The sequence below is a fragment of the Tinamus guttatus genome, unplaced genomic scaffold (assembly GCF_059628265.1).
Source record: "Tinamus guttatus ecotype Peru unplaced genomic scaffold, ASM5962826v1 Tinamus_guttatus_pri_ptg000139l, whole genome shotgun sequence".
NCBI lineage: Eukaryota > Metazoa > Chordata > Aves > Tinamiformes > Tinamidae > Tinamus > Tinamus guttatus.
In genome coordinates this window covers 510,940-653,738 of record NW_028288673.1, presented here as the reverse complement: position 1 = coordinate 653,738, position 142,799 = coordinate 510,940, and the positions used below count along the sequence as shown (strand labels likewise).

The 142,799-nt window shown below is 44.9% G+C and overlaps 3 protein-coding genes and 2 pseudogenes across 3 annotated transcripts; 4 read left to right on the top strand and 1 right to left on the bottom strand.

Annotated features, from left to right (window-relative positions):
- The first annotated feature begins 14,920 nt into the window (after nucleotides 1–14,920).
- On the top strand, nucleotides 14,921–25,719 carry LOC104570936 (E3 ubiquitin-protein ligase TRIM39-like). Its single transcript, XM_088521932.1, has 10 exons — nucleotides 14,921–14,993; nucleotides 18,053–18,073; nucleotides 18,607–18,627; nucleotides 20,192–20,212; nucleotides 20,739–20,759; nucleotides 21,058–21,078; nucleotides 22,730–22,750; nucleotides 22,978–22,998; nucleotides 24,904–24,930; nucleotides 25,139–25,719. Exons 1-10 carry the CDS (start codon nucleotides 14,921–14,923, stop codon nucleotides 25,705–25,707), a joined length of 816 nt encoding a protein of 271 aa, XP_088378058.1. The 3' UTR covers nucleotides 25,708–25,719.
- A 14,750-nt stretch (nucleotides 25,720–40,469) lies between these two features.
- Nucleotides 40,470–42,768, top strand: LOC148595226 (E3 ubiquitin-protein ligase TRIM39 pseudogene; annotated as a pseudogene).
- A 5,073-nt stretch (nucleotides 42,769–47,841) lies between these two features.
- LOC148595225 (uncharacterized) lies at nucleotides 47,842–56,421 on the top strand (annotated as a pseudogene).
- A 9,554-nt stretch (nucleotides 56,422–65,975) lies between these two features.
- LOC104564525 (uncharacterized) lies at nucleotides 65,976–111,707 on the top strand. The gene is made up of 17 exons (XM_088521931.1): nucleotides 65,976–66,048; nucleotides 66,808–67,143; nucleotides 68,002–68,343; nucleotides 70,022–70,354; nucleotides 71,340–71,366; nucleotides 82,756–83,037; nucleotides 84,027–84,308; nucleotides 88,765–89,094; nucleotides 89,700–90,041; nucleotides 90,428–90,769; nucleotides 91,713–92,054; nucleotides 105,612–105,677; nucleotides 106,448–106,609; nucleotides 107,618–107,896; nucleotides 108,571–108,924; nucleotides 110,038–110,064; nucleotides 111,154–111,707. Exons 1-17 carry the CDS (start codon nucleotides 65,976–65,978, stop codon nucleotides 111,705–111,707), a joined length of 4,473 nt encoding a protein of 1,490 aa, XP_088378057.1.
- Nucleotides 111,708–116,802: 5,095 nt separating this feature from the next.
- Nucleotides 116,803–124,353, bottom strand: LOC104580002 (E3 ubiquitin-protein ligase TRIM39-like). Its single transcript, XM_088521917.1, has 9 exons — nucleotides 124,256–124,353; nucleotides 123,487–123,603; nucleotides 122,942–122,968; nucleotides 121,654–121,677; nucleotides 120,738–120,758; nucleotides 119,896–119,916; nucleotides 118,861–118,881; nucleotides 117,808–117,834; nucleotides 116,803–117,385 (listed from the first exon to the last, which is right to left on the bottom strand). The coding sequence occupies exons 1-9, from the start codon at nucleotides 124,317–124,319 to the stop codon at nucleotides 116,835–116,837; spliced, it is 873 nt and encodes a 290-aa protein (XP_088378043.1). The 5' UTR covers nucleotides 124,320–124,353; the 3' UTR covers nucleotides 116,803–116,834.
- Nucleotides 124,354–142,799: the final 18,446 nt, after the last annotated feature.

The window sequence follows — 142,799 nt, the reverse complement described above, 5'->3', positions numbered from 1 at the left end:
CAATGGGTGGGTGGGGAGCTAAGCATGCATGTGAGCAGTGTACTTCGCCTTTGTACAATGCCTTTTGTCTTCCTTTTGTAGTTGAAGCTGAGAAGGGGAAGGGTAAGTGTTCTGGGCTGCTGGGATATGGTATGTGGGAGAGGTCTCGTGGTGAGAGGGAAGGAAAGAAGGCTGAAATGCATGAGGCCAGGAAGCAGGCCTGCAAAGTGGTTTTGCTGAGAGCTCCTGGGGTACAGGGTCGAAATCTGGACCGCCTGTTGGCCTCAGCCAGTTTTGCAAGGATGGGAGCCTGCTGCCGGAATGGGAGCGGGGAGTCACCAAATGCGTGTGCGGGGAGGCTTGGGTGGGTGTGAGTGCAGTGTCCTGTCTTTGCTAAGCCCCTTTTCTCTTTCTTTTATAGCTCAAGTGGAGGAGGAGAACAGTAAGTGGTCTCAAATCCTGGGACATGCAGCTTGTGGAGTAACCCTGAGGCGAGAGGGACACATGGTGTCCCAAAAGCGAGGAGATTTAGGGACAAGCAGGGAGCACATGGTTGTGAGCATTAGTGGAGCTGCTGGCACAGTGGAGGCTGCCCAGAGGAGGTGTCTTGATGAGCAAGAACGTGGGAGGGAAGCTGAGCGGGAGAGAAGGCAGAGCAGAAATAGAGTGTGAGGGGTGAAGGAGGAAGATGATGAGAGAAGGAAGTGATAAGGAAGGCAAGTAGGCGAGAAGGAAGCCATAGACAGAGAATGGAAACGAAGGGATCTCTGGGCATGTAGAAGGTTGGAGAGGCATGTGGAAGGAATGGCAAAAGGGAGGCCAGAGGGAGGGAAGGTTGTGTGAAATGCAGGAAGTGAGGAAGGCAGACTTCCCAAGTGGTTTTGTGTGGAAGCACTGGAAGGCAGAAGCAGAGCTCAGAAGGGTCAAAACAGGAGTAAGAGAAAAGAGAGAGCTGTGGTGGGAGGCCAATTTTGCTCTCTTGTGAGCAAAATTCTGCTTCAATTATCTCTTGACCTTGGGTCACAGCAGTGACTTCTGTTTAGCTGTGTGAGTTCAGGTGCTTGGGGTTTTCTGGAGCAGGGCTAGACATGATCGCAGTCCTGGACTAGTTCCCAAAGGCTGTGGCATTCTCCTGATAATCAGAGGCCAATGAGAGTCCTAAATGGACTCCATCCTACAAATGGAGTGGGAGAATTATGCCTCAGTTCCCCTACCAGAGCCTTGTGCAATGCGTTCAGCAGCAGTTTGTAACAGCCCTTGTGCTTTCTTTTCCAGAGAACCTGCAGACCAAGCTGGGTGAGTGCTTGCTGGCGTGGGAGAGGGGCTCCTTGTTGCTAGAGGGGAGAGTGTTAGTGGGGAGTGCTGTGTGTCTGTTGAGCCAGGTCTCCTTGTGGTGGTCTAGGACAAAAGCCTGCTGCAAAAAGATGAGGAGAGAAGTCACCAAAGGCCTCCATGGGGAGTCGTGGGTGGGAATGAGTGCCATGCCCTGTGTTTACTAAGTCCTTTCCCTCTTCCTTTTGTAGCTGATGCGAACAGCGCAAAGGGTAAGTGGTCTGAGGTGCTGGGTGGGAGCTGGCACGCTGGAGAGGTCTCCTGTTGAGAGGGAGCTGCTGACTTGCAAAGTCCTTGGGCTTTTGTTGGTAGGAAAGCAGCAGCCCCTGGTTGTGAGCATTAGTGGAGCTGCTGCCCCTGTGGAGACTGCCCTGCGGAGGTCTTCCTCTTGAGCCGGAGACTGCCCATGAGGCTTGCCTGAGGAAGCCGTGGTGGGGAGGGAAGACAGAGCTGAAACAGAGTGTGAGGGAAGGAAGGGAGAAGTTGATGAGAGGGGGAAGTGCTAGGCAGGGCAAAAAGGAGGGAAGGAAGCCATGGAGGCAAAAAGGAAGTGCAGGGCCTGGTGGTGGAAGCATGGAAAGAAAGTAACGGAGGCGGTATTTGCAGAAGGCAGAGCAGAAGAAGAGAAGGAAGCCTGGATGGGAGATCTGCCAAAAGGGTATGGATGGAGTGAGGGAAGGCAGGAGGAGCATGTGGAAGGGGTCGAGTGAGCAACGCGAGAAGGGAGAAAGGTGAGATGGGCTGAGTATAAATTCCCCAGTGGGCATTATGGAATGTGCGTTATCTCCCTGCCTTGAGTGGGTCTCCACACTGTGGACCCCAGCCGTAAAGGTGTTTCCCATGGCCAGGTGGGACAGTCACACAATCCTGGTCTAGCTGCCAAAAGCAACAGGTCTCCTACTGAGAATGGGTGCTCTGCTGGAGTAGTGCAGCAGGGCTTTGTGCAATGCATTCGACAGCAGATTGTAACAGCCCTTGTGCTTTGTTTTGCAGAGCAACTGCAAGGACAGCTAGGTGAGTGCTTGCTGATATGGGAGAGAGGCTCTTTGTCCCTCCAGGGAAGAGCATGAGTGGGAGGCGCTGTGTACTGGTGGCACCTTCTTGTGGTGGGCTAGGATGGAAGCCCACTGCAAAAATGTAATGGGAAAATTCACCCAATGGGTGGGTGGGGAGCTAAGCATGCATGTGAGCAGTGTACTTCGCCTTTGTACAATGCCTTTTGTCTTCCTTTTGTAGTTGAAGCTGAGAAGGGGAAGGGTAAGTGTTCTGGGCTGCTGGGATATGGTATGTGGGAGAGGTCTCGTGGTGAGAGGGAAGGAAAGAAGGCTGAAATGCATGAGGCCAGGAAGGCGGGCCTGCAAAGTGGTTTTGCTGAGAGCTCCTGGGGTAGAGGCTCGAATCTGGACCGCCTGTTGTCCTCAGCCAGTTTTGCAAGGATGGGAGCCTGCTGCAGGAATGGGAGCGGGGAGTCACCAAATGCGTGTGCGGGGAGGCTTGGGTGGGTGTGAGTGCAGTGTCCTGTCTTTGCTAAGCCCCTTTTCTCTTTCTTTTATAGCTCAAGTGGAGGAGGAGAACAGTAAGTGGTCTCAAATCCTGGGACATGCAGCTTGTGGAGTAACCCTGAGGCGAGAGGGACACATGGTGTCCCAAAAGCGAGGAGATGTAGGGACAAGCAGGGAGCACATGGTTGTGAGCATTAGTGGAGCTGCTGGCGCAGTGGAGGCTGCCCAGAGGAGGTGTCTTGATGAGCAAGAACGTGGGAGGGAGGCTGAGCGGTAGAGAAGGCAGAGCAGAAATAGAGTGTGAGCGGTGAAGGAGGAAGATGATGAGAGAAGGAAGTGATAAGGAAGGCAAGTAGGCGAGAAGGAAGCCATAGACAGAGAATGGAAACGAAGGGATCTCTGGGCATGTAGAAGGTTGGAGAGGCATGTGGAAGGAATGGCAAAAGGGAGGCCAGAGGGAGGGAAGGTTGTGTGAAATGCAGGAAGTGAGGAAGGCAGACTTCCCAAGTGGTTTTGTGTGGAAGCACTGGAAGGCAGAAGCAGAGCTCAGAAGGGTCAAAACAGGAGTAAGAGAAAAGAGAGAGCTGTGGTGGGAGGCCAATTTTGCTCTCTTGTGAGCAAAATTCTGCTTCAATTATCTCTTGACCTTGGGTCACAGCAGTGACTTCTGTTTAGCTGTGTGAGTTCAGGTGCTTGGGGTTTTCTGGAGCAGGGCTAGACATGATCGCAGTCCTGGACTAGTTCCCAAAGGCTGTGGCATTCTCCTGATAATCAGAGGCCAATGAGAGTCCTAAATGGACTCCATCCTACAAATGGAGTGGGAGAATTATGCCTCAGTTCCCCTACCAGAGCCTTGTGCAATGCGTTCAGCAGCAGTTTGTAACAGCCCTTGTGCTTTCTTTTCCAGAGAACCTGCAGACCAAGCTGGGTGAGTGCTTGCTGGCGTGGGAGAGGGGCTCCTTGTTGCTAGAGGGGAGAGTGTTAGTGGGGAGTGCTGTGTGTCTGTTGAGCCAGGTCTCCTTGTGGTGGTCTAGGACAAAAGCCTGCTGCAAAAAGATGAGGAGAGAAGTCACCAAAGGCCTCCATGGGGAGTCGTGGGTGGGAATGAGTGCCATGCCCTGTGTTTACTAAGTCCTTTCCCTCTTCCTTTTGTAGCTGATGCGAACAGCGCAAAGGGTAAGTGGTCTGAGGTGCTGGGTGGGAGCTGGCACGCTGGAGAGGTCTCCTGTTGAGAGGGAGCTGCTGACTTGCAAAGTCCTTGGGCTTTTGTTGGTAGGAAAGCAGCAGCCCCTGGTTGTGAGCATTAGTGGAGCTGCTGCCCCTGTGGAGACTGCCCTGCGGAGGTCTTCCTCTTGAGCTGGAGACTGCCCATGAGGCTTGCCTGAGGAAGCCGTGGTGGGGAGGGAAGACAGAGCTGAAACAGAGTGTGAGGGAAGGAAGGGAGAAGTTGATGAGAGGGGGAAGTGCTAGGCAGGGCAAAAAGGAGGGAAGGAAGCCATGGAGGCAAAAAGGAAGTGCAGGGCCTGGTGGTGGAAGCATGGAAAGAAAGTAACGGAGGTGGTATTTGCAGAAGGCAGAGCAGAAGAAGGAAGCCTGGATGGGAGATCTGCCAAAAGGGTATGGATGGAGTGAGGGAAGGCAGGAGGAGCATGTGGAAGGGGTCGAGTGAGCAACGCGAGAAGGGAGAAAGGTGAGATGGGCTGAGTATAAATTCCCCAGTGGGCATTATGGAATGTGCGTTATCTCCCTGCCTTGAGTGGGTCTCCACACTGTGGACCCCAGCCGTAAAGGTGTTTCCCATGGCCAGGTGGGACAGTCACACAATCCTGGTCTAGCTGCCAAAAGCAACAGGTCTCCTACTGAGAATGGGTGCTCTGCTGGAGTAGTGCAGCAGGGCTTTGTGCAATGCATTCGACAGCAGATTGTAACAGCCCTTGTGCTTTGTTTTGCAGAGCAACTGCAAGGACAGCTAGGTGAGTGCTTGCTGATATGGGAGAGAGGCTCTTTGTCCCTCCAGGGAAGAGCATGAGTGGGAGGCGCTGTGTACTGGTGGCACCTTCTTGTGGTGGGCTAGGATGGAAGCCCACTGCAAAAATGTAATGGGAAAATTCACCCAATGGGTGGGTGGGGAGCTAAGCATGCATGTGAGCAGTGTACTTCGTCTTTGTACAATGCCTTTTGTCTTCCTTTTGTAGTTGAAGCTGAGAAGGGGAAGGGTAAGTGTTCTGGGCTGCTGGGATATGGTATGTGGGAGAGGTCTCGTGGTGAGAGGGAAGGAAAGAAGGCTGAAATGCATGAGGCCAGGAAGGCGGGCCTGCAAAGTGGTTTTGCTGAGAGCTCCTGGGGTACAGGGTCGAAATCTGGACCGCCTGTTGTCCTCAGCCAGTTTTGCAAGGATGGGAGCCTGTTGCCGAAATGGGAGCGGGAAGTCACCAAATGCGTGTGCGGGGAGGCTTGGGTGGGTGTGAGTGCAGTGTCCTGTCTTTGCTAAGCCCCTTTTCTCTTTCTTTTATAGCTCAAGTGGAGGAGGAGAACAGTAAGTGGTCTCAAATCCTGAGACATGCAGCTTGTGGAGTAACCCTGAGGCGAGAGGGACACATGGTGTCCCAAAAGCGAGGAGATGTAGGGACAAGCAAGGAGCACATGGTTGTGAGCATTAGTGGAGCTGCTGGCGCAGTGGAGGCTGCCCAGAGGAGGTGTCTTGATGAGCAAGAACGTGGGAGGGAGGCTGAGCGGTAGAGAAGGCAGAGCAGAAATAGAGTGTGAGCGGTGAAGGAGGAAGATGATGAGAGAAGGAAGTGATAAGGAAGGCAAGTAGGCGAGAAGGAAGCCATAGACAGAGAATGGAAACGAAGGGATCTCTGGGCATGTAGAAGGTTGGAGAGGCATGTGGAAGGAATGGCAAAAGGGAGGCCAGAGGGAGGGAAGGTTGTGTGAAATGCAGGAAGTGAGGAAGGCAGACTTCCCAAGTGGTTTTGTGTGGAAGCACTGGAAGGCAGAAGCAGAGCTCAGAAGGGTCAAAACAGGAGTAAGAGAAAAGAGAGAGCTGTGGTGGGAGGCCAATTTTGCTCTCTTGTGAGCAAAATTCTGCTTCAATTATCTCTTGACCTTGGGTCACAGCAGTGACTTCTGTTTAGCTGTGTGAGTTCAGGTGCTTGGGGTTTTCTGGAGCAGGGCTAGACATGATCGCAGTCCTGGACTAGTTCCCAAAGGCTGTGGCATTCTCCTGATAATCAGAGGCCAATGAGAGTCCTAAATGGACTCCATCCTACAGATGGAGTCGGAGAATTATGCCTCACTTCCCCTACCAGAGCCTTGTGCAATGCGTTCAGCAGCAGTTTGTAACAGCCCTTGTGCTTTCTTTTCCAGAGGACCTGCAAGCCAAGCTAGGTGAGTGCTTGCTGGCGTGGGAGAGGGGCTCCTTGTTGCTAGAGGGGAGAGTGTGAGTGGTGAGTGTTGTGTGTCTGTTGAGCCAGGTCTCCTTGTGGTGGTCTAGGACAAAAGCCTGCTGCAAAAAGATGAGGAGAGAAGTCACCAAAGGCCTCCATGGGGAGTCGTGGGTGGGAATGAGTGCCATGCCCTGTGTTTACTAAGTCCTTTCCTTCTTCCTTTTGTAGCTGAAGCGAACAGCGCAAAGGGTAAGTGGTCTGAGGTACTGGGTGGGAGCTGGCACGCTGGAGAGGTCTCCTGTTGAGAGGGAGCTGCTGACTGGCAAAGTCCTTGGGCTTTTGTTGGTAGGAAAGTAGCAACCTGTGGTTGTGAGCATTAGGGGAGCTGCTGCCCCTGTGGAGACTGCCCTGCGGAGGTCTTCCTCTTGAGCTGGAGATTGCCCATGAGGCTTGCCTGAGGAAGCAGGCATATGGAGGGAGGCCGTGATGGGAGGGGAGACAGAGCTGAAATGGAGTGTGAGGGAAGGAAGGGAGAAGTTGATGAGAGGGGGAAGTGCTAGGCAGGGCAAGAAGGAGGGAAGGAAGCCATGGAGGCAAAAAGGAAGTGCAGGGCCTGGTGGAAGTATGGAAAGAAAGGAGAGGAGGCAGAAGTTGTAGAAGGCAGTGCAGAGGAAGGGAAGGAAGGCCGGATAGGAGTGTTAGGTCCGGTTTTCGAATCGCCAGAGAAAGAGGCAAACACCATCGATATTTTGTGCTTTTAATAATAGGAGAAAGATAATAAGTATTACCAGCTAGCTGGGGTCCGGGCTTTCCCACGCAGGGGTCACACCACGGACCCCGACTACTTCGGTCGTCCCTCTTTTATACCGTTTTCACCCCCAAAATGTTCCCCCCTCCCGTTTCTCTGTTCTACTTTCATGTTAATGTTATCTGTATTTTATTGCTAACCAGGACATCTGGACAGGCAGCCCCTCCATGCGGAACCTCCTGACTTGCCATTTTTCAGGAGTCGTCCTTGTAGATAGGCAACCCCTCCATGCAGAGCTATCTGCCATGCCATTTATCAAGAGTCCTTGCATTTTGAGACTAAGTATTGACTAGCTTATTAGTACACTCTACATTAACTATTTAATCCCCATTAGTACACTCTACATTAACTATTTAATCCCTACAGGAGATCTTCCAAAAGGGTGTGGATGGAGTGAGGGAAGGCAGTAGGAGTATGTGGAAGGGGTGAAGTGAGCAATGCGAGAAGGGAGAAAGGTGAGGTGGGCCAAGTATAAATTCCCTGGTGGGCATTATGGAACGTGTGTTATCTCCCTGCTTTGAGTGTGTATCCACACTGTGGACCCCAGCCGTAAAGGTGTTTCAGTCATACAGTCATACAATCCTGGCCTAGTTGCCAAAAACAACAGCTCTGCTCCCAAGAACGGGTGCTCTACTAGAGTACTGCAGCAGGGCTTTGTGGGATGCATTTAACAGTAGATTGTAACGGCCCTCGTGCTTTCTGTTGCAGCACAACTGCAAGCACAGCTAGGTGACTGCTTGCTGGCATCCTAAGGCAATAGGAATTTCATGGTGTCCCAAGACGCAGGATTTTAGGGATCAAGCAGGGACCCCATTATTGTGAGCATTAGTGGAGCTATTGTGGAGTTGTGGAATTTTCTACTGATGGTATATGAGGAATTTTGTTTGCAATTGATTAATGGACACAAGGGAAGGATGAAGTAATGGAACAAGGAAGAAACAAATGAAATTAATTTTTGGAAAATTTTCCTATGGTAAGTCAGGGATATTTCAATGTTCACTTCCTTGACATGACATCTCAGGTTGTTGTAAGCTTTGTTTGGATCAAGCAGGTGTCCACATCAGTTTCTTTTGCCTTATTGCCTGACCCAGCTCAATATAGTTTTCCATGAGTAGGGAATGACCTCAACTGTTGAGGATGGCCTCCTAGTTGATGGAGGCTAATATCAAACTTTCCAGAGTGGTCCCTCAATACGTCATGCGATTGGTCTACCGGCAGTATCCACACTTTTATTTTGCAGGAGAACTTCATGAATGGGTAGATGAGTACTCTCTGGTGTGTTTCTGAAGTTGCATGTAGCCAGAATCAAGGACGCAAATGTGGAGAAATAGGAGTGTTAAAAGAGCGTGATAGTTAATTAGATGAAAGGATCTCGTTGGGCATGTCAATGAGCGCCCAATATTGAGTACTCTAGAGTCATCATAAGGGAGTGAGAAGATGATTTGATACAGTATGAATATTAGCCAACTCTGATTTTGACAGAAAAGCTATGCTTTTTCAATCTGTAAAAACATGTATTTTTTTTTCCCTTTTTCACTGTCTACTCTCTGTGCTGTCAGGCAGCATGTCTTCTCTCCTCCTTCTCCATCTGAGAGGTCAGGTATGTTTGAAGGGTTTCTCAATCTCCTCTGCAATCTCCTGAGTGAGCCAAAGGATTTCCCTCTCTGGAGGAGGACAGGGGTTTTTGATATGTTTTCCGACCTGTCGAAAGCAGATGTTTAGCAGAAGAGCATACCCTTTTGCTTGACACCATGGATTATTCATTAGCTCTTTGCAGACAAGGCGTCCTTCTCACATCTACTCACTGCCTCTTTTATTCGTTTTCCTACAGAGATTTTCAAAATACAGCGTCACAAAGGTAAGATTAAAAAAAAAAACAAAGCAAAGGACATGAGAGATTTGGGAGGACAAGGGCTGCAGGTATTCTGATACAGGAAGTAAAATAAGGAACATGGAAGAGGCAGAGATATGTTAAATGGATAGTAGTACAGGGACACAGGGTAAAAAGATTTAGAAAAATAGAGCACAAGGTGTTTAATACTGAACGATTGGCTTCATCTTTGCAGTGGATGTCACTCTAGATGCTGACACGGCTCATCCAAGGCTCAAGGTCTCCGAAGATGGGAAGAGTGTGTCAGATACGGGCACTATCAAGCATGTGCCCAGAAATGACAAGAGATTCGACTCCCACGCTTTCCTTTTGGCAAAGGATGCATACACATGTGGGAAATACTATTGGGAAGTGGATGTTGGGAAGAGAAGTAATTGGGAGGTGGGCATTGTGCGGGAGCCTGTGACACGGAAAGGCACGCTGACTCTGTCCCCACAGAAGGGCTTCTGGGTCATAGCATTAGCAGATGGGCGAGACTATTGGGCCCGCACAGAGCCTTGGACCCGCTTGGCTGTGAGTGGGAAACCCACAAGGATTGGGATCTTCCTGGACACCACAGCCAAACAGCTGTCATTTTATAATGTCAGCAAGAAAACAGCTGTGTACACTTTCTCCCTTGGTGGAGACAGCCGTCAGGAAGAGAAGTTCTTTCCCTTCTTTGCCACGGGCTCCCTTTCTGCACAGCCTGACACTGAGCCCCTGAAAATAGCCCAGGGGTTTGAGGAAGGTCATGATGGGAATTAAATGGAAAAGTGATGTAGAGCTCAAGGAGAAGGCTGCATTCCTGTCAGACAGACCCCAGCTATGAATCCTCCAAACAAAGTTCTCAAGAAAAATTGACTTGCTAGTGTATGGCAGCTTTTGTTTTGAATTCCTATGAGCAGGTGATGTATTTACATCACTGTTACTCAGAATATAGTGAAAGTAATGGTAAACATTCATGTGGTCTATTTCTCCAAAAAAAGAGCCCTCTTATGAGATGGGAAAGTTTTGTGAGGATCTTCCAATGACACTTCTCAGCCACATATCAGACTTGCTTTCATGCAGCATCATATGTCACACTAGACCCCTTTTACTCAAGGGGTCTAGTCCCAAAATCAGCTTGTCTCACTTCTCATCAATGAGACCTTGATTTCTAGAAGGGTGTGAACACCATCTTGAGAGTTTCTGTGTGAACATGCTTCCCTTTGAGGTAAGAAAGGACTGGTCTCAAATGTCAAAATCAAGATATATGAGCTTTTCATGTTGATGACTGCTCTGCCCAGCTCTCCTGTTTTCCTGCTATTTCATCTGTGAGATGAAAACCAAGCAAGACTGCAGGGCATTGGCAAGCATCCTCAAGAGCACAATCATTTTGCAAAGCCCACCCAAAACCTCCATCACACACTTTCCTAAATTCTCTCTGGCAGAATGACATTGTCTTTCCCTCTTTCTCTGGAGGGACTTCTGACTCCTGCCAGAATGGTAGATTCCCATGGGAAATTCTCACAATGGGTAGGAGAGGCACAAGAAAAACAGTTCATCTCCTGGAAGGAGAAAGGGTGCAGAGCGAGATCCATTTCACTAATGTCTTATTTTAAAGAGAAGTGCAGTGGCAGACTACCATGCTCTCTAGCAAGCTCTGCTTGTCAGGAGAACCTTGCTGATTTTACTAATGCTGATTGTCCAAAATGCAGCTGTCATAATTGTACCAAGTGCATTCAATGTGTTTGGGATAATAAAGAGTAATAGATATGGGATTTCTGTGTTTTTTTTTTCCTTTGCTAGAGACCACTTCTCTATGGCGTTTAACCCTTTGGCAACTAAAGGACTCAGAATGAATGGTAGCTCTCATGGAGATGAGGAAGCCAAACAGGGCCAGCTCCTCTGACCTCTGTGCCCCAGTGTGCAGGAGGCAGTATCTCCTACTGACTCCTATTTCCTTCCCAGAAAGAACACATTATTTCTGAATACCAGAAAAGCATGAGGAGACAATATTTCTGTCATTAGAAATAGATAACCCAATATGGCTGTCCAAGAAACAATTCTGATCAGCACATCATGGCTTCATTTTGAATAAAATAAAATAAAAATCATCCCCTTCACTGCCTGTTTTCCCTCTCCTGCTTGTCCTTCATCTTTGCCCCTCCCCAGCCTCAGTCATAATAAAAAAACTGATGGGTTCAAAAGTTAACATTTATTAGCAGCAGGAGCAAAGATCGTTCTTACTCCTCCTTCCATCTCTCTCCACCCCTCCGTTAACTCCTTTGACTCCCTGAGAGGAGAGAACAGCAGCTTCAGGGACTCTTTTGCCTTCCTTCTCTTGCGTGCATGCATGATGATAGAGGAGTCTGCAACTGATCCCCCTTGCCCATTCCCTATAGCAGCCATGTGAAACATAGCAATCTCAGCCAGATGTGGGTGGAGAGACAGAATCTACGAAGGTAGGAGAGCTGCTCGTTACCAATTTTCTGTCATTTGTGTTAATTCCTATAGCTCTGTGAGGTCATGAAAGGTTACTGCCGTTTGATTTTCTGTACCTGCATAAAGTCACCTGTGAACCATACAATCACTGTGGCTATGCCCTAATGATTGCACTGTGGAGGATAAGCAAGGAATTGAATGAAGTTTGCTTACTTTGAGCCATCCAGAATAGCCATCTAGCCACTAGAATATTAGATAAATTGTGGACCCTTTTGAATACACACAAATTTCTAAATTTCAGCTTGGGAAAATAATCTGTAGGGCAAAGAAGAGAAATAAGTTGAGCAGCTCCAGCATCTGTCAGCCAGTCCTTTTCTTTATCCACTCTTCCTTCCAGATGGCTCTGAGATAGAGTTTAACTACAACTTATCCCTTTGAAAAGTTTGAAACTGACTGCTTTCCAGTACCAGCAGAAGGCAGAAGTGCCAGCTCTTTACACACAGGTGCGAAATTGAACTCTGAGACAGAAGGCTGAAACCCTCCTTAGGCTTTCGGCCATCATCCTCTCTTTTAGCTTTTCTTTTTGCCATGATGTGGCTGCACTCAGTTATTAACATGGAAAAGGTGGGCGTTGTGATCAGCAGTGCAAGCCTCTCTTGCTTCTTTGATAGGGAGAGCGGCCACACTAAAGTGTCCCTTTATGCCATCTTTCATCAGTACGTGGCCTGACCATTCACTGCACCCGTCCAACCCCCAGCATGAGGCAGCTAGCACTGGTAACCTTTCAAAATCACGGAATCTTGCATTCACTAGTTGAGGGTGCTGATGTGATTGAGATGAAAGTTATCTTGGTTAGGTGAGCTGTTATCTGGATGATGCTGCCTTAACTGGCTACTTGCCAAGTCCTCTGGGCACCTATGCTGGGGTAATGGAAAGCAATGGAGTCAGGAGACTGACCTGTCCAGTCCCGTCTGTTGCTCTGTACCAGCCCTCCACATTGCTCTCAGAGTTGCATTTGTGAAGGTTTGAAAGGACAGGGCCAAAACAAAGACATCACCCCATGGAATTGCGGCTGTGTTAACTGTGAGAAAGAATTGGAAAGTCAAGGAAAAGGAAGGGGTTTGATAGCTTCAGTGAAACCTGCCAGGAAGGAAGAATGTCTGCTCAGGTTCCTGTATTGCTCTAACCAGCACTCCAGTTTCCCCTCATGGTTGCGCTTATCAAGATTTGGAAGAGCAAAGGCAACAGCAAGCCATTGCTTGCCATTGTAGAGCAGGGCAGAGCCTTCCTTTAACATGACAAGGGATCTAGTGAAAAACAAGGTTTAATGGAAAGAGAGGAGAGATGAGATACGCTATTGGAAGATTTGGTTTTGTCAGTTTCACTGTTGTTCCCATTGCAGCACACCAGACTAGATGATATTCTGGGCTCGGAAAAGAAGAATCAAAAGAACACTCTGTGCCCTCTGCCTTTTGCTATTTCTAATATACCTTTATTCATCAGGTAAGAAATCTTTCTCCTCAAGTTCCCTTCCTATTCTTCATAGTCATGCTTAAGGGCCTAATCTCAATAGGCAGTCACTGTTGTTATCTGCAGTGTCCTCCACTCAAGACTATATTCCTACCCACCTGCAGAGCCTGGTGTCATGTAGAGGGCATTCTCCTGAAAAAGAACCCTCAAAGCAACCAAATATATGGAATAAGCAACCCTGTTCACACACATACTCTTTCAAGCTCCTCACATTTTCTACACAAAAGAAAAGGATATTTTGATACTCCCTCTATCTACCCTAGAATCATAGAATGATAGAATCACTATGGTTGGAAAAGACCTTCAAGATTATCAAGTCCGACCGTAAGCTCTTTGACACCATGTCTGCTGAACCATGTCTCTAAATGCCTCATCTACACATTTCTTGAACACTGACAGAGACGGTGACTCCACCACTTCCATGGGCAGCCTGTTCCAATGCTTGACTACTCTTTCTGTGTAGAAATTCTTCCTAATGTCTAACCTGAGCCTCCCCTGGCACAACCTGAGGCCATTTCCTCTTGTTCATTCTGTAGTTATTTGGGAGAAGACATTGATCCTCCTTTGTACAGACCAACAAACCAACCGAGGTCTGCCAAATTCCTTCCTCATACATTTCCCCTTGGTGATGTGGTGGGGTATGGAGGACGGGAATGGGGAAGGCTGCGAAGGTCATTCGTACTTATGGATCCCTTGTATTGGGGTATTACTGTCAGCAGGAAAGATTAGGTTTCATTCAGAAGCGGTCACTGCGACAGGAGGATTAGTGGCTCTGAATCCAGAAGCTGAGCGTTGAGTCGGTGTGACATATGAGATACAAGGAAGGCCTAGGCTTTCAGGTAATTAGTCTAGGCACAGCTAAACTGGCTGAAAATCTAGCTCTCTCAATAGTAGTAGATCTAATGATCTACTGCTCAGTGCAGTAGATCTGCACTGAAACTCCTTGACGCCACAGGATTTCTCCTCTGGCTTGTGAGGAAAGAGCATCATAAGAGGATTCAGAGGTGACAGGGAGAGAAAGGCTGGGGGAACAGTGGGAAGATCGCTCATACACATGGACTTATATTGGGATATGACTGTCAGCAGGAAAGACGAGACTTCAGTCAGAAGAGGTCACTTTTAGAGGAGAAATACGTGCACTGAATCCAGAAGCTGCAGGAGCTAAAGAAAAGGGGCTAACAAACTGTACTTCCATTAAAAGCATGAAAGGAGAGATGAGCAACTCATATCAACAAGGTGAGAGACAACACCTCATTTTAAGAACAGCTGTAATGATTCTCCTACCTCTGATGAGGTCACTGCTATCACCTGCTCCTTAACTCGCCCATATCCTGGCATTGCACCAGCCTCACAGTGTAGGATGGTTTCATCTGTTGGGCTACCGAGGCTTCCTCTGTGATGAACTCAGCAGTCAGCTACCACATTGGGCCATTCTGTAGCCACCTCAGCAGCCCTGCCTCCTTGTCTTCCTGCTCCCCTGCCTGCTCTTTCTCATTACCATAACTTTGGTGAGGAGAGTCCCTGACAGGAATGGTCATGGCATGGAGAAAGGAGCCATCCTGGCAACAAAAGGAGAGCCTTGAAAATAACCTCTCCCCTCTGCCAGCATTCTCATTTAATGTCCCAACCATCTCCCACCCTACGCTGTAGTCTTTCCTCATGTTGCTAAAGCACCTAGTGAGCTCAAGAAAGCATCCAGGCCCTCCAAATTTGTGCAGGAAAAAGTATTCCTGGTGTCTTCTTGAAGAGGCTGAATACATATCCTACGCTTCCTCACTAACTCCTTCTTCTCCTTTAAAAAGTTTCACATGAAATATGTTTTCAGCTCCTATGCTTCCCAGTTTAGAGCTTTTTTTTTGTTTTTAAAACTTGTAATATTCTTCTTGCTTTGATCTTTGCAGTTCTCTGAAACAGAAACATTGTGTATCCCTCTAGCCCCCTCAGAACCAGTATCCTTTGAGTATCCTCATGAATTAATTAGGAAATCCAATAGAAAGGTATTATGTCAAGACAACAACTTATTCTACTGTCACAAAATACTCAAAAAAATCTTTTTGAAAATGCAGATTGGTCTACACTGTCCATCATGGTTACTGGTCTGGCAATTCCAATCCTCATTCTTCTGGCCTGTTTGTGCACCGATAAACCGAAGCAGAGAGGTAAGATTTTGAAGGATCCCTCTTGTATGTAGCAAATGGTGATTTATCTCCTCCCTAAATAATGCTTAGACATTTCACCTTATGAGCCTTGATTTCACACTGAGTCCTGTCCTTGAGGGTAGATTAGACAAATTTTGAGTTGATGAAGCTCCAGATTCTTGTCTGAGTAGAAACTGCTTGACTCCACATTTGAGCTTCAGAAATAGAAGTGTTCTGTGTTTAAAACATACCTCTTGTGAGTCAGAAATAGTAACCACAAAGATCCTTTTGTAATCGGTTTTCTCCTTTATTTATTTATTTTGTCTTCTCCTTCAAGGTGGCTCCAGGAATGTTGAAGAAGGTAATATATTGTAAGAAAAGGACAAAGGTAAGGTATTTGTTAAAAGAAAGAAAGGAAAAGCTTACATGTAAATTATGTTTTTTTCATTGCAGGGCAAAGTACAGCTGGAGGTAGGGAGCATTTCATCATACACATTTCCGATCTTTAGATGGGAAAGAGTCCACTCTTCTTGTTGCTTCTAACCATGCCATTAGATGTTTTTACAAGGGCAGGGCTGCTATGAAGCAATTTGGCTCTCTGCCAGTTCTTCCAGGATGAGGCTACTCTTGCACTTGAATTGTGTGTAGTTGAGCTACATGAGTTGACAGTTTATATGTATATATTTGTGTGTGTGTATCCAGAGAGGTCTTCCATAATTCAGCCATTGGCCATCTGAGCAGGAGATGCCTGAGGTAGCAGGGTGGAAGGAGGGGCAGTGCATACAAGCGTTATCTTTAGGCATCTGACAAAAATGACAACACTGACATAACTGATGGTTATCGGTATTTGGGAGCTCTGGGGGTGCTGAAAATGGTTTGCCCTGCCACCAACATTTGCAAGGCTCTTCCTTACCAATTCATAGTGTCAACAACCAAACATTAAAACCAATCAATCAATCAATCATTTGTTTTGCAGAACCGTTCTTGCCTCAGAATGGTAAGTGTGACATATCTTTGCAAAGAAGCTGCTGAAAATTATGTTTAAAGATGTAGGATAATGTCCATAAGGGACTGACAACTTGTACACAGAAGAAAGGGTTGCTTTCTCTCCACGGAAGGAGTAAAGAATATTTGTTTTATCAATGTGGAATTTTAAAGGACATTGATAGTTACTGTAACTGAGCAGGTAAATAGGTCAGATGAAATTTCTGCTGCCCCTGTGGAGACTGCCCTGCGGAGGTCTTCCTCCTGAGTTGGAGGCTGCCCATGAGGCTTACCTGAGGAAGCAGGCATATGGAGGGAGGCCGTGATGGGAGGGAAGGCAGAGCTGAAATGGAGTGTGAGGGAAGGAAGGGAGAAATTGATGTGAGGAGGAAGTGCTAGGCAGGGCAAAAAGGAGGGAAGGAAGCCATGGAGGCAAAAACGAAGTTCAGGGCCTGGTGGAAGTATGGAAAGAAAGTACTGGAGACAGGAGCTGTAGAAGGCAGAGCAGAGGAAGAGAAGGAAACCTGAATGGGAGATCTGGCAAAAGGGTATGGATGGAGTGAGGGAAGGCAGGAGGAGCATGTGGTAGGGGTCAAGTGAGCAATGTGAGAAGGGAGAAATGTGAGGCGGGCCGAGTATAAATTCCCTGGTGGGCATTATGGAATGTGTGTTATCTCCCTGCCTTGAGTGGGTATCCACATTGGGACCAGAGCTGTAAAGGTGTGTAAAGTGCAGGAAATGAGGAAGGCAGACCTGACAAGTGGTTTTGGGTGAAACCACTGTAAGGCAGAAACAGAGCTCCGAAGGGTCAAAACAGGAGTAAGAGAAAAGAGAGCGCTGTGGTGGGAGGCCAGTTTTGCTCTCTTGTGAGCAATATTCAGCTTCACTTGTCTCTTGACCTTGGATCACAGCAGTGAGTTCTGTTTCGCTGTGTGCCTCCAGCTGCCCTGCCAAGTAGTTTTGGGTGGCCTGGTGGAAGGCAGGAGCAGAGCTAGAAAGGGTCAGAATAGGAGTAGGAGAAAAGAGAAAGATGTCATGGGTGGTAGATTTTGCTCTCTTGAGAGCAAAATTGAGCTTGCTTAGCTCTCAACTTTGGGTCATAGAATCATAGAATGCTTAAGGTTGGAAGGGGGATCATCTAGTGGTCATCTAGTCCAACCAATCTAGTCCAACCAATCTAGAGGTCATCTAGTCCAACCACCCCTGCACACGCAGGGTCACCTGGAGCATGTGGAACAGGACTGCGTCCAAGCGGGTTTGGAAGATCTCCAGAGAAGGAGACTCCACAACCTCTCTGGGCAGCCTGTTCCAGTGCTCTGTCACCCTCACTGTTAAGAAATTTTTCCTTAAGTTCCTGTGGAAATTTTGGTGTTTCTATTTGTTGCCATTACCTCTAGTTCTGTCAGTGGCCACCCGTGAAAAGAGGCCAGCAGCATCCTCCTCACTGCCTCCCTTGAGCTACTTGTAGACACTGCTCAGGTCCCCTCTCAGCCTTCTCTTCTCCAGGCTCAAGAGGCCCAGCTCCCTCAGTCTCTCCTCATAGGGCAGATGTTCCAGGCCCCTGATCATCCTTGTAGCCCTGCGCTGGACTCTCTCCAGCAGCTCCACATCCCTCTTGTCCTGTGGAGCCCAGAACTGGACACAATACTCCAGATGTGGCCTCACCAGGGCTGAGTAGAGGGGCAGGATCCCCTTCCACAGCCTGCTGGAGACTCTCTTCCTACCACACCCCAGGATCCCATTGGCCTTCTTGGCCACGAGCGCACACTGCTGCCTCATGGTCAACTTGTTGTCCACCATGACACCCAGGTCCCTCTCTGCAGAGCTGCTCTCCAGAAGGGTCACAGCAATTACTTTGTTTTAGCTGTGTGACTGCAGGTGCTTGGGGTTTCCTGGGGCAGGAATAGACATGAGCGCCATCGTGGACTAGTTCCCAAAGGTTGTGGCATTCTCCTTAGAATCAGGAGTCAATTAGAGTCCTAGATGGACTCCATCCTCCAGATGGAGTGGGAGAATGTTGGCTCAAGTCCCCTACCAGGGCCTTGTGCAATGCACTCAGCAGCAGTTTGTAACAGCCCTTGTGCTTTCTTTTGCAGAGGACCTGCAAGCCAAGCTAGGTGAGTGTTTGCTGGTGTGGGAGAGGGGCTCCTTGTAGCTAGAGGGAAGAGCATGTGTGGGGGGCGCTGCGTACTGATGGCATCAGGCCTTCTTGTGGTGGACTGGGATGGAAGCCCACTGCAAAAATGTAATGGGAAAATTCACCCAAAGGGTGGGTGGGGAGTTAAGGATGGATGTGAGCAGTATCTCCGCCTTTGTTAAATGCTTTGGTAGATGAAACTAAGAAGGAGAAGGGTAAGTGTTCCGGGCTGTGGTGATATGGTATGTGGGCGAGGTCTCGTGGTGAGAGGGAAGGAAAGAAGGCTGAAATGCATGAGGCCAGGAAGGCAGGCCTGCAAAGAGGTTTTGCTGAGAGCTCCTGGGGTAGAGGCTCGAATCTGGACTGTCTGTTGGCCTCAGCCAGTTTTGCAAGGATGGGAGCCTGCTGAGGAAATGGGAGTGGGAAGTCACCAAATGCGTGTGCGGGGAGGTGTGGGTGGGTGTGAGTGCAGTGTCCTTTCTTTGCTAAGCCCCTTTTCCCTTCCTTTTGTAGCTCAAGTGGAGGAGGAAAACAGTAAGTGGTCTCATTTGCTGGGACATCCACCTGTGGAGTAATCCCGAGGCGAGAGGGAATTCATGGTGTCCCAAAAGCGAGGAGATGTAGGGACAAGCAGGGAGCACATGGTTGTGAGCATTAGTGGAGCTGCTGGCGCAGTGGAGGCTGCCCAGAGGAGGTGTCTTGATGAGCAAGAGCCCGTGGGAGGGAGGCTGAGCGGGAGAGAAGGCAGAGCAGAAATAGAGTGTGAGGGGTGAAGGAGGAAGATGATGAGAGGAGGAAGTGGTAAGGAAGGCAAGTAGGCGAGAAGGAAGCCATGGGCAGAGAATGGAAATGAAGAGAGCCCTGGGCATGTGGAAGGTTGAAGAGGCATGTGGAAGGAATGGCAAAAGGGAGGCCAGAGGGAGGGAAGGTTGTGTGAAATGTAGGAAATGAGGAAGGCAGGCCTGGGAAGTGGTTTTGGGTGAAACCACTGGAAGGCAGAAGTAGAGCTCAGAAGGATCAGAACGGGAGTAAGAGAAAAGTGAGAGCTGTGGTGGGAGGCCAATTTTGCTCTCTTGTGAGCAAAACTGAGCTTGCTTAGTTCTCAACCTTGGGTCATAGAATCACAGAATGCTTAAGGTTGGAAGGGACCTCTAGAGGTCATGTAGCCCAAGCTCCCTGCACACGCAGGGTCAGCTAGAGCACGTGGCAGAGGACTGCGTCCAAGCTGGTTTGGAAGATCTCCAGAAAAGGAGATTCCACAACCTCTCTGGGCAGCCTGTTCCAGTGCTCTGTCACCCTCACTCTTAAGAAATTTTTCCTTAAGTTCCTGTGGAAATTTTGGTGTTTCCATGCGTGGCCATTACCTCTTGTTCTGTCGGTGGCCACCAGTGGAAAGAGGCCAGCACCTTCCTCCTCGCTGCCTCCCTTGAGGTACTTCTAGACACTGCTCAGGTCCCCTCTCAGCCTTCTCTTCTCCAGGCTCAAGAGGCCCAGCTCCCTCAGCCTCTCCTCATAGGGCAGATGTTCCAGGCCCCTGATCATCCTTGTGGCCCTGCGCTGGCCTCTCTCCAGCAGCTCCACATCCCTCTTGTCCTGTGGAGCCCAGAACTGGACACAATACTCCAGATGTGGCCTCACCAGGGCTGAGTAGATGGCCAGGATCCCCTCCCACGACCTGCTAGAGACACTCTTGTTAATGCACCCCAGGATCCCATTGGCCTTCTTGGCCACAAGGGCACACTGCTGCCTCATGGTCAACTTGTCATCCACCATGACACCCAGGTCCCTCTCTGCAGAGCTGCTCTCCAGAAGGGTCGCAGCAATTACAGTAATTGCTGGGTCACAGCAATTACTTTGTTTTAGCTGTGTGACTCCAGGTGCTTGGGGTTTCCTGGGGCAGGGCTCAACACGAGCACAGTCCCGGACTAGTTCCCAAAGGTTGCAGCCTTCTCCCAAGAATCAGGTGTCCATTAGGGTCCTAAGGGACTCCATCCTAAAGATGGAGTTGGGGGGAGACATTTGCCTCTGCGCCTCCACCAGGGCCTTGTGCAATGCGCTCAGCAGCAGTTTGTAACAGCCCTTGTGCTTTCTTTTCCAGAGGACCTGCAGACCAAGCTAGGTGAGTGCTTGCTGGCATGGGAGAGGGCCTCCTTGTTGCCAGCGGGGAGAGTGTGAGTGGGGAGTGTTGTGTATCTGTTGGGCCAGGTGTTGTGTATCTGTGGACCCCAGCCGTAAAGGTGTTTCCCATGGCCAGATGGGACAGTCACACAATCCTGGTCTAGCTGCCAAAAACAACAGGTCTCCTACCAAGAATGGGTGCTCTGCTAGAGTAGTGCAGCAGGGCTTTGTGCAATGCATTCGACAGCAGATTGTAACAGCCCTTGTCCTTTTTTTGCAGACCAACGGCAAGGACTGCTAGCTGAGTGCTTGCTGATATGGGAGAGAGGCTCTTTGTCCCTACAGGGAAGAGCATGAGTTGGGGGCGCTGTGTACTTGTTGCACCAGGCCTTCTTGTGGTGGGCTAGGATGGAAGCCAACTGCAAAAATGTGATGGGAAAATTCACCCAATGGGTGGGTGGGGAGTTAAGCATGGATGAGAGCAGTATCTCTGACTTTGTTAAATGCCTTTTGTCTTCCTTTTGTAGATAAAACTAAGAAGGAGAAGGGTAAGTGTTCTGGGCTGCGGGGATATGGTATGTGGGAGAGGTCTCGTAGTGAGAGGGAAGGGAAGAAGGCTGAAATGCATGAGGCCAGGAAGGCAGGCCTGCAAAGAGGTTTTGCTGAGAGCTCCTGGGGTACAGGGTCGAATCTGGACCACCTGTTGTCCTCAGCCAGTCTTGCAAGGATGGGAGCCTGCTGCGGAAATGGGAGTGGGAAGTCACCAAATTCATGTGCGGGGAGGTGTGGGTGGGTGTGAGTGCAGTGTCCTCTCTTTGCTAAGGCCCTTTTCTCTTTCTTTTGTAGCTCAAGTGGAGGAGGAGAACAGTAAGTGGTCTCATATGCTGGGACATCCACCTGTGGAGTAATCCCGAGGCCAGAGGAAGTTCATGGTGTCCCAAAAGCGAATAGATGTAGGGACAAGCAGGGAGCACATGGTTGTGAGCATTAGTGGAGCTGCTGGCGCAGTGGAGGCTGCCCAGAGGAGGTGTCTTGATGAGCAAGAGCACGTTGGAGGGAGGCTGAGCGGGAGAGAAGGCAGAGCAGAAATAGAGTGTGAGGGGTGAAGGAGGAAGATGATGAGAGGAGGAAGTGATAAGGAAGGCAAGTAGACGAGAAGGAAGCCATGGGCAGAGAATGGAAATGAAGGGAGCCCTGGGCACGTAGAAGGTTGAAGAGGCATGTGGAAGGAATGGCAAAAGGGAGGCCAGAGGGCGGGAAGGTCATGTGAAATGTAGGAAATGAGGAAGGCAGGCCTGGCAAGTGGTTTTGGGTGAAACCACTGGAAGGCAGAAGTAGAGCTCAGAAGGATCAGAACGGGAGTAAGAGAAAAGTGAGAACTGTGGTGGGAGGCCAATTTTGCTCTCTTGTGAGCAAAACTGAGCTTGCTTAGTTCTCAACCTGGGGTCATAGAATCATAGAATCACAGAATGCTTAAGGTTGGAAGGGACCTCTAGAGGTCATGTAGCCCAAGCTCCCTGCACACGCAGGGTCAGCTAGAGCACGTGGCAGAGGACTGCGTCCAAGCGGGTTTGGAAGATCTCCAGAAAAGGAGATTCCACAACCTCTCTGGGCAGCCTGTTCCAGTGCTCTGTCACCCTCACTCTTAAGAAATTTTTCCTTAAGTTCCTGTGGAAATTTTGGTGTTTCCATGCGTGGCCATTACCTCTAGTTCTGTTGGTGGCCACCAGTGGAAAGAGGCCAGCACCTTCCTCCTCGCTGCCTCCCTTGTGGTACTGCTAGACACTGCTCAGGTCCCCTCTCAGCCTTCTCTTCTCCAGGCTCAACGGACCCAGCTCCCTCAGCCTCTCCTCATAGGGCAGATGTTCCAGGCCCCTGATCATCCTTGTGGCCCTGCGCTGGCCTCTCTCCAGCAGCTCCACATCCCTCTTGTATTATGGGGCCCAGAACTGGACACAATACTCCAGATGTGGCCTCCCCAGGGCTGAGCAGAGGGGCAGGATCCCCTCCCTCGACCTGCTGGAGATGCTCTTCTTAACGCACCCAGGATGGCCAAAGGGAGGCCAGAGGGAGGGAAGGTTGTGTGAAATGCAGGAAGTGAGGAAGGCAGACTTCCTAAGTGGTTTTGTGTGGAACCACTGGAAGGCAGAAGCAGAGCTCAGAAGGTTAAAACAGGAGTAAGAGAAAAAAGAGAGCTGTGGTGGGAGGCCAATTTTGCTCTCTTGTGAGCAAAATTCTGCTTCAATTATCTCTTGACCTTGGGTCACAGCAGTGACTTCTGTTCAGCTGTGTGAGTTCAGGTGCTTGGGGTTTTCTGGAGCAGGGCTAGACATGATCGCAGTCCTGGACTAGTTCCCAAAGGCTGTGGCATTCTCCTGATAATCAGAGGCCAATGAGAGTCCTAAATGGACTCCATCCTACAGATGGAGTGGGAGAATTATGCCTCAGTTCCCCTACCAGAGCCTTGTGCAATGCACTCAGCAGCAGTTTGTAACAGCCCTTGTGCTTTCTTTTGCAGAGGACCTGCAAGCCAAGCTAGGTGAGTGCTTGCTGGCGTGGGAGAGGGGCTCCTTGTTGCTAGAGGGGAGAGTGTGAGTGGTGAGTGCTGTGTGTCTGTTGAGCCAGGTCTCCTTGTGGTGGTCTAGGACAAAAGCCTGCTGCAAAAAGATGAGGAGAGAAGTCACCAAAGGCCTCCATGGGGAGTCGTGGGTGGGAATGAGTGCCATGCCCTGTGTTTACTAAGTCCTTTCCTTCTTCCTTTTGTAGCTGAAGCGAACAGCGCAAAGGGTAAGTGGTCTGAGGTACTGGGTGGGAGCGGGTATGCTGGAGAGGTCTCCTGATGAGAGGGAGCTGCTGACTGGCAAAGACCTTGGGCTTTTGTTGGTAGGAAAGTAGCAGCCCGTGGTTGTGAGCATTAGTGGAGCTGCTGCCCCTGTGGAGACTGCCCTGTGGAAGTCTTCTTCTTGAGCTGGAGACTGCCCATGTGGCTTGCCTGAGGAAGCAGGCGTATGGAGGGAGGCCGTGATGGGAGGGGAGACAGAGCTGAAACGGAGTGTGAGGGAAGGAAGGGAGAAGTTGATGAGAGGGGGAAGTGCTAGGCAGGGCAAGAAGGAGGGAAGGAAGCCATGGAGGCAAAAAGGAAGTGCAGGGCCTGGTGGAAGTATGGAAAGAAAGGAGAGGAGGCAGAAGTTGTAGAAGGCAGTGCAGAGGAAGGGAAGGAAGGCCGGATAGGAGATCTTCCAAAAGGGTGTGGATGGAGTGAGGGAAGGCAGTAGGAGTATGTGGAAGGGGTGAAGTGAGCAATGCGAGAAGGAAGAAAGGTGGGGTGGGCCAAGTATAAATTCCCTGGTGGGCATTATGGAACGTGTGTTATCTCCCTGCTTTGAGTGTGTATCCACACTGTGGACCCCAGCCGTAAAGGTGTTTCAGTCATACAGTCATACAATCCTGGCCTAGTTGCCAAAAGCAACAGCTCTGCTCCCAAGAACGGGTGCTCTACTACAGTAGTGCAGCAGGGCTTTGTGGGATGCATTTAACAGTAGATTGTAACGGCCCTCGTGCTTTCTGTTGCAGCACAACTGCAAGCACAGCTAGGTGACTGCTTGCTGGCATCCTAAGGCAATAGGAATTTCATGGTGTCCCAAGACGCAGGATTTTAGGGATCAAGCAGGGATCCCATTATTGTGAGCATTAGTGGAGCTATTGTGGAGTTGTGGAATTTTCTACTGATGGTATATGAGGAATTTTATTTGCAATTGATTAATGGACACAAGGGAAGGATGAAGTAATGGAACAAGGAAGAAACAAATGAAATTAATTTTTGGAAAATTTTCCTATGGTAAGTCAGGGATATTTCAATGTTCACTTCCTTGACATGACATCTCAGGTTGTTGTAAGCTTTGTTTGGATCAAGCAGGTGTCCACATCAGTTTCTTTTGCCTTATTGCCTGACCCAGCTCAATATAGTTTTCCATGAGTAGGGAATGACCTCAACACAGTTGAGGCCTCCTAGTTGATGGAGGCTAATATCAAACTTTCCAGAGTGGTCCCTCAATATGTCATGCGATTGGTCTACCAGCAGTATCCACACTTTTATTTTGCAGGAGAACTTCATGAATGGGTAGATGAGTACTCTCTGGTGTGTTTCTGAAGTTGCATGTAGCCAGAATCAAGGACGCAAATGTGGAGAAATAGGAGTGTTAAAAGAGCGTGATAGTTAATTAGATGAAAGGATCTCGTTGGGCATGTCGATGAGCGCCCAATACTGAGTACTCCAGAGTCATCATAAGGGAGTGAGAAGATGATTTATACAGTATGAATATTAGCCAACTCTGATTTTGACAGAAAAGCTATGCTTTTTCAATCTGTAAAAACATGTATTTTTTTTCCCTTTTTCACTGTCTACTCTCTGTGCTGTCAGGCAGCATGTCTTCTCTCCTCCTTCTCCATCTGAGAGGTCAGGTATGTTTGAAGGGTTTCTCAATCTCCTCTGCAATCTCCTGAGTGAGCCAAAGGATTTCCCTCTCTGGAGGAGGACAGGGGTTTTTGATATGTTTTCCGACCTGTCGAAAGCAGATGTTTAGCAGAAGAGCATACTCTTTTGCTTGACACCATGGATTATTCATTAGCTCTTTGCAGACAAGGCATCCTTCTCACATCTACTCACTGCCTCTTTTATTTGTTTTCCTACAGAGATTTTCAAAATACAGCGTCACAAAGGTAAGATTAAAAAAAAAAACAAAGCAAAGGACATGAGAGATTTGGGAGGACAAGGGCTGCAGGTATTCTGATACAGGAAGTAAAATAAGGAACATGGAAGAGGCAGAGATATGTTAAATGGATAGTAGTACAGGGACACAGGGTAAAAAGATTTAGAAAAATTGAGTACAAGGTGTTTAATACTGAAGGATTGGCTTCATCTTTGCAGTGGATGTCACTCTAGATGCTGACACGGCTCATCCAAGGCTCAAGGTCTCCGAAGATGGGAAGAATGTGTCAGATACGGGCACCATCAAGCATGTGCCCAGAAATGACAAGAGATTCGACTCCCACGCTTTCCTTTTGGCAAAGGATGGATACACATGTGGGAAATACTATTGGGAAGTGGATGTTGGGAAGAGAAGTAATTGGGAGGTGGGCATTGCGCGGGAGCCTGTGACACGGAAAGGCACGCTGACCCTGTCCCCAGAGAAGGGCTTCTGGGTCATAGCATTAGCAGATGGGCGAGACTATTGGGCCCGCACAGAGCCTTGGACCCGCTTGGCTGTGAGTGGGAAACCCACAAGGATTGGGATCTTCCTGGACACCACAGCCAAACAGCTGTCATTTTATAATGTCAGCAAGAAAACAGCTGTGTACACTTTCTCCCTTGGTGGAGACAGCCACCAGGAAGAGAAGTTCTTTCCCTTCTTCTCAACAGGCTTCATTTCTTCAAAGCCTGACACTGAGCCCCTGAAAATAGCCCAGGGGTTTGAGGAGGACCATGATGGGAAGTAAATGGATAAGTGATACAGAGATCCAGGTGGAGACTGCGTTTCTGTCAGAATGCCCCTAGGTTTGGTCACTTGACTACAGCAAATTCATACCACACACTTCCATCTCTGTTTGCTAGACCTTCAGTTAGCCAGTCAAGAAGGGGAATCCTTAGAGTTCAGGCTGCCAGTTCGCGGGTGGAGTTAGGCTTTGCTTTTACCAATAGAACACACAAGGGAAGGAAGTGTCTCTGCACTCCAGGAATGAGAGGAACATTGACTTGGGAGTATAGGGCAGCTTTTGTTTTGAATTCTTATGAGTAGGTTAAGTGTTTATATCCCTGTTACTCAAAATATAATGAAAATAGCAATAAACATCCATGTGGTCTATTTGTCCAAAAAGGGAGCCCTCTTATGGGATGGGAAAGCTTTGCAAGGATCTTCCAATCACATTTCTCAGCCACACATGAGACTTGCTTTCATGGAACATCGCATGTCACACTAGACCCCTTGTATGCAAGGTCTGCGAAGCAGGAACATCCAAAAATTAGCTTGTCTCACTTCTCATCAATGCTGTAGAAACTGCCTTTATTTGTAGAAGGGTGTGAAAGCCATCTTGAGAGTTTCTGAGTGAACATGATTCCCTTTGGTGTAAGAAAGGACTGGTCTCAAATGTCAAAGTCAAAATATGTGAGCTTTTCTTAGTGATGTCTGCTGTGCCCAGCTCTCATGTTTTCCTGCTGTTTCCCATGTGAGTTGAAAAGCAAGCAAGCCTGCAGGGCATTGGCAAGCATCCTCAAGAGCACAATCGCTTTGCAAAGCCCACTCAAAAACTCCCTCATACAGTTTCCTAAATCCTCTCTGACAGAGTGACATTGTCTTTCCCTCCTTCTCTGGAGGGACTCCTGACTCCTGCCAGAATGGTAGATTCTCATGTGCTGGCAGTCTCACAATCAGTAGAAAAGGCACAAGAGAAACAGTCCGTCTCCTGGAAGAAAAAAGAGGTGTCAGGCCCAGTAGGAAACTATGCTCTGCTTTCTGATTTTGCTAATACTGATTGTCAAAAATGCAGCCATCATAATTATATGAAGTGCATTCAATATGTTTGGGATAATAAAGAGTAATGCATATGGAAATTCTGTGGTTGCTTTCCTTTGAATATTTCTCCATGGCATTTAATTCTTCAGCAACCAAAACTCGTGGTCACAAGTGGTGACTACGAGATGATGGAATTCACAATCCTGAAAGGAGGAAGCTGGACAAGAAGTAGGATTGCAACCCTGGACTTTAAGAGAACTATCTTTGACCTTTTCAGGGAGCTCCTTGGAGGAATTCCTTGGGCAAGGGTCCTAGAAGGAAAGGAGGTCCAGAAGAGTTGACTTCTATTTAAGCACCGCTTTCTCCAAGCTCAGGATCGGTGCATTCCGAAAAGAAAGAAGGCAAGCAAGGCAGGCAGAAGACCTGAGTGGATGGGCAAGGAGCTGTTGGGTAAACTCAGTGAGATAAAGAGAACCTACATCATGTGGAAGAAGGGCCGGGCCACATGGGAAGAGTACAGGAACGTTGTCAGAGAATGCAGGGATGCAAAGAGGAAGGGCGAGGCCCGTTGGAATTAGAGTTAGTGAGAGCTGTCAGGGGCAACAGGAAGCCCTTCTACAAATACATCAGCAGCAAGAGGAAGACTGGGGAAAATGTTAGTCCGCTGCTGAATGGGGAGGGTGCCTTGGTGACAGAGGATGCAGAGAAGGCAGAGTTACTAAAGGCCTTCTTTGCCTCAGTCTTTACTGCTAAGGCCAGTCCCCATGTACTGAGCCTGGAGACAAGAGAAAGAAACAAGAGAGAGGAGGAGTTTCCCATGGTTGAGGAGGATTGGGTTAGGGATTATTTTGGCAAGTTGAACACCCATAAATCTATGGGCCCAGATGGGATGCACCCAAGAGTGCTGAGGGAACTGGCGGGCATCATTGCTCAGCTGCTCTCCATCATCCTTGAGAGATCATGGAGGATGGGGGAGGTGCCGGAGGACTGGAAGAAACCAACGTCACTCCAGTCTTCAAAAAAGGTAAGAGGGAGGAGCCAGGAATCTACAGACTGGTCAGCTTCACCTCGGTCCCTGGAAAGGTGGTGGAGTAGCTCATCCTAGAGACCATCTCTAGGTATGCCAAGGAAAAGAAAGTGATCAGGAGTAGTCAGCATGGATTCACCAAGGGCGTCATGTCTGACGAACCTGATAGCCTTCTACAATGAGGTGGCAGGCTGGACAGACAATGGGAGAGCTGTGGATGTTGTCTACCTTGACTTCAGCAAGGCTTTCGACACAGTCTCCCATAACATCCTCATAGGAAAGCTTAGGAAATGTGGACTGAATGAGTGGACTGTAAAGTGGATCGAGGACTGTCTGGATGGCAGAGCTCAGAGGGTGGTGATAAATGGGGCCAAGTCTAGTTGAAGGTCTGTGGCCAGTGGTGTCCCACAGGGGTCAGTACTGGGCCTGGTGCTCTTCAACTTGGTCATCAATGTCTTGGACGAGGGCACAGACTGCGCACTTGGCAAGTCCCCACCAAACTGGGGGGAGTGGCCTACACTCCCAAGGGCTGCGCTGCCATTCAGAGAGACCTAGACAGGATGGAGAGTTGGGCAGAGAGGAACCTTATGAGGTTCAACAAGGAGAAGTGCAGGGTCCTGCACCTGGGGAGGAATAACCCCAGGCACCAGTACAGAATAGGGGTTGGCCTGCTGGAAAGCAGCTCCACAGAGAGGGATTTGGGAGTCCTGGTTGATAACAGGTTAACCATGAGTCAGTAATGTGCCCTCATGGCACATTGCTCTGGTGAGGAGGCAGCACCTGGACTTTTGGGTGCAGTTCCTGGCTCCTCAGTACGAGAAGGACATGCTGCTTCTAGAGAGGGTCCAGTGCAGAGCCACGAAGATAATTAAGGGACTGGAGCATTTGTCGTATGAGGAAAGACTAAGCGATCTGGGCCCGTTTAGTCTGGAGAAAAGAAGGTCGAGAGGAGATTTGATTAACATGTTGAAGTACCTGAGGGGTGATTGTAAGGAGGATGGGGCCAGGCCCTTCTCAGTGGTGGCCAGTGACAGGACTAAGGGTAATCAGTGTAAGTTGAAACGCAGGAAGTTCCACCTCCATATGAAGAAGAATTTCTTTCCTCTGAGGGTGACAGAGGCCTGAAACAGGCTGCCCAGAGAGGTTGTGGAGTCTCCTTCTGTGCGGATCTTCAAAACCCGCCTGAATGCCACTCTGTGCCAAGTGCTCTAGGTGTTACTGCTGGAGCAGGAGGGTTGGACTAGGTGATCTCTAGAGGTCCCCTCCAACTGTAAGCATTCTGGGATTCTGTAAATAAAAGAGTAAGAATCAGCAGTAGCTTTCATGGAGATGAGGAAGCCAAGCAGGGCCAGCTCCTCCGATCTGTATGAGCCAGAATGCAGGATGTAGTGGAGCTGGGTTCCCATCAACATCACAGAATCAGAAAACACAGAATGATTGAGGTTGGAAGGGACTTTTGGAGATCATTTAGTCCTATTTGCCTGCTCAGGCAGGGTCACCTAGAGCTCATTATACAGCATTGCATCTAGGCATGTTTGAGTATCTCCCCAGAAGAAGACTCCACAGCTTCTCAGCCTGTTCCCATGCTCTGTCACCTTCGCAGTAAATACATTTGTCCTCCTATTCTGATGGAATTTCCTCTGTTTCAGTTTGTGGCCATTGCCTCTCGTCCTGTTGCTAAGCACCACTTTGAAACAAATGTGGCATTTTAATGTTGTTTTAAGATTATAATTTTGTATCTTGTAAAAGAAAGGTCATCTTTTCCTTAAGAATGAATTTTGGGTCACAGGACAAGAGGTTACAGTATACTATGGGCTCACAAAAACTTCTTGGACTCTTTTGACTGGATGTAGGAAATCAAGGACACCGGTATTCTTGGACATCTCGTCCAAGCCACTGTCACCCTACAATGTCTACAGCTGTATCTAAACTTGATGCTCACTGGAAGGGAGAGATTTCTTATCTTCTTTACAGCATGGGCTCCATTGCTGCAATTTTAAACTGGGAACCACCAAATACACTGTGTTAATTCAAAGGAATGAACGCAGGTGAAGTCTAGCTAAAATCAACATATTTTTGACTCCGCCTAGAACTCCCAGCAAATAAGAAGCAGAGTAGTTGCTAAAGATGCTTACATATTCATGACCAGGAAAAGAAACAAACCAAGTACAGATTCAGGAGCAGAAATGGGGATTAAAATGTATCTACATGGAATGGTATTGTGAGAAACCACATGTTACTCTCATCTGCTTGAGGCAGTTGAAAACACAGTATGGTTCTTGCGGAGGTGATGTGCTGAGATATCCAATGCCCTGAAAGAATGCATGCAGGATAGTCATGGTAAGTCCATTTTGAGTTACTCCAAAATAACATGCCTTTTACAACATGTACCTGAAATATAGCTAGCAACTACCCTGTTCTGCTGATTGATTCACATTTTACAGCGTTATTTATTAATGAAGATATAGCCAGGGAAACTGCAGCAAGAAATATTCCAAGTTAGCAGTTCAATTTTTGATTTGACTACTTGGATGTCCTGTTTCATTCCTGGCATCCTAGAGGACACGGTTGGACCAGCATTCAACTCCCATTCCATAGATGGGAGTTTCTATTCTAGTCACATTAGCCAGTTCCATTCTAGTCATGTTAGCCAGTTCCCCTGTCCCATTATGGGTATGTGGTATCATTAAAGGAGGCCTAACACATTCGCAAACACTGACATGGCACTTAAAAATAGGACCTAGGCCCAAAAAGAGACTGGAGCTCCTCTGGAGAGGCAACTGGAGGCTAGATATGATATCCTAGAACATCTCAGTTATTGATAGACACCTCCTCTCAGGCAAGTCCCTCTTTCTCTACATCTTCACTGCATATACAGATAGCTTGGATGTCTTGCTTGTGTATGGTCACCTGCATGTTGAAACCTACATTTATGTTTTCATCTGAAGAGATATCCAAGAAATACATTCTAATGGAAGAAGAATCATTGTATGGAAGAACATCAAGTTTCCATTCTCTGCAGAATTTAAGAACAGTTAAATACATTTCTCAAAATAATGATGTAAGAAGAGCTGACGCCAGGCCCCCGTCAAAAAAAAAAAAAAAAAAAAAAAAAAAAAAAAAAAAAGTGTGAGGCATGTTGGTCTCCCTTTGCATCCTTTATTCTATCAATTCCCAATAGTACCTGAGGAGTACCAAAGCAGAAGACACTGTATTCAGTGGCCAAGAAAGTAGTTTTTTTAGGATTGTTTGGAGTTTTCAAATGTCAAACATTAGTAATTGGAGCTCTACTTACCTGACCTCTACAACAGTCTGTATTTGCACTTGAAATGTTGTATCTAATGTCTTTGGTTTGTATCCTTGATGTAATCCAAATGTCAGCGTTGTTTATCAAGACTTGTATGGTCTAGTGCTGCAACAGGTACAAAGGCTATGCATTAACAGTTTGGCCTAGGTGGTGGCTGCTTTTTGTGTCTAATTACTTTGGACTTTGTTATGCGTGATTTATTCAGTGCTGACACAATATCTAAGTCATGATTCACTAGAAAAGGCATTCGCAGTTGCGGAAGAACAAATAAAGTTGGGAATATATCTGGGTTTTTAGTCTTCTCCGGACTTGCACTTGGCTGGGATTTCAAAAGCACAAAGGCTGAGATTCCTGTATATAAGCACAGGTAAGTGTGACTAGGAACAGTACTGTTCTTGGAAATTTTTGTATTAATCTTTTAGCAGAAATGATGTGATGGATAGACTAGACTGAATTCTCTTCTGTAGTCTTTTTTTCATTCTGTAACTCTCAAATTTTTCTATAGAGGAAGCCCAGATGGTTAACTGGGCTGATGGTCAAACTTTGTCAAAAGGAAACTATCCAAGATGCTAATTGTTTTTATTGAATCCTTTTGACTGCTTTATTTGGAGAAGCATCAAAATATTACTCTTGATTGACTGAAAAAAAGTTATATAAGAATGCTAAAAAATAATGTGCCATATGGAAAATCTACAGCATAGCTACCTACTGAAATGCACATCATGACAACTCAAAAAAAGTCTTGCTATTTGTATACTTCTCAGCCATGTTCTTCTGCATAATACGCTTCTTGCAAAGAGAGTGTGAATTAAAGTAATAGCAAAGTTAATGGAGCAGTCTCATCTTATGCTGTCCTATAAGGACAAACATTCAATTTCAGGACAGTCACATGGAGCAAATAAAAGAAAACTGTTAGCTATATTAAGCATGAAAGACTCTTCCAAAAGTGCAATTCATCTGATCAAATGTCAACATCTGCAGTGTAGGTGTTCACATTGGAATTAAGCACGTTACAGTCAATATATGGAAGTGATCAATTCTAAAGTGCAATGGATCTCATCCTGAAGGGTACAGCAAAACAAGAAATCATAGGAGATTGACTTCCTTGCAGTTTCACTTCTGAACGTTATGTAGCCATTCTAAAATGGGCTTATTACCTCACTTTGATGATTTGTCACTTTCTTCAGACTCTGAAACTTAAGCATGGACTATAACCCCACGAAGAAGACATACTATAAATGGTGTGGTTTATTGCTTTAGAGAATTATCACCTCATTTTATTACCACCAAAGGAAAAGTTCAAAAGAGAGAGAGAACAGATTCCCTTAGCATTTCAAGTGATGGGACAATTTCCTTTCATGATCTATAAGAACAGCATATACTTACGCTTTTCATTCCTCTCTTATAATGTCCTTGATCCATGTATCCTACAGGATGTAACTTATATATATTTCTGATAACTAGATTTTCCAGCACCCATTCTTTCACAGACACACATGAACACGCACACAGACATACATTCAGTATCATTTATAGATTTAATATCCTTTTTATACACTACTGGCCAAAAGTATTTTATGGAATAGGCTTGCAAGATGTGCAGCATCTTCATACACTTGTCTAAAATCTCCTATTTTCCTTGCTTAATACTTCAGAATATTTCTGTCACTTTGACATTTATTGTGTTGGTTTTCGTTCCCACAATAAATAGTTTCATTTGATACCACGAATGAGTTCTTGAAATGAGCCCATGCTCATAACTAAATACCATTGCACGATTTTGTGTGTAGAGCAAAGTATCTAATGATAAGTTTACTGTCTAATAAGTTCATCAAACTCACCACTTTTCCGCAGCATGCAAATCTGCAAGGCAATGCCTCAAGGTTTGTTGATGTTCAGACCATTCATTCATCCAGCACTTTAGGTAATTTGAAGAATTAGAAACTATTGTTATTGCTGTTAATATTTTCTGTCCTTTTTCCTAAGGAAATTATATTTTGAAAATGTTGCGTTAAGCATTATAGGTATTGAACTTTATTATAAACACTTCAAGACAGTAATAAATCTAGAAAATTAATATTTACACACCTATGAAGTATATATCTGTGCCTTAGAAAACCCTCTCACTTCTCCTTATAGGCATGAGAAAGAAAGAAACAGTCGCAATGTGCTTCTGAAATCTATTTTAGACTTCTCTCTTTGGGTTAGAGGAATTAATCCCCAGGAGCATCTCTTCCTCCTTTTCCCGAAAAGGGTTATCTAGACAACAAGTTTAGATGTAAATATTTACTTTATTGATATCCAAAGTAAGTCAAGACGTTTTTAAACTTTGTTCTTGCAAATTCTATGCAACCCCTAATAAATACCCCCTCCCCTAAGTGCCAAAGATGGCCAGTCAGCACATGTGTGGTGGACAGTCAGTCAGATGGCACATAGATCAGAACTTGCAAGACAAATTCCACATTTTGAAGATTTCTCTATTAATTTGATTAAGCAAAAAAGGCTTAAATTTACATACCATCTGACCTCAAAAGTTTTTTCTATGAGGGAGATAAGTGTTGGAAGGAAAAGGAGGAAGGACATTAAATTCCATTCTTCTCATGGGAAAATGTAGGAAACGAGCAGGAAAACGATGTTTTGTGTCTGACGTACATGACAAGCAGGTAGTGTGCTACCAGAGGGAGGAGAGACAGAACAGACCCAGTATAAACATGAGGCAACGTTTGCCCCTGACAAAAGGAATGTGTCCAGAGGGTTAGCTCCCAAACAATTTCAATATCTGTTTTTTTTTTTTTTTTTTTCCCCACTCTGCAATGGGACCAAGACATCAGAAACTACACAGAGAATTTTGACATTGTTTTTACATCAACTTCAATTATTAGTGACTGACATAGCACAAATACTGAAGATGTCGCTGATTTACAGTGTGTTGAACACTGTGCAACAGAATTTCTCATCAGGTAAGGGCTAGGATGGTCTTCTCTCATTCCTTCAAAGTGTAGAAGAATATTTCAGCACTGATCTTTATTTAAAATTCCTAATGACGTAGAGCATTATTAGGATATGGGGAAAAGAAGGGGGAAAAAAAAACATATAATTTTTCACGTCTATGTCCACTGGGTCCACTCTACAGTCACAATGACTCTGTGGCTTTCCCTACCTACTGGGTGAGCAGTTTAGACAAATCTCTAACATGGTCTTTTACTCTGCATTGATTTCTAGTCTTTTCTTCAGTGACCAACATCGCACAAAAACTCCATCCGTATGTGATTTATGAAGCCTCATGTAGCATGCTAAAAAACGTCATTTATTCACCAGGTAAGGGCACTGACGTACACTGCCAAGCAATGTTCTGTTCCTTTGCATTGCCAAAGGCCTGATCAGCAACCACGTTTGCTTCGAGTGATGAAGGAGGGTGGAGATGGTTGTGAGAAGAGGAAAAGAAGGGAAAGGAGATTGAGTAAGGTTGGTGGGAATAGTATTGGAGCTTATATTACTTAAATTTATGTGATGTCTTGCCTAGAAGGACTGGTTGAAACCAAGCATCAAGGAGGATCAGCTACAGGAGGAAAGGAACTGTGAGGGGAAGGTGCTGTGGGCTTTGAAAGGGAAAGATGAGTGCTGACATTTCTTGGGCAATGCTATTAGGGAAAGTGTGGAAAAGCTAATCTGTCTGGCATACGCATGAGCCTGTGAGCAGAGTGCATCAACGGGAGCTGAAGTCTCTCATTAAAAGAAATGAGCACATTCATGGCAAGAAGCGGATGGGGGAATATAGCTGCACTCCTGTTGGCTTGGTTTCTTGAATGGAAGTCATACTGGAGATCTAGGCTGTGTGTAGAAAGAAAAAAAGAAGAGGATAGTTTTGAAAGAAGGTGTTGTATGAGTTCATAGGACAGAAGTGAGGGGCTCTCATGAGCACCCAGGGAGTCAGCCAGGGAGTCCCTACGTGTTTCCCTCACTGCAACATGGCCGGGCCAGGAATAGGTTCTCAGTAGTCTTTCACACTCTGTTCGTCTCTACTTCCATTTCCAGTGGGTGACATAGTAGAAAAACTGAGGGAGTCTGCAATTCTTGCTGCCTGCAGTAGTGCACTACCAAGCCGGTACATGCCATCAAGTAAGGACAAGTATGCTGTCAGAGTGTTTTCCACAGGTGTACTGAAGTCTCCATGAGCAGCAACACAGAGTTGCAAGGTCTCAGTGGGTATAGGGATTGTCAGGTGAAGGAGAACAGAAGAGTTATGAAAGTGCAGATCTTAGAGAAAACAGAGTTTCTTATCAGGGCTTGTTAGCAGTGGTTCCTTACCCAGACACGCTGCCTGTTCTTAGTACAACAAGTCGGAGTGGAGGATTACCGTGACAGCCAGTATGGCTCCAAGAGACTTTCCCTGTCTGCTGGGTGACCAGTTCAGAAAAATCTCTAGCATGGTCTTTTACTTTGAATTTGTTTCTACTCTTGATTTCAGTGACCAACATGACACAAAAATGTCGTGAAGTGTTGAACGAAGTGCTAAAATTCATCTTTTATCCATCAGGTAAGGGCACTTTCACTGCTAAGACATGTTTCTTTGAGTTCCTGATGACCTGATCAGCAACCCCTGCCAAGTCCTGAGGGGCCATGGTCTTTGCTGGGAATAGCCTTGTTAGTGAGGTGATCATGTGAGCAGATATGATTCATGGGAGAAAAGAATGGGGCTGATAGAAACCAGGGCATTCATGAAAAGATCTAGAAGTATCCCAGTGGCTTAGTTCTTGGGTAGAAGTAGTGTTGGAGACCTTTTGTTGGTGCTGGTGGTGGTGGGCTTTTTTGTTTTGTTTTGTTTTGTTTTCTCAGAAAGAGAAGGGGGATATTTTTAGTACAGAGGTGCAGGGAGAGGTGAGTTCTGAGGTCATAATGGGTGAGGTGACTTCCCAGGTCCCTCTCCATTGCGAGTCAAGGACTGAGAGGGTTTTGATGCTGGAGCTTTATCTACTTAATTAATATTATTGATTATCTATTCAGACATGGACTACTACATCAGTTTCCAATATCAGGTAGTCTTAAATTGACTACCAAACTATTTCCTTTTTTTTTTTTTTTTTTTTTTGCAAGGACTTAATCAGCTTGATCCATAGGCATTGCTGGGAAAATGAGTAGAGAGAGGAGAAGATATGGAGGAAGGTTTGTGGAGGGTAGCTCTAAATGATCACTGAAGTGACAGTGCTGTGAAGGATCATCACAGCCATTTAAAAGGCACTGTTAGAAAGATGCTGGTGAGTGAAAACAGGTGGCTGCAAGCTGCAGTGTAAATTTTCATTTCCCCTGTGTAGTGAAATTTTACAGAGAAATATGTGTCAAGAAAATCAGTTTAATCAAGAATCTATAATCTAGCAGTCCCAGTAAGGGAACAGCTCAAGAACTGAATTGGAGCACAGCTCCTTTATCAGCAGGTAGTAGGAATAAAAATTGCTCCAGAAAGCTCAATGTAGACAACTGAACATCTATTGCATACCCACACTTAAAAAGAATGGTCTTCCTCTGCAGGTTAAAACGCAGTTGTGGTGTCTACAATGAACCTATCTCCATTGTAAGAGGGTGTCTAAGCTCCCAAGAGAATCAATATAGATGTAGATTGGAAGTCAGTTGGCACACACTCTCATAAGATTTCTCTCCTATTAATTTGAATATCCTATGTGTTGAACATCTTCTAAATTGCAAATCTTTTACTCATTGATCATGACCATTGACTCATGACCAAAACAGAATGAAAACACCATAATGATATAATACAATTTTAGTCTCATTTTTTTTTCTTTTAGAATTCCAACTGGAAAATGGTTATATTTCTTATTTACTCAGTATTTTGAATATTACATGCAGCAACTTCTCTCTGGATCAGCTAGTGCAACTGTGTCTGAATCCACATTCTCTCAGGCAATTCGATGTTTAAACAGTGAAAATAATAGAAAAAAATAACTTTTATTTGTTCCCAATGAAATGAGAAAATTAATAGAAAATGCCATTCCTATAAATGTCTAATCAGAACAAGAACGAAAAATACAACAAAGAAAAAGTTATCTCAGCTTAAGGAGATGGAGGATTATTGTAACTGATAATGGGGTCACTCAGTACAACACAAGTTATACAAAATATGCAAAATATTTATTTGTATAGAGCTTGCTCTTACTAGAGCTTATTTTGGAATTCTACTGTCCCAAATTGACTCCAGACTGTATGCTACAATCAAGAAATAAGATCCTCTGATGGAAATTCTACCTCTCTGTGCAGAAGCAGCATAGTCAGGATTAGTTATCATACCCAAAAGGCACACGAGTGTCATTAGGATTATCTGCCTCCTTGGAGGCATCTCTCTTCATAGGTCCAGTGCCAGTCTTGACTACACACATGGGTTATCTATATGGTTCCACCCAAATGAGACCTAAAAGGGGACTAGGAAAGTCTTTTTTTTTTTTTTTTTTTTTTTTTTTTTTTTTTTTTTGGCAGTATTTCTCAAGTTTCCAGGGAGATTCCTTTTCCTCCTTTGAATGTCTGTCCATATGGAGAATGACTGGAATGCTCTGATCACCAACGGTTAAGCTCACATGGAGGTAAAAATTGCAAGAAGGTATTTGGGCACCTTCCTGAGAGCCTCCCTAGATGTCATCAGATGTATGTGTTATTGGTGTACATCACCTTCTGTGGTAGTTATATGTATATATTAGAGAAAGAGAAGTTTTTTTCAGGGAGGAAAATATATGCATACTTTCTGTCCTGCTTGTCTATATCCGATAAGATGAATAGTCACAACTGCACACCTGATCAACCTTTCCTCTCAGCTTTCCCGAGGGGCTTCTGCAGTGAGACTGGAATGCTGAACCTCATGCCTAGAGAATCAGGAAACTGATCGTTTTCTTCTCTCTTGCAGATTATGACCTACTGAAGATTCAATTAGGTAAGAGCAATAGATTTCTGACTACTAAAATCAGAACCCATTCCCTCATGCTTGTCTTTTGCAGCCCAACTGTGAGAACAGCTGGGTGAGTGCTTGCGGGCATGGGAGAGAGGCTCCATGTTGCTAGAAGGAAGAGTATGAGTGGGGAGCTCTGTGTGTTAAGGGGGCCAGTCCTTCTCATGGAGGCTAGGAGAGTAACCTCCTGCAAAAACATGAGGGGAGACGTCACCAAGCACCTGGGTGGGGAGTCCTGTGTGGATATGAGTGGCATGGCCTGTCTTTCTTAAGCTCCCTTCTCCTTCCTTTTACAGCACAAGCAAAGAAGGAGAATGGTAAGTGGCGTGCAATGCTGGGAAAAAGTCCTTGCGGAGAATTCTCAAGGAGAGAGGGAATTTATGGTATGCCAAGATGCAGGAGATATTGCCACCTGCAGAGAGCTCATGATTGTGAGCATTAGTGAGCTGGTGGTGTGGTGAAGGCTGCCCAGGGAAGGTCTTCCTCTTAATCTGGCATCTCTCCAGCAAGGTTTCCTGAGGAACAAGAGCATGTGGGAGGGAGGCTGAGAGGGGCAGAGGGAAGACCAAGAATGGAGTGTGAGGGAAGGAGGGCAGAATGAGCATGGGAGAGAGGCTCTCCAAACACTTACACCTCTCTCTACTTTGCATTTCTCTTTGCCTTTTACAGACCGCCTGCTGAAAGAAAATGGTAAGTGGCCTTTCCTTTCTGCTCTTGCTTCAGCACCCGTAATTTTCTGAGACCTCCTGGGCTTCTTTCTTGGTTCAGGAAAGCCTCCTGGCCTCAGCCAGTTTTGTAGGGCCACATCATGTTGTGATCCTCAAGGCCCTGTAGAAAGGGATGGCCATTATACACCAGGATCTGAGGGGACACAAGGCTGAGAAGTGGCACCTGTAGTGCTCTTGGTGCAGAATCATGACCACAGAGAGAGCTGCAACAAGGGGAAGGGAGAAGTCACCAAAGGGCTGGGTGGGGAGCCACGGTGGGATGTAAGCACAGTGCCTTGTCTTTGTTATGAATCTTTCCCCTTCCTTTTGTAGCTCAGCTAAAAGAGGAAAATAGTAAGTGGTCTCCTTTGAGTGGGACAGGGCACTTCTGGAGTGCTCAGAAGGTGTGAGGGAATTGCTAGCATGCAAACCCCTAGAATTTCATGGGGCAGGCAAGGAACTCTTTGGTTGAGAGAATTAGTGGAACTTCAGTCCTTTTGGATGCTTCCCAAGAGAGTTATTCCTCTGGGAAGGAAGGGAGGCATTATGTTGGATTGGAAGAGAAGGGAATGCTGGACCTGTGAAAGGGTAGAAAGTTATGAGGGAAGGTTTGGGAAAGAAAGGTCAGAGGGAGCAAAGGAAGAATGAAAAGAAGGAAGGCAGGACTGAACAAGGCAAGGAAAGGGAGTAGAAGGGAAGAAATGAGAAGTGGCCAAGAGAGAAAGAGCATAGAATCATAGAATACTTAAGGTTGGAAGGGACCTCTAGAGGTCATGTAGTCCAACCCCCCTGCACACGGAGGGTCACCTAGAGCATGTGGCACAGTGCTGTATCCAAGCATGTTTTGAAGATCTCCAGAGAAGGAGACTCCACAACCTCTCTGGGCAGCCTGTTCCAGTGCTCTGGCACCCTCACTCTTAAGAAATCTTTCCTTAAGTTCCTGTGGAAATTTTGGTGTTTCCATGTGTGGCCACTACCCCTTGTTCTGTTGGTGGCCGCCACTGAAAAGAGACCAGCCCCATCCTCCTCACTGCCTCCCTTGAGCTACTTCTAGACACTGCTCAGGTCCCTCTCAGCCTTCTCTTCTCCAGCTGAACAGGCCCAGCTCCCTCAGCCTCTCCTCATAGGGCAGATGTTCCAGGCCCCTCATCATACTTGTAGCCCTGCGCTGGACTCTCTCCAGCAGCTCCACATCCGTCTTGTGCTGTGAGGCCCAGAACTGGACACAATACTCCAGATGCGGCCTCATTGGGGCTGAGTAGAGGGACAGGATCACCTCCCTCGACCTGCTGGAGACGCTCTTCTTAATGTACTCCAGGATGCCATTGGCCACAAGCGCACGCTGCTGCCTCATGGTCAACTTGTCGTCCACCACAATGCCCAGGTCCTTCTCTGCAGAGCTGCTCTCCAGAAGGCCAGTCCCCATCCTGTACTAGTGTCTGGGGTTATTCCTCCCCAAGTGCAGGACCTTGAATTTCATGAGATTTCTCACTGCCCAGATGTCCAGTCTCTTTCCATGGCCATGGAAAGGCGTGGAAAGAGCATGAATTCGCTGTTCAGCTTGGCTTAGTTCTCTGCCTTGGCTGGGTCTCCACAGCAATAGCTGTTCACTCCAGGGGCCAAGAGGGTTTGCATGCCAGGGCTAGACATAGGCACAAGCCTGGAAGAGTCATCAAAGGCTTCATTTTTTTTTTTTTCCTCAATGGTCTCCTAAGTACTTCCCTAATGTTTTGTGCATTCCAACCACGAGACATTTTTAATGGCATTTCTCCTCACTTTTATAGTGCAACTGCAAGGGCAGTTAGGTGAGTGCTTTCTGGTGTGGGAGATAGTCTTCTTGTTTCTATACAGGAAGATATGAATGTTGAGGGCTGTATATCCATGGGGCCAATCCTTGACATGGTAGACAGGAAGAAAAGCTTCTGCTTGCCTCCAGACCTATCCCTTGACCTCCAGCCCTCTCCCACCACAACTATTTAGTTTCTTTTGCCTGACTGCAATCTGGAAAGAGTTTTCCATGAAAAGAGAAGAGTCTCAGCATAGTCCAGGAACAGTTGATGAAGGCTCTCATCTTTCTAGATTAATATAAAACTTCACAGAGTACTTCACGTAATTCAGGGAAGAAATGAGAAGTGGCCAAGAGAGAAAGAGCATGGAATCATGATTTCTCACATGTGAAAGTAAATAAAAGTGTGAATTCACACTTTTATTTTGCCAGACAAATTGATGGATGGATCGATGAGTGCTCTATGTGTGAGAGGTTCCATGTAGGCAGAATCAACGGTGAGAATGTGGAGAATTCGAGTGCTAAAAGAGCTTGATAGTTGATAGATAGATGAAAGGAACTCCCTGGGCGTGTGAAAAGACATGCTTTTTCAGTCTGTAAGAGACATGACCTCATCTCAGAGGTCATGTATTTTTGATAGGTTTCTCAAAGAGGAATCTCCTGAGTGATCCAAAGGATTTCCCTCTGTGAAGGAGGACAGGGATTTTGATGTGTTTTCCAAACACATCATGTTTTTCTGTTGAAAGCAGATGTTTAGCAGAAGGGCATACTCTTCTGATCGGCAGTGTGGATTATTTATTAGGTCTTTGCAGACAAGGCCTCCTTTTCACATCCACTCACTGCCTCTCTTATTCATTTTCCTACAGCATTTTTGAAAATACAACGTCACAAAGGTAAGAGATTAAAAAAAAAGGCTGATTGCCAACTCTAATTGGCCGATTCCCTGTCTCTTAATCTTTCCATTGTTCACGTTGCTCTTCAAGACCATTCACATGCCTGTGCTAAAGCAAATGGCATTTCAAATGGTATTCGTGCTTCTCAGAAGGAAAGGGCAGGTTTTATGGAGAATGAGAGCCTCATTTCAGGGAGGTCAGTTGAAACATTTATCCTGAATCCACATTCTTTGTGGAGCAATGCTCCACTGAATATGGTCTGGGATCAACAAGTGGGACTCTACTGCCTCCAAAGGTCGAATCTGAAAGTATTCCACCACTACCATATGGTATGCTTAGGCCATGCAGTCTTGGCCAATAAGATTTTTCCCAAAACTCAGGCAAATAGCTGATGATTTTGTCCAAAGAGGTTTTGTGTGCATGGAGGCATGGTTGTTTTCCTCTGCTCAACTATGTTGAGCTGCAATGTTGAAGGAAAACAGTGAAGGAAAACAGTGGTAATGCCCTTACATTCCTTCTTGGAACTACCTGCATTTCCAGCAAAACTTCTCTAACCTGCCATGCATTTGATGCCTGCTGGCCACTCTCTTAGCACCCCATAGTCAAGAGCAAAGGACATGAGAGATTTGGGAGGACAATCGCTGCAGATATTCTGATACTGGAAGTCAACTAGGGAACATGGAAGATGTGGGAGAGGTCTGATAAATGGAATACAAGGGACACCGGGTAGAAAGTTTTAGAAGAACAGAGCACAAGGTGTTTAATACTGAAGGAATGGCTTCATCTTTGCAGTGGATGTCACCCTGGATGCTGACACGGCTCATCCAAGGCTCAAGATCTCTGAAGATGGGAAGAGTGTGTTAGATATGGGCACTAACAGGCATGTGCCCAGAACAGAGAAGAGATTTGACTCCCACGCTTTCCTTTTGGCAAAGGAGGGATACACATGTGGGAAATACTATTGGGAAGTGGATGTTGGGAAGAGAAGCAACTGGGAGGTGGGCATTGCACAGGAGCCTGTGACGCGAAAAGGCACGCTGGCTCTGTCCCCAAAGAACGGTTTCTGGGTTATAGGGTTAGCAGATGGGCGAGACTATTGGGCCCGCACAGAGCCTTGGACCCGCTTGGCTGTGAGTGGGAAACCCACAAGGATTGGGATCTTCCTAGATACCACAGCCAGACAGCTGTCTTTTTATAATGTCAGCAAGAAAACAGCTGTGTACACTTTCTCCCTTGGTGGAGACAGTTGCCAGGAAGAGAAGTTCTTTCCCTTCTTTGCCACAGGCTCCTTTTCTGCCAAACTCAACAATGAACCCTTGAAAATAGCCCAGGGTTTTGTTGATGATGATGATGATGAAAACGAAGAGATAAAGAGATGAATGAAATACAGACCCAATGATGAGACTGCACTGTTGTCAGACAGTCCCCTGGTTTGTGCCTCCCAATCAGAGCTGAACTTCTAATTTGTACCAGTAGGTCCTGTCTCTGCTTACTATTCCTTCAATGAGCCAGGGATGCAGAAGCCCTTGAGGTCAGGCTGTTCACGCAATGTGAAGAAAGAAACTTCAACTGTATTTAAACCAAATGAAAGGAATTAAAATGCCTCCTTGCAAAAGTGTGTTTTTTTTGTTATTGTTTGTGGTTTTTTTAGTTAGAACAGAGCATCCTTCCTCTTGAGTCTTTGGTGGTATGCTTTTTTTTTTTCCCACATTTGTCTCTCGAAATGGAAATAAATATCAGGGAGGTGTATTTGCCTCCATATAGAGAACTGTTGAGAACTGTTATGGCTTGGGATAGTTTTCTGATAACTTGATTGAGAACGCTTCTCCAGAACACCTCAGACTTGGATGTCTAAACTTTCAACAGTCATAGGTCCCTTCTACAACGGTTCAGAGAAGCAGACACCTCCAGAAGGTAGATCAGATAATTCTGGATCTACCTTGTCCAGAAGGTAATCTAGGTGAGGATGACCTTACCTGTCATCCATGACACTTCTGGACTTGCAGAAATTGCCTTCTGCATGTTTTCATTTATCCAAAGGTTTCATAGGACGATGAGGATGAGTCAGTAATTCTTACAGATCTAAATTGCTTTAATTCAAGTTTTCACAACTTTATTAATAAATTAGATTAAAGTTTTCCTGCAGCCACAAAGTGTAGATAAATTAGGCACTCATAGTTTCTCCTATTTCTCCTTTGTACAAAATAGTTCAGTGCTCATTTGAAAATGGTGTGGAAGCCAGTCCTTCCCTTCTCTGGCTAGGCAACCTTAATGTTCAAAAGGATCTACAGTGTTTGTATCTAGAGAGTGAGCACAGGTTTAATTCACCTAGCAAAATCAAGGTAGTTTAGGTTCCCAGTTTGTTTATTGAACTCTAGATCAGTCCTGTCATCCTGACATGTCTGTGTGCATGTTGTCACTTGACTAGTGTTCTCCTTTCTGAAATAGTTCTGATGTCATGATTGCAGGAGGTCAAATCTTCAAAGGTTATTTTCCACAGACCCTGAACTGGGAAAAAAAAAAAATAGCTTGTCTGACCCATTCCCAGACTGATTCTACCCCGAGGCTACAAGGTTTGACATCAAAGCTATATGACCTCTTACTCAGAAGTCTTCCGGGTGTCCTTGTGTTGTTAATAATTTTCTTGTGAGAGATGTGAGAGACTGCTGTAAGACTTCTAATACCTTTAGACACAATGGGAAGTAAGCAGAGAACCATGCAATACATTTGGATGCATCCTCAAGGATGTTGTCACTTTCCAATTCTTCACACAAAGTCTTTCTTGCACAGTTTTCCAAGTAGTCTCTGGCAGAATGAGAGCAGCTTTCACAGATCGCAGTGCACAGCAATACCATGATCAACTAAGGAGCCATCAGAAGCACAGTCAGATGTCAAAGTCCTGGAGTTCTTTTCTAAAATCTATTTCCCATCAGAAAGTGAAGGCAAAGTGGCCAGACATCACCTGTCTCACTTAGCACTGCAATTCCCATCATCCTCATGCAGTTGAGAAATCATATTTTCAATAAAAGTTCAACAGTTTTTTAGAAGGCAGACCTCTATTCATGAAATAAATTCAGAAGTACTGAAATGAAGACACACAGAGCAATAATTGTAATCAAAGAACTGAAGACTACAAGAATGAAAATCTTGAGAAGCATTTGACGAAAACTTTCGACAAAAAGAATCTCATAAATATGGGTTGAAAGCTTAGAGGATACAGATATCAAACCAAGCACAAAAAGACATTTTGTTTTATCTTATAAGATGTGGTTTATGCCCATTGCTAGTTGCACAAATCCAAGTAAAATAATTTTGATACATAATTTCATGTCATTTGGATTTTATGTAAGAATAAACATTTTCTTTTTTGTTGCTGTTCGTCAACATACTTTATTTTTCTAAATTTACTTATATTTTACACATATGAAGTATTCAGGATTCCTTTCACATTCGTACAGATGAGAGGAAGCCAAACTATGGCCAGCTCCTCTCATCCCAATGACCCAGACTGCAGTCTTAACCCACCCATTCAGAGCAAACCATACCCAAAATGTTTTGAGTGTTATGAGAGGTATCTGTAAAACCTCATGTAAAATCAAACTTCTTTGAACTTGTGAACAGTCACCCATGGAAATTCTTGCAGAGTACAGCAACCTCATTGGGACAGCTGGCAGTTCTGACACATTCCTTGCTAACAGCCCTGAAGGTCTTTGATAGCAGTGCATCTCCTTTGCTTAATCTCACCATTAATATTGAGAGTTATGGCCCTATCTAATCTCTCACTGAGGATGTGAGACAGAGCATCTGGAAGACCTTGGGGCCCTTTCCCCTCCTAAGTCTGACTGGCAAGTTCCAGTCAAGAATATGTCCTCAATACAGAATTACAGAAATTCACTGCACTTTGCATTTCAATGGCTGTTCTTTAACCTCCCTGTTAAGTTCTTTATGAGGCTCATTATCAGCTATTGAGGTTGAAGTACACAGCACTTCAGGCTGCCTGCAGCATTTACATTATCTACATACCTCAGAAAGTGAAATCCGACATTAACAGCACAACTGAAGCTGATCACTGTTAAGGTAGGATTTTCATGTTTTCATTACGCTAGAGAGAAATGGAGCAGGAAACTTTAACTAATGAAATATATCTGAATGAATGGACATTTCTTTTAGAGAATTTGCAAGTACACAAACACGGTCTGCAGTTTCTGGTGAAGAAATAGCTGATAGTATAAGCTTTTGCTTATACATAGATTGTTTTATTCAATATAATGACTCTACTAATGCTTCTAATGTTATGATCATGCCAGCATGGTCCAAAAAATGTCTTAGAAATCCAAACGCACCGTAGTTGAGATATGGAGTTATGCCTAAAGTCAGATATGCTGAAGGACAAAGACAGAGGAAAGGCTAATGTTCAACTCGCTCAAGTCCAAGCAAGTTTTCTACAGTTGATAGAGAACAACCTGGTCAGTCTGACTTACTTAAAATGCCATCTAAAATAGATGGATTAATAAGGACCTATTTTTCTTCCCTCAGAGAAAAAAGTAAAAAAAAGGAAAGGGTGAGCTCTGACTCCAGGGTGTGTTTATCTGCCCAAATATACATGCCTGATCATATAGACCTCCACTGAGTTTAGTGGGAGTGCAGGGGCACAGTGTAGTTTAGAAAATAACATGCCAATAACTAATTAGAAAAAAAAAATCCTTTCCCACTCTTAGTTTCCCTTGAATGTAAACAACATATCTAAAATCTGCATTATCAAAGTGCACTCACGTGTGATGATAGCCTCTAAAAAAACGAAAAGTATTTACCTAAGGAAACATCACACTTCAGCCTATATCGATTTTGTGTTTTGCATGGGAGTATGAGAAAACTAGAGGTGCTATCCTTGAATTTTACAAATAAATTCTATTATATTTCAAAAAGTGACACCAGACACTCAGAAATTTCTCTGTGCAAGTGCTTTCAACTGAGAAAGATAGAAAGAGAGAAAGAGAGAAAGAAAGAGAGAAAGAAGAGAGAAAGAGAGAAAGAAAGAGAGAAAGAAAGAGAGAAAGAGAGAGAGAAAGAGAGAGAGAGAGAGAGAGAGAAAGAGAGAAAGAGAGAAAGAGAGAAAGAGAGAAAGAGAGAAAGAAAGAAAGAAAGAAAGAAAGAAAGAAAGAAAGAAAGAAAGAAAGAAAGAAAGAAAGAAAGAAAGAAAGAAAGGGAAAGAAGGAAAGAAGGAAAGAAGGAAAGAAAGAGAAAGAAAGAAAGAAAGAAAGAAAGAAAGAAAGAAAGAAAGAAAGAAAGAAAGAAAGAAAGAAAGAAACAAAGAAAGAGAAAGAAAGAAAGAAAGAAAGAAAGAAAGAAAGAAAGAAAGAAAGAAGAAGAAAGAAAGAAAGAAAGAAAGAAAGAAAGAAAGAAAGAAAGAAAGAAAGAAAGGAAAAGTTTTCTTATTTGTTCTTCAACATGATATGACAAGAAGGAAATAATTTCAAACTTACGAGAAACCATATAAAGTATAGAAGTTATCTTGTTTTATTAGGTCAACTGTTCATTTGCACTGCTAAGTGTACCTTGATCAAAGTTGTTTGAGGTTGCCCCAAGTTTACATGGTCTTTTCTGTTGTATAAGATAGATTTCCTAAAGTCAAAGTATGCAACATCCCCTGCTCTCCTATTCACATGGTCGGTCCTCTCACTATAGAAGACAATCAGGCTGGTCACACATGAACTGCCCATGCTGTCTGTTCCCAATCACCTTCTTGTCCCTCCTGTACTTGGAAAGGCTTCCAAAAGGATTTCCTCCATAAACTTGAAAAGACTTAAGGCTGAATCATTTTTTCTCATCCTTCTGTAAGTGAGCAAAACATTTACTTTTTTTCCAATCATCAGTGTTGAAACCAGAAATGTCTGAAAGGAAGCATCACCTATAAGGACCAAGGCAAGGAAGACATGGAGTCCTTCAGGCCTTTCCAAGCCTTTCATTTTCAATTCACATTGACACTTCAACAGTAGGGCCAAGTTTTCCTTGGTCTTTCTTGCTACGTTTTATGTCCAGGGAACCCAGCTCTGGCCAAGCTGTGATTTTCCTCTTCTTTAGCTCTGCCCACCTAGATTATAGTTGGTTATTCCTCTTCAACTGCCTAACGCTGATTCCATCTCCCCTAAGCTTTCATTTTCTATCTGAGCTCACTCAGTGTTTTCCTATTTGTTTCCTTCTTTACTTGCCCATTATCCTTCTGGTAATATTTCCTTGTTCTTGTGCTTCGAAGATTTTCTTTCTGAAGATCTATCAGATTTTATGGGCACTTTTGCCTGTCCTGACAGCCTCTCATGTTATCCTTCTGGTCAGTTCCAGTTAGGTAATAACAGCATCCATTTACTTTGAAAGATCTCTGGATGTGTTGGTCTAAGCTCTCATTCTTCCCTTTTTCTCATATAGAAAGGAAGTCATCAACCAATAGCAGTGAAATGGAAATGTCTCCAGAATGTGGTAAGTTTCATTCATCTGACAAGGAAAACTGGTAACTCTCATTTTCCTTATTTTTTTAATGGAATATGAAGCATTGAAAGTGTTCTAGAGAACTGCTTCTCCATAATGAATTATTCATATACATAATGTAAAATATATATACATATATAATTATTTTGTTTTTCAATACATGTTTTAACCCCAACTAGATGCAGATGAGCAGTCAGCGACTGTTCGAAAACGGATGGAATTTTGGGAAAACAAAAGTAAGTTGATAAAGAGTGCGTGTACTTCATAGACTTTCCCATGTCAACACTCAAGTGGTACATTTTCATTACGTTTTTATATTGAAGGCAGAAAATGTCTGGTTTTAGTGAAAAGCCCCATTCTAAATGCTATATTTAACTTAAAGGGAGACTTGTTTGTGTTGGATTTCTGCAAGCACCCAGAGTACAGGAGCCCACATCCTTTGCTTTACACTTTCAGCTTTAATGAGATGTCTCTGGGATAGGAACTGCTGAGTTTTACTCAGCATAATGCTTAGGAGATAAGTGTTTTTTTTTTTGTTGTTGTTATGCAAAGGAGAAAAATCTTGTCTCCTGGTAGAGTCTTCCATCTCTATGAGGTTTACAGAGGCTGTGATCCAAAACCAGGTGAGAAAGCAAGACTTCATCTGGCTGAGTCTTCTAGACTCTATAGAGATCATACCAAAGAGTATGAGTTACATCAGAAGCAAGACAGAGCTAAATAGCTGATGAGGATTCAGTTTTGAGTATAACACTGGCACCATCTTCAGGGTGCAGCAGCCCTTCTTGATCAGAAGCCACTGCCATGCAGAGAGGAGATATTTAATGTCCATCCATGATAAGAGTTATTCACATTGGCTGATCTGTGACCAGGGATATCTCACCCCTCACTAGAGGCAATGTCTCTCTGAAAGGCAATTGGCTTTGAGATCCTGTAGATCAGTAGCATTCCTATACAATAGGCCCTATCTGTGGGAGCTGGTACTTGTTTCCTTATGACACAAAGTTGTCTTGTTTCTCATGACAGCTCAGACATAGGTTTTGTTAGCTTTCCTGCTATAAAACAGAACAAAATAATAATTATTTTTGTGCACTTACAGCTGTGCCATGTATAAAAGTTCGCTCACCATCAAGAGACATGCAAGGGTCAGGTAAGAGCTGGCAGGAGATGAATGAAAAAGGGGGAATTATCTATCTGAGGTCAGGGGGATGGCCAACCTTAGGTCTGTTTGCTGTAACTAATTCCAGAGTAATCATCCCAACCTTTATTTCCTATTTTTATTAGAAGTGTCACCCAACACTTAAGTCAAAATTATGGCTGCTAAGAGACATCTTCCCCCTATATCCTCCATTTCTGTGGATCTATGCTATATGTTCTTGTGCTCTAGAGATCTGATTTTCCTAGTAAGGTTATGCCTGGAGCTTGGCACTTTAATCCCTGCATGGATTGTAGGCTGGAGGGTTGAAAGAAAAGAGATGCACAGAAACTGCAAATGCACAGGTCACTAAGAAGTTATAGGACGTACCATCTCTTGGTGATGGAAGAGGAAACATGTGCTGTACAGGACAGGGAACACTTTCCTTTCAAGCGTGTTCCCACCCAGCTCACCTGCTTCAGTTCCTTGCCAACATGAAGCAGTAGAAGATACTTCTCCTCTCCACTTCGGGTGAATGCAGAAGGGGTCTTGCAAACAGATTGTGTCTCACTTCTGAAGATGCTTTATTGTGCCCTCTAAGACTGGTGCAAAACAGATGCCTGCTTAAACCTCACTCGGTCCTATATCTCCTTCTGTTCAGGGACATTTTGTCTTCTTTTTTATGGCATTTCTGCTGCGGATCATTTACTTCATTCAAGCACTTTACCTGGCGCTACGCTACATATTTTGCATCATGAAACATTAGTGAGGAGGGCAGTGACAATTCTCTTGCGTTTTAGTGAAAACTTGAGGGAGGAATGAGGAGACAGAATCATAATATCTTTCAAACTTGTGGATGAGGAGCAGTTACCATTCAGCCTCTTCTTTTAATACCACCATAAGTTTTCTTGATGAATTTGGTTGTTTTCCTGTTTTTTAAGATCCAGATGAGAAACCCCATGTAAAACCCAGGCAAAATCTGCAGGGAAGGATGTCTGTCAGCCCTGGTGAGTATCTAGGATCAAGCCTGTCTGGTTTCAACTTTTAAGATCCTTCATATTTCCATTAATATACTAATACATTTTTCCCAGCATTACTAATGATTATTTTATGTATATTTCCCTAGTATTGAATAAAGTATTGAATAAAGATATGTAGCCATTGCAGAGAAAAGGAAAAAGAGTCATTAGATGTCTAGAAAATGTCCTCCATGTGATCAGAAAGAATCTGAGACCTTTGCTGTAGTACACTGGGAAGATCCATGACAGTTTTAAACAGTTAAAAGATGTCTAGAATAACTGTTCTTTGGGTCTGTGGACATAACAATCACTACACAGATAGCTGTGATGATGCTTCAGCTCATTTTGGCCTCTGCTGTAGCACCATTACCCTTTTAGTCAAGTTAGAAGATTTGATCATTCTAAGAGTCCAGTAGCAGAAGTTGTGACAGGGTGACTGGGTATGTGTTAAACCAAGTAGCCTGGGAATGTCTGAGCTAGCAAAAGTAAAGCTGACCATGGGCAAGCACTTAACTATTTTGTATTGTTTTGTTACAGATATGAAAAGAAAAACAGAAATTCAGGCACAGGTGGAAGAAAAAGAATTGGCACCTCAAAGTCTTGGCAAGGGTAAGGCACAGACTTCTTTCTTTCCTGAAGTCCAGCATCTGTACAGCACAATGTTCAGGACAAATCCATACTAGCTTTTCACCCTATTGTCCAACCACAAGTTTTTTTTTTTTTTTTCCTTCCAATGGGGTATACCACACTAAACAATAACCATTGCTTGTGAAAAGAAATGCTGTAAATTGTAGTCAAAAATCAGGAATGCCTTGTAGGATGTGAAACTGCAGTTCCAACATTTTCAGTGACTGTGTGACAGAGGAACATGCAGAAAACAATCATGGATTGTTGATTCCTAATTCATCTAGAAAAGGCAAATAAACAGAGTAAGTAGAATTCCTTTCTCTTTTTGTGATTAGGAGCTGATGAGGAGTCATTGGTGTTCCAGAAACGGCTGGAGTTCTGGGAAAACAAGCGTATGTATCTTAGAAGCTTATTGCTACTCTACACCTCTCTGTGGTCAGAACAGAGTCCATTGCTAGAACATGATGGATTGTTTTTCCAAATCTTTCAGAAACACATTCCAACATAATTATGTCTTTTAGTTATCCATACTGAGTAAGAAATTTTATTTGTTTTTCAATTGCAGCAGCATCACTTGTCTCAACTTATCCCCCAAGAAGTCAAAGAAGCAGGCCTGGTAAGTGGTGGCACTTGACTTTGTGTAGGTAGAGAAGAGAGGAAAGAGGGATCTAGGAAAAAGCAAAGAGAGAATGGACTTGCTTAAGGACAATGAGAATGTCAAAGTAGTTACTCTTTTTACGGTCTTTTAATTTGCTCTTTTTTTCTTAACAGTAACATTCCTTCATTCCATTATTATTCAAATGGTTTACTTATTTTTTTATGTTGCTGAGGGGAAACCTCAACAAATCGATATTTTAATTAGTTACTTGAAGATTACACATAATGTGAAAGTTTTGAGACGAGAAAGCAGTAATGCGGCACTGATTTTTATGGATATTTTTTGTAGTACAGAAATCTCTTCTTGCAGATTTGTGCTTTAATCCAGAAGTGCCTTCCTTTTTCCAGGTTGAATGACCCCTCTGTAGCTCACTGGAATGCAAAGGGAAAGATTCATGTACCTGTACACAAGTTTCTTTAAAATCAAGTTAAATAGTGTTTTGGGGTATTTTGGATGTTTTTGTAGTATAGGCTGGTAAAACTGGTGTGCGGCAATCCCACACCCCTAGTAGTGTAGTGGGTTATCAGACACCTCTGTTAATACTGGACACCTGTGTTTTGATACTTGCATCGTTCCTAAAGCAACCAGCAAAACTAATATTTAAGTACTTTCAGTGCAATGAGATTCCAAAAAATCCTTTGTGGATTTCCCTATTCCACACTCTATAGAACTTCATAATCTTAGACGTCGTGAGACACAAAGTTGTTTCTGTTGTTCTCTCTTTTAATAATAGGTAAAGAAATGGAAATCTACCCATTTTGGGAGAATGATTTGCATGCAGAGATCAAACTCAATAAGATGGAGAAGACATGCTCATTACCTGGAAAAAAAACTAAGGATCCATCACCAGAGACACCTCTCCTGACACCTTTTTTGAAACAGGCATCACATTCAGCAGAGGAGATCAACACTTTGACTTCCACAAATCAGAAAATTTCCCCCAAAAGAAAAGAGAATGAAGACACTTTGACCAACTTGTATCTAAGTAATAGAGATGGGATGCAGCAAGCAGAAGATAACCTTCAGTGCCATATCTCGGAAACACAGGTTCCTGAGAAAACAGTCTACACAGATAGGGAATTGAACCAGAAAGAAGACTATGGTAAGGGATACTGCTTATGTGTTTCCTGCTCTGCTTTCACTATGCAAAGAACTTATGATTCAGACTGTCTTTTTAAGTGCTGGTGTCCTCTTTTGAGAACATGAAAAATCAATAATCAACAGATGGGGATAAACACAAGTTTATTTAGTTGGCTGTTTACATGAATACAGAGGGGTTTTTAAATGCCATAGGTATCTGGAATATATCACCTCTAAAATATCCCTAGAAGTCTATATTTTATGATGCAGATGATTTGCAGTGATACTCCCAACAGATACCAGGGAGTAACTTATGTGATGCTAAGCTTAAACTTGCTCAGTTGAATCATCCTAAAGATTCCTCTGTATGTATGGATAGATATCCAGTGACTACAATAATAGTTTAGAGACCCAGTTTACATGCAGATATATACACGCAGACATCTACTTACTTTGGAGATGACTCCTTGTCCTACATTTATGGTAGGTGGTCTCAATCTGTAAAATGAATCCTCCTTAAGGTTAATCAAGATTAACCCACCTTCAGGATTCTCTTTCCAGTCAGCATGTGGTCCACTTGGCACTGTTTGATATTTCTGTGGTAAGCAGATCTTAGAATAATGCTTGAGTTAGAAGAGATTCAGTGTTTGGCTCAGGGAGCTGGGAGATGAATGAGTGTTTCCCTAGAGAAAAGCTGTTGTACAATCGTCACGAGTATACCTTCTATGAGATTGCAGGTGACCTCTCCTCTTGACCTGGAGACTTCATGGAAGTGATTTGTGACCACTACTTTAAAAAGAAGAGAGTCTGTCAGAATAAAAAGTAGGATTTATCTCACCCACTTTCACATGTTAGAGTTAACTCTATATATCCACATTAGGATTATGGGATAGAAATGAGTACTTCTAATAGAAGGCTGATCTCTCCTATTTCAGGCATCCACTTTATGATGGGATGCTATGCACCACAAAAGGGCTTGCTTCTTTCCATTGGCTACAAAAAGGGTGTAGGTGAATAAATCTGATGAAGGTTTCTGTAGCACAGGAAACAAAGGTCCCGTGAAACCATTCTTCCTGAAATCACAGATATTACTTTGTTCCTTAGGATGAAAAAAAAAAAAAGAATGAAAGAAAGAAATAAAACACTGTTCCTTGTGAACAGGTGACCTGAATACAAGGCCCATCTTGTAATAAATCATAAGGAAGGTTGTGTCCAAAAATCTTCAGAAGCTGAATTACAAGGACCTTCCTCCAGTCTGGTAACTCAACATGAAAGGATGATTCAGAGTAGGACCATCATTGGCCAACAGATTTCTCAAAAAGCTGAAAGAAACAAGGAATCACTGGCCAAACTACACTTTACCAACAATAGTAAGCAAGAAGAAGTTGAAAAGCCTCTGAAAATGAAACTGCCAATGTCACAAGTAAAAGAGATGCATTGGTCAGAGGACGCAGCAAAAATAAAGGAAATTTTAGGTAGAGATTACCATGATTGACACAGTTTCGGTTGCCCCTTTCTCCTCTTCTTTTTTTTTAATGCAAGAAAAAATGCCTGTGATAGAAAAGGGGTCTGTAAGGGATGCCCTATTTTTCTTTAAGATTTCATTTAACACTGAAGAGAAAAGAACATTTAATAATGAATAGAAAGGAATATGAAGTTTTGATTGATTTGGTGGAAGTATTCCTTGAGGAGAAAGATGCATGGACTTTGAGCCTCTGAGAACAATATCACATCATAATAGTAGCCCTAATATTTATTGGAAAAGCATCTTTGTGACTTGAAATGAGGTATAAGTGGCTTTTTTTTTTCTGTATCTAGTATAAAACAAGCTATGAGTTCCTCTTATAAAACTTCCATTTTAAAGATGAATCTGGAAGTCACTTGTATAGAACAGAAATTGTCAAAGAGATCATTTAAACAAGAAAAAACAAGCAAACAAAAAAGAAACCCATATGCTTTGGGGGAAACTCTATTTGAAGAATTCAATGTTCAAATCTGCTATAAGAACTACAAAAAGTAGCTTTGCAGAATGCAGGGGAAAAGTTTTTGAGATCAATGTATTATTACAAAACATTGCCTCACTTCTTAATTTTCATTTCAAGAAGAAACAAAGTCATCTATTCCTTTCTCCTTGATGTTTATATGTCATGAAGAAAAAAATGCAACTACTTAGAAGTTGAAATGGTAACAACACAACTAAACACATAGGAAAAGTAGTGCACCTTAGCCATAAAGCTGAAAGCAGCATCTACATGTGATTATAGTTTTGAGCTAGACATACTCGATTATTTGAATTATTAGCTGATCTTTTTTTTGCATGTCAATTTGGCAGTGTTTGGCTTGCAATTGCTATTATTTGCATTTGTAAACCTATTTTCGAGAATAAATCACATTCACTAAAAACTTCTTAAGCAGTTAATTCTCAATTGTCTTCAATTCATTAGATAGGAGGTAGAACAATCAATTTTCAGAGAGCCAGAAAATTGTTTGCTGGTCCAGTGAGAAATGAGAAATTCAGCTAGATTTCTTTTTAATTATTACAGGAAAAAAATAAATTTAAAAGAAAAAAGAGCTCTTTAAGAATTATGCAAGTATGTCAATGTCAAGCAAGATGGTTTATTCTTCTTCTCTTCCCCCAGGATGCAAAAACACTCTTCTCCAACACATAAAATCAGCCAAAGAAATTTAATATGTTTTTCTTTCAATGTTAGAAATTAATATGGAAGAACACATGAAGCAGCTGATCAGATTGAGTGAGAAGGAGATAAAGACTTTATTGAATCAGAAGATAGAAAGTATGCAAAAGTATTTAACAACTGAACTGCAAAATGAGCTGCAACAGTTGGAATTGCTTTTGAAAAGCAAACTTCATGGGATGCAGACTACAGCAGAAACCAGCATCTTGGAGAGGAAATTGCAATATCTTTCAAATCAGGGTAAAGTCAGCATTTCAATACTTCTCTACCATAATTTGTGTGTATGGGAGGAAGAGAAACAGGTTGAGCTTTCTGAGCTTGTATGAAAATAATTAATTTTGAAAGAAACTGGGGAAAAGAAGCACAACAACATGACTCTTCTGTTTCTTTTCAGATTGAGAAGAGTATACCACTCCCCTTTTTAAATAGGTCTATGAAGCAGGTCTGAATGCGCAAACTGAAATATAGGCCAGAATTAATGACAGATACTTTGATATGGGGACTACAAGATATAAATAAAGGGATGTCTTAATAAGAATGGCACAGATGAACAACTAGGAGATGAAGTGTACCATCTAAATGTAGTGTAAGATCAGCTACAGTACCTAATTTTGAGTGAAAACAGTATGAAGTTTAATATGTGAACTTACCATGTTAGCTAGCTTGCAAGAAATTTCAAATAATTAATCTTTTGGAGAAATCTTAGTAATTGATTCAGCTCCCTTTTAATTAAAACACAGAGGTAATAATAATCCTTTATGACCAGATGAATTGTTTGTTAAGCACTATATTTATTCATATCTTTTGTAAGCTTTAATAATTACATTTTATGTGTTCAGTCAGCCCATCTCATTGGTTGCCTTTTGAGAATGATATTCACAAACTTGTAATTTAATGCTGTTTTTCTATCTTTTATTTCCAAGGCATATTTCTAATCACTAGTAATAATCAACTAGTTACAAGCTGTTAAGTGTGTTTTCTTATTTACTCTAGTAAAGGAAATGGGAGAATGGCTGAAGGCTGAGATTAAGTCCAGTCAAGAGGAAATGAAGATTTTATTGCATCAGCAGCTTTTAAGTATTCGACAAGATCTAGAAAAACAGCTCCAAGGTCCTCTTTCTGAGCTGAAAACAGATGTCAAGGCAGCTATCAGCAGTTTGACCTCCCTAAGAAAAATTGTTTCCTGTGGATTTGAAAAGCAAGAAGGAACTCTATCAGATGTGCAGCAAATGAATAGAGACCAGCTGAATCAATTAGAAGATCGTTTAGCAAAAATATTTTCTGGGTTGAAGATAAACTAGGGACTGGGCTCTCAGTGGGGGAAATTAGATAGCTAGAAAGATGAGGTAAGAGATGACACCTCTAAAAAGTTTTGTCTCCTGTCCCACCGAAGTCTTTCTGACAGAGATCAGCCTGTTCTGAGGTATAGATGAGACCTTTAGTGCTCACTACCTGAGCTGAGATGTAAAATTACCTTTCTGAGTTGGAACTAAAACTTAAATGGAAGCTGTGTCTCCACAGATCAAACCAAAGGAAAAAACAGGCAAACAAATCTTAGCTCAAACCAGCAAATTCCTGTGAAGGCATTTGCACTAAATTTTCTTTTCCTTCTAAAAGTCATATAACCAAAAGCACCCAGACAGCATTTCCTTTATTGGGTACTTATATGACTCTGCTAACTAAATAGGTCCTCCTCACCTTGGAAACCACTAACTATGTTTAATCCTAGCTTATGTAATAGCAGATAATCAGAGTCTCTTTAATACTAAATCACAAATGCTTCCACTGCCTGCTTTATGCACAGTGGTCTACTGAAAGAAGCACTTATGTAGGGTAAAGAGGTTAGCTAAGAATTTGAGAATAAACAGTTTGTTTCCCATGGACCTACAGGATGGGTGTAAATATGTCCATGTCTCTATAAACCCTAGAATTTACTTGATGATCGGGCCTTTAACATTGACTACAGAATGAGCACCAAAAATGCATCACAGAACTCATTTTGTTAAATATGAGTGTGTATACTCCTTTGGGGACATCAATGGGGGCAAATGCTTAAAGACATCAGCCTCTCATCTGATCTGATGATTAAAGTCAGGTATGACTTCCAAGTCTGTATTCAATCCTTTTGATAAAGAAGCAGTCCGACTCAAAATATCAGCAAAGAACCCGAATAATGTCAAAAGACTATACTGTTGTGTCATGATTGAACGATATCCTTCAGCATCCATCTTACTAATTTACATACATTGCTGTTTATTGACAAAATATTTACATTGCCGTGATCATCAACACTATGAGTGGGGATTGTTCCTGGTTGTCCATCAGGACTCTGCTCCCATGACCAATCACATGACATGCCCCACTGGTTCCCTGGCCCAAAGAGAATGAATCTGCAAAATTTAATCTACAATATAGTCCTTTGCAGTACAACCAGCCTTGCCCCTCTACCAAAAAAAAAAAAAAAAAAAAAAAAAAAAGCTCTATCTTAAAGACCTATTATAGCAACTGGTGTGCCCTCTGAATATTCAGAGACAGCAGCTCCCAATAGCTGTCGGGAAAAATTTAACCCAGCTACAGGGTACAGATCACATGATCTATACCCATAACAACAAAACATCAATTCAGTCTATCTAAAAATCTAAGTATTATATTATATAATTCCTTTTCTGTCCTGTGGAATTCAGTAAAATTGTATCTAAAAGTTTGTATCTACAAGGTGACTCCAAAGACCCTGAAAAACCCCTGAAAGTTTTCATGGATGCATCTGTTTTTCAAAGAAAAATAGTAACAATGTGAAATTTAGAACAAAATCAGCAAGAACGTCAGTATTTCTGAACTGCATATATTTTTAATAGTAACCATGAAAAAATGTACTTCTAAAAATTGAAAAATATTTTAATAATAAGTAAGAAATCCAGTGTCATGTGTGCTATCTTATTTTCTGTTAATTCGTATTAATTTTCAAGCTCTTTTTTCACAGAAAGGAGGGAAGAGTGGCATAAGCTGGTTGATGCTTCCCCATCTCAGGAATTCATTAAAGAGTCGCAGAGAATGGCTGGGGTTGGAAGGCACCTCTAGAGATCATCTAGTCCAACCCTCCTGCTCAAGCAGAGTCACCTTGAGCACGTGGCACAGGGTGTCACCCAGGCGGTTTTTGAAGATCTCCAAAGAAGGAGACTTCACAACCTCTCTGAGCAGCCTGTTCCAGGGCTCTGTCACCCTCACAGTAAAGAAGTTCTTCCTCATGTGGAGATGGAACTTCCTGTGTTTCAACATGCACCCACTACTCCTTGTCCTGTCACTGGCCACCACAGAGAAGAGTTTCACCCCATCTTCCCTACATTCTCCCCTCAGGTACTTGTACATATTGACCAGACCCCCCAGCTTGCTCATTCTTTCCTCATACGATAGATGTTCCAGTCCCTTAATCATTTTTGTTGCTCTATGCTGGACCCTCTCCAGAAGTTCCATGTCCCTCTTGTACTGGGGAGTCCAGAACTGCACCCAGTACTCTAGGTGCAGCCTCACCAGAGCTGAGGAAAGGTGGGGGATCCCCTCCCTTGACCTGTTGGCAACACTCTTCCTGATGCAGCCAGGATCCCATTGGCCTTCTTGGCCACAAGGGCACATTGCTGCCTCATGGTTAACTTCTTGTCAACCAGAACTCTCAGCTCTTCTCCATAGAGCTGCTTTTTAGCAGGTCAGTCCCTAATCTGTACCAGTGTTTGGTGTTTTTCCTCCTCAGGTACAGGACCCTGTACTTGTCCTTGTTGAACCTCAAGAGGTTCCTCTCCACACAACTCTCCTGCCTGTGCAGGTCCCCCTGAATGGCAGAGCAGCCCTCTGGAGTGTTGGCCACTCCATCTAGTTTTGTGTCATCTTTATCATAGGCACGCTGCAGCCCAATCAGGATTAGGAACTGTAGGAACTGTAGCTTGCACATAAGTCATGGCTTTCCAGATACAATCCACTGTTGAAATGTGAAGCCATGAACATACAGTCATTCACATACACATCCATTCTCCCCTTGGGGGAACCACACAGTTGATGCACAGACTCCCTCTCCGGGAGGTCCTGGCTAAAAAGCCTTGGGAAAACACAGCAGGCAAAGGTCAGCCCACAGAGCACAAGCTCCGCTTCCTGGAATTCAGCTTACTCTGCAGAGACAGTTGTTTGAGAGGCTTCAACCCACCTCAGACCACTTTCACAAAAGTCAGGAGAAGCCTCCACAGGGGCTTGCATTGCTTCACTCTTCAACTGCCTTGCAGCACAGGCCCTCATCGATGCCTGAGCTGTCTTGAAGACATGTCTCCTGCTGAACTGCAACCACAAACCTATATTTGATGTTGCAGTCCGATCATCTTCATGCAGCCACTGCCTCTGCCTGCCCGGATACCACGCTCAGCACCCAACTGCCCTTCACTTGCACAGCAGACCCTTGCTCCTTCTTAATCACTACTCTCAGCTCTAGTTCACTCCATCAAGGAGGAGGGGACAAGCAAGTGTGATTTCTGGGAACAGAAATTATTTCCAGGACACTCCCAGAATGCTACAAATCCTTCAGCCAGTCAGGGAACAGTGGTGTGCTAAAGGCTCAGCCTCGTCTTTCATGTGCAGCACTGTTTCCTGGAACTGAGTAAAGTCCAATGACCCTGAACACTGCCTGCTCATAGTTCTGTGCTGCGAGTGAGACGCAGCTCTGCTCTGGACAGACAGGATGGCAAGTGCCTTCTCCTAAGGTATGTATTTGCATTTCTCCATCTATTGCCTTTACTTCTTTGGGATTCATAGCTCCATCTCATTCTGCTGCAAGGAAAAATCATCCTGGAGATGTGTAGTTACTTTGGTTTCACCTGCTCTTACTTCACAAGATCAATTTGTTAGGAGATACATCATGGACAAAAGAAATTCAGTCATAGTGGAGAGTGGCACATCACATGCCAGCACATGCTTCTCTTCACTCTGGGGTAGAGGTTCTAGTTGGAATTAAATCCCAAAACTCAAGGAGTGGCACTACCTCCATCCTTGCACACTGTGGGCAGTTCAGCGTCCTAGGTAGGGGTGATCTACACATGTCTAGCTTCACCTTCTTGTTTGCATGAAGCCAGCAAAGATGTGCAGTGAGGGGCTTAGACCATCTTGAGTCAGACACAGGTTTTGGAGGCTTCTCTTCATGCTTTCTCTTTTTCCCTGTGGTTAACGTGCCTTCCTTGGCTCCCCCTTTCTGCTTGGCCCTTTGTGTTCTTCCCAGAGCTGTTCTTCAGCACACTTGAAGCACTTTTGTAACTGTCTTTTTGTTGATATACTTATTCCCTGAAGTGTTTTTTTGTATGCACACATGGCATATTCACATTGTGCCATCCTGTGATGTTTCTTAAGTCATCTGTTCTGGGATTGGATTGCCTTCTGGGACTAGATTCTTTTGAAATGCCTCCCCACATTAACACAGACACATGCACACAGAGGTACAAACACACTTTTTTATGGCTACAGGGTTTACATTAGAAGCAGACAGCACAGGGCACCTCAGCTGAGTAAAGAGGAGATATGGACATCATAGCGGAGGACATGCAAGGGACTTGAGCAGAACTCCTGCCCTCAGGTAAATGTGAGTGTCTTGAGACATGAGGTCACTTTCCTGACTTGGAGAGTGGACACAGAGACTGTCACAGCAATTCATCCCTGGAGAGATGGGTTCCACAGGGTCTGATAAGAGCCATGGCAGAACAGACTCTCATGTTCACAGAGGACAGAAGAGAAGTTCCTTCAGCATGCTCTTCAGGACAGGTTTAGTCTGCTGCTCTCAATGTCTGGCTAGAGACTCTGTTGACTGCTGAGTCTGAAGAAACCTTGGTGCTGTCAGCAGCCAGGACAAGAGTTAATCATCTCATCAAGTTTCCACTTGGACAAGGTTTTCATTACTCTGTGCCTATGGAAAAAATGTGTCTTGGGCCAAATACCTTCCTCTGCATCCTGCAGACACAAAAAATGCCTTGAGTAAGCTGGACTAAGGAAAACAATTGCACACAACTAAATTGTCAGGGAGTTAACTACACTGGAGTCAACGTGTCACTCATGGTAGGATAGTGGCCAATCCTAAGTCCATTGGATTGTACTCATTGTCTTCCATTCCCTACTTGGGTATACACAAGATAACTCCTATTGAGAGAAGTGGGCCTGGTTTGTACTCTGTGATGCGAGCCAGTGAGCAGCATGCCAGAAGGAAACATCACTCCTACGATAGTGCTAACATTTTGGCCTTGCATTGCAGACTGAGCACGGAGAGAAAAACCAAGGAAAGCAGAACACCTGAGGACATGTCTCGGCAACGTGGTAAGAATGGAGTGTCTCCTTCTGTAGGCCCTAGCATGAGAGTAGATATTCTATAATGACTGAATCCTTGGAGGGACCCAGGAGGATATGGAAGGCAACTAGTCCATGAATTGAGGGTCAGAAATGAGTCCTCCTTCTCTTATGTGTTGTCCCTTATAGCCTACAAAAATCTACTTCCCTGTACTCTCCTGAGAGGCAATCTTACAACATAGCCTTCAGAATGAACGCTACCTTCTTAAGAGATGTACATCCGAGGCAACCTGAAGCCCCACCAGCCAAAAATCTAACATGTCACCAGTGTCGCACAAGAAAGAACTTTCCACTGACAAAAGTAATGGCTGCATTTATCTTTTATGCCTACCTCTACCACCCCATCAGACAAATCTGCAGGTCTAGCCAAATATTACTGCCACCATTCCGGTAGAAATGAGGCCAGTACTTCCCAGAGCAACCAAACAGGGCAAAGAGGAAAGCCAGGGAAGAGGTAAATAATACTGACAGAGGACATGTATCAGCAGTGCTGCCTCTACATCCTGGGGTCCATTCTGCCCATTTCCCCTGTGTTACACACCTTCACTGCTCATCATTCTGATAAGACGGTGGTCTTTTGGACGTGGTCTGCTTTGACTTCACTACGGCCTTGCACATAGTCTCCCACTGCCTTCTCTTGGAGAAGCTGGCAGCTCATGGCTTAGACAGGTGTACTCTTCACTGGGTGAAAAACTGGCTGGATGGCCAGGCCCAGAGAGTGGTGCTGAATGGTGTCAAATGCAGCTGGAGAGCAGTCACGAGTGGTGTTTCCCACAGGTCAGTGTTGGGGATGGTCCTCTTTAATATCTTTGTCAGTGATCTGGATGAGGAGATGGAGTGCGCCCTCATCAAATTTGTAAATGACACCAAGCTGGGAGGAAGAGTAGATCTGCTTGAGGGTAGGGAAGATCTGGACAGACTGGATCAATGAGCTGAGGTCAACTGTATGAGGTTCAACAAGGCCAAGTGCCAGGTCCTGTCTTCGGTCACAACAACCCCATGCAGCGCTACTGGCTTGGGGCAGAGTGGCTGGAGAGCTGTGTGGTAGAAAAGGATCTGGGGGTGTTGGTCGACAAGTGACTGAACATGAACCAGTCATGTTCCTAGGGAGCCGAGAAGACCAATGGCCTCCTGGCTTGTTATCACGGAACGAGTGGTGGTGGGGGTGAGTGACACAATGCACTTCACTCATGGGAAAGAAATAATAGTAGGTTTTATTGATAATGACAATGGTTTCATGAAATTCTATGGCAAGACCACTTATTTACTGCATGGAGGTTCAAGATACACACAGAATTATCAAGGACACCCTCCTGTTGGGTCACGAGGTTCAGGTCGGACCCCTTTGCTTTCCAAACTCCTGAGAGGAGTTTAGGTGTGACTGGATCCATTCCAAGTCCCAGACCTGGCCAGCGATTTATGACTAAAGGATTTGTGCACAGTTACAAAGTAAAGTTTATGAGTTCAGAAAAAGAAGCACGCTACCGTCACTTACCACGAATCTGTAGTGGAAAGGATCTCTCAACCCTGAGAAGTATCCTCGAGAGGAGTCCCTGCTCAAGGGGAGATCCTGGTGAGCAACCCGCTGTCACGCAAGGAGCGCTCAATGGGCTCTTGGGCTGTCTCCATATTTATGGGATAAGATGATTGACATATAGTTATAATGTGGTAGTTAACACTTGAATAGGGTTATATGTGAGAAGTCAGGATGCGCTGGGGAAGGAGCACATCCATCACACTTGTATCAGGAACAGCTACACCAGGGAAACGATCATCCCCCTGTACGCAGCACTGGTGAGGCTGCACCTTGAATACTGTGTTCAGTTTGGGTCCCCTCACTACAAGAAAGACATTGAGGCTCTGGAGTGTGTGCAGAGAAAGCCAACGAAGTTGGTCAAGGAGCTTGAGGACAGATCTTATGAAGAGTGGCTGAAGGAGCTGGGATTATTTAGTCTGCAGAAGAGGAGACTCAGCAGAGACCTTATCGCTCTCTACAGCTACTGGAAAGAAGGGAAGGGCTTGATCTCTTCTCCAAAGAATTTCTCACAAAATAACTACCAATAGGACAAGAGGAAATAGTCTCAAGTTGTGCTAGGGGAGGTTTAGGTTAGATAATTAGCAAAAGTTCTACACAGAAAGAGTGGTGAAGCATTGAAACAGGCTGCCCAGGGAGGTGGAGTCACCATCCCTGACAATGTTCGAGAAACATGTAGATGAGGCACTCAAGGAGATTGTTTTGCAGGCATGGCGTTGAAGGCTTTATGGTTGGGCTTGATGATCTTGAATGTTTTTTTGCAATCATAACGATTCTATGATTTTAAGTGCCTCATCACTCATGGAAAAGGGAGTAATATCCTGCTTTCCTCTTAACCCTACAAAATACAGCTGGAATCTATACATTAAGGTGCACACCCCCACACACCTTTTGCTAGAACTCTCCCAACATTCCTGCTGTCAGCTTGCTTGCCAGGATTCCTGTTTGGTTGAGTGCAGAGCTATGAGAGGAAAGAGGCATGTCAAAATCCCAAGGCACAGACAAGATACTTGCAAGCCTAGAAACATTCATATGAATTCTTTGGGAACAAACAAGCACATGGTGGAAGGCTCTCATGAGGGTGGCATGAAGAAGGGAGGGATTTGAGCAAACACCTGGTGGGTTGCAATGAGGCAAGGAGAAGGGTGAGGAAGTGACTCTCCCCATGGATAAGGACAGGCAACACTGTATATCTCACTAGGTACTTAGGAGAACATTTGAAGGTGGTTTGGGTAGGATAAGGAGCAGTGTCCACTCTGGGAGAAAGACCTTGAGTTTTTTGAAGGCAAAAGCCCTTTATGCAGGAGGGGAGGAAGAGGGAAACAACCTGATGAAGTTTCTTCTTTTGTCTTCCCTTTTGTCTTCCTACGTGACATAGGGTCCAGATGGGCAGAAGAATCAAGTACATAATGTCAAAGAACAAGTAAAATGCTACGAGGGTCTGTGTGAGTATTCCGGATCTCTTTTCAATTGCAAGAGTATCTTCCCTCAAGGTGGGTACTTTAGAGTGGGATTTCCTATACCAGAGGAAAATGCAGCCATTGGAGCCCTGTGCCCCTCAGGTGGATACCCACAGCTGCCCTGAATTACCAATAGCAGAAAACATAGCCTACATGATGCTGGAATTCATCTCTTCAGTAAGACGCATTTTTGGTGTCAGGATGGTTATGCTCTGCTGCACTGCACTGCTCTCCATTTCCAATGGAAGGCTCAGATGTACAAGCTGAACGTAGAAACTGAAGCGAGTCAGTCACACTGTTCCCCTGCCCTCTTGCCCCACAAGGGAAAAAAATGGTCTTCCCATGCTGAGGATGAACAACAATCACCTCTGCAAGGAACGCTTGCCAAAGGCCATGCCCTGTCCTCTGCGGTAGGGTACCTTCTGGGGCCACCAAAAAAGGTGCTGCACAGCAGGTGGCTGTGGCTAAGGACTTACGAGAGTGCTTGGCCTTGCTTTTTGCAGGCAACAGCCAAAACAAAACACAATTCACAGCAAAGCTGGGAGGAGGACAGTCACCAAAGACAGCTCAGAGATGCCATGCGAAGGACATCACTTCAGAAGCAGGACCACATGTCAACCATAAAGGAGGACTTTCCCCAATACGAGTAAAAAGGGTGGACTCCTCTGCAGGTGTCCCAAGTGTCTCTTCACAACAGACCAATGGGGAAAGAAGGCCAGAAGCCCAGGGAAGACGTAAGTAACTCTCACCTTGGCTCTCTAAAATGTTTGCCATTCCCTTCTGCTGTGTGTGTATCACATCCACAAAAAGACATCTTTCTTGATCAAGTCCTTGCTTGAGCAAGAAGAGCATCAAAGGGTAGATCTTTTTTGCAACAAGGCAACACAGCAAAAGCAACTAAGCAGTAAAGTTATGTCACTGGGAAGAAGGGGACTTCATGAAATCTTTCTCCCCTTCTCCCCTGTGAAGTTCAAGCTTCTCCTTGCAATTGCCCATCAAAATGTGTTACACTAAGAGGAACTCCCATCTTTGGGTGGTCTACTCTTGCAGATTTTGCTCTAGTCTTGTGCTTTACTCTCAAGGCTACACATGTTTCTGTCTTTGCTCACCGGATAATATTTGCACTCATACACCAGTTTCAAGTTTCAGGCATCACTGTTTCTTTATTTCCTGATGCACAGTAACTGCTTCCAGATGCCTCTGCTGAGCTGTGCAATCACCAAGGAGCCTTTGGTAGTGTGTTAGGGGGCAGATATGAGGCGGTCAGCCCAAGATGTCAGTAAAACCTCTCTTCCTCCACACTTCCTCCATAGGAAAGGCAGTGGAGAGAAACACAAGGACTCTGGAAACCTCCCAAAGCCATGTGGGAGTGACAAGCTACGCTGCACCCCCTCCAGAAGAATGGATCCTCAGCTGGACTTCCACGCTCCAACATCTATCCCAAGAAATTTTGGCTCTGAAGAGATCTTCCGAGGGCATGAAGATATCCTTGTACCTTCACCGCCAAACCTCTGCAGCACAGTTGACAGGCATAATGTCCAAAGTGGAGAAAGCAGCTCAGGAGTCCTGGACCGAGCGCGATTTGGCCGAGCTGGAGAGAAAACTAGGTTAGCAGGAGCACTGTGAGCTGGGCCTTTCCCTCCACAAAGACAGAGGAGTGTGCTATAGTCACAACTCATCTCTGCAAGGTGGCTCCTTGGCCATAGTCTCCAGGAGGAGGAGGTGAGCACAGGTGCCTAAGCTCACTCTCCATCCATCCTCTGTGAAAGGCAGTCTGTAATTGTGGGCTCTCCACCAGCCTGATATAGGTCAGATATCTGCCTCAGAGCTCAGGCATGTTCCCCAAAATATCATGTTCCCTTTTTTTATGGTAACTTCTTTCTCCATCCTTCCTGAATGCCCTTCAGGGCAAAGAAATCTAGAGAGATGAGTAGACATAGTGCTGTGTTTTATTGGCTGCTTATGATTTTGGTCCCTGATTAAAAGGAAGGACAAGGGGACCTGGCCAAGCCTGAGTTACACAGTTAGCTGGGCCAGGGCTGTAAAAGAAGGAGTCTGAGTCCAGGATGTTGGGAAGACCCTCAGCTCTTCCACGGGTTGAAGACTTCCCAATCACACCTTGTGTGCTTTCCTTCCTCCCTATAGCATATTTGCCACAACAGTGAAGATTCCCTGGCAACAACCACTTCACAGATCTGCCCATTTCATACTACAGAGAGCTCCTGAAGCAGATCCGTTGAGGTACTCAAGTGAGAGAGGGATTACTTTCAGTATGCCTCACAAGGAGATGCTCCCCATTAGAAAGACACGGTCTCACCTGAAGTAAGGATAGCCCAGGGTGCCAGTGATGATTTCTTCCTCCTCAGGAGAAACAGTGGAGAGAGCCCTTGAAGCCCTTCAGGAGAAGGTGGAGAGGATTCTGAGTGAGAAACTGGACACCTTACAGAGCCATGTGGAAGCTGATCACCGTGCAGCATCCCCTTCAGAAGAACCAAACAGCACATTGACTTCCACCATCCAGATCCTCTCCCAAGAAGTTCAATCTCTGCAGAGATCTTTGGAGATCATGAAGGTGCACATGCAGCGTGACTGCCAGCACTCTGCAGCATTGCCTGAGGACATAATGTCCAAACTGGAGAAAACAGACCAGGACCTGGTCTCCTGGTTTAAGAAAAGTGTAACAGAGCTGGAGAAGAAATTAGGTGAGCATGGACATGGCTAGCTGGGTCTTCATCTCCCCAGAGGCAGAAGGGTGTGCTATAGCCAACACGCTCTGAGACGCTTCTCTGCATGCTCTTGCAAACAGTGGAGAATGGCAAGTCCCTCCCTAAAAGGTGGCTCCTTGGCCAGCCTCCCCACTGCTGTCTCCAGCAGATGAGGTGAGCACAGGTGTCCCATCTCCCTCTCCATCCTCTCCCTTTTGAAGGGAGTCTGTAACTTACACTCCCTAACAACCCACTATAGGACAGTCATCTCCCTCTGAGCTCAGACATGTCCCATAGAATATTCTGCTTCCTTCTCACCTTTCTCTGGTCACCTGCAGCATGGAGAGCAGAGATTCTTCCCCACACACCAAGCAACCCATGTGAAGAGGTGGTTTCTACCTACTAACTGGACTAGCATGCCTTTGTGGCACAAAAAACAGCTGACATACTTCTGTGTTATGCTGTTGTTCCTTGTCCATTGCCTGTCCCCTTGCAAGATTTGGCCAAGTTTAAGAAGTGAACATAGCTGAGCTGGGGCTGTAAGGGAGGGAGTCTGAGTCCAGGCCTTTGGGAAGTCCCACTGCTCTTCCACAGGGAGAGGTATTTCCAGTCACACCTGGTGTGCTTTCCATCCTCCCAGTAGCATATCGGTCAAAAAAATGCTGATTCACGTGGAAGGACCAGTTCATAAATCTGCTTGTTGCACAGTACAGTGATCTCATAAAGCAGGTCCTGCAGCTGCTCAAGTGAGAGAGGGGTTATTTTTAGTAATCATAGAAAGGGGACTCTCCATTTTAGAGAGATGTGGTCATGCTTGAATGAAGGACACCCCAGTGACACTCTTATTCTCCTAAGGAAAGGCAGTGGAGAACACCACTACAAAGGCCCTGGAAGTCATTCAGGAGAAGGTGGAAAGGATCCTGAGTGAGAAACTGGCCCCCTTCCAGAGACATGGGGAAGCAGCCAACATTGCAGCACTTGCTCCACAGGAAGCCACCAGCACTTCCACTCCAACCCTCCAGAACATCTCCCAAGAAGTTCGAGCTGTGCAGAGATCTTTGGAGAGCATGCAGGCATCCATGCAGCATTACCACCAGCACTTTGCAGCAGAGCTGCAGGGCATAATGTTCAAAGTGGAGAAAGCGGACCAGGGGTCCTGGTCCAACAGTTACTTGGCAGAGCTGGAGAAAAAGCTAGGTGAGTATGGATATTGTGAGCGGGGCCTTCATCTCCCCAAAGACAGAAGGGCGCACTATAGCCACAACATGCTCTGAGCTGCTTCTCTGTATGTTCTCACAAGCAATGGAAAATGATAAGTCCTTCTCTACACGGTGTCTCCTTGGCCATTCCTCCCCTTTGCCATCTTCAGGAGAAGTAGGTGAGAACAGGCGCCCAAGCGCCCTCTTCATCCCTTCTCCATGGAAGGTAATCTGTAGCATGGACACCATAGGGCAGACGTCTCCCTCTGAGCTCAGCCATGTCCCCAAAATATCCTGCTTCCTTCTCTCCCTTTCTCTGGTCATCTTCAGCAGGGACAGCAGGTATTCTCCCTCAAAGACTTAGCAATCCTCGTGCAGCAGGGGAACAAGGCGATTTCTAGTCCCTGGCTGGACTGGCATCCCTTTGTGGCACATTCAGGCAGCATGACAGGGCCTGTGCTCTTTCTCCATCTTTCCCTCAGCCAGCAAAATCAAGACAAAGAAATCCAGGGAAAAATATGGACGTGGTAAGTTATCTGCTTTTTCTTGGCCAGTGCAGAGGCCCTTGGACTCTAGGAGGTAGCAATGCCTATGGGAGGAGGTAGCTGATATAGCCTGCTATAGGACAGATATGTGCCTCTGAACTCAGGAATGTCCTCCAACACCTCCTACTTCCTTTACTCCCTTCTCTGATCACCTCCCACAGCGACAATGGCCTTCTGTAGGGAACTCATCTCAGGTAATGATCATGCCAAACAAAAGTAGAGGACACAAGCAAGGACGTTTCTCCCATCCATGCTATTTTGCCATGATTTGTCCTGCACCTGTGAGATACTTTACACCTTTCTTAGTCCTTTGACAACTTTGATAACAGGATTCAAAGTCTGGCCCAAATCTTATTCCTCTTTTAAATGTGCCCATGAGCTGATAACTTCTTTGCTGGGATACTCTTTTGTAGGGAAGTGGAACACACAGATTCTGACAGAGCTGACTGTCCCCAAATCTAAACAATGTGTTTAGGAATCAAATTTTTAACAATTTCCAGCCTGTCTCTATATTAGATTTTCACAGTCTACTTTCTAACACCTCCTGTCCTTTCACTGCCTTTTCAACTTGCCTTATTTTGCATCCAATCAGGATGCTTTGTAAGGCACACAGTCTTGAAAATGCATATTACCACTTTCATCCTTCTTTGTCCTACCAAGCAGTTAGTCAGTGCATTGCCTTCCCACCAGTAACACATATTCAGTGCATTCCCTCCCCACCAGTAACACAAACAAACATTGTTTACAGTGTTGGAAGATCTGGGAGGCTGCACAGTCCATCTCTTCTGTCCTGGCATTCACCATGACCTCTTCCCTTCAGGTATTCCTCCCTTGGTTTCGGGTTTAGTTCAAGACCGTAGTAGAAGAAAAAACCATCCTGTGTCCCGCGGACTGTCCCCCTTTGCAGGATAACAGAGGAGATTCTAGTGTGCTTTCCTACTTAGAGAACAAACACATTTCTGCCCATGCAATACTGCAAAAATCCTATGAATTAATTTCTTTGAGCTGCTCAAGTGAGAGAGGAGTTATTTTTACTATGCCTGGAAAAGAGACCCTCCCCATTAGAGAGATGTGGCCCTACATTAAGGAAGGGCACCTCAGAGTCCCAATGATACCTCTCTTCTTCCTCAGGAAAGGCACTGGAAAGAAACACCACAATGACCCTGGAAACCATTTACAAGCTGGAGTGTATTCTGACTGAGAAACTGGCCACTTTACAGAGACATGTGGAGGCAGCTAACCATTCATCACCTGCTTCAAAGGAAGAAATCAGCACCTCCGCCTTCCAGAAACTCTCCCAAGAAGTTCAAGCTGTGCAGAGATCTTTGGAGAGCATGCAGGCATCCCTGCAGCATGACCACCAGCACGCCACAGCAGAGCTGGATTTCTTGTACCTCAGAGAGAAGAATGCAGTCCAGGAGTACACGACTGACAACAGAATGGCCGAGCTGCAGAGCAAACTAGGTGAGCAGAGAAATCATAAGCTGGGCCTTCAACTCCCCAGAGACAGTCAGGTGTGCTATGAAAACAACCTCTGAGCTGCTGCTCTGCGTGACCTTGCAAGCAGCGGAGAATCACAAGCCCTTGTCTACAGGGTGGCTCCTTGGCCTTCCTCCCCACTGCCATCTCCAAGAGGAGGAGGTGAACGGAGGTGCTCAAGCTCCTTCTCCATCTCCTCCCTGTGGCTCTCCACTAGCTCTAAATACGGTACAAAATTTTATGTTGTCTCGCCAGTTTCGTCCTGGTTCGTTTTCCCCAACAGCTAGTCCGTGGGTTCCATCCCTCCCCCAGAAACAGAAACCACATTCATTTGCAGTGTCAGATATTTGTCAGAGCCTGCATAGCTCATCCCCACTCTCACAGTATTCACCATGACCTCTTCTCTTCAGACATTCCTCCAATTTAGGATGGGTTAGAGACTATGCTAAAAGACCAAGCCATGGGACATGGAGCTATTGCAGAGAGTCCAGTATGGTACTACAAAGATGATTATGGGATTGGACCATCTCTGCTACGGGGAGAGGCTGAGCTGTTTGGGCCTGTTCAGTGTGGAAAAGAGAAAGCTTAGAGGAGATTCCATCGATGTATACAAATTCCTATAGGGAGGGTATCAAAAGGATGGATCCAGACTTTTTAAGTGGTGCCTAGTGATAAGAGGCAATGGCCACAAACTGAAACACAGGAAGTTCCGTCTGAATATGAAGAAAAATATTTCTTGCCGGTGACTGGAACAGAGCACTGGAACAGGTTCCCCAGAGAGGTTGTGGAATGTCCTCTGGAGATATTCAAAGCTTTTAATGTTCTTACCTGCTTATGGAACAAACACATTTCTGCAGAAGAGCACAGTCTCTATGGACAGGCTGTATGGGACGGGTTGTTTGTTAATGCAATTGAGAACAGGACTCCTTGACGGATCTACTCATTGCCTGCTTTATTCTTTTCCCCACAGAGTTTGCCAAAATGCAGCATTACTCAGGTAAGTATAAAACATATGGTGAGTGTGAGTCCTTAGAGATTACATGCAGCTCTGGAAAACACACGCTGTCCAATCAATTCAGAGAACAATAATCATAGTTTGATCACTTTTTTTCTTATTCAAGCATGGCCAGAACTCTTGCTCTCTTTAGCAAAGGACAGGGAGTTTCCTGAGTTAGCTATTTCAGCCTGTCTCCCATTCTGTTTTTAGACTCTTGGGAATTTTTGCATAAATATCCAGTCTTGATCTTTCTCCTCTAGATGGGCAACTACTTTAGCTTTAGATCAGAGATCTGAGCTAGGGGAGATCATTGCTCATTCTATACCCATTGCAGCCTAGCAGGTCACATTGAAAGAAAGAGAGAAATCATTTGAGCAGGTAGGGTTATGGCATTATTGCAAACAAAATTCAAATGAAGTCATGAGCTTCACAGCTCAGTCATTTCAATATTTGGTCACATTGGTATTGGGCAGGTAGACAGGAGAACTCACCACTTCGGCAGGATCTTGAATGCTTTTTTCAGGTTCCCTATGACTGTTCTGTTTGTACCATGACCTACAACCTGGAAATCTTCTCATACACCATTTATATCAGCATATACAGAATTCTGATTCCCACGAACATCATTCATGCTAGCTTCTTTTCCAGGTTATGAGCTTTTTTGCAAACATGCTGCAAATCTTGAATCTGTGTTTTCATCTTTCTTATGGACAATTATTGGAACAGGTTGCCAAGAGGAACAAGTTGCCAAGAGAGGTTGTGGAGTCTGCTTCTCTGGAGATCTTCAAAACGTGCTTGGACGCAGTCCTGTGCCACGTGCTCCAGCTGCCCCTGCGTGTGCAGAGGGGTTGGACTAGATGACCTCTAGAGGTCCCGTCCAAATTTTAGCATTCTATGATGTTATGAATTATGGATATGAGTATCTGCATTGATTCCCAGGTGGCTTGCATCTGCCTGAAGAGATAAATGTCTTGCCAATGGTCTCTCCTTTTTTTGTTCTATTGTACTTCCTATGGTTTCATAGAAACTATGGTTTCATGACAAAAAACTCTGGCATGATTCTCTCCTTTTCCTCTTTTTTTTTTTCCTACTAAGTAAAAGCAAAAAAAGCCTCTGGCTTCTGCAGACCTCATGACTTTTGCTAATTAAGGAATTGCTTGATTGTTGCAGTTGATGTCACCCTGGATGCTGACACGGCTCATCCAAGGCTGAAAGTGTCTCAAGATGGCAAGAGTGTGGAAGATACTGGGAAAATCAGAAATGTGCCCAGGACAGAGAAGAGATTTGACTCCCACCTCTTTGTTTTGGCAAAAGAAGGATACACATCTGGGAAACGCTATTGGGAAGTCGATGTTGGAGAGAAAAAGAACTGGGAAGTGGGCATTGCCCGGGAGCCTGTGACTCTCAAAGGCACACTTACTCTGTCCCCACAGAAGGGTTTCTGGGTCATAGGGTTAGTGGATGGGCGAGACTATTGGGCCCGCACAGAGCCTTGGATCCGCTTGGCTGTGAGTGGGAAACTCACAAGGATTGGGATCTTCCTGGACACCACAGCCAAGAAGTTGTCATTCTTTAATGTCCAGAAGGAAACAGTTGTGTACACTTTCTCCCTTGGTGGGGACAACAGCCACAAAGGGAAGTTCTTTCCCTTCTTCTCAACAGGCTCCATTTCTGCTAAGCATGACGCTCACCCCCTGAAAATAGTCCAGCGATTTGATGAATGATGAATAGTGTACTCTTATGGAGCCCCCAGTATATGCCTAACCTGTACGCAGTAAATGGCTGATGAAAAATATCATTTTTTTAAAATTTATTTTCATAGAGAAAGATTTTTCCTGTAATCTTTGGAAGTTTTGTGTCATTAAACTAAAGTCAACCATTTAATTCTCTCTGACTCTGTCGTAACTGAAATATATCCCTGTGCATATCCTTACATGGTCATATCCTTGCATGGTCAAGGTACTTTATTTACACCTGAATACCTTTCAGCTCTGTTTCAATACTGAAGGACTCTTGTGACAGTCTTGCTCAAAACTTGATTATATTTTTAATGCACAAAGAGATCAGTTTATATTTGTAAAGGAGGCAGGATTGGCCTACCACAATGTTTCCCTCTCTATAGTGACTCACTGTCTCTAGGCCCACTCAGCTCTAAATTCTGCCTTTCAAGCAAGTACCTGAGATTGAACTTTGAAACCTGCCTTGATCTTCCCCCTGAGATCCTTGAGTACCCAAGTGTTCCTGTATTCTACCAAAAATACTCTATTGGTGGTTCCTAGAGAAATTATCCTCTCTTCTAAGTTACTACATTAAAAAAAAAGCCTCTGGCAGACATATCCAAATGGAAGATTTAGAGATGCAATTTTGAGGGACAGATGTGCTTTTTACTCTTCCAGGCAACCCTTGTGGTTGCTGCAGGGCCCTTCATGTTTAATATACTACCTTTCCTACAGTTTTTCAGAGGGGAGTAAGGCATCTCTCTGCTCTATATGGTAGCTTCCAAGACCCCTGCTCTGGGACACTGAAATGTCTTCTCACCAGTTGCCAAAAGAGTAGTGTCTCTGGTTTGTGTCTCTTTTTCAAAGCTGCATCCTCTGGGATGAGCTGGGTTTCACTCTTGCTTAGGAATTGAAGCTCATAATTCAGTTCGCTCTCCTGTGAACTTCACATTTACTCCTTTGCATTTAGTCCTCAGACTCTGTGGATGCATTTTGTGTCTGAAAATACTGCTGGGTCCCATTCCTGAAATTAGGCAAGCATAACCACCGTAATTCCTTTGCTCAGTTATGTGGAATCCTTCCAGAGTGCACCAGAAGAGGCAATAGCTCCAGCAGGTAACTCATCCTCTGCTGAGGATGGTGCTGGAGAGAATTCCTCTGCAGAAGCAGATCCTTGGGCAGCAGCTACAGGTGGGCAATTATAGAATTCCTAACCTCTACGAGTTGATGGCCGGAACCATTTCAGGATAGCCAGAGGCCCATATTTACTGACTCTGTGCCTCCTATGTACCAAGATAAGAGAGACTATTGTCAAAAGCAGGAGGTGGCAGTTCAGAAATGATCATTACAGATAACAGAATCACAGACCCACAGAATGGTGGAGGTTGGAAGGAACCCCTAGAGATCATCTAGTCCCTTAATCATCTTTGTCGCTCTATGCTGAAGCCTCTTTAGAAGTTCCACATAGCTCTTCTATTGGGGAGCCCAGAACTGCACACAATACTTCAGGTGCGGCCTCACCAGAGCTGAGTAGAAGGGCAGGATCATCTTCCATCAACCTGCTGGCAACACTCCTCCTAATGCAGGCCAGGATCTTATTGGCCTTCTTAGCCACAAGGGGCACATTGCTGCCTCATGGTGCTACCAGAGGGCTACCACAGCTCTCAAATCCCTCTCCACAGACAAGCTTTCCAGCAGGTCAACCCCTAATCTGTACTGGTGCCTGGGGTTATTCCTCCCCAGGTGCAGGATCTTCGACTCGTCATTGTTGAATCTCATGAGGTTCCTCTCTGCCCAGCTCTCCAACCTGTCCAGGTCCCTCTGAAGGGCAGAACAGCCCTTTGGGCTGTCAGTCATTCCACCTCGTTTGCTATCATCTGCAAACTTGCCCAGGGTGCACTCAGTCCCTCATCCAAGTCATTCATAAACCAGTTGAACAGCACTGGACCCAGTACTGACCCCTGCGGGACACCACTGGCCACAGGCCTCTAACTACACTTGGCCTCATTGATCACCACCCTTTGGGCTCTGCCATCCAACCAGTTCTCGATCCACTTCACTGTCCACTCATCTAACCCACACTTCCTGAGCTGAGGATGTTATAGGAGACAATGTCGAAAGCCTTGCTGAAGCAAGAGAGACAACATTCACTGCTCTCCCCTCATCCATCCATCCAGTTATCCCATCATACAAGGCTATCAGGTTGGTTAAACATAACTGCCCCTTGGTGAATCCTTGCTGAAACCCACTTTGATCAGGAACAACATCTTTAGATGCCTCACTCATGTGCCCACCAATGGTCACAGTCTCAGGTTTAACAGGATCATTCCTCAATACAAAACCTTCCAAAGAAAAGGAGGGAGTCTACCTCAAATACACCAACATTAACTGCTTTCACTACACAGTGCAGCAAAACCACATATACACCAGATTTAAGCTGCTCTATCTTTTCTTCACAGAAGGGAAAGAAGAAATGTACCAGTCACCTGATGCTTCCCCAGCTCAAGAAGCAATCATTAGGTACACTCCAGACCAGTCAGGATGTCAGCTGACATAATTTTCACCCAACTGTAGCTTATGCATAAGCCACAGCTTTCCAGCTACAGTCCAATGTCAAAATGTGAGGCCCTGCACATACAATCAGTCACACACACATCCATTCTCCCCTTGGGAGAATCACACAGTTAATGCACCAACTCAATCAAGCACAAGCTCTGCTTCCTGGGGTTCAGCTTACTCTGCAGAGACAGCTGCTTGAGAGGCTTCACCCACTTTGGACCACTTACACAAAAGAGAGGAGCAGCCTCCATGAGCTTGCATTGCTTCACTCTTCAACTGCCTTGCAGCACAGGTCCTCACCCTTGATTGGAGATGTGCCAGCATCAGATCATGTTCCTTGCTCAATTACACCCACAAACCTTTGCTTGATGTCCCAGTCTGATCATCTTCATGCAGCCACTGCCTCTGCCTGCCCTGATATCATGCTCAGCACCCAACTGCCCTTCACTTGCAGAGCAGAGCCTTGCTCCTCCCTAATCACTGCTCTCAGGATTGCACAAAGCTCTAATCTGTGCCTGCCTTTCACTCCATCAAGAAGGAGGGGAAAAGCAAGTGTGATTTCTGGGAACAGAAATTATTTCCAGGACACTCCCAGAATGCTACAAATCCTTCAGCCAGTCAGGGAACAGTGGTGTACTAAAGGCTCAGCCTCGTCTTTCATGTGCAGCACTGTTTCCTGGAACTGAGTAAAGTCCAATGACCCTGAACACTGCCTGCTCATAGTTCTGTGCTGCGAGTGAGACGCAGCTCTGCTCTGGACAGACAGGATGGCAAGTGCCTTCTCCTAAGGTATGTATTTGCATTTCTCCCTCTATTGCCTTTCATTCTTTGGGATTCATAGCTCCATCTCATTCTGCTGCAAGTAAAAATCATCCTGGAGATGTGTAGTTACTTTTGTTTCCCCTGCTATTACTTCACAAGATCAATTTGTTAGGAGACACATCATGGACAAAAGAAATTCAGTCATAGTGGAGAGTGGCACATCACATGCCAGCACATGCTTCTCTTCACTCTGGGGTAGAGGTTCTAGTTGGAATTCAATCCCAAAACTCAAGGAGCGGCACTACCTCCATCCTTGCACACCGTTGGCAGATCAGCGTCCTAGGTTGAGGTGATCTACACATGTCTACCTTCACCTTCTTGTTTGCATGTAGCCAGCAAAGATGTGCTTAGACCATCTTGAGTCAGATACAGGTTTTTGGAGGCCTCTCTTCATTCTTTCTCTTTTTCCCTGTGGTTAATGTGACTTCCTTGACTGCTCCTTTCTGCTCAGCCCTCGCCACTCTTCCCAGAGTTGTTCTTCAGCACACTTGAAGCACTTTTAGAGCTGCCTTTTCATTGATATGCCCTGAAGTGTTTGCTTCCATGCACACATGGCACATTCACATTGTGCCATCCTGTGAAGTTTCTTAAGCATCTACTCTGGGATTGGATTGCCTTCTGGGACTAGATTTCTTTCCAAAGCTGAGGCATTGGGAACATTCTTTTGAAATGCCTCCCCACATTAACAGAGATGCACGCACACAGAGGCATAAACACACTTTTTATGGCAGGGAGTTAACTACACTGGAGCCAAGGTGTCGCTCATGATAGGAGAGTGGCCAATCCTAAATCCATTGGATTGCACTGTACTCATTGTCTTCCATTCCTTACTTGGGTATACACAAGACAACTCCTATTGGGAGAAGTGGGCCTGGTTTGTACTCTGTGTTACGAGCCAGTGAGCCAGAAGGAAACATCACTCCTACGACAGTGCTAACATTTGGCCTTGCATTGCAGACCGAGCTCGGAGAGAAAAGCCAAGGAAAGCAGAACACCTGAGGACATGTCTCAGCAATGTGGTAAGAGTGGAGTGTCTGCCTTTGTTGGCCTTAGAATGAGAGTAGATATTCTATAATGACTGAATCAGGAGGTTATGGAAGGTAACTAGTCCATGGATTGAGGGTCAGAAATGAGTCCTCCTTCTCTTATGTGTTGTCCCTTTTTAGTCTACAAAAACCTCCTTCCCTCTACTCTCCACAACATAGCCTTCAGAATGAATGCTACCTTCTTAAGAGATGTACATCCGAGGCAACCTGAAGCCCCACCAGCCAAAAATTTAACATGTCACCAGTGTCGCATAAGAAAGAACTTTCCACTCACAAAAGTAATGGCTCCATTTATCTTTTATGTCTACCTCTACTGCCCCATCAGACAAATCTGCAGGCCTAGTCAAATATCACTGCCACCATTTCGGTAGAAATCAGGCCAGTACTTCCCAGAGCATCCAAACAGGGCAAACAGGAAAGCCGGGAAGAGGTAAATAATGCTGACAGAGGACATGTATCAGCAGTGCTGCCTCTACATCCTGGGGTCCGTTCTGCCCATTTCCCCTGTGTTACACACCTTCTCTCCTCATCATTCTGATGAGACTGAAAGAAATGGTCTTTTGGACGTGGTCTGCTTTGACTTCAGTACGGCCTTGGACACAGTCTCCCACTGCCTTCTCCTGCAGAAGTTGGCAGCTCATGGCTTACACAGGTGTACTCTTCCCTGGGTGAAAAACTGGCTGGATGGCCGGGCCCAGAGAGTGGTGCTGAATGGAGTTAAATGCAGCTGGAGAGCAGTCACGAGTGGTGTTTCCTGTTTCCCACAGGTCAGTGTTGGGGACAGTCCTCTTTAATATCTTTGTCAGTGATCTGGATGAGGAGATTGTGTGCGCCCTCATCAAATTTGTAAATGACACCAAGCTGAGAGGAAGAGTAGATCTGCTTGAGGGTAGGGAAGATCTGGACAGACTGGATCAGTGGGCTGTGGCCAACTGCGTGAGGTTCAACAAGGCCAAGTGCTAGGTCCTGCACTTTGGTCACAACAACCCCATGCAGTGCTACTGGCTTGGGGCAGAGTGGCTGGAGAGCTGTGTGGTAGAAAAGGATCTGGGGGTGTTGGTCAACAGGCGACTGAACATGAACCAGCTGTGTGCCAAGGGAGCCAAGAAGATCAATGGCCTCCTGACTTGTTATCACGGAATGAGTGGTGGTGGGGGTGAGTGATTCAAGGCACTTCACTAGTGGGAAAGAAATAACAATAGGTTTTATTGATGATGACAATGGTCTTGTGAGATTCTATGGCAAGGTCACTTATTTACTGCATGGAGGTTCAAGATACATACAGAATCAAGGACACCCTTGACTGGACCACCCTTCAGACTGGACCCACTTGCTTTCCAAACTCATGAGAGGAGTCTGGGTGCAACTGGATCCAAACCTAGACCCAGACATGGTCAGTAGTTTATGACTAAGCGATTTGTGCACAGTTACAAAGTAAAGTTTACAATTTCAGAAAGAGAAGCGTGCTATAGTCACTTATCACAAATCTGTAGTGGGAAGGATCTCTCAGCCCTTAGGAGTATCCTTGAGAGGCATCCCTGCTCATGGGGAGATCCTGGTGTGCAGCCCGCTGCCATGCGAAGACAGCTCAATGGGCTCTTGGGCTGACCCCATATTTGTGGGATAAGATGACTGACTTACAGTCATTCTCTCAATTCAGAAATGACTGTTGGCTGGTGTACTCACAATTAGCCTTATTTCCCCATGAGGATGCAGCCATCAGGACTGTTATTGATAGTTAATGTCTGAGTGGGGGAAGAATTCAGGGAGGCAACTACCAGGATCAGATAATGTGGCAGTTAACACTTGAATAGGGCTATGTGTGAGAAGTCAGGATGAGCTGGGGAAGGAGCACATTTGTCACACTTGTATCAGGAACAGTGTAGCCAGCAGGACCAGGGAAATGATCATCCCCCTGTACATGGCACTGGTGAGGCTGCACCTCAAATACTGTGTTCAGTTTGGGTCCCCTCACTACAAGAAAGACATTGAGGCTCTGGAGTGTGTCCAGAGATGGACAACGAAGTTGGTCAAGGAGCTGGAGGACAGATCTTATGAAGAGCGGAGGGAGCTGGGATTATTTAGTCTGGAGAAGAGGAGACTCAGCAGAGACCTTATTGCTCTGTACAACTACTGGAAAGAAGGTCTCTTCTCCAAAGTATTTCTCCAAAATAGCTACCAATAGGACAAGAGGAAATAGTCTCAAGTTGTGCTAGGGGAGGTTCAGGTTATATATGTAGAAAAAGTTCTACACAGAAAGAGTGGTGAAGCATTGGAACAGGCTGCCCGGGAAGGTGGTGGAGTCACCATCCCTGACAATGTTCACTTGTGACTTGTGTTCAATGTGACTTTATTTTACAACCACAATGATTCTATGATTCTAAGTGCTTCATCACTCATGGAAAAGGGAGCAATATCTTGCCTTCCTCTCTTCACCGTAAAAAATGCACCTGGAATCTAGGCATAAAGTGCACACCCCCACACACCTTTTGCTAGAACTCTCCCAACATTCCTGCTGTCAGCTTGCCTGCCAGGGATCCCGTTTGGTTGAGTGCAGAGCTATGCAGGTCATGAGAGGAAAGAGGCACAGACAAGATACTTCCAAGCCTAGAAACATTCATATGAGTTCTTTGGGAACAAACAAGTGCATGGTGGAAGGCTCTCATGAGGGTGGCATGAAGAAGGGAGGGATTTGAGCAGACAACTGGTGGGTTGCAATGAGGTGAGGAGAAGGCTGAGGAAGTGACTCTCCCCATGGATAAGGACAGGTAAAGCTGTATATCTCACTAGGGACTTAGGAGAACATTTGAAGGTGGTTTGGGTAGGATAAGGAGCAGTGTCCAGTCTGGGAGCAAAACCTTGAGTTTTTTGAAGGCAAAAGACCTTTATACAGGACGGGAGGGAAAGGGAAACAACCTGATGAAGTTTCTTCTTTTGTCTTCCCTTTTGTCTTCCTATGTGACATAAGGTCCAGATGGGCAGGAGCATCAATTCCATAGTGTCAAAGAAAAAGTAAAACGCTACGAGCGTCTGCGTGAGTATTCTGGATCTCATTTCAATTGGAAGAGTATCTTGCCTCAAGGTGGGTACTTTAGAGCGGGAATTTCTATACCAGAGGAAAATGTGGCCATTGGAGCCCTGTCCCCCTCAGGTGGATACCCACAGCTGTCCTGAATTGCCAATAGCAGAAAACATAGCCTACATGATGCTGGACTTCATCTCTTCAGTAAGACGCATCTTTGGTGTCAGGCTGGTTATGCTCTGCTGCACTGCACTGCTCTCCATTTCCAATGGAAGGCTCAGATGTACAAGCTGAACGTAGAAACTGAAGCGGGCCAGTCACACTCTTCCCCTGCCCTTTTGCCCCACAAGGGAAAAAATGGTCTTCCCATGCTGAGAATGAACAACAATCACCTCTGCAGGGAACGCCTGCCATAGGCCATGCCCTCTGTGGTAGGGTACCTTCTGGGGCCACCAAAAAAGGTGCTGCACAGCAGGTGGCTGTGGCTAAGGACTTACGAGAGTGCTTGGCCTTGCTTTTTGCAGACACCAGCCAAAACAAAACACAATTCACAGCAAAGCTGGGAGGAGGACAGTCACCCAAGATAGCTCAGAGATGCCATGCAAAGGACATCACTTCAGAAGCAGGGCCACATGTCAACCATAAAGGAGGACTTTCCCCAATACAAGAAAGAAGGGTGGACTCCTCTGCAGGTGTCCCCAGTGTCTCTTCACAGCAGACCAATGGGGAAAGAGGGCCAGAAGCCCAGGGAAGACGTAAGTAACGCTCATCTTGGCTCTCACTAAAATGTCTGTCATTCCCCTCTGCTGCCTGTGTTTCACAGCCACAAAAAGACATCTTTCTTGATCAAGTCCTTGCTTGAGCAAGAAGAGCATCAAAGGGTAGATCTTTTTTGCAACAAGGCAACACAGCAAAAGCAACTAAGCAGTAAAGTTATGTCACTGGGAAGAAGGGGACTTCATGAAATCTTTCTCCCCTTCTCCCCTGTGAAGTTCAAGTGTCTCTCTTCTGCTGCAATTGCCTATTGCATCATCCTGCACTAAGAACACTCACATTCAGATTGTCTGCTCTGGCAGGCTTTGCTCTAGCCTTATTGCTAAGGCTGCCTATGTGTCTCCATCTTTGCTCACCCAACAATGTTCACACTCATGTATCAGTCCCAAGCTGCAGGCGTCATTGCCACTTTATTTCTTGGTGCCCAGAAACAACGTTCTGATACCCCTGTGGAGCTGGGAACTGTCAATCAACTAAGAGCCCCTGGAAAAGATGAGGGGCCTGAAATGGCCTGGTATGCAATTACTAATGATCTGTGTACACAGTATTAATGTGAGAAGGAAGATCACCTGAGATCAGCCAAAACAAGGCACAAAACACAGCCAAACAAGCACGAGGTGAGTCCCCAGAGACAGTCCTGGGACAGTTCTCAGAGGACATTGCAGGGAAAGAAGGGCCAGAATCTTAGCCACAAGCAATGGAACTCCTCCACATGCAGGTGAAAATGGTCTCGGTCACTAAGTCTATTTTAGAGCAGAGATGGGTTCAGGGTTGCTTGCAGGGAGGAGCAAGCAATTAGGCTGTGAGGAAGACAGCAGTATGACTTTGAAGGTGTGTGTTACCTTCTTCGGGGATGTCCATCAGGAGTAACCTGAACGCCCAGCTCTCCCCAGCAAAACAGCCCTCAAGCCCTGTTGTGAAGAGAGTCATTTGGCTTTTCCTCCATGCAAATGAAAGAAAGGTTGGTTTTGGGGGTGAGTCTCCTTAGCTCAGGATCAAGCCCAAGCTTCTACCTGAAGGCAAGTGTCTCTCCTGCACAGCAAAAAGGGGAGAGCAGTAGTCACTCGGCAAAACGGTTTGTTGGGGAGCCTTGTACAAGTACTCAAACTTTAGTTTCATGGTGTTTGGGAAGAGTACTGAAGAAATGCCCTGCCCTTCCAAGAATCTCACAGTCCTAGCAACATCACTTCTCCTGATCTTCCTCCTCCTTCTCCCCGTTGTCCTTCTCTTCCTTCTCCCCTTCCTTTGCCTTCTCCTCTTCCTTCACCTCCTCCAACTCCTAAGACTACTAGATATGAGGGTACGGCAGCACAACGTAGCTCTTTTTTTGGTGCTCAAGTGAGAGAGAGGCTATTTTTAGTATACCTGGAAAGGAGAACCTCCCCAATGGTGAGACACTGTCTTACGCGAAGGAAGGACAGCCCAGTGACACCTCATTTCATTATCAGGAAAGGCAGTGGAGAGAAACAATACAGCGTACCTGGAAATCATTCAGGAGAAGTTGGAGAGGATGGTGAGAGAGAAACTGGCCCCTTCACAGAGCCATGTGGAAGCAGTGAACTGTGAAGTGCCTCCTCCAGAGGTAGACATTAGAATCTTCAATTCCAGTATCCAGAACGTCTCTCAAGAAGTTCAAGCTCTGCACAGACCTTTGGAGAACCCGCAGGCATCCATGCATCATGACCGCCAGCACTCCAGAGAAGAGATGGCTGAGCTGGAGAGCAAATTGGGTAAGTAGGGACAGCATGATCTGGGCCTCGTCTCCCCAAAGACAGAAGGGTGTGCTACAGCCACAACATCCTCTGCAGGACCTTGCAAGGAGTGCAGAATGGTGAGTCCTTCTCTACATGGTGGCTCCTTGGCTATCCCCCCCAGTGCCATCTCCAGAGGAGGACATGAGCACTGGTGCCCAAGCTACCTCTCCATCCTCTCCCTGTGAAAGAGCCGTCATTGTGTGGGCTGTCTGCCAGCCTGCTATAAGGGCAGATGTCTCCCTCTGACACCAGGCATATTTGCCAACATATCCTGCTGTTCTTTCTCCCTTTCTTTTGTCACCTACCTCAGGGACAATGGCGTTTTCTTCCTCATGAGCCAAGCAAACCTTGGGGAGAAGGGGAACAAGCTGATTTCCAGACACAGTCTGGACTGCCTTGCCTTTGTGGCACATTCAAGCAGGACAGCAGACCCTCTGCTCTAACTAAATCCTTCCTACAGCCAGAAAAGCCTACACAAAGAATTGCAACGAAAAAAAAAAAAAAAGTAGACACTGTGCTGTGTTATGCTGCCCTTTCTTACCCATTGCCTGTAGCCTTGGGTCCTGGGAGATGGAGAGTACTCTGAGAGAAGGGCAATAGGACTTGGCCAAGCCTAAGTAGTGGACATAGATGACCTGGGGTTCCAAAGGGAAAGAGTCTGAATTGCGCCTTTTGGGAAGCCCTATGGCTCTTCCATAAGGTAATGAGTTCCCCATCACACCCTTCTGTGTGCTTTCCCCCCTCCCACTAGTGCATTCGGTACAACACTGCTGGGTCCCTGGCAAAGACCACTTCATAAGTGACCTGTTTCATACTACAGTGATCTGACGATGTAGCTCCTTTTTTGGTGCTCAAGTGAGAGAGAGGCTATTTTTAGTATACCTGGAAAGGAGAACCTCCCCATTGGTGAGAAATAGTCTTACATGAAGGAAGGATAGCCAAGTGACACCTCATTTCATTCTCAGGAAAGGCAGTGGAGAGAAACAATACAACGTACCTGGAAATCATTCAGGAGAAGTTGGAGAGGATGGTGAGAGAGAAACTGGCCCCTTCACAGAGCCATGCGGAAGCAGGGAACCGTGCAGCACCTTCTTCAGAGGTACACGATAGAATCTTGAATTCCAGTATCCAGAAGGTCTCCCAAGAAGTTCAAGCTCTGCAGGGATCTTTGGAGAGCCTGCAGGCACCCATGCAGCATGACCGCCAGCACTTCAGAGAAGAGATGGCTGAGCTGGAGAGCAAATTGGGTAAGTAGGGACATCATGAGCTGGGCCTTCTTCTCCCCAAAGACAGAAGGGTGTGCTGTAGTCACAACATCCTCTGCATAACCTTGCAAGGAGTGGAAAATGGCGAGTCGTTCACTACAAGGTGACTCACTGGCCATCCCCCCCAGTACCATCTGTAGAAGGACATGAGCACTGGTGCCGAAGGTACCCCTGTGTACTGTCCCTATGGAAGGCAGACTGTAGTGTGGGCTCTCTCCAGCCTGCTCTAGGGCAGACATCTGAATCCTCTGGAGATATCCAAAACCAAAATTTATAGCCTTAAGGCTGGAAGACCTTTCCAATCCTAATCACTTTGTGATTCTATGATCATTCATGATCATTCTATGCAATTACTAATGATCTGTGTACACAGTATTAATGTGAGAAGGAAGATCACCTGAGATCAGCCAAAACAAGGCACAAAACACAGCCAAACAAGCACGAGATGAGTCCCCAGAGACAGTCCTGGGACAATTCTCAGAGGACATTGCAGGGAAAGAAGGGCCAGAATCTTAGCCACAAGCAATGGAACTCCTCCACACGCAGGTGAAAATGGTCTCGGTCACTAAGTCTATTTTAGAGCAGAGATGGGTTCAGGGTTGCTTGCAGGGAGGAGCAAGCAATTAGGCTGTGAGGAAGACAGCAGTATGACTTTGAAGGTGTGTGTTACCTTCTTCGGGGATGTCCATCAGGAGTAACCTGAATGCCCAGCTCTCCCCAGCAAAACAGCCCTCAAGTCCTGTTGTGAAGAGAGCCACTTGGCTTTTCCTCCATGCAAATGAAAGAAAGGTTGGTTTTGGGGGTGAGTCTCCTTAGCTCAGGATCAAGCCCAAGCTTCTACCTGAAGGCAAGTGTCTCCCCTGCACAGCAAAAAGGGGAGAGCAGCAGTCACTCAGCAAGATTGTTTCTTGGGGAGGCTTGTACTCAAACTTTAGTTTCACGGTGTTTGGGAAGAGTACTGAAGAAATGCCCTGCCCTCCCAAGAATCTCACAGTCCTAGCAACATGACTTCTCCTGCTCTTCCTCCTCCTTCTCCCCGTTGTCCTTCTCTTCCTCCTCCCCTTCCTTTGCCTTCTCCTCTTCCTTCACCTCCTCCAACTCCTAAGACTACTAGGTATGAGGGCATGGCAGATATAACCAAAATGCTCCACAATACCTGTGCCATGAAAGTAGGGAGTAGACAGTAGGGCTGAAAATCACACTAAGGACCAACTCTGAGGAAGTTACTTCCTCGACTTTGTTCCCTGAGGCTGCACTGCACACCATGAAATGTCTGTGGGCTACAGAAATGCACCTGCTGGGCAGGGTTAAGGCATCTTTCTTGCTGCAACACTGTTCTTATTAGACCAATCACAGTAAGGCAAAGAATTAGTGTTACTCCACTTGGAGTGACATAAATGTTTGAGCTCAAATTCTCCGATTACTGCTCATTCTCATAATTTAATGCAAAGAGAGTTTGAAGAGGCATGGATCTGGTGGCATAGCTCCTCCTTTCTCCATCTGTATGCTCTCAGCCTTTCAGAGCTCCAGTGGATCCCAAGGCTGACTGGCAACTGCCTTCCTCCGGAACTGGAAAGGGTGACACCTGTGTCACATCATCTGAATTTTAATATTTGGTGAAGCAAAGGGATATTGATGGAGTTTTGTCCTGTCTGTTCTTGGGTCTGCCAGGGGTTGTCTTTACACATTCTCACACTGTCTGCTGGGTCAATCGTTCTTTTCTCACTGGATCATGTACTTACTTTTACAAAAATCTCTCCCAGAACTTCTACATAAAAGAGGCTAAAAAAAAACCTAAAATGTAGGCTAAAGCTAAAAAAAAAAAAAAAAAAAAAAAAAAAGTTTGCCAGAGGGAGAGTGGTTTGGAAAAAAAGTTCTAAGATCAGATGGTGTAAGATGTTGAGGTAAAACAGTATCTCATTACCACTTAAGGCAGTGCCATATCTAGCAGAGTACAATAGGTACCAGTTAGAGGCAGATAGGAGATGGCCATTTGTAGATCCATCCAAATAGCACAGGAAATCATTCAAATTTCTGCTTCTTCCCTCAACCATATAAGAACTATGAGGACCAGGAAGGAGAACATTTCTCTGAGAGAAAAAGGACTTTGCAGAAACACATTCCATAATGGTACCCTAACCAAAAATGTCCGGTAGATCATTGCCATTATTTTCGTTCCCTATTTTTAAAAATTATTATTAGGAATTTCCTTTTTTATGTTCTTGTCCTCACGTAAGAAAATGAGACAGGGAATATAGTACCATTCATACTGAACTATCCCTAAACCCTGAACTCAGAGAACCTTGCAGTGTTCTTCATAGGAAACAAACGTACAAACCAATCAGTTAGAGATAGTCTAACCTGAAGGAAGGACAACCAAGAACTCCAATGACAAGACTTTTCTTCTTCAGAAAAGGCAGTGGAAAGCGACACCACAAGAGCTCCTGAAAACATGCACGAGGAGAAGGAGAGAATTCCAGATGATACACATGTCACTATACTGAGCCACGTGACAGCATCCCACCATGCAACACCCCTTCTAAAACCGACCACTACTTCCACTTCAACCATTCAGAACCTCTCTCAAGAAAATCAAGTTTCACAGAGACTTTCGAAGAACATGCAGACATCCAGACAGGATGCTCATCAGCACTCCAGAGTAGAGTCACAGGACATAATGTTCAAAGAGGAGAAAGAAACCCAGACATCCTGGCCCGAGATCAACATGGCAGATCTGGAGAGAAAACTAGGTAAGCAGCGACATCATGAGCTGTGCTGTCATCTCCCAAACAGATGTCCTGGGAGATATCTTGCTTCCTTCTCTCCCTTTGTCTGGTAACCTCCTATAGGGCAATGGGGCTTCTTACCCACAGGCCAAGCAACCCTTGTGAAGAAGGGAAACAAAATGATTTCTAGACACAGATTGGAGTGGTGTGCCTTTGTGGCACACTGAAGCAGGATGGAAGGGGATGTGATCTTTCTCCATTCATCCTGCAGCCACCAGGGGAGAAAAGCTGTGATAGTATTGTGTTATGCTGCCCTTCCTTCCCATTGCCTGTGCCCTTGGATCCTGGAAGGTGGACATAGCTGTGAGAGAGAAGGGCGATGGGACTTGGGCAAGTCTAAGGAGTGGACATAGATGACCAGGGATGTAAGGGAGGGAGTCTGAGTTCAGGCTTTTGGGAAGCCACACTGCTTTTCCACAGGCTAAGGACCTTGTGTGCTTTCCCTCCTCCCAGTAGCTACTTGCCACAGAAGTGCTGATTCCAATCAAAAGATCACTTAATAAATATTCCCATGTCACATTACAGCAATCTCATGAAACAAAGTCTTTTTGAGGTATAGCAGTCAGAGAGGGATTGTCTTTAATATGCTTGGAAAGGACACCTTCCCCATTAGAAACACAAGGACACCAGGGGTCTCCCCCAGGGGTCAGTCCTTGGTCCAGTCCTGTTCAATTTATTCATCAATGACCTGGATGAAGGCACAGAGTGCTCCCTCAGCAAGTTTGCTGATGATACCAAACTGGGGGGAATAGCCGATACCCCAGAGGGCTGTGCTGCCATCCAGAGGGACCTGGACAGACTGGACAACTGGGCGGTGAAAAACCTCATGCAATTCAACAAGGCCAAGTGCAAGGTTCTGCACCTGGGGAGGAATAACCCCAGACACCAGTACAGGCTGGGGACCGAGCTTGTGGAGAGCAGCTCTGCAGAGAAAGACCTGGGTGTCATGGTGGACGATAAGTTGACCATGAGGCAGCAGTGTGCTCTTGTGGCTAAGAAGGCCAATGGGATCCTGGGCTGCATTAAGAAGAGCGTCTCCAGCAGGTCGAGGGAGGTGATCCTGCCCCTCTACTCAGCCCTGGTGAGGCTGCATCTGGAATATTGTGTCCAGTTCTGGGCTCCACAGTATAAGAGGAATGTGGAGCTGCTGGAGAGAGTCCAGCGCAGGGCTACAAGGATGATCAGGGGCCTGGAACATATGCCCTATGAGGAGAGGCAGAGGGAGCTGGGCCTGTTCAACCTGGAGAAGAGAAGGCTGAGAGGGGATCTAATCAGTGTATATAAATACCTCAAGGGAGGGAGTGCAGAGGACGGTGCTGATCTCTTTTCAGTGGTGGCCACTGACAGGACTAGAGGAAATGGCCAGAAACTGAAGCACCAAAAATTCCATAGGAACTTAAGGAAAAATTTCTTAACAGTGAGGGTGCCAGAGCACTGGAACAGGCTGTCCAGAGAGGTTGTGGAGTCTCCTTCTCTGGAGATCTTCAAAACCCGCTTGGATGCAGTCCTGTGCCACATGCTTTAAGTGACCCTGCGTATGCAGGGGGGTTGGACTAGATGATCTCTAGAGGTCCCTTCCAACCCTAAGCATTCTATGATTCTATGATTCTATGACACCTCCAGGTCTCACTGAAACCTCTCTTCTTCCTCAGGAAAGGCAGTGGAAAGGGCCCTGGAAAGCATTCAGGAGAAGATGGAGAGGATTCTGGATGAGAAACTGGCCACTTTACAGAGACATGTGGAGGCAGCCAAGCGTGCAGCACCTGATCTAGAGGAAGCAACCAGCACCTCCACTTCCACCCTCCAGAACATCTCCCAAGAAGTTCAAGCTCTGCAGAGATCTTTGGAGAGCATTCAGGCATCCATGCAGCATTACCACCAGCACATTGCATCAGAGCTGCAGGACATAATATCCAAAGCGGGGAAAGATGGTCAGCGTTCCCGGTTTGACAGAAAAATGATTGAGCTGGAAAACAATCTAGGTGAGCAGAGACATCGTGAAGTAGGTCTCTAGTTCTCTAAAATCAGAATGGTGTATTTAGCCACAGCATCTGTTGATTTCTTTCTCTAAATGACCTTGCATGCAGTATAAATGGCAAGACTTTCCCTACACTGTGTCTCTTTGGCGATCCTGCCCACTGCCACATCCAGGAGGAGGAGGTGAGCACAAGTGCCCAAGCTCCTTCTCTGTACTCTCCCCGTGGAAACCTGCTAGAAACATTTCCCTCTGAGCTCAAGCAATGCCCATGACAACTCTAAGCAGTGGACATAGCTGACCTGGGAATCTCAGTCCAAGCCTTTTGGGAGACCCATTGCACTTCCACAGGTTGAGGACTTCCCAATCACATCTTGTGTGCTTTCCCTCCTGCCAGTAGCATAATTGCCACAAAAATGCCAATTCCCCAGCAAAGGCCATTTCACAAACCTGCCCGGTACAAATTTCAGTGATCTCATGAAGCAGCTCCTTGGAGCTGTTCAAATGAGAGAGGGGTATTATTGGGAAGGCGATCTTTCCCATTAGAGCAATATGATCACATCTGAAGGAAGAAAATCTCAGGGTTCTAAGGACAATTCTCTTCTTTCTCAGGAAAGGCAGTGGAGAGAAATACTTGGAGGGCCTTGGAAGCCGTGCAGGAGGAATTGGAGAGGATTCTAAGTGAGAAACTGGCCACCTTACAGACACACGGGGACACAGTCAACATTACAGCACCCCTTTCAGAAGAAGCAGTCACTACCTGGACTTCCACCCTCCAGAACTTCTCCCGAGAAGTTCAAGGTCTGCAGAGATCTTTGAGGAGCATGCAGGGGTCAATGTACCTTCAGCGCCGGCAGCGCTCAGCAGAGATGGAGGATATAATGTCCGAAGTGGAGAAAGCAGTGCAGGCATCCTGGTCCAAGAGCAGCATGGCTGAGCTGCAGAGCAAACTAGGTGAGCAAGACTTTTACCTCCCCGCAGACAAAAGGGTGTGCTATATCTATAACATTCTCTGAGATACTGCTCTGTATGACCTTGCAAGCAGTGGAAAATCACAAACCCTTCCTTGCAGGGTGGCTCCTTGACCATCCTCCCCAAGGCCATCTCCAGGAGGAGTAAGTGAGCATAGGCATTCCAGATCCCACTCCATCTGTCACCTGTGGACCTGGCACTGTTGCTGTATGGTAACATATTTTATCAAAACAGTGCCTGGTCCTCAGAAAAGACATCTTCACAAATCTGCCTGTATCACATTACAGCAATCTCATGAAGTAGGTTCTTTGAGTTGAAAGGACAGAAGGACACATCAGGGTCCCAATGACATCTCTCTTTTTCCTCAGGAGAGGCAGTGGAGAGCAACACAGCAAGGGTCATGGAAATCATTCAGGAGAAGGTGGAGAAGATTCTGGATGAAAAGCTGGCCTCTTTACAGAGTCATCTGGAAGGGGCCCACCGTTCAGCACTCCCTCCAGAGGAACAGATCACCACCTGCACATCCAGATTCCAGGACCTCTCCCAGGAAGTTCAAGCTGTGGGAAGATCTTTAGAGAGCATACAAGCATTCATGCAGCATGACCGCCAGCACTTCAGAGCAGAACTGCAGAGCATTTTATCCCAAGAGAGGAAAGAAAACCCCGTGTCCTGGTCCAACAGCAATGTGGCAGAGCTGGAAAGCAGACTAGGTGAGCAGGGAAAACATGAGCTGGGCCTTCATCTCCCCAAAGACAGAAGGGTGTGCTGTAGTCACAACAGGCTTTGAGCTGCTTCTCTGCATGGCCTTCCAAGCACTGGAGAATGGTAAGATGTTCTCTACAGCATGGGTCCTTGGCCATCCTCCCCCATGCAGTCTCCAGGAGAACACGGGCATGGTTGCCTAAGCTCTCCACCCCCTCCCTATGAAAGGTCTTCTGTAGAGTGGATTCTCCACCAGCCTGTAAAGCAGATGTTTGATTCTGAGCTCAGACATGTCTCCTGACAAGTCCTGCTTCCTTCTTTCCCATTCTTTTCTTGCATCTCACAGCAATAACAGGGCCTCTTCCCAAAAGACCAAGCAACCCCTGCGAAGAAAGGGAACAAAGTGATTTCTAACCCCTAACTTGCCTGGCATTCCTTTGTGGCACACTGCAGCAGGATGGAAGGGGATGTGCTCTTTCTCCATCTCCCCTCCACCCAGCAAAATCAAAGCAAAGAAATCCAGAGGATAAAAGCTGACAGTGCTGTGTCATGCTGCTCTTCCTTGCCCATTGCTTGTGTCCTTGGGAGGTGGATATTACTGTGAGGGAAGGGTAATGAGAGTTGGCCTGGTCTAAGCCATGGACATGAGTTCAGGCATTTGGGAAGCCCCACTCCTCTTCCACAGATTAAGGACTTCCCAATCACACCTTGTCTGCTTTCCCTCCTCCCAGTAGCATCTTGGACAGAACATTGCATATTCCAATGAAAAGATCACTTCACAAATCTGACATTTCACACTACAGCAATATCATGAAACAAAGTCCTTTGAGGTATTCGAGTGAGTGAGGGATTTAGTATGCTTGGAAAGGAGACCTTCTCTGTTAGAAATGTGTGGCCTTACTTGAAGGAAGAGCACCTCATGATTCCAATGACACCTCTCTTCTTCCTCAGGAAAGACAGTGGAGAGCAACACTGCAAGGGCCCTGGAAATCATTCAGGAAAAGGTGGAGAGGATTCTGGATGGGAAACTGGCCACCTTCCAGAGCCATGTGGAAGCAGCCAAATATTCAGCACCTGCTCCAGATGAAGCAACCAGCACCTTCACTATTACTCTGCTGAACTTCTCCCAACAACTTCAAGCTATGCAGAGATCTCTGGAGAGCCTGCAGGCATCCATGCAGCATAGCCAACAGCACTTGCCATCACAATCACAGGGCAAAATGTTCGAAGAGGAGAAAGAAGTTTCGGGCTCCTCATCCAAAAGCAACATGGCTGTTCTGGAGAGCAAACTAGGTGAGCAGGGAAATCATGAGCTGGGCCTTCGTCTCGCCAGAGACGGAGGGTGAGGATGAGGTGACATCCTCAGAGTCACAACATACTCTGAGCTGCTTCTCTGAATGGCCTTACAAACACTGGAGAATGGCAAGCCTTTCTCTACAGCACGGCTCCTCTGCCATCCTCCCCACTACCCTCTCCAGGAGGACATGAGCACAAGTGCCCAAGCTCTCCATACCCTCCCCATGAAAGGCAGTCTCTTGCATGGGCACTCCGTCATCCCTTAGAAGGCAGACATGTCCCTCTGAGCTCAGGTATGTCCCCCAACAAGTCCTGCTTCCTTCTCCCCTTTATCTGGCCACTTCCCACAAGGGTCAAAAAGGGCTTCTCCAGCCTGGGACAAGCAACCCTTGCAAAAAAGGGGAACAATTTTTTTTTTCCAGCCACAGACTGAACTAGCATGCCTTTGAGACACAATCAAGCAGGATGGCAGGGCCTATGCTCTCTCTGCATCCTTCCTGCAGCAGTAAAACCAAGGCAAAGAAATCCAGAGAAAAAAAGCTGGCATAGTGCTATGTTATGCTGCTCTTCTCTGCTCACTGCCTGTGCCCTTGGATCTTGGGAGATGGACATAGCTGTGAAGGAAGGGTAATAGGAGTTGGCCTTTTCTAAGCAGTGGAGATACATGAGCTGAGGCTAACGGGGAAGGAGTCTGAATTGAGGCCGTCAGGAAGATCCATGGTTCTTCCACAGGCTGAGGACTTCCCAATCACATCTTGTGTATTTTCCCTCCTCCCAGTAGCGTACTTGCCATAAGAGTGCCAATTTCCCAGCAAAGGCCACTTCACACATCTGTCTGTGTCACACTACAGTAATCTCAGGAAGCAAGTCCTCTGGCCTGCTCAGGTGACAGAGAGGTTATTTCTAATACTCCTCAAAAGGAGACTTTCTCTTTTAGAGAGATCTAGTCTCACCTGACAGAAGAATACCACACTGACACATGTCCTTGGACTCTAGAAGGGGGACATTACTGTGAGGGAAGGGAAATGGGAGTCTTTCAAGAGGATCACGGTTGATAGGAGAAGGCTTGGTGTGCTAGTTCATTAGCAGCTTTTCATTACCTTGTTGTTGTTTAGTTGTTCTTTTGCTGTTCTGGTTGGTTGGCTTTTGTTGCATATTTCATTAAAGAACACCATCACCTCCAGAGATTAAGGCATCATAGGCCAAAGTGCTGAATTGGAAAAGTACATTCAGTGGCCACGAAGCGATACTTAAGCAGTAGCTGTGCTCCTGGTGAGAATATGCAGATGAATGCAACGGTGTAGTCCACGGTCAGGAAGAACACAACAGCTAGAACTCCATTTCTCTCCTTCTGTAGCCAGGGGAACACACCTGCCTCTGGCAAAGTCCAAAGACCTCCCCTGTTCTCCACCGCCTCTCTCCTGATGTTGACTACAACCTTCCCCCTGTCATCTTCAGAAATGCCTCCCTTGTTTCCAGGACCAGCAGTACTAGGGGCCCAAAGTCTTTCCTCTTCAGAGGATGGAACAAAAGCTTTTAATGTGCCTTCCAAAATATTGTAATATATCAATGTTACACATTACTCCAAGTGTAGATGAGGCACTTAGAGACATACTTTAGCAGGCATGGTGTTGAAGGGTTTATGGTTGGACTTGATGATCTTGAAGGCTTTTTCCACCCACAGTTATTCTAAGCTTCTGTAAGGCTGGGTCAGCAACACGGGCTGTGTGCTGGAATGCTGGAGACAAAGGCCGCTTGATGGATCTACTCACTCTCTGCTTTATTTATTTCCTTACAGAAGTTATGGAGATGCCATACCGCACAGGTAAGAACAGGAGACATCATGCTAAAAAGAGTGCTCAGAGCCTGAACACAGATCTGCAAAATGGCTTAGTCCTACTCAGAGAGCAGTTCAGAGATCAACATCCTAGAGCTTCTTCACCCATGAAAAAGAGCTTCACTTAGCTCTTATTCACACACATGCACAAGCCTGTGCTTCAGCTAGATATCTTCTCCATACTTTTGTAAAGGCTGCTGTGAATCTGGGTTTGCCTAAAGAGAAATGGCCCCTTCATTATCCTCACACTACCTCTACAAAGCTTCAGAGATGAAGGGAGAGGGTTGGAGGAGCAATACACACCTCCTTGTTCCTGGCCCCTAAAGCCACAGAAGGGTCTGTAGGGTGGCCAGAATTTTATGCATGCTGGCTGGCTTCTCTGTTTCAACAGGAACTGTGAGGCAAGAAGATATCTCTAGGGCATAGGCAACTGGAGGGAACGGGGATGCAAGTGAAGGGGTGTATGGGAAGAAAGCATAGAAAGCCTCTGAAAAGCAGACCTCATGACTTCTGCTAATTAAGGAATGGCTTGACCATTGCAGTTGATGTCACCCTGGATGCTGACACGGCTCATCCAAGGTTGGAGGTGTCTCAAGATGGCAAGAGTGTGAAAGATACTGGTAAAATCACAACTGTGCCCAGGACAGAGAAGAGATTTGACTCCCACCTCTTTGTTTTGGCAAAGGAAGGATACAAATCCGGGAAACGCTATTGGGAAGTGGACGTTGGAGAGAAAAGGAACTGGGAAGTGGGCATTGCCCGAGAGACTGTGACTCGCAATGGCACACTGACTCTATCCCCAGAGAAGGGCTTCTGGGTCATAGGGTTAGTGGATGGGCAGGAGTATTGGGCCCGCACAGAGCCTTGGACCCGCTTGGCTGTGAGTGGGAAGCTCACAAGGATTGGGATATTCCTGGACACCACAGCCAAGAAGTTGTCATTCTTTAATGTCCAGAAGGAAACAGCTCTGTACACTTTCTCCCTTGGTGAAGACAGCAGCCGGGAAGGGAAGTTCTTTCCCTTCTTCTCAACAGGCCCCATTTCTGCAAAGTCTGACACTGAGCCCCTGAAAATAGTCCAGTGATTTGATGAATAGTTCACTCATTGTCACGCAGGGTTGTAGCAACCAGGTTGTACCACTGTCAGAAAGCCCACTTGTTTCTATCTCTTTGCTTATTTGGTACATGATAGCATATGGGCAAAGAAATATATATTTTTATAGGAATCTTTTAATATCTATCTTAAAAATAACTATGCTGTCTGCACTGCATTGTCTATGTACGTGTAAATATAGGCTCTGATTTTCTTTTTATGCAAAATTCAGTCTTTTGTACACCACCACCACCACTGTGCACTAGATTACCAGGCTGTACGCAGAAGTTGAGCACCAAGTTAATATCCACAGGGAAATTCAGGCGCAGTAATGCTGTTGTGTATTTATCAACATAAAAAAAAAAAAACATGCTTCATGGCTGAAGTCTGCCTGGGTCTTTGTACACCTCCTATTTCTCTTTTGCCATTGCAAAATACCTGCCTTGGATAGAAAAGCCCTTGGTGTAGGAATGCATCTATGAGCTCCATGTATCCTGGGCCAGAAATCATTCCCTGCAATAAACATCTTTAGAAGGAGGCCAGGAGCTCAAGATGTCCTCTCTAACTTACATGTGCTCAGCACAGTCTCCACATCACAGGGAAGAGGACCATCTCTCCTGAAAAGCTTACAGTAGCCTGCACCATCATGGGAGGCACCCTCAAAGCTTTGAGATTCCTGATCTGTGGTTCAGGGACAATGGAAGGTGGGCTAAAGAGCTTGCTTGAGAGAACTCACAGGTGCTGAAGGGAGCTCCTGATGAGCAAGTTGTTCTGGGAACAGCCTGAGACAAAGCAAGAAGGTCTATCTGCATGGAGAGGAGAATGCTGAAGTGCTTTGAAGAAGTGTTCTCCATTGTCAGCTCTGAGTCACAAGGACATGTCCAGAAGTCTTGATATCTGCTACTTCTGCTGCAACATCCAGGAACCAGAGGGCTGGCCTCACTGTCACTGGATTAATTTTCACACTGCCACCAATTCTTAGGAGTTTGGCAGTAAAATTACACAGAGCCAATTTTCCCCACATCAAAATGAGGAGAGCAAATGAAGACAAGCAATGGCCAGTGTACACCCATGCATATCTGTCTTGGATTATTCTTTTGACAAGTGCAGAAGATGGTTTGACATCTTCAAGGGAGATGTCATGGAAACTGGCATAATTCATGATGTATATAACTTCTGTGGCCTGGGAACTGGCTTCTAAAAGGAAGGAGGGGGAAATAAAAGAATGATAGGAAACTGGAAAACCTATTTTGGTTTGCAAACACTGAGCAGGAAGCAGGGCTTTTCTTCCCTGTAGGAAGAACATTGTGCACAGCCAACACGCAGAAAATACAGATGTTAAAATCAGGTGGATTGTCAATGGGGTGCACTTAGGAGAGGTAGAGACACCCATAAAAAGTCAGAGCCTATGAGAACATCTCTACAAGAGTTCCCTTTTGTAGAGATTTCCCTTTGTTAGAGATTTTTGAAGCTTTCTCTCTCTCCCTGAAAGAATGTTACAGCTTTCAGGAGTGTTCAGCTTAGGAAAAATGGGGTAACAAACACTAGGAATCTACACCACACACTTAAAAAGTGGGATTCAGTCCTGCCAGCTTCCTGAGAACCCTTTCTTTCCATAGACTACAGTGGCCAGCTGTCTGCTGCCACTCCCAAGAGGCACAGTCAGGACAAAGGCCTGATGTGTCCATGCCAGCCCCAACCAGATATTTCATTTCCCCTCCAGCACTGAAGGGACCAAAACACAGCAAATTTTGGAGAAGGAAACATCAAGAGTCATCTGGTCTTAGCCCTGAAAATAAGCAAGCAATCAAGCAAGCACAGTCCCTGCAATTGGGACTTCACTTAATTGCACACACAAGTCTTTACTTGATGTCCCAGTCTGATCTTCTTCATGCAGCCACTGCCTCTGCCTGCCCTGATATCATGCTCTGCACCCAACTGCCCTTCACTTGCAGAGCAGACCCTTGCTTCTTCTTAATCACTCCTCTCAGCTGTAGTTCACTCCATCAAGGAGGAGGGGACAAGCAAGTGTGATTTCTGGGAACAGAGATTATTTCCAGAACACTCCCAGAATACTACAAATCCTTCAGCCAGTCAGGGAACAGTGGTGTACTAAAGGCTCAGCCTCGTCTTTCATGTGCAGCACTGTTTCCTGGAACTGAGTAAAGTCCAACGACCATGAACACTGCCTGCTCATAACTCTGTGCTGCGAGTGAGACGCAGCTCTGCTCTGGACAGACAGAATGGCAAGTGCCTTCTCCTAAGGTATGTATTTGCATTTCTCCATCTATTGCCTTTCATTCTTTGCAATATATAGCTCCATCTCATTCTGCTGCAAGCGGAAACCATCCTGGAGATGTGTAGGTACTTTGGTTTCACCTGCTCCCACTTCATATGATCAGTTGGTTGGGAAACACTTCATGGATAAAAGAAATCAGTAACAGCAGAGAGTAGCACCACACATGCCAGCACATGCTTCTCTTCACTCTGGGGTAGAGTTTCTAGTGGGAATTTAAGCCCAAAACTCGAGGAGCGGTACTACCTCCATTCTTGCACACCCTGGACTGTTCAGCGTTCTAGGCTGGGGTGATCTACACACATGCTGCACGACCAGGTTCACCTTCTCATTTGCATGAAGCCAGCATAGATGTGCAGTGCGGTGTGTAGACCATCTTGAGGCAGACGAGGGTTTTTGGAGGCGTCCCTTCATGGTTTCTCTTCTTCCCTGTGGTTAACATGCCTTCCTTGCTTGCTTCTCTCTGCTCTGCCCTCTATGTTTTCTTCTCAGAACTGTTCAGCAGGCATGAAGCATCAAGAGGACACTTTTATAGGCTTTTCACTGATCACTGATATGAATATGCACTTAAGGGATTACTCATGCGCACACATGTTGTCTGTGCTTCCTGTCCTGTGATGTTTCCCTACACCATGTGGTCTGGGATTGGACTGCCTTCTGGGACTGGATTTCTTTACAAAGCTCAAGCACTGGGAGTGCTCTTTTGAAATGCCTCCCCACACCACGACACATACACACACACACACAGAGGAATAAACACGTTTTTTTATGACTGTTGGGAGCACAGTTCAGATGACAAGCAGGACATTTGTCCCATGGAAATTCATCCTTGGAAAATTCTGAGATGGCCTCTACAGGGACTAATCAGAGCCTTGGGAGAACAGCCTCTTGTGTTCATAGACAAAGAAAGAGAGGCTCCTTCAACGTGCAGCTTCATAGCATCTCTTTTGGCTGCTCCTTCGAAACTCCTGTTGGAGGTGGTTTATTCTATTGACTTTAAAGAAACCTTGCTGTGGTCCATCTCCAGGACTAGAATTAGTCTCGTGGGGTTTCCACTTGGACAAGGTTTCCATTATTCTGTACCTGTGGAAGAAATGCCCTCTCCAGACAGAATAAATGCCTTGAATCCATTGGACTAAGGACAAACAATTCAATTGTCAAGGAATTATACTGGAGACAGGGTGTCCTGCAAGACAAGAGAGTGGCCATCAGATCACATTGTAGGTCTTTCCTTTGTGGCTAGGGTGTACACAAGACTACTTTTAGTGGGAGAAGTGGGCCTTCCTTGCAGCCGGTGTTGCCAGTGAGAAGGTGGCCAGAAGAAAATATCACTCCTAGCATAGTGCTAACATTTGTCCTTGCATTGCAGTCAGACCATGGAGAGAAGGACCGAGGAAAGCAGAAGATCTGAGGACATGTCACAACAACTTGGTAAGAGTGGGGTGTCTTCTCCATAGGTGGTGAGCAGAATGAGAATGCATGCTCTATAATGACTGAATCCCAGGAAGGAATGAGTAGGGTATGGAAGGCAACTAGTCTATAGCTTGAGGGTCAGGAATGAGTCCTCCTTCTCTTCTCTGATGTCCCTTTAGTCTACCAAAACATCCTTACCTGTATTCTCCACCAGACGCAAGACACAGTCTTATAACATAGCCTTCAGAATGAGTGCTACCTTCTTAAGAGATGTACCTCTGAGGTCTACAAGAGAGCTTTTTTCAGTAATATTAGCCAGGTTCTATACAGCTCCCCTATGTGTGCCACAAAGCTGAGCTGTGAAACAACTAGCTGTGACTACAGGCTTGCCAGAGTTCTTGGGGTGCTATAAGCAGAAACCGGACATATCAAATCGCAAGCCTCATGCAGACAGGGATGAAGGGAGTTTCCGGAGACCACTCTTAGACACTACTCTGAGGTCAATGCAGGAGAAGGAGGGCCAAAATGCCAGCAGTAAAATTCCTGTGGGCAGAAGGCATAGAAGTCTTTGGTCAATAAGTATGTTTTCTAGCAGAGATTGGTTCAGGGCTGATTGCAGGAAGGAGTAAGCAACTAAGCTGTGAGGAAGACAGCAATATGGCCTCTGGAGGTGTGTGTTACCATATTCAGGAGCGTCCATCGGGAGTGACGTGAAAGCCCAGCTCTGCTCAGCACACTGCCTTCCAGCTCTGTTGTGAAGGGAGGGACTTAACTGCTCCTCCATGCAAGTGTTAATGCTGGTGTTGGGGGTGAAAGGCTAGTGTTGGGGGTGAGTCTCCTTTGTTGGGCTCAGCATAAAGTCCAAGATCTTACCTCAGGGCACTGGGCACCCAAGTTAAACACAAACACCACTGAGTGGATGAACACCATGAATCCACATGCATGGAAAGCAGAGATGTGACAGAAGGGGACTGCTGCTGCAATCTCTCTTCAAGCTCAAACACCTTCCATGCTCGAGTTGCCATAGGAGTGAAGGAAATGTGGCCAAAAATTGTTTCTGAGTTGTACGATCCTTTTTCTTTCTGAACATGTAGCCTTCTCATATTGTCCGTTCTCTTTTGGCATGTGTTCTCCAAACACACGGAAGCAGGGATGCTGTATGGCCAAAGCCAAAGAATATTCCTGAAATTTCATGGTGGAATTTCTGCAGAAGTCAGACTGAAATGCCTTCCAAAAGGGTTTTGGTGTCTCCATCCTGCTGGAGCCATTCACCAGCTGTCTGCGGAGGGACAAGGCCCTCCCTTCTTGATCAAGGTGGTGGGACTAGGTGATCTCTACAAGTCTCTTCCCAGCACAGCTGTTCTGAGACACTGTGAAATGCCCTTCCAGAAGAGCACAGATCTCTAGGAGGTCCTGCATTACCACTCCCAACACTAGAAGGACATTACAAAAACACTGAAAAACTTTTTCTTTTTTTGCAGAACGTCATCTCCAAGTGCCCCCTGTGCAGATTATAGGTAGGAAGATTATGGTGGGTGGATGTAATGATGCTTAATTACAACAGCAGTGTTTACATGGCTGCTATATGTTCTAAGCAAGAGGTATGCGCTCAAAGGGAGACATCCCTATGAGATGCCCTTCCAGAAGAGCAAGGATCTCTAGGAGGTCCTGTATGAGCACTCCCAACACAAGGTGGGCCTCTCAGAAACACTGACAATCTTTCTTTTTTTCTTCTTTTTCTTCTTTTTTATTGCAGAATGGCAACATCAGTTGCGGAGTGTGGAGCAAGGTAGGAATAATTCAGCAAGGTAGGAATAATATGAAGGGTGCACGTAATGATGCTTAGTTACAACAGCAGTGTTTACATGGCTGCCATATGTTTTATACAAGAGGTATGAGCTCAAAGGGAGACATCTTTTCTCAGAAAACCAAATCTCTGCTAGTCACCAGAGCCATTCTGTATAATCGATGACAAAAATATACCACGTATTCTGTTGTTTACCTGTACAAATGCTGCCCTGAGCACCTTTGCTGACTTCCTGCTGGAGCATGTTCAGTTCCCCAGTGGGGCAGTCCGTGCCAGGGTCCAAGTAAGGAGGCACTCCACCGAGGTGTCAGGAAAGTTGTAGCCAGCAGCTGCACTGAGAGCAAATTCATGTCGTCCTCAGCACCCCAGAGTCCTGCACAGACACAAGGCAAGGGGAAGGTCTTAACTAATCTTCCTCTTTTTCTCCTGCTTTTCTCATCATTCGCACATAATCTCCAGGACACCAGGACTCTCCAATGGACTTCCAACAAAAAAGAAGTTTATTTGAATGCGGCGGTAAGTATGCTGGATGTAATTGCTGCTGTGTAGATGTATGCTGCATGTAATCGTGCTGTGTGTAAGTGTGCTGGATGTAATTGTGCTGTGTGTGGTCGGTTCTATGTGTAAAGCAGGGGAGTGTCTGGAGAACTCGAGGTTTGGTTTTAGAGCATTTGGGGAGATTGCCAGAGGGAAGTCCTGTCCTTGGAAAAAGCCCACAGTCTTAGTGATGCGATGGCTGCTCCTAATCATACACAGATAGGAGGCAACTGTAAGCTGAGGAGGTAACTCAGTTTCTGATGCGAATTGATGAGTATGGGCAAAGAGCTTGACTTTTGACAGATTTCTGAGAGGAGTCAGCCTCAGAGCTCACTGTGTCCCTGATCCAAATGAAACTATCCACCATTAACCCATTTCACATACTTGCAATAATTATGACCTCTGTATTGTGGTGGTAATCAGGGCAACCCCCCAAATCTCACATTTTACCAATGTCTCAGAAGGAACCACTAACTCGACTGGGGACAGCAAACTCAGGGAAACCCTTACCACTGCTGACAAAGGATGCGTATCAGCAGTGCTGCCTCTGCTTGTTTTGCTTTGGCTACGTACTTTCTCTGCAGATGATTTTGATGAGTCTATCACCTGCCTCAATACCCACATGGAAAAGACACAAAATCCTGCTTCCCTCTCTTCAGCATATAAAATGCAACTGGAATCTAGGCTTTCAGGCACTAAAAACACACCACCTTTTGGTGGAATATCTGAGCACTCCCTGATGTCTGCTTGCCTGCTGCAGCTCCTACTTGGTTCTCAGCTATTTGTGACGCTTCCTTGATGCAGCAGCACTAAGAGCCACAAACCTGAACTCCCTGTCCACAGGCATTTACAGACCCACCAGAAGAAGCCCCTGTGCAACATGCTTGGCCCTCAGTGCACACCTGCTTGCAGCAGGAGTTGCCCCTGGAGAAGTGCTGAGGACCCTTCCACAGAGAACAATGTGTCGAGGGAGGAAAGAGGCAGGCCAAAATTCCAAGCCACAGCCGTTGTTCTTCCAAGCCTAGGGAGGGGAGCAGAACAAACCAGCGATGGTGTGTCATGAGGGGAGGAGAAGAGTGATGCCATGAGGCCTCTCTCCCTGAGGTTGATGCCTACAGCTGCCATTAAGAGTCAAGAGCAGAAAGCACGCCCTTCATAATACTGGGATTCACCTCTTCAGTAGGACAACTGGTTTAGTGTCAGGTCAGTAATGCTCTCCTGACCTGAACTGCTCTCCAAACATGAGGCACAGATGCTGAAGTTGAGGCAGTGGGGCCAGTTGCACTGTTCTCCTGCCCTCCCAAACCACCAGGAAATAGAATGGTCAAGACATGCTGCAGAAGCAAAGGATATCCTGCTACCCAGGCTGGGAAAGACCTCCTTGGAAACAGTGCACTCCTATCCTCCTCACAGGCTAAGGAGAACCATTGTCCAGTCATTGTTCATTCAAGCAGCATCACAGAAGATGAACACCAATCACCTCCTCAGGGAATGTTTCCAATGACCATGTCCTATTCTTCCTTTTTGCAGGAACCAGCCAAAAGAAATTACACAATGAGAGTTTACCAAGGACACCTCAGAGACATCTCCCAGAGGGCATTGCATCAGAAGGAGGGAGACATGTCAGCCATAAAGGAGGACTTTCCTCATTACAAGAAGGAAAGGTGAACTCCCCTGTGAGCATCCCGAGTGTCTCCTCCCAGCAGACTGATGGGGAAAGAAGACCAGAAGCCCAGGGAAGATGTAAGTATTTGTTGACTGAAGGACTCCCTATGCTGTCTGTCATTCCCCTCCACTGCTTGGGTACCACAGCCACAAAAAGACAACTTGCTTAATCAAGTCCTTGTTTGAGCAAGGAGAACATCCAGAGCAGATCTTTTTGTATTTCAGATACACTGCCCCTTCTTTACTTTTGCTTCACTATTTGCATTCCGGAATGTCCAGCCCACATGTGCACTCTACAAAATATTGGCAGAGGTCAGAATTATGTGTAAGGCTCTGTAAGGCCCATGGATTAGGACAGCACAGTTTAGAAACATGCCATGCACTTCATGCAAGAGTCATGAGCTCAGAGGCTCAGAGCTACCCATAAAACTGCTTTTTGCATATTCCACACTCTCCAAAATTAAAACATCATCCTATCACATAAAATGAGGATTCTCTTGAAAGACAATCATTTTCCAAACCCACTGCTGTCCAAGCTTAGAATCCTTCCCACCAAAGCATCTTCTACCTTCAACAGGCAACCAGGGCAAGCACAGACATTGCTTGTGTCACCAGTTTTGCAGAAGGAACTGCTCCCTCTCTGCTCACGCGCCTTTTATGCCAAGTTCTGCTGCATCACAAGAAAAGTCTGCAAGTCTAATCAGTTCTGCTCATTTTCCCTGTCTTACCCACCCTCTCTGCTGACCACTCTGATGAGTCCAAAAGTGCCTCATTACACACATACAAAGGATGCAACATCCTGCTTTTCCCTCTTCACCATACAAAATGCTTTCCCTGCTGCAGCAGCTCTAAGAGCCTCAAAGCTAAACTCCATGTTCCTGAGGTATGACAGACCCACCAGAAGAAACCCCTGAGCATCATGCTTGGGCCTCATACCCTGCTTGCAGCAAGAGGGGCCCCTGGAGAGCTCCTGAGGCCCCTTCCACACAAGAGCATGGTGTCATCGGAGGAAAGAGGCAGGTCAAAACTCAAAGGCACAGACATGATTCTTCCAAGCCTTTAAAAGTTCACATTAATTTATCAGGGGCAGCAACTGCATGACGGGTGGCTCTGTTGATTGTTGCATGAGGAGAAGGGAAGAAGCCAAGCAAAGCACTGGTGTGGTGCTAGGTCAGGAGTGGAGAGGCAGACTGAGACCGTGATTCCCCCCACAGACAAGAACATGTAATGTGCAGGTCTCAGTAGGGACTTTGGGGCACAGGGGAGAATTAGAAGTTAGGCTGGGTAGCATAAGGAGGAGCGTGCAATCTGGGAGCAATATCTTTTGAAGTAGAAAGGCAAAAGGGGAGAGAAAGAGAAACAACCTAAAGAAGCTTCTTCTTTTATCTTCCCTTCCTGTGTGACATAAGGTCCAAAAGAAGAGGAGGATCAACGGCCGCCTATCCAACAAATAATAGAGCTCTTTGAGGCCCTAGGTATGTACTCCGGAACCAATTTCATTTGTAAGTGTATCTTGTGGTCAAGCTGGGTGCTTTGGGGTGGGATGTCTCAATTCAGAGGAAAGTGTGGTCTGTGGAAACATATCTCCCTGAGATGGATGCCCATAGCAGGTGTTAAGAGCAAAAAGCAGAAAATCTGCCCTGCAGGGTGCTGGGATTCATCTCCTCGGTACGGCATGTGACTTTGGTGTCAGTCTGGTCATGATCTCCTACACTCCACTGCTCTCCATTGCCAATGGAAGGCCTACAAAGTCAGGCTCACATGATGATGTTAAACATAGAGGGGCCTGGGACACTATTCCCGGACCAGAAGGGAATCGAATGGTCATCACATCATGTAGTAGTGAAAGATGTCATACTAGACAGGCTGGTAAAATCACCTTGGAATAAGTGCACTCCAATCCTCCCATCAGGATAAGGAGAACCATCTCCTATCATTCCTTGTTCAGGAGGCATGATAGGGGGTGAACATCAATCCCTCAGCAGCAAATGCTTGCCAATGTCAATATCGTATCCTCAGCAATAGTATCACTAAAATGACCACCAGAAAAGGGAGATGCAAAGCAGGTGGCTGCGGTTCAGGGCTTAGCAGAGCACTTAGGCTTGCTTTTCGCAGTCGCCAAGAAAAAGATGGAACATGATCAGGATTTACCAAAGACACCTCAGAGACATCACCCAGAGGGCATTGCATCAGAAGGAGAGGCACATGTCAGCCATAAAGGAGGACTTTCCTCGCTACAAGGAGGAAAGGTGGACTCCCCTGTGGGTGCTCCGAATGTCTCCTCCCAGCAGACGGATGGGGAAAGAAGACCAGGAGCCCAGGGAAGACGTAAGTATTTGGTGACCGAAGGATTCTCTATGGTGTCTTTCATTCCCCTCCACTGCCTGTGTACCACAGCCACAAAATGACAACTTGCTTAATCAAGTCCTTGTTTGAACAAGGAGATCATCACAAAGCAGATCTTTTTGTGAGAAAGCAGCACAAGGGAAGCAACTAAGCAGTAAAGGGATGTCACAGGGAAGAAGCGGACTTTCAAGCTTCTCCTTTCTGCCTAAAATTGCACATAGCAACGTGCTGCACTAAGAGGAGCACCCACCTTTGGATTGTCTACTCTGACTAGCTTTGCTCTAGCCTTGTTGCCAAGGCTGCTCATGTGTCTCCATCTTTGCTCACCAGACAATGTTCACACTCATGCACCTGTCCCCAGTAGCAGGCGTCACTGTCTTTTTATTTCCTGATGCTTTGTAAGATTTTCCAGACGCCTCTGTTGAGCTGTGCTATCACCAAGGTGTCCATGGAAGGAGCTGAGGGGCCACATATGGGGTGCCATGCACCTAGTAGTGGTCTGCATACATAGCGCTAATAGGAGGTAGAGGTTCACCTAATGTTTTAAGCCTTCTTATCCAGAATATGGCAAAACAGGGAGAGGTGGACCACCATCTCAAGAAGAAGAGGAGATATCTCTGAGCATTGGTGAGTTATGTCTCTGAATTCCGCTGAATAATGAAAAGTGATGAGACCTTCTGTTCAAAGGATGGGCAAGGAAACAAAGTCAGATGATCAGCTCTTTTATCTAAATTAAGTTTGGTATTAGAAAGCAGTAGGATAGGGGGCTTTCCCTGGAAATTCAAAGTACAGAAACTGCATTGAAGAAATAGAAATGATTTCCCCGAGTGATCTGCTGAAATGGAAAAACAGTAAAGCACAGAAAGGAGGCACTGGTCAAAGAAGAGCTTTGCCAAATAGAGTCCAGTGCGGATTTCTAAACATACTCATGTCATTCCATTTTGGCCTCCAAGAGCACCTCTGAGAGGCATGAGGATATGACAGAAACAACCTATGCACTCTGGAATATCCATACTGTGCAAAGCAGTATGTAGTGCTGAGAATAACACTAAGGACCTAACCCACATCAAAGGGCAAAGAAATCCAGAATCCAGGCCTATTGGAAGCCCCAATGCTCTTCCACAGGTTAATGAGTTCCCCATCACACCCTCCTGGGTGCTTTCCCTCCTCACCATAGCGTACTTGCCACAGCACTGCTGGGTCCCTAGCAAATACCATGTCATAAGCTGCCGGTTTCATACTACAGTGATCTCATGAAGTAGGTCCATTTTTGGTGCTCAGGTAAGAGAAAGGCTATTTTTTAATATACGTGGAAAGGAAAACGTCTCCATTAGAGAGAGATGGTCTTACATGAAGGAAGGTTAGCCCAATGACACCCCTTTTCATTCTCCATGCAGCACCTCCTCCAGAGGTACACAATAGAATCTTGAATTCCAGTATCCAGAACATCTCCCAAGAATTTCAAGCTCTGCAGAGATCTTTGGAGAGCCTGCAGGCATCTATGAAGCATGACCGCCAGCACTCCAGAGAAGAGATGACTGAGCTGGAGAGCAAATTGGGTAAGTAGGGACATCATGAGCTAGGCCTTCTTCTCCCCAAAAACAGAAGGGTGTGCTATAGTCACAATATCCTCTGCAGGACTTTGCAAGTAGTGGAGAATGGCGAGTCCTTCTCTACAAGGTGACTCCTTGGCCATCCTCCCCAGTAGCATCTCCAGAGGAGGACATGAGCACTGGTGCCCAAGCTACCTCTCCATCCTCTCCCTGTGAAAGAGCCGTTGTAGCGTGGGCTGCCAGCCTGCTATATTGGCAGATATCTCGCTCTAAACTCAGGCATGTCCGCAAACATATCCTGCTTCTTTTTCTCCCTTTCTTTTGTCACCTACCTCGGGGAAAGTGGGGCTTCTTCCCCACAAGCCAAACTTCACCACAAGTTTGCTTCCCCACAAGCAAACCTTGGGGAGAAGGGGAAAAAGGAGATTTTCAGACACAGCCTGGACTGGCTTGCCTTTGTGGCACATTCAAGTAGGACAGCACACTCTCTGCTCTAACTCCATCCTTCCTGCAGCCAGTAAAATCCTACACAAAGAAATACAAAGAAAAAAAAAAAAGTAGACACCGTGCTGTGTTATGCTGCCCTTTCTTACCTATTGCCTGTAGCCTTGGGTCCTGGGAGACGGAGAGTACTGTGAGAGAAGGACAATAGGACTTGGCCAGGCCTAAGTAGTGGACATAGAAGACCTGGTCGTGTAATGGGAAGGAATCTCAATTCAGGCTTTTGAGAAGCCCTATGTCTCTACTCTAAGTTAATGAGTTCTCCATCACAACTTATATGCTTTCCTCCCTCCCAGTAGCATACTTGCCACAACATTTCTGGGTCCATGACAAAGACCACTTCAGAAGTGGCTTGTTTCATACTACAATTATCTCATGAAGTTGGTCCTTTTTTGGCACTCAAATGAGAGAGAGGCTATTTTTACTATACCTGGAAAGGAGAACCTCCCCATTAGTGAGACACTGTCTTGCATGAAGTAAGGATAGCCCCGTGACACCTCATTTCATTCTCAGGAAAGGCAGTGGAGAGAAACACTGCAAAGTCCCTGGAAATCATTCAGGAGAAGTTGGAGAGGATTCTGAGAGAGAAACTGGCCCCTTTACAGAGCCATGTGGGAACAGTGAGCCATGCAACGCCTTCTCCAGAGGTGCACAATAGAATCTTGAATTCTAGTATCCAGAACGTTTCTCAAGAAGTTCAAGCTCTGCAGGGATCTTTGGAGAGCCTGCAGGCATCCATCCATGACCTCCAGCACTCCAGAGAAGAGATGGCTGAGCTGGAGAGCAAATTGGGTAAGTAGGGACATCATGATCTGGGCCTTCTTCTCCCCAAAGACAGAAGGGTGTGCTATAGAATGGGGAGTCTTTCTCTGCAAGTTGACTCCTTGGCAATTCCCCCAAGTACCATCTGTAGGAGAAGGACATGAGCACTGGCACCCAAGCTACCTTTCCGTACTGTCACTGTGGAAGGCGGTCTGTATTGTGGGCTCTCACCAGCCTGCTATAGGGCAGACATCTCCATCTGAGCTCAGGCATGTCTCCCAACGTATCCTGCTTCCTTCTTACCCTTTATCTGGCCACCTCCCTCGGGGACAATGAGGCTTCTCCCCACAAGTCAAGCAAACCCTGCAGAGAAGGGGAACATGGTGATTTCTAGCCACAGTCTGGACTGGCTTGCCTCTACAGTACACTCAAGCAGGACAGCAGACCCTCTGCTCTTTCTCCATCCTTCCTGCAGCCAGCAAAGCCAATGGAAAGAAATCCAGAGAAAGAACACTGCCATAGTGCTTTCTTCCTTGCCCATTGCCTGTACCCTTGGATCCTGGCAGATAGACACTAGTGCAATCTCATGCAGCAGGTCCTTTTTTAGTGCTCAAGTGAAAGTGATTTGTAGTACACCTTGAAAGGAGAGCCTCCCCACTAGTGAGATGCAGTCTTACATGAAGGAAGGACATCCCAATAACAACTTTCTTCTTCAGGAAAGGCAGTGGAGAAAAACACGGAAAAGTCCCTGGAAAACTTCCAGAAGAAAATGGAGACGATTCTGAATGAGAAACTGGCCATTTTACAGAGACTGGTGGAAGCAGCCAACAATACAGCACCGGCTCCAGACAAAGCACCCAACACCTTCACTCCTGTTCTGCTGAACATGTCCCAAGAAGCCCAAGCTAGGCAGAGATCTTCGGAGAGCATGCAGGCCTCCATGCAGCATGATGGCCAACACCTGGCATCACAACCACAGGGCAAAATATTCAAAAAGGAGAAAGCAGTTCAGGGTTCCTCATCCAAAAGCGACACGGCTGAGCTGCAGAGCAAACTAGGTGAGCAGGGAAACCAAGAGCTGGGCCTTCATATCCCGGATGTGTTATAGAAGCAGTAGTCTTTGAGCTGCTTCTCTGCATGGCCTTGCAAGCAGTGCAGAATTGCCAGCCCTTCTCTACAGAGTGGCTCCGTGGCCATCCTCCCCACTGACATCTCCAGGATGTGTTGGTGTGCACAGGTGCTCAAGTGCCCTCTCCATTCCCTCCTTGTGGAGGCAGTGTGTGGCATGGGCTCTCCACTAACTCTAAATATGGCACCAAATTTTTATAATGTCTCATCAATTTCATCCTTCTTTTTTTGCTACCCAGTAGCTAATCTGTGTGTTCCCTCCCTCCCCCAGAAACTGAAACCACATTCATTTGCAATGTCAGAAATCAGGGAACCTGCGTAGTTCATCCCCAGTGTCCTGGCTTCCATGATGAGCTTTTCCCTTCAGACATTCTGCTCTCAGGTTCACAGTAGGTTAGAGAACTTGCCTAAAGACCAAGTCAGGGCACATGGAGCTACTGCAGATTGTTCAGCCCTTGTAGGGGCTACAATGATGATGAGGGCACTGGAGCATCTCTGCTTTGAGGAGAGGCTGAGAGACGTGGATCAGCTCAGCCTGGAGAGGAGAAGGCTGACAGGGGATCCCATCAGTGTGTACAAATATCCTAAGCGAGGGTGTCAAGAGGATGGCATCAGACTCTCTTCAGTGCAGGCCAGTGACAGGACAAGGGGCAATGGTCACAGTCTTAAACACAGGAAGTTCTGCCTGAATTTGAGGTAAAACTTCTTGACTCTGACGTCTCTTCTTGGCTGTGGAACAAGCTGCCCAGATAGGTGGTAGAGTTCTCTGGAGATATGCAAAACCAAAATTTCCAGCCTTAAGGCTGGAATACCTTTCCAATCCTAATCACTTTGTGATTCTATGAACCTCAGTGTCCCAAAGACTCTCCCTTTCTGCAGGATGACACAGGAGCTTCTAGTGTGATTTTCTACTTATAGAACAAACATATTTCTGCAGATGAGCACGGTCTCTGTGGGCGGTGGATGGGTTGTTTGTTAATACAGTTGAGGAAAGCATTCCTTGATGGATGCACTTATTCTCTGCTTTATTCTTTTCCCCACAGAGTTTGCCCAAATGCATCGTTACTCAGGTAAGTATAAAGCATATGATGAATGTCAATCATCACAAATTAAATGCAGGTCTGGAAGACACATCCATCCCAATCAATTCAGAGAACAATTATCATGGTTTGATCACTTTTTTTTGCTCAAGCACTGCCAGGACTCTTTCCCTCTTTGACAATAGGTCTGCCATTTCCAGAATTAGCTACTTCACAACCTGTCTCCCATTCTGATCCAGATCCAATCTTTCTCCACCTAGTTGTGCAACTCCTAAACTTTTAGATCAGACCTGAGCAGAGGACTCTTGCTCACAATATTGTGCTTTGAAAGTGACCTTTTAGATGGCTATCATATACATAGATCACCTGGGTAAACTGAAGGAAGAAACTTTTACTCCTCATTGGAGTATTGCAGATCACTATTCTGTTCTAATCTGTGTTGAAAACACAGTCTGGTCAGAAGAAACTCTTTAGCAAAAGCCATAATGTAGTTTCTAAGGAGTGAATCATGGCATCTGAACTAAATTCTGAAAAGCCCTCCCCAAATGCAGTGTCATTGCAGGGCAGGTGAAAGGAACAAACCCAATGCCCATTCTATTCCCATTTCAGACCAGCAGGTCACAGAAGGAGAGTTTTTACTCCTTCCAATGCAAGCATGCTAGTGTCTCTTGCAGTTTAGGAGTCTAGAAAATATGCTACAAACTTTGGATCTATATTTTCCTATTTCTTTTGGACCATTGCATAGATGATTATTTGTGTTGATGTTCAGGAGGTTTGCAGCTGCCTGTAGAGAGTTTTGGCACACCCTGCTTCCTCTGGCCGTTATGATTCCATGCGCCCCAAAAGTCTTCAAACTGTCTAGCATGATTCTCTCTCTCTCTTTTTTTTTCCCCCTAAGAGGGGTAGTCCTCTGCACTTTTTCTCTGCTCATCCCTACTAAATTTAAAAAATGGATGGTGTAAGCCCCACCTCTGGCCTTTCAGCAGTCACCCCAGAGGGACAGGGGAGATATAGGGCAAGGAGGGAGGGAAGGATCCTGATGAACCATGAGGCAGGAAGATGCCTCTGAAAACCAGACCTCATGACTTCACTAATTAAGGAATGGCTTGACCTTTGCAGTTGATGTCACCCTGGATGCTGACACAGCTCATCCAAGGCTGAAGGTGTCTCAAGATGGCAAGAGTGTGAAAGATACTGGGAAAATCACAACTATGCCCAGGACAGAGAAGAGATTTGACTCCCACCTCTTTGTTTTGGCAAAAGAAGGATACACATCTGGGAAACGCTATTGGGAAGTGGATGTTGGAGAGAAAAAGAACTGGGAAGTGGGCATTGCCCGGGAGCCTGTGACTTGTAAAGGCACACTGACTCTATCCCCAGAGAAGGGCTTCTGGGTCATAGGGTTAGTGGATGGGCGAGACTATTGGGCCCGCACTGTTCCATGGACCCGCTTGGCTGTGAGTGGGAAACTCACAAGGATTGGGATCTTCCTGGACCCTACAGCCAAGAAGTTGTCATTCTTTAATGTCCAGAAGGAAACAGCTCTGTACACTTTCTCCCTTGGTAGAGACAAGAGCCAGGAAGGGAAGTTCTTTCCCTTCTTCTCAACAGGCTCCATTTCTGCAAAGCCTGACACTGAGCCCCTGAAAATAGTCCAGCGGTTTGATGAATGATGAACAGTGCACTCTTATCATGGAGATCTCCGTATGTGTTTAATCATTAAGTGGTAAATTGCTGATGAAAAATATTGTTTCCTTTTTTATTTTTTTTCTCCTAGAAATATTTTTCTTAATCTTAAGAATCTTGTTCATTAATCTTATGAAGAAGATTTGTACCACTAGACTAACGTCAACCGTTTAATTCTCTCTGGCTCTAATGTAACTGAAATAAAGCCTCCTATTTTACACAGTCAGGATACATTATTTGCTTCTGAATACCTTTCAGCTCTGGTTAAATATTGAAGGACTATAGTGACATCCTTGCTCAAAAGGCTTTTTTTTTTTTAATGTATAAATAGCTCAGTTATATTCACAAAGTAGGGCAGATTGTCTTGCTGCAATGTTTCCCTCTCTGTAACTACTCACTGTGTCTACACTTACTCAGCTTCTAAATTCTGCTTTTCAAGCAGAATTTGACCTAAGACCGGAGATTGGCCTTTGAAACCTGCCTTGATCTTACCCTTGAGATCCTTGAGTACCCCACTGTTCTTGTATCCCACCAAAAATACTCAATTAGTGATTCTCAGTGAAATTATCCTCCCTTCTCCTAAGTCACTACATAAAACAAAGCCTCTGGCAGACCTACTCAAATAGACGCTTTAGAGATGCAATCTCAAGGGATAGCTGTAGTTTTTATTCTTCCAAGCAACCCTTGTGGCTGCAGTAGGTCCCTTCAAGTTTAATACACTTTATTTCTTACCACTTTTCAGAGATGAATAAAGCATCACTACACTCTGTATGGTGGCTTCTGGAACTCAAGCTATGGTACCCTAAAGTGCTCACCAGTTGCCAAAAAATTATGTATAGGTCAGAAGTCCTTCAGGAAATATGGGCCATTTCAAAAAATAATTTCTTTCACTGGAAGTCAGGATTGGAAAGTTAATGCTGATCAGCAAATGTTGAGGCAGACTGAAGAATCATGGTCACTGCTTGATCATATGATACATGCATCCAAAATGCTGAAGAGCATCCCCATTCTTGTTAAACAGGATTCTGACAAGAATCTGGGTCCTATCCAGGAAATCCAAGGAATTGGTATACTAGACAAGAATTTACACTGGTACTTTAGTCAAGAGGTGTGTGGAGAGGAAGGGATGTGATTTTGCCTCTGCTGCAACACTGAAGAGGCCAACATGAGTTGGATATTCTGGGGTCTGTATTCAACAGAGGATGATGAAATCCCAGAATGAGAGTAGAAAAGCGTTGGTGATCTCTTCTAGGGAGGGACACAAAGGAAACTCTCATCAGCTTGATAAAGACAGGGTGTGGGATGAACTCATGATGAGCTCTAGTGTTTGTGATAAAAGAGACAAGAGGACCTCCGTGGGCAATATAATTCATTACCCAGTGTGAAAATGTTGCAGTTTGAAAGACGTAGTGGTAGTGGTGGTGGGGGGGAAAGGAGATATCAAATCAATATCAGATTCACAAACAGTCTGTGGACTGCAGGTCCGATCACCTTCCTAGGAGTGAATCAAGTTCTCAAATAGTGTGATCAACTACAAGCTCGACTCTGGCAGTATCGGATTCACGAACAGTCCGTGGACTGTAGGTCCGATCGCCTCCCCCCAAACAAGTAGTCGAGTTCACAAACAGTATAATTTATTCAAATGCAACATTTACAAAGCAGGTTTTGGATGTCAGTACAGGAAATTCTCTACTAGAGCGTGGGGTTTTTAGCTAGCTCTGATGTACAAAGGTGCAATCATCACTCACCCCAGAAGATGGGAGAGGGCTCTCGGTCTTGAGTCTCCTCAGGCGGCGTCCTGACGCAAGGGGAGGAAAGGGGGATCAGCGCATCAACTGATCCAGAATTTATGATGCATTCTTCCCTCTCACTTCTTAGTCTCCTTAGGCAGCGTGCCAGCACAAGGGGAGGGAAGGGGGCTCAGCCTGTCGACTGACCCAGGAGTTACGATGGTTTCTTCCCCCCTCCTTTTCATCCTTAGTTCACCTTTTATACTTTTCTTTACATTCAGGTGGAGCTTGAGTGACTAGAGTCATACTTAATATTGTTATTGATTGGTGAAAAAGTTTCTCGCTTTCATTTAAAGGTACAGTCAATCAAAAATCTAGAGCGCATGCTTGGTGAGGGGTGGTCGTACCTTGGAGGCGGGTAACTTTTGGGATGGAGGTGTGGTTTTCACATTAGAATGAGCAAAGTTCAAGCAAAGATCATCTGAAAGGAGTGATTTGCCACCTTTGCTGGCTCAGCACTGGACATGTTATCATATATGTCCATTAGACAGCCACTGTGCGGCTTATCAGCAGCCCAGCACAGGGAGTGCAACAGAGTTTGGCCGCGGTGTCTTCACCCCGCTCCATCCTCCGTTACTCCCCTTTGCAGCTGCGAGGAGGGCAGATTGTGTTGCCTAGGGAACCGTGGAGGAGCAGAGTCCGTGTATACCAACCATCCTGGAAGTGGCAACTGTGTAGCACCCCAAGCAGGCCTCTGTAATGTCAAAACTTCGGTTAGGCCCTAGTTTTCCTCTCAGTTTCTGCTTTCGAACAATTCTTCCACACCTGGCTACAATAGTGAGGAGAGTGGGTATTTAATGACCCTCCTCGCCTTTCCTATCCATGGATGTCGGTTGACATCAGTCAGGGCTACAGGAGCTGAGGGAGAGGGAAGATCCTGGAAGCAAGGGCAGAGGGCCCACTCTGCAGAGAAAACAGCAAATCAAACCTCTCTTGAGAGCAGGTGTCCTGCACAAACACTAGGAAATCTGTTCTGAACTGCCAGCAGGCTCCTTGCCTTTGTCACAAACTGTGTCTGTACCTTATTGGGCTCCCCATTACAGGAGAGAAATAAAACTACTGGAGAAACTTCAGTGTAGAGCTACAAAGATCATTTGGAGACTGGAGAATCTCTCCTGTGAGAACAGCCTGGGAGAGGTGGGTGTGTTAACCTAAAGAAGAAAAGGCTGAGGGAGGATCTTGTCAATATGTATAAATACCATAAGGAAGAGTGTCAAGAGAACTGGGCCAGACTCTTTCCAGTGGTGCGCAGCAATAGGACAAGAGAGAATGTCCACAAACTGAAGCACAGAGAGTTCCACTTGAATTTGAGGAAAATATTCTTGACTGTGAGGGTGACAGAGCACAAGAGAAGGTTGCCCAGAGAGGTGTGGAGTCTCCTTCTCTGGCGATATCCAAAAACCACCTGGACACAATCCTGTGCAATGTGCTCTAGGTGACTCTGCTTGAGTAGGGGAGTTGGACTAGATGGTCTCTAGAGGTCCCTTCCAAGCTTGACCATTCTGTGATTTTGTGATTTTGCGATAGAGAAAATCAGTGTGTAAAAAGGTAAGATTCTCCTAACAACATTGGGCTTGGACCAATATAAAAACCTCATCCATACAAAGGCTCCTGGTTGTTCAGGACATACACAGGGTTTTCATGATGACACCACTTGCCAGGATCTATAGCTAATTAAAGTTTGGTGTGATCCAAATACCAGATACACACGGCTCAGAGGGAAGATCACAGAAAGAGAGCGAAGGTGAAGTTGCTATGGTCCTCTGAAGAGCCTCCCCTTTTTTCCTAAGTACAGACTATCTCTGTTGCGTTGTTGGCAACACCCAGGATGTAGCTTACATACAGTGACTTTGGGATCTACAGAATTCCCTTAAAGATGAAGACAAATAGAAACATTGGAGGAGTGGTGAAGTGAGAAGAGCAAGTTCAGTGAACCCTTTTCATGAACCTCACCTTCATCACAAGAGACTTCCATCTGTTTCTGTGTTAAAACAGCCTTCTCTTCAGAAACTCATCATATTATCCTCACTGGCTACAATTAAATCACATGAAGAATCTTCCATTTTATAATGAGGCTCTCAAATCATGCCCTGCATGCATGGTGCCCCACTGTGTGACACCAACTTGAAGAATATTTGGAAAATATCTACTTTAATGAAAACACAAGCAGGAGTAAAGTCAGGTAATTCAAGGTAAGAAAAACTGATTTTATTCATTAGATTAAAATCAAAAAGGCAAACATCTGACAAATGATAAATCTGAATATGTATACAGTTCCAGTCTGTATTAAAGAACCTGACAAATAAATTGAGTGCTAATAGCAGTTGATCTTTACAGTTCTTAAAATGATGGAGAGGTTTCAAAGACATAAGATCCAGTCTCTGTTCCAAGTTCTGTGCACACCTACGCTTAAATTCAAGGAATACAATGAGGTGTGGCAATAACTAGGCAAGATTATCCTCACCTTTCTATGAGAGATTGGAAATCCTCTGTTCTGCAAAATATATTCTGCTACCTTCTCTGAAATATCAAACTGTGCTTCAGAAGGTTTGTTTTGGCAGGTCTTAACACTGCTCTCTCATTTTCTAGCACCTCTTATTTAAAACAGAGGAATGATTCTCACAGGAAATGATTCCTTCCCTTACTATAGTGGATTAAATAATTTATTCCAAGTAATCCTCCAGACATTCAATGTACTTTTCTTCCAATATAAAACCAAACATCTTCATGATGATTTAATCATGATCATCTTCAAGATGATTTAATCTTATTAGACTATATTTTAGTTCAATTAATTTAAATAGAGAATATTCTCCAAAGCTCTAATTCATGTCAAGGCAAAAGGAATGTAGTGCTTGTGATGATCTACTGAATTGAGTTTGGTTAGAAAAATTGTAAGTCGTTATGCTGCATTGAAAGTTGTGTTATGTTATATGAGCCATCAAGCTTACACTCATTTTGACTGAAATTTTTAGATGTGCTTGTGGTGAAAGGTCACACATATGTAATGTATAGAGAATACATGTACACAAAAGATGAGAAATCAAGTAAATATCATCAGAAAATTACTGTGACTATGCATCCCTATATGTACAGACTGTAAAAATGTTCCGTTTTATTTAAAAAAAAATCCAGTGACTTAGTGTTGAAAATAATTGAAGATAGTATCTGGAACTGACTTGATTAACATTTTCTTTATTTTGTGTTTTCCCCAAAAATGTACTTCACCAATTACAGGTCCTAATGGGAGCTGTAGCATGGGACAGAAAGAAAAGGTTGCTCCTGAAGGTAGGTCTGTTAGTGCCCCTCAAATTACTTCACCAGCTACTCCTCTTTAGTGCATAATCGTATTGGCTCAGGATCTGGCCTTGCAGTAATGATACCTGTGGAGAAGAAGGGATAGAGCTTCCCTTTCCTACCATAACCCTCAGTGATGGTGAAAGTGTACATAGGAATTTGGCTGTGGACATCATAGAATGCTAGCTGCCTGTCTGAGATGTCCAGAAATATCCCAATCTTTTGTGGTTTCTTCCTCACAGTCAACCGTGTCCAAGGCTCAGTGCGGGCCCAATAATCTCTTCCGTCAACTAGTGCTATGACCCAAAAGCCATTCTTAGGACACAGAATCAATGTCCCTTTTCTATCCACTGATTCAGAAGCTACTCCCAATTCCCAGTTATTTTTATTCCCCACATTCACTTCCCAATAGTGTTTCCCAGAGGAGAAACCTTCAGATGCCAAGATGAAGGTGTGGGAGTCAAACCTAGTGCTATTGTTGGCCACCTTTCTAACTATCCCTATATCTTTTACACTCTTCCCTTCTTCAAATACTTCCAGTCTAGGGTGAGCTGTGTCAGCATCCAAGACAATGGTATCTGCAAGGAAGCACAAATCATCTTATAAACTCTTCCCTGCTATATGAGAATCAATCAAGGAACTCAACCTGAATCAACCTCAAAAGAGAAAAGATATTTTTTAAAAAAAAAGGGAAAAAAGGAAAAAAGAAATCAGCATCCTCAGCATCCTTTCCTCCTTTTCCACAAATTCATCAAATTTTCTGCTCTCTCTATGTTAAGACCCATCATCTTTTTGAATGATCATGTCCTGGAGTTTTACTGGCTCCAGCTTCAAAATGGAATAAAGCTGTCTGCTGTGACAATTGGTAAAAGAAGCAAAGAAAACAAAGCAAAACGAATCACTCGCCTCTGAGATTTCTTTCAGATGAAAATTAAAACTGTGAGAACAAAAACATAATACAGGAAAATCCCCCCTTCCCAACAAGTTAAAATGTTCTCACCTCTATAATAACATTTTTCCAGGAAATCTGCAGATGAACAGACATGGCAACAGATTAGGGTCATAGAATGGGATTAGCTTTGAAAAGCTTTCTCATATATTTCATCTTGCAATATAGCTGTTCACTGCCCTAGTTATGAATACAATATGAGAAGATGCATGCCTGTTCAGTCTCCAATCTCTTAATCTTTCTTCAAAGAATAAAGGTATTTAAGGAGGAAAGCCTGTGTAATCTGGGGTTATTGACATGTAGACCTCAAACCTTTTCCTCTAGTCTTTATGCCTTAAAATTTATGGTGTGAAGGAGAGTAAATAAGACCATAAAAGTATGTTAAATGACCAGATTTCCAAATAAACCTATATAGTTTCAAGTCCTCCTCCTCCTCCTCCTTAATTTTGTTGCTGGTGAGAGAGAATTCATATTTTACAGATTCACTTGACTTCATCTCAAGGATGTTCACAGTCTACCTTGTAGAGCATACGGCCCTCTGGTCACCGTTAAGCGTGATTTGTGTAAGGGAAACAGGAGTGTTACAGTTATAAAGCTTCCAAATGAGACAGTGCAATTCCTTTGACAATGGCAGTGTCCCTTTACTTATTCTTGAGTAACTCCATGTATTCTTCAAGTTCTAAATAACCAGAAAAACATTTAAGTCTTCAGCATCTACATCATCTTCATTGTTCTCTGGTCTTCATCCAAGAAGTTTAGAAAGCAAGACTGACCCAGAATATGATCCATGGTGGATGTTTTTTCTCACTGAACCATACACTAAACTTTAGTGCTGTTCTCTTCTAAAGGACACCTGCAGCACCAAGAATGCAGGATACACCTTTCCTGCCACTACAAAGAATTATCCTACTGTGGTTTGAAAGTTATGACTATGATAGACTTTTTCTATCAGGGTTTTGTTTAAATTCTAGAGATAACCTCCAAAATTCTCCCCACTATAGTAAAATACTAATAGACCAGGATTCCCTGGATGCAGAAGATAAATAATTTTCTCTGTGCTTTATTTTCACAGTTAAAACTACATCAAGGATCACATAAACTTACCGATTCTCCTTCTCATTTCTTCTGCAAGAGAATAAAAAACATTTCAACATTTCAGCCTCACACCCATACAGAGTAAAATAAATAAAATTAAAATTGATTAAATTAATTAAACAAAATTTGGTTTAGTATGTCTGGTAAGGAAGAGCAAGTTGGATAATTTTTTGAGCTACAGGGAGACTTTTTGCTTTATCCTTCCCCTTTACTCAGCCCTAGTGAGGCCACATCAGGAGTCCTGTTTCCAGTTCTGGACAACCCAGTACAAGAGGGATACAGAACTACTGGAGAGAGCCCAGCATGGGGCTACAAAGATGATAAGGAACTGGAGCATCTCTGCTTTGAGGAGAAGCTGAGGGTTTATTCAGCCTGGAGAAGAAAAAGCTGAGAGGGGATCAACACAATCAACAAATATCCTAAGTGAAGGTGTCAGGAGGATGGGGTCAGACACTCGTAAGTGGTGGCCAGTGACAGGACAAGAGGCAATGGCCATAATCTGAAACACAGGAAGTTCTGCCTGAATTTGAGGCAAAACTTCTTGACGGTGAGGGTCAGAGCACAGGGGCAGGTTGTCCAGAGAGCTTCTGGAGTCTCCTTCTCCGGAGATATTCCAAATGCCCCTGGATGCAATCCTGTGCAACTCGCTCTGGTGATCCTACTTGAGCAGGGAGTGGGACTAGATGATCTCTAGAGATCCCTTCCAACCTCAGCCATCCTGTGATTCTGTGATTTTGAAATCCATAGTTCATTAAAAAAAAAAAAAAAGTCAAAACTAAGCTGCCAACTAGCAGAGCAAGAAGAAGTGGAAGCAGACAAAAATGTCAGGCATCCTGAGAAAGGGCAACTAGTTAGGAAAGAGGAGGGGTGGTCTGAGGAGCTGATGGGGTCATCAGGATAGGCTAGTAGACCACATTGCAGTGTCAACACCAATGAGGTTAGGCAAAAATGCAACCAGTGTTTTTCAATTCTTCTGTATTCATTTTTTACTACTTGAAGAATTCTCCTTTAAAATCAGTACTTATACGATAGAAATTCACTTACCTTTCTCCTTGTCATCTTTTTCTAAAGGTGAAAGAAAACAGACAGAAAAAAAAAACACGTAAATATTCAACTTCTGTTTTAAAGATACAAAAGCACCAGCTCAGACAAAATACACAGAAATCAAGATCCTCAGCCTTTGCACTCCTAAAACTTTATAGCTGCTAAGAACAGGAAAAATAAAAAAAGATTGCCATGGGTCTCATGGGACAAATCATTTGTGGATACTTAAGGGAGTACGTGGTACTGTGGGTGCTCTTTGTTTTTAAGCAGGTACCTCTGAAAACACAGTAGTCTGCTGTGTCTTGACAAAGTTAGTTTGTACTTTGACTTTGCATTCAGGTTTGTCACTGACTGCTTGGAAAAGGAGAACAGCAGTGGCCTCACATAGAGGGGAAAGGAGCCTAGATATCTCTTGGATCCTGCCCTGCACCATAACATCTATTTTTAGCAATAAGCCAGGAACAATTACTAGAAACTTATCTCATGTACTATTTTTTTAATGCAAATCTGTCTGTGATTGCATCTGTTCCTGCAGTGATGTGTGTAATGGAAGAAAAAGACTGTAGAGTCTCCTTTTCTGGAGATCTTCAAAACCTGTCTGGATGTCACCCTGTGCCACATGCTCTAGGTGTCCCTGCTTGAGCAGGGGAGTTGGACTGGATGATCTCTAGAGGTCCCTTCCAACCTTAACCATTCTGTGATTCCATGAAAAAAAAAATATTAGGGAAACACCTGATCCCTCCTCCAATGTAATTCTGAATTGCAAAGTGTCAAGAGCACAAATTAATGACCATATGTTGTGTTATTAGCATAGAACCTGGACAGAGATTGTGCAGACTTACCAAATATTGCAGCTACATTTTCTGTAAAAAAGTGAAAAACATTTTAATGGGTACACATCCTATTTCTGTGCTTCAAAATGCTTTTGATTATGCCATCTGCTCAAAGTGAACGTCCCTCCAACTCTTTCAGTTTGCCCCAGATCCATCTTTTTCTCCTATCTGTTCCGCTTTTTTAACCCTGGAAGGGTGCTGAAAATGATGATCCCTTCTAGCTGTAGAAAATCTCTGATTGTTTACTGATGAGTTACCCTGTGTCATCAGAACCATCAGGAAAAAATACTATTTCCAGATATTGCTGTCAGCAAAACACTAAAATGGGATTGCCAAGCTTCCTCTTCCTGTCCAGTAATGCTTCTTTGTATCTACCTTTTCCCACAACAGATTTAGCATCTTCTCTGGATAGCAGTGAGCTGAAGCAATGGCAGGCTTTGTAAAAGCCAAGGTCAATGTAGTGCTATAACCTACTCTCATTGTCTATGGACAGAGGCACATCCAGAGACTGATTCAACAGGATTTCTGTTAAGGACACAGAGGCAGGTTAGTCTGGAAACACGCCCTATAAATGACCAAAGGGAGGGACAACCCATCCTTCTTGTTCCCCTAGTGAGTTCTCTTACGGGATAAAGATGTGTGCTTTAGTAAAGCTTCTTGAGAACAGTCACATGTACCAAATCATTTTTAAATGCCTTTGCAATGCTATTGCTTTAATTGTGGATCCACTAGGAAATGGAGCTTCTCAACTATATTAGTTTAAAGTAGAATTATGTACAATCTTACACACTGTTTTTTGAGATCCCAATTTAGCAGGATGCACCTTAGCCACTCCCTAAGAATGAAAAGTCACATAGGACGTATCTCTTAGCTCTTTACCAATTTGTGTAAGTAGTGAACAATGGAATAATGTCAAGATGCCTACCTTCATTTTTATTGATGAGTCTCCCTTAAAAGGAAATCAAAACAGAAGACAGAAGATTCTGTTATTGCCCCTATATTCATCAAAGCAAACCATAACAGCAAAACTTGGAAGGTCCCTGTATGAGCTGATCATCTAGGTATCCTATACAGTTCATGACGAGACAAAGCCACTCCCAGGGACAAATTCACCTTTTCTCTGCCTCCTGCTTTTCATCTATCTCAGATGCCTTCTCAATTTGCCCTCTGATGACAAAAGGACATTCAGGAATGGATTCCTTTGCCCAGTCATAGGTATGTAGAGCCTTCTGAGCATACCAAGAGATTCCAGGTAGCCACATGGATCTATATTGCAAGAAAGCAAGGAGATCTGAAATGGTACTCACATATTTGTATCTGTGCAAATGAGCCCTGAGCATTGATGATAAAAGGAGTTCAGGTACCTCAGCCATATATAGACACTGGTACTTATATACCAAAATCTAACTTTTGTAACCTTGAAGTAAATTGTGAGTCTCAGTTAGGATGTCTACATGTAGGTGCATAAAACCTAGATATTTAAGCACCCAGTGCAGTCAAAAGAGGTCTAATGAACACAGCCAGCACAGTGTGCAATGCTGTCTTGGTAGCCAGTTGCAAATGTCTTGTCTAAAGTGAGCAGAATTACTCCTAAGTTTTTACTGACTGTGTTGACTGGGACAGGATTATCTTGCCCAATATAAGAAGTGCGCTGCTACTGAGATAAACTAGGGTATTGGAGACATCCTTCAAGATGACACATAACCTACTGTCTTATGAAAAGCCACTGGATTTGTCCCTAAACCTTCATTAATTACAGGGAGTCACATGCCATTTCAGTGTGAATATAGTTGAAGCTGAATCCCACTGTATTTTTTTTTATGAGGACTTGAAACCTTCCACACCACTCTCTGTAGATGCCATGATCACAGATGATGCATCCAAGATCTGGATGGGGGAACTGTGCTACTTATTCTTCTTCATCTTCTATCCCAATTCCTAACCATACACTCACCCTAGATAATTTAAACAATAAGGAAAAAAAAGTAAGTCTAAGTCTTACCTCTATAGAAGGAGACTCAGACACATGCAATACTTTCAAAATTGGTCATACATGGTTTAACTCATTATTTGCAGCAGCTGTGAAATTACAGTTTTACCTCACACTTCTTCAAACACTTGCACTGAACACACACTTGGGCACCCAAAAAAGAAAGTTTTAACAAAGACATGTGCAACTGTCAATCTTTACTTTGCTCTATCCCACACTTTACCTCTTTCAGGATCTTTTGAATGCAATCCTGCAAAAAAACATAACATGAGATAACATGAAATTACAAAGAGGAGGTGAAACCAGCTTAACTATGATTTCTTCCAGACTGAATCTGACTTCACTGGCACAGCCAGGAGAAAGTGTGCCCGTTCCACCAATGTTGTCAGGGATTTCCATTGGCCTTGATACACTGCACGTGATCTGGTGGGACAGATGGTATCTCCAGGCTGAGGTTTTAATGCCAAGCTTACTCCTGCCTCTTGTACAAAGAAAGGGGGTGAAAGCTGGAACCAGGGCCACTTTCATGTCTTAGCCTAGGTCGATGATCAGTGCCCACAGGCCACAAGGAAATAAGGGGAAGAGTGAACCTTGACTTTAACACCATAGGTCTGCAAGCATTCTTTCTTCACCTGTCAAGGTGTGAAGCAATTGCTCCTGGCTAACCCACCAACCTCCCTTGAAGCTAAGCCAATAAAGGTGGGATGAAAGCAGTGGAGTTTGGCTTTATCCTCTAAATCTTGCTGTTGTGGGAGAAAATGACCATACCTGAACAGTAGCAAAAGAGGAATCCAATGACAAAAAGGCTGAGAATGCAGACTACAACAAAAAGAACTATCAGGATGATATGGTCAGTTTGGATCAATCTGGATGTATCAGGATTCTCTGAGGGGGAGAACAAAAAAAAAAGGATGTGATGTGGTCTGGAATCTTCAAAAGTACACATTTCCAAGACTCATAAATTCAAGAGACTATTGATTTGATAAATGGTATTTTTGGGATGCTGAGTTAATGTTTGTGTTCCCCAATAGCTGAAATAAACCCCATGCAAACTGTCACAGTGTGAGTGCAGACAGCTATAGTACCATGAATCTGAGCAGCCTAGTGAGGTCTTGGGTCTTTGCATGTGGTGGTAATGGAATGGAGGAGGAGAGAGAGAAAGAGAATTTGCAGGAGAAAGTGTGGTGATATGTCTGGAAAGAAGAAAGAAGAGGAGGAAGAGGAGGAAGAAGGGAAAAGGTAGTAACAAGTTCAAAATCTCTGGATAATTGCTGGAGAGAGCAGCCTTTGTGAACGGGAAGAAGGATCCATTTGAGCTTTCCTGGGCCAGAGCCCAAGTCATCAAGCCCAGAGCAAGCATGCATCAAGTAAATACGCTCAAATATAGAAGTCTATATTCATCTGTGATCTTGAAACAGAATTCAGCACAAGATCCACTGCAAACCCATGTCCTTCCATAGAGGATGCCATAGGGAAAGTGCAGTGCTTGACAGGACCTCAAATGACATTTGAGAAGGTATAAAGATAAAACATTTACCTGCACAGGATACCTGGAACAAGAGCTTGACATAGAAGAAACACCACAACCCTAGACTGTTCATCTGCCCCAATGTTTCTTGGAAAGGTCTTGATAAATCTGATCTGAAAGGTAAGTTAGAGTAAACATGAGCAGTTACACACATTGCTATGGAGTCACTGGTTTTTTGACATTGCTACACTAATCCCTGGATGCTGCATTTCCTTTGTAACTTCATCTTCCAGCTCTTGTTGTTTCTTGTTCTTTCATGAACAAAAAATTGCAGGATCTTCCTTGAAGATTTGATAGGTCTTTTTTGTAACTGAGTTATCTCCATTGATTTTCTAATCAATGGAAAGCTAGGCAGAAGAAAAGAAATAGATAAAATCCCAAGGAACTGCATAGTGAAGTAACTGGACTGGAAATAGCTTTTTTTTTTTTAATTGATAATAATAAAATTAGGGTCAGAAACTCCCTCCTGTGATCACTCTGTCTGGACTCAGCTTGCAGAAGAGATTAAAAATTTAACTATCTACATGGACCTGTAGTCCTGGTATAGACAATGGAAGATAGGATACAGTTGTCATACTATTCTCATTTGTAATGCCCAGTATTCCACCTACCACTTCAGAAGGGTGCGAGTTTCCCATGGGTCCTGTCATAGACATATGGGGATGGAGTCTGGAAAGCCAAGGTCAGTTGAAGTTGAAACTAGGGAGGGATGTGAAGAGCAACAAGACAGGCTTCTGTAAGTGCATGGACTGCAAGAAGAAAGATAAGGGAAATGTAAACTCAGTGGAGTTAGAACCTAGTGACAAAAGACATGAAAAGGCTGAGCTACTCAACCTTTTTTTTTTTTTTTTTTTTTAATACTTGGTTTTCACTGGTACAATGTACCTTCTGGACTCCTTGATTGCCAGATTTATTGGCAAGCTCGGCATGAATGAAGTGAAATCCAATGCAATTAGATACAAAAATTCATGGGATGTATCTGAAGGAGATGAAAGATCTGGCCAAAGTCATAGTGAGGCCTCTTTCTATAGTCAAGGCAATCAGATGAGGTTTTAAGGACTGAAAGAAGGCGTCACACCTGTCTTTAGGAAGGGCAAGAAGGAGGATGCAGGGATCTAAAGGCCACTAAGACTCATCTCAAGAAGGAGTAAATGCTCCTCAAAGTCAAGTCTAGGCACATGAAAAACAAGTTTGTGTGGGGAACAGTCATCATGGATTTACCTCACAATACAGTGCATACCTGACAATCTATGTTGCCTTCTTTTTTGCTCTATGAATAAGGAAAGAACAGCAGATGCTGTGTACCTTGACTTAAGCAAGGCCTTAGCCATGGTCTCAACATCTTTGTAGTTGAACTAAGGACATATCGACTAGATAAGTAGATGATAAGATAGCTGGACCATCGTGCTCATAGGGCTATGGTCAGTGATATAAAGTGCAGCCAGAGAAAGAATACCAGTGGCACTTGTCAGGGATTGATTCTGCTCCAAAACTGTTTAAAGCCTTTCTTAATAACCTGGATGATTGGATAAAATACATTGCTTTCAGTTTTTCTGACAGTGACAAAGTTGGGGTAGTAACAAGTCCAGCAGAACCACTAGGATGGTTATGGGTGTCTGGAGCATATCATATAGGAGGAGAGGCTGCGAGATCTACAGATTTTGCCTAGAGGAGGCTAAGGGGATCTTTCATGGCTGCTTACAGCTAATTAATGGGAGCTGTAGAGAGGATGGAGCCAAACCCGTCTTGAAGATGCGCAACAAATAGTTGAGAGGCAATAATAACAGGTTGCCAGCATTTCTTTTTTCTCTGTGAGGGAGCAGAACCCCCAGAGGCAGAAGGATTATCATCCTTGGAGATATTCAAAACTCAACTGAACAAGGCCTGAACACCCTGCTCCAACTACACCTGCTTCAAGAAAGAGGTTGGACTAGAGACGGCCTTCCAACTTTAATTTTAATTGTTCTGTGACTGATTCTATATGTCATCCCCAGGTTGTGTCTCAGATCTTCTTTAAGCTCACAACTCATACCTTAAGTGACCTAGTCTGCAAGCTGAATACAACTCATAAAGTTCTTAGAGCCCCCCAAAAGAAAGGAGTTTCTGTGCCCAAGATAGTCCCCATGCAAGTTAATGATATCACCAGACTCTGGGCTTGTATTTCTGCAATAAGAACTGTGGTCAATTGACAAGAGCCGGCAAAATTCCTCTGGGACTAGCAGCTGGAAGCTCATCAGTCACCTCTTTTTAAGCATCTTGATCATAGTAAATGAGTTTAATTTTGGTGCATTGAATCCTACCCTTCATTAAACTGGTCATGGCAATACTGAGAATGAGGGAGACTTTTAGCAGACATTTTGTGTTCAGAAGGTGAAATCTAAAGCTATTTGATTTTCCATGGGGTTTTGACTCTTTTCTTTTGGAAACAGCCATACATGTTAACAGAAATAAAGCTGATACTCCTGTTCACCTGTTACAAGATGAAATATTGGAGAGTTAGTCTGCCGTGTGATAAACCAGCTATTTCCTTCTACTGAGCAAACATTTCTTTGTCATGCTTTCTCTGCAAAGTGGGTGAGGTGGATACTAGGCTTCTCTCCCGTTATTCTTAAAGCAGCAGCCATCTATGCTACATTTTTACAATGCCTGTGTTGAATATGCTCCTCTTGAGGAGCATACAACCCATTAATTTGAACTGGAATATTTATCACCTCTAGCTGCTTCTCAAGCTAAAACATTGATCTTTACATACACAAGGTTTGATTTCAATCCAGTCAGTCTTACTTGTCCAGTATTAAGACAGTGGAGCTTTGCACAGAAGAAAACGAAAGAACGTTGGGATCAGGGAATGTTCGCGTGGTGAACTTTGAAATGAAGTATTATGTTGTCATGATTTGACTCTCCTCTGACAGATAAGAATTAAATTTATATTTAGACACAAAAATACCTAGCATTATATAAAGTTGAAATAACTCATGTGATTTTGAGTGGACTGTTCAACATGGAGAATCCATAGAAAATTGCTGAACTGCCAATTGCTATGTTGAACCATAGCAGAAACTTGTTCATTGATATTGAGATTTGGAAGGGAAAAGCTATAGTAATCCATATTTCCTAGTTGTTTTCACCTAATATCTTACCTAATATGTTTAGGTTTTTTAAGTATTAGCAAAGTTAATGATCATCTTCAGTAACAGCGTTCATCTTTCCTGACTTTGCAATCCTACATTAGTTGCACCAAGCACCCAGATTCTTTTTATAAGCACTCCTGGGGTGTGGGGCCTCATGGTAAAGCAGACATGGAGATGACCAAACCCGGGCTCCCTTTGAGACTGCCCCAGACACAGTTAAACATGACACAGAACTTTCAAGAGAACTTTCTCCTTTTGGGGTGAAAGCTGGAGGTTTCAGGAGGTTGCCCACTGTGTCTAAAATCACATCACATGTCTCTATTCAGGCATATGAATTTGGTGCCAAGTCTTCAGTCCCAGACCATGCAAGATAACTCAGTGCATCTGAAATGCAGCTAGCCTGCAGAATGGCAGCAGTGCAATAGTAGTGGCTCAACATGTTGCCACATCTCTTCTTGACCTGTCAAGAGAACCTAGGGACCAGTCTGAGGGTAAGCTCATGAGCTGCAGGCATAGGTATTCAGAGAGATACATCTCTAAGCTAAGAAACACTTACAAATTCTGATTAAAACCCATAGAAGTCAGAGAACAGAAACATTTGTGATGTCAAGTCATAGGTAAGAGGGAAATCAGAAAGATTGAAATAGATTTTGAAGAATTTACCTGTATAGAAACTAATGAGCTCACACGTTCACTTGGAATTCATCTTGCTTTCTTATAAATTCACTGCCCAGTTAAATGGCAGTACATACCAGGAAAGAAGTTATCAGTCACGTGATGGGAACAGCTTGAACATAGGTCTGCTCAGTCAACAGAGATTATTATTTTACACAGCTATGATAGCATCTAAATGAAAGGCACACCCTCTCCCTGAGGAGAGGAGAGAGAGAAGAGATGGGAGAGAAGAGGAGAGGAGAGGAGAGGAGAGGAGAGAAGAGGAGAGGAGAGGAGAGGAGAGGAGAGGAGAGGAGAGGAGAGAAAGAAGAGAAGAGAAGAGAAGAGAAGAGAAGAGAAGAGAAGAGAAGAGAAGAGAAGAGGAGAGGAGAGGAGAGGAGAGGAGAGGAGAGGAGAGGAGAGGAGAGGAGAAGAGAAGAGAAGAGAAGAGAAGAGAAGAGAAGAGAAGAGAAGAGAAGAGAAGAGAAGAGAAGAGAAGAGAAGAGAAGAGAAGAGAAGAGAGAGAAGAGAGAAGAGAGAAGAGAGAAGAGAGAAGAGAGAAGAGAGAAGAGAGAAGAGAGAAGAGAGAAGAGAGAAGAGAGAAGAGAGAGAAGAGAGAAGAGAGAAGAGAGAAGAGAGAAGAGAGAAGAGAGAAGAGAGAAGAGAGAAGAGAGAAGAGAAGAGGAGGACTACTTAATTCTATTGTCTCTGTGAATTCTGATTCAGCCTGATTCTTTCATTTTTTTAGCAGTCTTCCTGTCCACACAGCAGCGTTCCAGTGAATGACTCTCCACACTTGTCCACAAACTAGATGCTTATCTCAGTTCCCCATGCTCAAGAGCTTCCAAAGAAAGTGTGATCTCCTGATGTTTCCAAAGAACTCTACTAGACAGCACAGCTTAGGACAAGGCAAAGAGACAATATACAGAAGTTACGTAACAATATGCAAGCATTCATTTGTATATTGCTATCACCTGCATGCATTGTATTGATCTCAATGTCCGTATTGAATGAACAATTTGAATCGTGGAATAATATCTCTCAGTTGTGGTTTTTTATGGATTGTGCTGAATGAATACTTTAAATTATTCACTGTATATTCCTGGGAAATGAATGTCCCCTCTGCTTCCTCAGCATCTGTTACGTATTTAATAGGCATGGTGATAATGGGTTTACAGTTGGACTTGACAATATTAAAGGTCTTTTTCAACCGTAATGGTTCTATGGCAGCATAAGTTCCAGGTCTCTGTCACCCTCACAGGAAAGAACTTCTTCCTTACATGGAGATGAAACTTCCCGTGTTTCAGCTTGCACCCATTACCCCTTGTCCTGTCCCTGGCCACCACTGAGAAAAATTTGGCGCTATCCTCCCTACATTGTCCCCTCAGGTACTTGCACATGTTGATCAGATCCCCTCTCAGTCTTGTCTTCTCCAGGCTAAACAGGCCCAGCTCGTTTAGTCTTTCCTCATATGATGGATGTTCCAGTCCCTCCTTCATCTTTGTTACTCTACGCTGGAGCCTCTCTAGAAGCTCCAGATCCCTCTTGTGCTGGGGAGCCCAGAACTGCACCCAATGCTGAGCAGAGGGGCAGGATCAGGATCCCTTCCCTCAACCTCCTGGCAACACTCCTGATGCAGCCAGGATCCCATTGCCCTTCTTGGCCATGAGGGCACATTGCTGCCTCATGGTTAGCTTGTTGTCAACCAGGACTCCCAAATCCCTCTCCGCGGAACTGGAGATCCTACCAGATCCTACCTCTGGAACTTGGGATCCACATTCTTTCCTTCACAAGACCAAAGGTCCAGCACTCTAGTGCATCAAGCGCACACATATACACATGCTGGAGAGACTCCTCCTTACCTGGGACAGAGCTGCCCTGGACCTCGGACTGAAATTCAGCTCATCTTCTCAGCTGTCCTTTCCCTAGTCTTCTAAAGCTCACACACTGCTACGTGCACACTTCACACTGCATCAAGGAATTTATCACAGCAATAGAGAAACCAGAAAAACTTATTTGCTGCTGAATGGTGCTAGACAGTTCTTGAGGTGTGAGGCTGCATGCAGAATTTCAAAGAATGAATTCCTTTGAAAAGCAAAATCCATGAAGCAAAAGGTTTTTCTGTGCTGTGATGCACAGTGGCAACATAGGGCCTCGACTTTATAGCCATGCTCAGCAAAATCAGGTTGAGGACTTGTCCAGCCTTATGTGGGCTTGAACTGATATCAGCTTGATTTCAGGTGTCATTGAAAAATTCCTGTAATCAGACTAATAAGAATTCTTGTATTATGATTAAGACTGTTGAAACAGTAATAGGATGCTCTTTGATCTGCAAAGAGGTTTTATTGTTGCTGATAATTAAATTTTCAGTGAAAATGTGCAACCCTGAGGGCATTTCACTCCAGTCACAGAGGTGCACCTTCTCCGCAGCACTAAAAGGTTAGAAAGAAGTATAGTAAATTTTACATACATGCATAATGGCAAGGAAATACAGCAGTCCTATTTCTGACCATATGTTATCGGAGCTGATCCTGAATTTAGTGGTATTTGTGGTGCTTTGCAGACCCCTTGTGTCCAAACAAGGTAATCTAGGCAATTAGTCAGCTTGGGGCTAAGGATGGCAGGAGCTCAGATGAAGGAACCAGGAAATATCAAAAAATACCTCAAGGTAAAAATCTCTTGATTAAGATATTTAGACCTTATTCATAGGTCTTATTCCCAACAACTTCCTCTTGAATGAAGGGGATTTTTGACTCAAAGTTAGACATAAAATACTACTGCTTTTGCACAAAGGGTGTCAGGAAAAAAACCCTGCTTTCCCTAGACACTGCTGGCTATGGACACTGCAGCCTAGGGGAAAGTCCCACACGTATGCTGGACAATCTGTTTCTCCTCAATTAATTTCTCATCAGAAATTAATTTCTTCTGCAGTTTTGATAGATAACCTTTGGATTTCTCCTCCTCCTACACAGCTGGAGTACTCATTGGGGAATACTGTCAGCAGGACAAGCCCTCTCATGTTCTGGATGAGAGCTCCTGCCTTCTCTGAGTCCCTGTACATATGGTACCATTTCTACTCACAGCACAGGAAAAGTTCTAGGATCATGATCTGGATTGCCAAGATACACCTGGCTCAGGGGCTGGGATTCCTAACCTTACAGTGGGGTTGCTGACTCTCAATATTTTCAGGTCCCAGTGGAAGCTATTCATTCTTACAATTTCTATAATCACTGCCAGGTCATGATTTTTCCCTTCGTCTTCTGAAGACTCTTCCACTTCAGAGCTATTATGGTCTAGACCCTTTGCTAGACTCTCCTTCATTTTCTCATGCAGTTCTTTGCTGTACCGCATTCGTCGGAGGTATACTGATGTAGGACTGTGGGTCCTAATATGTAACAGGTACGATTTCTGCAAAGAAAGAGACCCTTCTCAAACAATCCTTAAAATACATGGGGCTGTTTTCCAAATACAGAAACCACAGAGTATGTCTGTCAGGGATACTTAAGGGGAGCAAGGGAACCAGAAGTATCATCACCTCAATGTGCCCTCAAGGTGAGAGCAAAGTCTGACCAAGGAAACCTCCACCTCATTCTGAGGTAGAATAATCATCAGCAAATCTGCATCATGAAGGGCAGGTGGTTATTGTTTGTGGAGCAGGAGCTATTAAAACCTGTTGCAGAGGGGGTTCAACAAGTCAAACCAAGTGTCTCCTGATCCATTCTGAGCTCAAGTTTTGCCATGGGCATCCATGCTCTCTGCCAAACTTGGGGCTTGCAGCCACAATGGTAGCCAGAACTTTGACAAAGAAGTTCCCAGAGTGGAAGGTACTTCTTTTTAAAACATAATCTTACCAAGTGTTCCCTCCTCTTTTCAATAGCCTTTCTCTTCATTTCTACATATTCAGGATGTTTTTCTTTGAGAATTCTCACCTGTAATGCAAGGAAAAAAGTATAGAGCATATTGGCTTGGAGTTTCGTACAGTGGGAATTGCCCTCAACAGCCTTGAGGATATCTAGAGATTATACTGGGATGCTCAGGATGCTCAGCCCTAAACTCTTCCTTTCCCACAAAGGGAACATGAAACATATCATGTCCTGGCCCCTGAAGCCAACACAAAGAATTCTTTATGTCAGTCAGCTTGGGAGTAGGTTCAAATACCTCAGTTAAGAAATTGGACTTTCCAAAATATGTTTTCCTATGAAAATTGCAATTACTGCTCATGCTAATTTAGACAGTAAAGAAAAGCTGCTCCAGGAGTTCTCTCCTAGCAGGTGGTTGTGGAGAGCTGCCTCAAGCCATTTGAGCAGGAGAGCTCCTGCTCTAGCTCCAGTGCAGCTCCTTTGGCAAAGGTGGCCTTGTTACAAGGAACAAACCATGCAGTTTTGCCCTTGTGCTGGTAGGCTGCTGTTTTTGCCCCTTGACTTCCCCTGGCAATTTCTACCCCAGAGTAATGAGTTTTGGAGCATGAAAACAATAGCCACCTCCTCTACTTTCTGTAGGTAGCAATACCTGCTATGACCTGGAAACTGCCACAGCTCAGCTCCCAACAGTGAGAATAATGCTACTCTTGCAGGTGTTTTAAAGTGCCTCTTGTACCTGGGCCCTCCACATCTCATTCCTTTCTCTTCTAGCTCGCTCATCTTCCAATTCTGGCAATTTAATCCTTCCTGTTTTTCTTTTGTCTTCTTTCTCCTCATTTTTCATGGATGCTTTAAGTTTCCATAAATCCCTCATTCTAAATATGGGGTATGTTTCCTACAAGACCAGAAAAAAAATAGCAATAGCAAGCTGTTAGTTTCACTTATTATTATTTTGTTTTAATAATGTTACTCAGCCTTTCTTCTGGCCCTGGTCTGAAGGCCTTTGGTCAGTAATATTTTGTTCCTAAGAGCTTATGGAGAAAACTCTTCATGAAATATCTAGGCGAAAAAGTTATTGTGAAAATACAAAAGCACTTATATTTTTCAGATAATTTAATATCACAGAATGGTAGAGGTTGGAAGGGTCATCTAGAGATCATCTAGTCCAACACCCCTGCTCCAGCAGGGACACCTAGAGCACATGGCACAGGGTGGCATCCAGGAGGGTTTTGAAGATCTGCAGAGAAGGAGACTCCACAACCTCTCTGAGCAGCCTGTTCCACTGCTCTGTCACCCTCACACTGAAGAGGTTCTTCCTCATATGGAGATTAAACTTCCTGTGTTTTAATTTATATCCACTATCCTTTGTCCTCTCACTGACCATCACTGGGAAGAGCTTGGCGCCATCTTCTTTACATTCTACCCTCAGGTGTTTGTACATATTCATAAGATCCCCTCTCAATCTTGTCTTCTCCAGGCTAAACAGGCTAAGCTTGCTTAGGCTTTCCTCATAACACAGGTGCTCCAGTCCCTTAATCATCTTTGTTTTCCAGTCATCATCTTCCAGTTCTGGACCCTTGTTGGAAGTTTCCTGTCTTCTACCAGGGAGCCCGAAACTTCACCCAATACTCCAATTGCAGCCTCACCAGAGCTGAGTAGAGGGGGAGGATCCCTTCCCTCAACCTGCTGGCAACACTCCTCCTGATGCAGCCAGGATCACATTGGCCTTCTTGGCCACGAAGGCACATTGCTGCCTCATGTTTAACTTGTTGTCAACCAAGACTCCAAAATCCCTCTCCGCGGAGCTGCTTTCCAGCAGGTCAACCCCTAATCTGTACTGGTGTCATGGGTTAATCCTCCCCAGGGCACAACCCTGCACTTCTCCTTGTTGAACCTCATAAGGTTCCTCAACACTCCATCTTGCCTAGGTCTCTCTGAATGGCAGCACAACCCTCTGGTGTGTCGGCCTCTCCACCCAGTTTGGTATCGTCTGCAAACTTGCTCAGGGTGCACTCTGTGCCCTTGTCCAAGACATTGATGAACAGGTTTAACAGGACTGGACCCAGTACTGACCCCTGCGGGACACCACTGGCCACAGGCCTCCAACTAGACTTGGTCCCATTTATCACCACCCTCTGGGCTCTACCATCCAACCAGTTCTCGATCCACTTCACTGTCCACTCATCTAACCCACACTTCCTGAGCTTCCCCATGAGGATGTTATGGTAGACAGTGTTGAAAGCCTTGCTGAAGTCAAGCAGCACCATAGCTCTCGCCTCATCCATCCATCCAGCTATCCCATCATAGAAGGCTATCAGGTTGGTCAAACACAACTTCCGCATAGTGAATCCACGCTGACTACTCCTGATCACCTTTTTTCCCTTGACATGTCTAGAGATGGTCTCTAGGTTGAGCTGCTCCATCACCTTTCCAGGGACGGAGGCGAGGGGTCGACCGGCTTGTAGTTTCCTAGGTTCTCCCTCTTGCCCTTTTTGAAGACTGGAGTCACCTTGACTGTCTTCCAGTCCTCAGGCACTTCACCCACTCCCTATGACCTCTTGAAGATGATGGAGAGTGGCTGAACAACAACTCCCATCAGTTCCCTCAGCACTCTTGGGTGCATCCCATCCGGGCCCATAGGTTTATGGGTGTCCAGTTTGCCTAAATAATCTCTAACCCAATCCTCCTCGATCAGCAGAAAGTCTTCCTCTCTCCTGGCTTTCTCTCTTGTGTCCAGGCACTGTAGTTCATGGGGACTAGCCTTAACAGTAAAGATTGGAGCAAAGAAGGCATTTAATAACTCTGCCTTCTCTACATCCTCCGTCACCAAGGCACCCTCCCCATTCAACAACGGATCCATATTTTCCAAAGTCTTCCTCTTGCTGCTGATGTATTTGTAGAAGCCCTTCCTGTTGTCCCTGACATCTCTTGCTAACTCTAATTCCAAACGGTTGTTGGTTTTCATCATTGCATCCCTGCATTCTCTGACAATGTTCCCATATTGTTCCCATGTGTCTGACCCTTTTTCCACATTGTGTACACTCTCTTTTTAAGTTTCTTCTTTAACAGCTCCTTGCCTATCCACACTGGTCTCCATTTTGTTCATATCAAAATGAACACATAAGGGATATTTTTTCAGAATAAATATCCAAACATTCTTCAGATACATATTTTCCATACAGTGTCAGTATATACATTTGTACAACTAAGAACGACACAATAATTCTATTTGTATCAGGTATCTGTCCTACCCTTTTACGGTCCTCAGAAGTAGAGAATGGCATAGAAAGCCTCTCAAAAGGTGTTTCTTTGTTTTCCCTTCCTTCTAAGCCTGGACTTCGTGGGATCTCTCTGAAAATACAAGCCAGAATGAGTTGGTATGAGTGTGTGAGAAGCTTCATCCCCAGCTGGTACTTAAAAGGGCTGTACTTGCTTTTGCAGCAGTAGATACTTTTTCAGGAGAATGAGGTTCCTACCCACCAACAGAGACAGGGATAACACACAGCTGTAGCACTCACATGTGGCACCAGGACACTGTATGGAGAGCTCAGGACATCCAGAGGAATTGAGCCAGGGGCAGGTGTCTGTTCACACCACTGCCACCCTTCTGGCCATTACATTGACCTCTGTGAAGCAGCCCCAAATGCTGTGTATTTGGCAATGGACAATGGACTGTTGGTGGGGAGCAGTGTCCAACACAGAAATTGATCCACTGAGAAGACCAATCTCATCACTCTAGCTATCTCTAGCCCTTCTCTTGTGCTGGCACCAATACAAGCTGCAGTCTAAAAGAAGAGGTTCCTTAGGAACTAAATAAAACATGAACAAACAGCTGCTCAGCCTCCTTGGGACAGTGTGATCTGCATTTCACTTTCCCCATAAAGCAGCATCCTCCCCAGTGAAGCAAATTCCTCCTATGGGGTTAACCAGGTCTCAGGTAACTGCTCCAAAAACAAGGCAAGGGATTGAACATAACTCAGAAATGTGCCTATACTCTTTGGAAGCTCCTAGAGAGCATTGAAACTGTTCCTCCCTCTCACAGAGTGTGAGACCCTGCAGACTGCTCTCGCAAACATAGGCCAGGGTCCCTGAAATCCAAAGGAGATGAGAGCAAGACTCTCAGCTTCTGAGATAACAATCAGCATTTAGTTATCAAGAAAGTATGTACTATATGGAAAGAGAGTCAGGAGAGAAACAAAGACAAACTAGTCTCCCAGGAATCTGTGAAACACTTCCAGTTCCAGTACGGAGATGCACTGTGCGGTGGTGTGTGTTAACTGCGTTTCTGCATTACTGCAAACATTGTGTTTAAAGGCAGCCGTGCAAGGGGATGCTCAGAGAGGTTCCCTGCAGTCTACAGCCGTGAAGTCTGAACTGGATCAAGTCCTGAGCAATCTAATCTTGACCCCATAGCTGACTTGGCTTTGAGCAGCAAGTTGCACTAGAGACCTCCTGAGGGGTCTTACAAGTAAGTACCTCCTGAGGGTACTTACATTACTGTACAAGCCTATAAACACCATACACAAGTACAGGAGCCTGGAACCACACACATTCTGTCTGATAATAAAAATCTCACCTGCTAGGAGTCCCTTTTTCCTTGGTTTTCTTCTCTGCTTGCTCCTTTGTCTCAGCCCTGGCTCGTCTTTGAGGAGAAAGGCTCTCCCGCAAAATACAGAGCTTGTGAAAAATCTGCCCTATAAGAATGACACGAGAAGATCTCTCAGAACAGGGGGTGCAGATCTGCTCTTACAAGCTCTCTGAGACATCGTTGTGATTCCCAGGGTGACCTATTTGCTAGCTGATCTTCAGCCCTTCCTGACACCAGCTCCTATCCAACCCTTACTATCCACAGTGCTGCATTATTTCCTCTGTTGGGAGCTTTGCCTAGCTGGTTACCTAATCCATCATCTGAATAGTGATTTTGGCATGCAGATAAATATTGTTGTTTGTCAAGATTACTGGGGGAAAAAATTCTTGGAGTTGGATCTATGTCTTTGTACCCAAATTTGCTATCATGTGTATTCAGAAGAAACCCATCATTTCTATAGTATTCATGGGAGATTAAGGAAGAAGGGCTGAGCTTCCCTGCTTGAAAAGAGAAAGGAAGTCTTGTCACAGCTTGGCACCCTTCATGCACTTGTCCTCTATGTGATTTTTCTCACTGATCCTAAGAGATATGTCAACATCCCTATCTATGGCAACTCCCAGCAGAGTTTGTTATTCCCAGCGCCCTTGGACCTCCCAAATTTTGACTCCCTTCTGCACAAAGACACCTAAAATGAAAGCGTTAAATTCCAGAGAAAAGATTGCAGAGGCTAAACCTATCTCAGCACTGTCAACTGTAATTTGTGGTGCCAAGCTCTCCTGGGGTCCCAGTGAATCCCTTGAGACTATCAGTGATGGGCAAATACAGACATAGAAGTGCATTCTACTATCCCCACATCCCATGGCAACCTGGACTCTCAGCATCCACCAGGAAAAAAGAAAAAAAAAAATAAGGTGCAAACAATTCTATGAGGAATCAACACTCTCATTACCTTTTGTGTTCTCACTCTCCTCATCATTGTCTTTTTTTACAAGCACTTCTCCTTCTGTTGAAGACTTCTTAACTTTTCTAGATATTACCTTGAATCTGGAAAAAATACACTTTTTTTAAAAAAAGGCTCCTTGGACTGCATTTCCTATAGACCCAACTCCATATCCTAGGCCATGAATAGAACTTCTGAGCAGTGCTGGCCTCAGAAAGAGCTCAGCGACATCTCGATAGACAGAAGTGTCATTTTTTTGTCTCTGTGCTCCTGAGGCCCAGCAGATCCTCACCCTACATCGTATTTCAGATTATTTTCTTGAGACATGAAAATACTCAAATCAGAGGACATATATACATGTGGTCTTCGATGCACTTTCTAAGAAATGTTTTTCATTTTATAATCAAAACAATGGAAATATTAGGATTTTATTTACATTATTTTTTGGCAATCTCATTGAGAAGAAAGAGAATGAGCAGTGGAAATCTTATGGAAGACACTTAAACCCCTCTCTGTATCAGACTGATTCCATGTAATCTGAATAATGGTAAAATGTAAAACATTAACTGCAAAAACAAACTTAAAACAATACGCAACTAAAATATTATCACTAATAACTGCTAGTGTGAGCTAGTCTTTCAGTATGCATACAATAAAATTCTTTTCCAATAGTTATCCCTATGGGGGAGAAGACAGGTTCAGCCTGTTGACCGATCCTAGAATGCTACAGTCTTAGGGCAGAGTGGCCGGAGAGCTGTGTGACAGAAAAGGGTCTGGGGGTGTTGGCTGAGAGCTGGCTGAACATGTGCCAGCAGTGTATCCAGGTGGCCAAGAAGGCCAATGGCCTCCTGGTTTGAACCAGGAATAGGGTAGCCAGCAGGAACAGGATAGGGATCGTACCCTGTACTCAGTATTGGTGAGGCTGCACCTCGAATACTGTGTTCAGTTTTGGGCGCCTCACTACAAGAAAGATATTGAGGTGCTGGAATGTCCAAAGAAGGGCAATGAAGCTGGTGAAGGGAGCACAAACATTGTGAGGAGCCGCTGAGGGAGTTGGGGTTATTTAGTGTGGAGAAGAGGAGACTGAGGGAAGACCTTCTTGCTCTCTACAACTACCTGAAAGGAGGTTGTAGTGAGGAAGGGATCGATCTCTTCTCCAGAATAACTACAGATAGAAGAAGAGAAAATGGCCTCAAGTTGCTCTAGGGGAGGTTCAGTTTAGACATTAGGAATAATTTCTACATGGAAAGAGTAGTCAAGCATTAGTACAGGCTTCCCAGGGAAGTGGTGGACTCACTGTCTCGGGCAGTGTTCAAGAACTGTGTAGATGAGGCTCTTAGAGACATGGTTTAGCAGGATGATGTTGAAAGGTTGGAGTCAATGGTTTTGAAGGTCTTTACAACCATAATGATTCTATAATTCTTAACTCTTAGAAGTTACAAAGGAGTCTTCCCTATCTTTTCCCCCGCTTAGTTCACCTTTCATACTTTGTATTTAGGTGGAGCTTGAGTGACTCTAGGCATACTTTTGTTATTGATAGGTGTAAAATTCTCTCATTTCTCCCTTAAAGATATAACCAATAGAAATACAGTGCACATGCTCAGTGAGGGGTGGTATATCAGCTGCATGGCACCACCAGGTTCCCATCTCCACAGGGAATACAGCAGAGCCTGGCTGTGGTGTCTCCACACTCCATTACTCCTCTTTGCAGGTGCTAGGAGGGTAGATAGTGTTGCCTAGGAAACTAAGGAGGAGTAGAGTCCATGCATACCAACCATCCTGGAAGTAGCAACTGTGTCTCACCCTAAGGAAATTTCTATAATGCTGTAACTTCTGTTAGGCCCTAGCTTTTCTCTCTTTTCTCCAATTTTCTCTAATTTCCCCCTTCTCAAGCAATTTTCCCACACAAGGACTGAAAAGTAAATATACTCACTGAGGAAATAGGTAGATATGTCCAGAACAAGTAGGAGAAAGAGAAATTTCTTTGACCAATGCAACCAATTTTCTCTGCAACAATAACAAACAAATCTGAGATGACTTCAGGAAAATTAGATCAGTGATTATAGAGGCTTTTCTACCTCTCAAAGATTTAGCTGCCTCAGCAGCCTTCTCACCAACTGCGCTTGCTTTAGTTCCTCTTTGTAAGAAGCTGCTCAGCATATAAACATTTATGGCTAATGACATTGCCAGCTTTTCCCAAAGCTCTAGAGTTAACCAATTCAGTGAGGAGACTATTTGTTAACATGTGAAACTGTCAATGGAGAGAAGCTCAAGGGAAGGTACTGACTGCTGGTTTCAGTCAAGCTGCTTGCTTTGACTGCTCACTGCTCGTGCACTGAAAGCAAATGCTTTTGAGGTGTTTTTTTTCTCCTTAAATTCTTTCCTAAGAGTCAAGAGGCTGCATCTGCAGAGTGGAGGAGCCCAGCAACCCAGCACCTTCTTTTCCTTCAGGTCAGGAGGAAAAGTAGACCGACCCCATGCCAGCAACATATCACAACCCTTGCCACTGCTTTGTCTTCTTCCTTTCTATGGCAAGACCCTTCCAGGATTAGCCCTTGCACAGAAAAAGGGTTCTTGTATACATTTCCAGCATCCCTGAGCAGCAGAAAATAACACTATGGAGCTTGCGTTGCTGCAGGTGGTTTTTAGTACATGGTTTAACAGGCATGATGTTGAAGGGCTTTAGGTTGGACTCAATGATCTCGAAGGCCTTTTCCAACCATAATGATTCTGTGATTCTAGTCCAAGTAGCTTGGTGGGCCATAGGCAGCTATTAGGGGACAGTTCCATAGTCCTTTGCCAGAATTTCAACCCAACTCTGAGTTTCCCTGGAAAAATTGCAAACTTACACTGAGCAACTGCTGTACCACATATCCATACTTATTCAGGCTCAGTAGAAAATCTTTGTAGAATGTCATTTTCACTTCATTTCCTCGGATGACAAGAACACCAATGTCCTTTAAAGTAAACTTGATGTCTTGTCTATTCATTATGATGCGATACAAAAAACGCAAGGTCTCCTTCATACAGCTCTGCACCATTTCTTGAGAATAGGGAATATCTGAGCATATCTTGTCATAGTTTACTCCCACTTTTCTAATGTCACCTGGAAAAACAAAAGGAACAATATAACTCAGATAACTCAAAGCACTCATATAAAGTGCTAGCAGCTTCCAGCACTATAGTTTGTATGGAGCTATTTGGTCTAATCACACAGTATGGCTCCTTAAAACTGCTGATGTAGGTTTCTCCTCAGGTAAATTCAAAGTACACTACTAGTGAAGTGCCAAATGCACTGTAATTATATCTTCATCATAGAAACCGAAAGAAAGAAGCTCACCCATCTGATATGAATACTATGCAGGGTGGCAGGACAAAGTCAGGAGAAGGCAGCCAGTTTCCATGAGAAGTGCGTAGGTTGCTAGGCCATATAACTGTGCCTACATTCCATGCATTTCTGGTTTCAGGAGAATTAGCTGTACCTCATCACAAAGAGATGATTAGTAATACACAGTGTCTGTATGACCGTCTCTTAGAATCTTCTGGACACTCCTGATGGTCCCTCAAATTTGCAGAACAAATATCTCTGCTTTTGGTACCAAAGTTCTGTCCACAGGGGATGCCTAATGGATGGGACATCAAGGACATGTCAGGGTCATGAGACAGAACTACACCAAACACAGCACTAAACTCTTAGTGCTGTACAGGCCTCTGATATCTCTCTACAGGCATAGCAGGGGTCAGAAATCACAGCAAATCCAACTACTGATGGCTACTATACTTCCTTGCATTTCCAACTCTGTTTAGCTCTCTACAGCTAATTTTGACCCACTTCTTTAGATAGAGTTGGCTGTAGGGGTCAGCATGAGTGTAGACACTTGTCCCTGTCCAGTCTGATTCCATGTAAGAAATGTCATGGCTATAAAAAGCTCCATCAAATTTCCATCAGCTAGTGGACATCCCAACGGACTGCTGTGTACTTTGTGCAGTGTTAATAAAAAATGGACTAAAAGGAAGGGTCCTCTTTCTAGGCACTGTTTGTTTTGTCAAACTGAATTATTCTTGGGGCCTTCTGAAAGAATCTGAGGTGTCTGCCCTCACTTGTAAGCAGCAATTACCGTGAGTACCAAATACTTAAGAGCAAAAAGAGATTTTATTTGGTCTTCTTACCAGGAACATCTATGCTATTTTGTTTCAGCTCACAAGCTTGTGCAACAGTCTTGGACAATGAAAACATAGGTCTCCGAAAATTGTGCACTTCACCATTTTCAAAAGATATCCACTTTTTAATGTAGAATGTCCCAAGTCCTGTTACTCTAACACCGTAAGGCTAGAAAAAAGAAGAGAAGGGTAAGCATTTTCAGGTTGAGAAATACAGTCTCAACTCTAGAGTTGAGAAATAGAGTTGAATAGAGCCGAGAAAACCTGTCTGAATGGGAGAGACGGGAGTGTGCTTTGTTGCCCTGCCATTCCTGATACACATAGGGACAAGACAGAGCACTTGGGAAAGCTCAAGAGCTCATCCACATATTCTGGGCATTTTATCTCTCTTCACCCTCTAAGAAAAAACGTGGTGAAGTAAAGTAAGGGACAAGTCTATCCAACCTTTCAGCTAAATATCATCCAATGGGGGTGCAACAATTGGGCAACTGGGATAAATCTTCGAAATGTCCCAGGCAGTCTGTTTGATCTCTCTAATCTGGGAACAAAGAACAGATAAACTCCAACAAGTTTTGAATATGTTCACATAGCTTTACAATTTGCCTAAATCTATGGAAAAGCCAACACATTTATAAACTGCAGTGTAGTTCTGGGAAAAAATATGGCACTTGTTGCCACAGAAGTGTCAGGACTGTTGAAGCCACACAGGTGAGGGGAAGAATAGCATGCAGTCACACCTTCTTCAGCATGAGCTCTTGTCGAATGTGCTTTGACACACTGCCCCAGATAGTAGTGACATCTGGAAAATAAGGGAAAGGCATGTCATGCTCTAAGTCAGCAAGCTCTGAGGCTGTCAGCACATTCCTAAAAAAGGACATGGCATTTGCTAGTGTGATCCAATATACCTCACAGTATAAAGCTATCCATGACATGGGCTGTATCTTTGACTGATCCTAAATTATCAGCCCTACAATGCCCCAGGAGAGGTCTGGAGCTGCAAGAGACTTCCACCTGAACCACTCCAGCTCTTTCACTGAGCTGGACGCTCAGGGTGGACAACCCCAGTGAAAGGCAAACAGTAACTCTAGGGTCAGGGATATCTGCTTGATGGTGCACCAGGAAAGCAAGGACAGCACCAAGGCCAAATTGACACTAGAGCCAAGAAGAGACAGTTGGTCAGGTCTCTTGTTGCCGCCACCAATTTTGCCTAACTCTCTGA

Excerpts from the sequence above, each read along its gene's own strand:
- LOC104570936 (XM_088521932.1), top strand. The coding sequence starts at position 14,921 with ATGGTTACTGGTCTGGCAATTCCAATCCTCATTCTTCTGGCCTGTTTG. Across the intron at positions 14,994-18,052 it reads CGATAAACCGAAGCAGAGAG|AGGACCTGCAAGCCAAGCTA; the intron begins GTAAGATTTTGA and ends TTTCTTTTGCAG. Across the intron at positions 18,628-20,191 it reads TCAAGTGGAGGAGGAAAACA|AGGACCTGCAGACCAAGCTA; the intron begins GTAAGTGGTCTC and ends TTTCTTTTCCAG.
- LOC104564525 (XM_088521931.1), top strand. The coding sequence starts at position 65,976 with ATGTCCAAAGTGGAGAAAGCAGCTCAGGAGTCCTGGACCGAGCGCGAT. Across the intron at positions 90,042-90,427 it reads TGAGCTGCAGAGCAAACTAG|GAGAGGCAGTGGAGAGCAAC; the intron begins GTGAGCAAGACT and ends CTTTTTCCTCAG. Across the intron at positions 110,065-111,153 it reads CCAAATGCATCGTTACTCAG|TTGATGTCACCCTGGATGCT; the intron begins GTAAGTATAAAG and ends TGACCTTTGCAG.
- LOC104580002 (XM_088521917.1), bottom strand. The coding sequence starts at position 124,319 with ATGAACAGTCTAGGGTTGTGGTGTTTCTTCTATGTCAAGCTCTTGTTC. Across the intron at positions 121,678-122,941 it reads TTCAAAAGATCCTGAAAGAG|GGAGACTCATCAATAAAAAT; the intron begins GTAAAGTGTGGG and ends TTTCCTTTTAAG. Across the intron at positions 120,759-121,653 it reads ACTCATCAATAAAAATGAAG|AAAATGTAGCTGCAATATTT; the intron begins GTAGGCATCTTG and ends ACTTTTTTACAG.